The 140,620-nt window shown below is 35.0% G+C and overlaps 2 protein-coding genes across 2 annotated transcripts; one reads left to right on the top strand and one right to left on the bottom strand.

Annotated features, from left to right (window-relative positions):
* Positions 1-7,752: 7,752 nt before the first annotated feature.
* On the bottom strand, positions 7,753-75,542 carry LOC149770817 (A disintegrin and metalloproteinase with thrombospondin motifs 1-like). The gene is made up of 31 exons (XM_089949081.1): positions 75,380-75,542; positions 72,072-72,211; positions 71,668-71,815; positions 70,311-70,459; positions 69,328-69,411; positions 68,612-68,736; positions 67,264-67,407; positions 66,575-66,709; positions 63,893-64,055; positions 61,101-61,211; positions 60,257-60,408; positions 58,566-58,629; positions 57,323-57,431; positions 54,847-54,986; positions 52,498-52,618; positions 51,327-51,404; positions 50,131-50,279; positions 47,589-47,838; positions 43,709-43,835; positions 40,994-41,093; positions 37,686-37,790; positions 36,571-36,727; positions 31,604-31,738; positions 29,237-29,675; positions 26,646-26,900; positions 23,541-23,671; positions 20,715-20,774; positions 17,018-17,203; positions 11,104-11,283; positions 10,594-10,775; positions 7,753-7,911 (listed from the first exon to the last, which is right to left on the bottom strand). The coding sequence occupies exons 1-31, from the start codon at positions 75,540-75,542 to the stop codon at positions 7,753-7,755; spliced, it is 4,641 nt and encodes a 1,546-aa protein (XP_089805207.1).
* A 33,481-nt stretch (positions 75,543-109,023) lies between these two features.
* Positions 109,024-114,805, top strand: LOC149770818 (cerebellin-1-like). Its single transcript, XM_089949077.1, has 2 exons — positions 109,024-109,414; positions 114,390-114,805. Exons 1-2 carry the CDS (start codon positions 109,054-109,056, stop codon positions 114,803-114,805), a joined length of 777 nt encoding a protein of 258 aa, XP_089805203.1. The 5' UTR covers positions 109,024-109,053.
* The last annotated feature ends 25,815 nt before the right edge of the window (positions 114,806-140,620 follow it).

Consider the following 140,620-nt stretch of genomic DNA (forward strand, 5'->3'; position numbering starts at 1 on the left):
CTGAAAATGAAAATCACTGAAATACAAATCAAACAGGCCAGAAATGATCTTGTTATTTGAATTTATTAATGGTGTGTCCTGTATTTGCAAGAGTCAAGGAACTCCCAATTGTTAAAAGGATTTTAACAATATTTTTCACGAACATTATTATAAATGGGTGACATATTTTGCCTAATTCACTTGATTTATATTAATATATCTTATGTTGTACTGAAATATCCTCCTTTTCTTTAAAAATAAAATAAGTTCATGAGTAACGCATGCAGATTAGCTGACCTAGCCAAGATAATATAAAAATAATTCTTTTTACAAAAGTTAATGGGTCCCCGAGTGGCCAAGTGGTCTAAAGTGCTCACCATTATGGATACTTTGCCATATCACCTCTGTCTGCTTGGGTTCATGTCTCAGATTCGGCCAATATGGGTATGTGAGAAAGCTTGCCAGCAGCTTCTCGTGGGTCGGTGGTTCTTTCTGGGATTTTCCTGGGTTCTTCCTCCACCTATTATACAGGCCACATGTATAGCCTATCGCCTGTCTTTTGCTGAAAATTGGCATTCAAAACAACAACAACAAAACTTCTTTCACCCAAAAGAAAATAATATTTCCTGAAATATGTTTTAGATTGAGACACATTTCTTTTTGTACACAGGTGAAAAATTGCTAATCATGCATGTATGATCAACATTTAGAATATATGTAATTACTGAGGCATAAAAGTGCTTATTTAATTATAACAATTAACAAGTATGAAAAAATGATAGTAGTGCAGAAATTTTTGGAAATATTTGTAATGGCAATCTTTGTTATTGTATAACAAAACAAATGAACAAAAATAGTTGAATACCATATGAAGGAGCATACGAGACAAACAATGTAATATATGAACTAAAATTAATTATTTCCTGAAACAGTATAATCTTACCAATGTCATGTTTTAACAGCAAAGTACCCTAAAGTACTGCAATTGTCCTGGCTACATTAGTCTTTTAAAAATAAAGATACCCTAAAGTACTGCAATCATATTGGCTACATTAGTCTTTTTAAAAATCAAAGTACCCTAAAGTATTGCAATAGTACTGGCTATATTAGTCTTTTAGAAATCAAAGTACCCTAAAATACTGCAATATTACAAGCTACAGTAATCTTTTAAAAATCATAGTACCCTGAAGTGCTTTAATCATACTGGCTACATTAGTCATTTAATAACCAAGTACCCTAAAGTATTACAATCATACTGTCTACATTAGTCTTTTAAAAATCAAAGTACCCTAAAGTTCTCCAATTATACTGGCAACATTATTCTTTCCAAAATCAAAGCACCCTAAAGTTCTCCAATCATACTGTCTACATTATTCTTTTAATGATTAAAGCACCCTAAAGTACTGAAATAATACAGGCTATATTAGTATGTTTATAATAAAAAGAAGGTCATGACATGCATATATATGTTGAGAGAGCATGCTGCAGAATGAATTATCTTAGCTCCAGCTTGATTCGTCCAAAATGTAAAGATAACCATCATTGGACCAGCAAAAAGCAAATTATAAATCCTTTCACAAACACCATCACACAAATTTTGTAGGAGTGTGACTTTAACCCCATGGTAAAAGGGATGAGTAAGTATGCCAAAGAATGTTGTTGTTGTTGTTGTAGGGTTTAACGCCATTTTTTCAGCACACGATAAGCTATACATGGCGGCCAGTATTAATGGTGGAGGAAGAACCTGGGAAAACCCAGAAAGAACCACTGGCCCATGAGAAGCTACTGGCAAGCTTTCTCACATACCCACATTAGCTGAATCCGAGACTCGAACCCACGCAGACAGAGGTGAGATGGCAGTGATCCGTAACGGAGAGAGCTTTAGACCACTCGGCCACTCGGGGCCCCACCAAAGAAAGACTTGTCTTAGCTTCATATTGAGCCATTTCAACTGTGAAGAAAATCCATGAAGGGGCTTAGGAAATATTAGGAAATGAAATAGCAAAACTTAAACAGAAAATTTGACCTAAACTTTCACAAATTGTTGATGCTAATGAAGATGCTGCTGCTGGAAATGTGCCTTTTATATCTTGCTTAACACTACCACAGGCTCAAAATATACAATAATTTAGTGTATATAATGTACACTTCTTATCCCTGTTGTTTCTATTTTCAAGAGGAGGTAATTGTTTTATTGATATGGACGAAATAAAGTTTTTTTTTCTAAGGTCGAACTGATGAGATGATCCTGGTATAAAAGCTGTCTTCAGACATCATGCCCTTGGGAAATACTGAATTCATTACATTTTAACTACTTTGTTACTAGCACTGAATGCTTATAATAAACTAATTTCATCTCACTAATTTCACCTCAACTGGAAATACACACAAGAAACTAGCAACTTGTTCAACTACTCTCTCATGAAGACTTTCAAGCATTTTCAAACATCAGGGTGTGCCTCATACACGCCATATACATCATACACACCGTATACATCATACACACCATTATACAGTTTAACGTCAAGGCAAATAGCAGAGTTTCTCTACTGCGTTAATCATTTTGTAAATCATGTTGTAAATTGTTGAGGTTCAGAAAAAATATAATATTTCTAAAATTCAGATGAAGTCTACAGACAATCCAGCAAGTATGGATATTCATAAATTTCTTTGCAATATAGATAAATGAAGTCTGTAAAAAGAGATTTCTACACTACATGATACCCTAGCATTAGTCAAGAAGATGTCTTTATCCTAATGAGATATATGCAGCAACTCTATGTTGTTTAAACAGAGGCCAATGTTCAGTTTTTAACATTTGGTACAGAATAAATCTATGGGTTGTATCCCTTTAATTTTTATGTCAAAGATTATCTCCCTTCAATATTAACTGAACCAATCAAGGAAATAAATGCAGACAGTTAGCCTTTTAATTGTTTTGCAAAAAGAAGTTATTTAGCAAAGATCTCTAAAGACTAAATGTAGATAAAGATTAGTAAAATCTAGAGGAGAAGATTGTAGCACACTCGTTCTTTTTTTAAAATGAAAACAATGAAAGTAGTTGGGCATTAGTCAGCTTTTGTACCGTATTTACCGTATATGTTGGGACATCGTATTTGTTGGGACACAATAAATTAATTTTAAAAGTAATTTTTTGTGCACTGTATGTTCTGGGACACATCGTTTTTATCGAGTCGTAAGTTGTGGGACACCATTTAAATCATTCGAAAATTACATGTCGGAAATTGCACTCCAACTGAAATTTTATTTTAAAAAATATAAAACTGTATACTTGACATAAAACTCTTCAATCCACTGAAGCAGCATCTCATCAACACAACCCTTCTCCTGCACACGTACGATCTATTATTTTGGTACATGAATATATGTTTAGCTTTCTCATACCGTGAAAACATGTTAGAGACAACACATCACCTAAAGCGGAAACTGCAAGGACAAAAGTCAGATGTTTTCAAATCTGCACTAGTCTTGCTAATTCTCACACTTTTGACGCCCATCTTATAGTCAGTCCATCCAGGAATGCGATCAAAGTACACATGAGTTTTATCCATGTTAATGATCATATTGTCGGCGAAATGATCTATTCATCACGTGATTTTATTTTGCTCCAAATCTTCTGGATGATGCTGGGCCGTCGATGTTCGCGCACGAAGCATTATATTGTAAACTTTAAAAACTGTTCCATTGTTTCACTTTATTTTAAAAAATGTCGTGAATACTGGTGAAAAGAAACCAAGTTAGCTTCCATATCTCGGCCGTCTTTGTTTATTTGAAGCTAAAATATAAAAAATCGGCACACGTAAAAGAATCCAAGTCGGCTTTTGAGGTCAGCTTGCTTTGCAATAAAATAATCTTTGTATTGATATCCTTTAAAAAAAAATTCGGTTCTGAGTCCAAAGTCGGCTTCCGACGTCGGCTTGCTTTATGATAAAAATAACCTTTGTCTTTGATGTCCTGTCGGTAAGTTCAAAGAAGAAGTTTACTGTTGGCTGCCAGCTGTGTTTATTTACCATCAGGACTCTATGTGCTTGGCATTTTTTGTAGTAATTATTACAAAGGTGCACTGATGTCTGCGGATAAATAGTAATGATACTTTTGTAACCCGCTTCGGCGAAAAGATTTTCACTTGCACTCAAGTGAATGTGTTTTAAAGTAATTTTTTTTTTTTTTTTTTTTTTTTTGCGAGATACTGTCATACAGCAGACCTGGATAAAAATTATTCTTGGCTATTTTGAACCTAACACCGTACCATGCGTGGATGGCAGTTGTCTTCAATATATCGGTTGATTATTTCCCTCTCGTTTGCGAATTCATCGACATCTGTGCACAAAGCACTATATTGCGTCAAAATTTGTTCCATTGTTTCAATTTATTTTCAAAATTCCCGTGAATATAATTGAAAAGGAACCCAAGTTTGTTTCCATATCTCGGCCGTCTTTGTATATTAAACAAACAAAACAAAAATATTAAAAAATCGGCTCACTTCACAAAATCCAGTCAGCTTCCGATGTCGGCTTGCTTTGCAATAAAATAACCTTTGTACTGATATCCTTTACCACAAAAAAAAGTAATCAAAGTTGGCTTCTGAGATCGGCTTGCTTTGTAATAAAAATCACCTTTTGTCTTTGATATCCTGTCGGTAGGTTCAAAGAAGGAGTTAACTGACTGCTGCCAGTCGTGTTTATTCACCACCAGGGCTTCTGTGTTCTTTGTGTTTGGCATATGTGGTTACAATTAATACAAAGTATCATTGACGTCTGCGGGTAAATAGTAAGGATAATTTTGTAACCCAAGCTGGTGAAAATATTGTCAATTACACTTAAGTGAATGTGTTTTCAAATGATAATTTTTATTTGCAACATACTGTCATACAGTAGACCTGGATATAATTCAATCTTGATCATTTTGTACCCAACACCGTATCATGCGTGAATGGCGTCATCAAGATATAGGTTGACTATTTCCCTCCTGTTTGCGATTTTGTTGGCTCCAGTTTTCAGTCGGATAACATGTTCAAACTTTGGAGCACAACCACACACAATTGCTTCTCAGTGTACATGTGAACAACGTGGTGTGTGGTATCGGACATAATTGATACACGCTACAGTATGGAATCCTACGCTTACGGATTTTGTGGAAATATTTTGTTCTTAAATGCTCATGTTGAAAAAAGGAATAAATGATAACAACACAAGGTTAGTTTCTTTCTTTTTATTATCAATTCAACGTTTTATTTATCTATTTTATTGCAACGTGCAGTGGGGTGGGGGGAAGCACAAATGCAATACAATTTTATTTCGTTTCTTAAGTCTTGGGACATATGACCAATGTGAAAAAATGTTTCACCCTAAGTACTGGGACAGGAAAAAAAATAATTATTTTATTGTGTCCCAACATATGCGGTAAATACGGTAATAGTAAATGTTACCCCTTCTATGTGTATTTGTCTTTTCTTTCTGGTCTGGTATAAAGTTGTAAAAAATATGTTGTTTTATCATTTTTATGTAGTAAACAACTAAAGACTGTTCGGTTTATTAGCCATTAAGTGCAAGTCTTTATATTGCAATATTTACAGTTGAGATTTAAAACCAAATTTGGTCAAGTGAATGAAACAAAAGAAAAGAAGTACTCTTTAGAAATAGATGCTTGAGATACATTGCAATATTAATCATATGAATATCATAAACTGTTGTATGATTTAGTATTAATTCAATAATGATTGCATAATACTAAATGTAATTATAGTTTAAAGAAATTCTAAAGGTAATTTTGATTGGTCAATATTAAACACTAAACTAATTGCAGCATTAATGTCATCTAAGATGTCCAGATTGCCATGAGAATACTGCAGCCAACATGTAGAATGCAAGATGCCATGAGAATACTGCAGCCAACATGTAGAATGCAATATGCATGAGTGTACTGCAGCCAACATGTAGAATGCAAAATGTCTTGAGTGATAAGATAATACAATAATCAACATTAATTTTCTGCTAGATCCCATGAGTTCGAACTGATTACAGTAATGTATGGTAATGATATGCTATATTATATTAGTATGAAGATAATACAGTGATCAACACAATTGTTATGCAAGATGCCAAAGTGCCAAGATAATGCAACAATCAACATAAGTGTGTATTATCTGTAAGGGCAAGAAGTGAATTGCCAAAGTGTTAGGAGTATACAGCAATCAACACAGGTGTGTACTATCTATGTAGTGAGAAGTGAGATGCCAAGAGTATACAGCAATCAACACAAGTGTGTTCCATCTATGCAGTGAGAAGTGAGATGCCAAGAGTATACAGCAATCAACACAAGTGTGTACCATCTATGTAGTGAGAAGTGAGATGCCAAGAGTATACAGAAATCAACACATGTGTGTTCCATCTATGCAGTGAGAAGTGAGATGCCAAGAGTATACAGCAATCAACACAAGTGTTCCATCTATGTAGTGAGAAGTGAGATGCCAAGAGTATACAGCAATCAACACAAGTGTGTTCCATCTATGTAGTGAGACGTGAGATGCCAAGAGTATACAGCAATCAACACAAGTGTGTTCCATCTATGTAGTGAGAAGTGAGATGCCAAGAGTATACAGCAATCAACACAAGTGTGTTCTATCTATGCAGTGAGAAGTGAGATGCCAAGAGTATACAGCAATCAACACAAGTGTGTACCATCTATGCAGTGAGAAGTGAGATGCCAAGAGTATACAGCAATCAACACAAGTGTGTACCATCTATGCAGTGAGAAAAGCAAGATGCCAAGAGTATACAGCAATCAACACAAGTGTGTACCATCTATGCAGTGAGAAGTGAGATGCCAAGAGTATACAGCAATCAACACAAGTGTGTACCATCTATGCAGTGAGAAAAGCAAGATGCCAAGAGTATACAGCAATCAACACAAGTGTGTATCATCTATGCAGTGAGAAAAGCAAGATGCCAGGAGTATACAGAAATACAGCAACCTACATTAGCATCATGCAAAATGCCAAGAGTGCAAGGAGAAAACAGTGTTTGAAAGAGTACAACAACCAACACAAGTGCATACACTCTGGGAAGTGAGGAGGATGTAAAAATATCAGTTGTTGCATTTTCTTCAACCTTTACTTTCAACTGTAATAACACTGGTGCTACACTAATTTTCCTAGCTAATGCTCAGAGATCCACTTTTTCCATATTGCCTCTTGACATGCGTAGTTAGCTTAAGTAGTGTTTTTGACAGGAACCCTCTTGCAGCTGACTTACTGTCAATAGCAACTGCATCAATCACACAATCAAAGGGCTCAATACATAACCTGTTAGGAATTCAGTATGGTAATTTTTATCATGTCTACTTGCTTTAGATTGAAAGAAAAACACCTGTGATCAGTTTAAATTGGATAAATTTGCTTGCCACAAACAATGTTGCCTACTGAGCCATTTGTGATTATTCCCAATTATCTTGTTAGGTAAATATAATTGACAATCTGATTGGACCAGTGTTTTGAAACTGCATCCAATCCAATAGTAGAGCAGTAGACACTGTTCAGCAAGTTAAATGTCTTAAGTGTCAATGTGAATGAAGTAGATAGACAACTTTTGTCTAGTAAAGACAGTGTTGCACAAGTTTTTTTTTATCATACTTGCCATACTGGGTGGCTTTAAAAGCAGGACATTATTCAATAAAAACAGACTCTCAAGTAGGGTTTATTAAATGTACAAGTCATGAAGAATTGACAAAGAAATCATATCATGTTACTTATTTTTAAATGTCCAAAACAGCATATTTTGCTATAAATCCAAAACCAGAGCCTAGCTGTGGTTTCTTAAATGAAACACGCACATGGGCTCCACTTGACTCCCATGAAAAGGATTCTTTCCTACCACAGAAATTCTTATTTTCTCCTCCCTCCAGATCATCCACCTGTAATTTCAGATAAATATGTATCATGCAAGATTTTCATTACATATATCAGCATTATAACATGAAATAACATGCATTAGTAGTCTGCAGTAAAAGACATTCCTATTTGGTTTCATTGGTCCTATTCTATATCAGTAAGTGTAAAATGTGACTGTGTGTATGTATGCATGTTTGTGTATGTGTTTGTATGTATGTGTTTGTGTATGTGCATAGGCAGGCATGCATGTATGTGTACATGTGTGTGTGTGTGTGTGCGCGCATAGGCAGGCATGCATGTATGTGTACAAGTGTGTGTGTGTATACATATACACAGGCATGCACATGAATGTGTGAAAACACACACATTCAAACTACTGAATTTGATATACTAATCAAAGAGTGAGAATTTACCCTCAATATATTTATAGAAATAAAATATGATATTTACATGTAGACACTAATCCCGCATACCAAAAGGAGTGTTTTGGGAGTAGCTGGCAATATAATGTTTGATGTAGAGAGGAAATGGTAGATAAGAGCATTGCAAAGTGATATGCTATTGCAGGCTGGTGTGGAGAAGATTTGAACCCAGTACACACTGGTTGAACCACCATGTGGAGGAAGGATATATTATGGCAACATGTAATGTTATTCATTTGGATTCCTCAACATAAAAAGTTGATATGTGAAGGGTCATATGCAAGACTGATTAGGTCCTATAGAATTAAAGATATTAAATATGTAACAAACAAATGGCTGAAAAATACCAAATCACTTATGAAGAAAATGAGGTCACAGTGACCTACATTTGGTGCAGATGAGTTACTCTCCTCAAGATGAATCTACATTGAGGTAAACATGTTTATCGTAATCTGAGTCTTGGACATTGGATAAACTTGGTCTACTTGCTTCCCATTTTCTTTATTATAATTTTAGTAATAGACGTTATTTTGTTGACAACTTAGAATATTCTAGAAATGAACTTTTGACCCATATGGTGGTTTTAGCTTTTAATATAATCTTGTTTACTTGAGAAATTACTCATTGTTGCATTAACATCTTTAGCAGAATCAGTCTTTTTGTTGTGTTCAGATTTTCATTTGGGTCAAATTATTATTCACTGAAAATACAAGATGATGATCTGTAATATTCTTGGACTAAAACACTAATTTGGAATTATAGTAAATTCAGACATGAACATATTTGGATTATATTCTTGTTATACATCAAAAACTGTTAGCATATTGCCACAATACAGGATACTGGCACATTATCATATATGAGAATGCAGGCATATGATCACATTTTGTGTTGGAATTTAATTTGAATACCACTGGAGTTCAGTTGAAATTTATACATTTGGACTTGTGATAAATCTTTTAGCAGTTTTTGGGATTTAATTCACAATACTGTAAGTTTGTTAAATTTTCACTTTGTATTCTCAGGAAATAAATTATTGGTTAAATTTGAGAAAACTTGTTGGTTTTCACTTTTTTTCTGTTACTCAGTGTATGACCAAGGAGTCACAACAAATTAAGGTAACTTAAGTCAGAAAAGTAGGTTCCAGTGACATCCTTTGGGTATTCTTGTTCATACTACAGTATTTGAAATCATGCATATTCATTAGGTGCAGTAAGTTTAAAGATTACAGTTAATAAATAGTTATCAATACCAAAATTGCTTATACATGAAATTAGGGCATAATGATCTATTTTAGGTATCATTGGTTACTCTGCTTTAGATCTTATTTTCACGTGTAGGAGAAATAGTGTCTAAGGTGTGAGAATGTAATGAACAAAAAGCCAAACATACTAGTGTCATTCAAGCTTGAAAACGAGGTCAAATTGAACTAGTTTTAGAATGTTAAGTCACACTGACATGTATCTACATATCAAGTTTCATTAGTTTAGGTTAAACAGGGTCCAAGATATTGAGAGGTGTGATGAAATGATAGCTTAATATACAAAAGCCTCTCAAACATGAAAATTAAATCAGATATTTTTGCTACGGTTGAGCTGCATTAGTTGAAATGCATTAACAGACACATATTTCAAGTGTTTAGATAAAATTGATTGATTAGCAAATATTGCAAAATTCATCTCAATCATGAAACTTTGGTCTTGGTGACCTAGTTTTTATTATGCCTTAGTTTGTGTACTTTAGATGAATCTACTTGCAATACAAGTGTTGGTGAAATAGAGTCAAAGAAATTTGGGGGGGCTTGGGTTGTGTTGTTCTCGGAATGAACAAAGAAGCACATAAACAAAAGAACATGCAAATGAACACATGAATAAAAAGGACAACTGTTGTATCCCCTATAGACTTTGCTGACAAGTGATTAATAACATATATATATATGAGAGGATTTCAGAGTATAAATCATACAATACTTGGATCTTCCATTGAGCCACAATAAAACACAGAATACCAAAAAATAAAAATAATGGTTAAAATTATAATTTATTATATGTTAAGACCGGTGACCACATTTAATATTTTTATATTGGGGGGGGGATAGTTATCAGATACAGCTCTAATAAAAAGGAAGTTTTACTGAAAAAAACAGAGAGAGAGAGAGGGAGAGAAAGAGAGAAAAGCAAACTTAAAGTAATAGGTAGTACTTTTTTAAACAAGAAAAATGAGTCTTAATAAGATGTCATGTTAATATATTAAATAATCATGAAGACAAACATTTACTAATACCTTAACAATATCAGATCTACATTCACCATCCTCTGGAGGCATAGTGAATTCATTGAACTCAAGCCGGACCTTTCTGCCAGGTGTCCCAGTGATGTAGATCAAACATGTGTCTGACTCATAGCTGTTAATGCTGTTACTGCTGCTAAACATTCCAACTGCATCAGTCAGGTGCTTACTACATCCTATCCAAATAAAAAAATGATAAAAACGAAATAATAATTTTAAATAGGAAGAAAGCAACGTTCATATCAAACTAATTTTCAACAAAAAAATTTCTTTAATAAAGTTGATACAAGAGCAGACAACTCATGGCATATTGTTATCAGCAGACACTGCCATTACATCCCCTTCCTCTTGTCAGAAATCATGTTATATTCCAGGTAAATTAAAATGGGGTTGCATCCATGTTTTACTTGATTCTGGGTACTCAGCAAACTCAAAGGTAACAACTAAGTTACATTAGAGTTATATTCAGCCATTTCTTTAAATATCACAATCAAAATTACCTACCTGAAATACTAGCATTCTTGGGATAAGCTTCATAGGTCAGATTGTATCCATGGCCTTGAACTCTGACCCTGAATTTCAAGGTCACAATACTGCCTGATGATAGCCACTCATTGTCAAGGACAGAGCCACAAATTGGAATCTTCAGGTTATCTTCACCATCCACAAGTTCAAAAGAATCACCTAACAAGAAAATATTTCAAAATGTATGTGTTTTCCTTTCATCGTTTTTTTACTGAATGTTCACCTCTATTTGCATCATAACATCTGCTTTAGTTCATTCAGAAACAAATTTAAACAACCACAAGGTAAAGTGCCTTCTACACGAGTGTATATAATTTCTTTACAAATCAAAAGTGCTGGTGTCTGCATCCATTGTTTGTTTACAATAGAAAGTAGTTCCTTTATGCACATGAATGCAATACACCTGTATGTGTATTTGCATGTGAAATCAGTATCGCGTATTATTGCATGATTCTGACAATGTAAAGTTAATTGAGAAAAAAATGAGCATATAATAAATAGCAATACCACATGCAAATTCATAGTGAGGTAATGTATTCAGTGCTATATAATAAAAAAAATCTCAGATTTGTATTAATTTGACATGAAATTATGAAACTATGCTGCAAGCAGTTTAATGCATGCACAATCATCAAAGTCGATTCATATATTTAAATATAAAATAAACATTCCTATAACATTTACGAGAATCAGAAAAGATATATTTCAGTTCTTTAGGAGAAACATGCATTTAATCATAGAACTTCGGATATGTCCTGGAGTTTGAGTAAATCAAATGATTTTTCAATTGTAACATCACTTTTATTTGATTCAAAGTAAAGACTGCATCTCACTCTCAAGGTTGCAGTCAATCCATGCAAGAGCATTGTATGGATCTTAGTTTCGTCCTGGAGGCATTAGATGTGGTGCACAGAATGCAGATCCTTAACTTTGCTTAACACAGCTTTACATGAGTATGTTAACCTGCAATGGACTGGGGACAAATTCAAAGGGACCTAAGCACTATTTGACCATGATTTACAATGAGCATCAGCCTTAGGGGTTGATAATAGGGGGCCATGATATACAATGAGCATCATAACATCAGCCTTAAGGCTCAATAATAGGGGTCCATAATTTACAATGAGCATCAGCCTTAGGGGTCAATAATAGGCCCAGAAAGCTAGTTTTGTATTTGCACATGACTATAGACTATATAGGCTTGTGAATTCATAATGTTTAATATATATTATGTCACATTGACTTAACATATAGGGTAACTGAACGATATTATTCCATATATGCTGTCATCAGGTGGTATAGTTCTCAATAAAACCATGGTATCAACTCTTTACATATTGTTATGTCACCCATTTTGCCAGACATATTCTTTCACCTTGTGAGTAACATTATGTATAAAGTCTAGTAAAATCTAAGAAAAGCATATTTATTCAAAGACTTGTACTTTTTCCATGTAATGATGTTGAGATATGTGGTAATTGCTGCTAAATATAATTCAAAGTATGTAATAAAAAAAACCTATTGCATGCAAATTGTCTGATATCTCAGGTGGAATTGTTTTGGCAAAGTGAATTAGCAATCTAATTGGTCACTAATGTAAGCATACTGTCTGATATCTTTGGTGGAATTGTTTTGGAAAAGTGAATTCGCAAGCCCATCTGCTAATTGGCCAATTATTTATGCTTACTGTCTGATATATTTGGTGGAATTGCTTTGGCATAGTGAACTAGCAACCTCATTTGCTATTAACAAAACAATTTCTGTACCCAGGATATCATAACAAACTATAACATTCATCATTAAATAACACTCCCATGCTATCACAAATGACATAATGATGCCATATAAGTCAATGACAGATGATAAGAACCAAATGTCCAAGACATCTGCATGCAGCTTAGAGTCTTCATATTTACAAACTTCTGTTATGATTTTATTTAGTAAAATCATTACACATGTATTAAGAAAAGGGGACCTACCTTTGTGCTCATTTCAAATAGAATTTATAAAACTCATGGAGTAATTTCAATCTGCTGCTTACCATGGTTTACAAAATTATTAACCTCATTGCATAAATTTCATAGGAAATAAGCACATAATTACACATTGTAAATTAAGATTCAGAACAAAATTGGAAGATATGTTAATTTTTTTTTGTTTTTGGTGCATCTAGAAATACTTATGTCCAGATACTAGCAATACAGTGAGGACATCTGATATATCATTTAAGATTAAATGGGGACCTCTCTGGTGGACTAATGGTTAGAGTGTCCATCTTGAATGTGGGAGGTCATGGGTTTGAAACCGAGCTGAGTCATACCAAACACTTATAAAAATGGTGCTAACAGCTGCCTTGCTAGGCACACAGCATTAATAGGTTAATGTTAGGACTGGTTGGCCTGGTGTCAGGATAATGTGACTGGGTGGGACATCATGCTACATGTCTGTGGCATGATGCCCCAGTGCTAGACATTACTATAAACTGTCACACTGCAGACAATAGTGATATGACTAGAAGATTGTTACAGGTACATTAAAAATCCAAATCACACGTGCACACACACACACACACACACACATTTTGATTTGGTGCATCTAGCAATACTGATGTGCAGATCACGGATCACAGATCAAGTCTGAGTATTGGTGATCACAGATCAAGTCTGGGTATTAGTGATCACAGATCAAATCTGGGTATATTACAGAGAGAATATCTGCATTGAACATTTGATTATTCATATAAGGTTAAATGGGTAGCTTTTTAACATGCAACCCATCAAAACACATCTGATATACACTTACCTTGAATTGGTGTCCTGTTTGGACAAGTGTTCTTTTTTATGGAGATTTGTCTTAATGAGGTTCTTTCCATTAGTTTATGTCATGTTTTTTTTTTTTATATACAAAACATCATTTCCTTGAAGTACTTTACAGGTCTCTTTATAAATGTTCAATTACTATTGAATGAAAAAAGGGGGCTGCTTCTGAACATCATGTACACACAGGTTTCCTTCATATAGGAGTCCACTATGGTAGATTTAATTGTATTAATTACTAGCATTTGTTTGGGCATCTGTTTATGTTGGAAATTGATTTTATCTTGTGGAACAATTATGAGGTGGTTTACTGTATAATGTGGAACATTTATGAGGTGGTTACTGTGTAATTTGGAACATTTATGAGGTGGTTACTACAATAACATCACACAGGATACTAATATTCTGATTGAAACATGCAAACTACACATACTATAATATCATGAAATTGGATAGAAAATAGGTTTCTTTTAAAGTTGATGACATTTCTTTCAGAGACTGTTGTAGGTAGTGCTATATTCATGATTAATATTGTTTCACTAGATTTCAGTTATAGCACTGATTTACCATGGAATATAATAACTGCTTTATAGCTCAAGGAGAGTAATTCATGATATTGCATGTCCCTATATTTAGCAAGAGTTGTCTCTCTTTTGCCACTAACATACAACCGGCTGTATCTTGTATTATTTAAAAATTGGATAGTACAGTTTGATGGGAGAATAAACATGCTATGAGCAACAAGTCTTGGAGGTTTGTTCTTGAATAGTAACATTATTGGGATGCTGCCTGAAACAAAACATGTATCGAGTACAGCAGTTTTCAGCAATTTAGATTTACTACCCGAGGCAAAAGTTGTCCATATTTTTGTTTAACCCTCCAACAAATGATTACCCCAAAAACTATAATGAATGTGATCATAAAAAGTGAATCCAGTTAGGAAGATTATTGACAGTAAAGCATAATTAAATATGAGCACAGACATGACACATTTACAGTTAGTGGGACGAAAATATGCATACCTCAAATAAAATGTGCCATATACTGTGTATATTCATGTACCAGTCAAGTTCAGCTGCAAACTGCATAGACCAAGAACTGCCATCACACAATACACTGGGAGATGTTGGTATTTGCCATTGCATAATACACTGGGAGATGTTGGTATTTGCCATCATCACATAATACACTGAGATATGTTGATATTTGCCATCACATAATACACTGGGAGATGTTGGTATCTGCCATCACATAATACACTGGGAGATGTTGGTATTTGCAATTTGTTAGGATTAATCAGGAAAACAAACAGCACAATCCCTGATCTGCCAAAACATTATGCAATGGCAGATCGGGTTCTATATTGTTTGAAAATGGACTTATGGGCAAGTGCATACAATTTTCATTATGAGGACATGATGAAACAGAGACAACTTTGTGGCTGTGGTTCTTTATCATCTTGTTCAAATGTGAACTGTGTGAATTTTTGTAGGTACACATTTTTTTCTGGATTTGTTACTGTTACAAACAATGTACTAAAAAACCCATTAACAATTATCCTTCTGCAGAAACTATAGGAATCTTTCCCAGATCCATAAATGTAAGTAGTGACAAAATTTTAATTTTTCTTGAAAGCATGTTATTACTCATTAAAATAAATTAACACAAAAGCCTAACTTTATCACAGTCCATAGTGATATCAAACCTGAGAAAAAGAACTCACAAAGCTTACCTTTATCACAGTCTGTACTAATGTCAACCCTGAGGAGAACTCGCAAAGTCTACCTTTATCACAGACCATACTGATGTAAACCTGAGAAGAACTCACAAAACCTGTCTTTTTTGAAGTCTAACTGATATCAAACCTGAGAACTCACAAAGGTAACCTTTATCACAGTCCATACTTATATAAACCTGAGAAGAACTCACAAAGCCTACCTTTATCACAATCCATACTGATGTAAACCTGAGAACTCACAAAGCCTACCTTTATCACAGTCCATATTGATGTCAAACCTGAGAAGAACTCACAAAGCCTACCTTTATCACAGTTCATACTGATGTCCAACCTGAGAACTCAAAAATCCTACCTTTATCACAATCCATACTGATGTAAACCTGAGAACTCACAAAGCCTGCCTTTATCACAGTCCATACAATATCAAACCAGGGCCGCGAGTGGCCGAGTGGTCTAAAGCGCTCTCCATTATGGATCACTGCCATCTCACCTCTGTCTGCGTAGGTTCGGGTCTCAGATTCGGCCAGTGTGGGTATGTGAGAAAGCTTGCCAGTAGCTTCTCGAGGGTCGGTGGTTCTTTCCAGGGATTTTCCGGGTTCTTCCTCCACCATTAATACTGGCCGCCATGTATAGCCTATTGTGTGCTGAAAAATGGCGTTAAACCCTACAATAACTACAACGACAATGATATCAAACCTGAGAAAAAGAACTCACAAAACCTACCTTTATTGCAGTCTGTACTGATGTGAACTCTGAGAAGAACTCACAAAACTGACCTTTATTGCAGTCTGTACTGAAGTCAAACCTGAGAAGACCTCACAAAACCTACCTTTATCGCAGTCTGTACTGAAGTCAACCCTGAGGAGAACTCATATAGCCTACCTTTATTTCAGTCCATACTGATGTCAACATCAGGAGAAATCAAAGAGCCTACTTTTATCACAGTCCATGCTAATATTGCTGATATTGACAACACAAAATGCTTACCTCTATCAAAGTTTATATAAATATTGTTGAACCTGAGGAGAACTCATAATATATTTCTCACAGTCCATATTGATGTTTCACATTGCCTACCTTTATCACAGTCCATATTGTTACCATGCCTGAGAACTCCCAATATCTACCTTCTGCATTGCCCATAATGATGTTTCTGAACCTGCAGACTAGTACCCACCTTAATCATCGGCTATATGAGTGTTGCTGAACTTCAGAACTCATGATGCCTGCCTTAATCAAATTTCATACTGATATTGAACCCATGGATAACTCACAATGCCTGCCTTAATCACATTTCATCCTTACTGTGTTGAACCAGAGGAGAATTTTAAATTTTTACCTTTATTACAGTCCATATTGATATTGTTGAACCTGAGGAGAACACGTTGGTCAAGTGGGAGGGCAATGGTCTGGACACAAGTGGCACCATCTGGGAGCTTATCAATCAGGTCCAAAACCCCATGGCTGACAGTTCTTACTGTGTCACAAAATGGTAGAGATGGAACACCCGGTAATTCACCAAGCTCTGGAAAAAAATAAATTATAAAAATAAATTATAAAAATAAATAAATCATAAAAATTTCTTATTTTAAAGTACAATATTCTTACTACAAAATGTGCAATATTTGGAGCTCAATTAATTTTGGCGACACAATTTTCACAAAGAGCACATTCTAGGGATTTAACTAAGTCTGCAACATTTTTATTCCTCATAAGTCTCACTCTAATTGCTAAATGTATTGCACATGAAGTGTTTACATTTTTTGTCACCAGATTGCTAAATAAAACTGGTAACTGAATGATGCTTTACTTTGATTGTATGTGACAGTTTCACAACGTTTACTTGATCTCGGACAATGTATTAAAAAAATACGTTTTAGGTTACCAAGTGAACTTGGTTAGACTAAACATTTTACATGCATCTTGTGCCCATCATCTATCTGTCAGCAACTCCTTGTTTCCATTCTGAAGGCCAAATGTCTGATCTGATTTTGATCAAGCTTGGAATGTGGGCTTATATCCTCAAGATCTGTAGAATTCAATCAAAAGCAAGATCCATGCATATTAATGGTGTGAATTTGCCTCTGATTCAGATCACATTTGAAACATATGCTTACATATTCTAGGTCTCAGATGTGTTCAGTAATGGTTGAGATCTACACATACCAATGAGGTGATCATGCGTCTGACTGGCTGAGCTTAATACCACTCTAAAGCCGCACATGGGCCTCATGTTCAAATTAATACCTCAGTATCCAGAAATCCAATCATTTAATTGTTTTGGAAATCCAGCAAAAATATGCACAGGGAAACCCTTCTGTGAAGGATGCTGGAGTGATAATAAATGTTTGCCCTTGCAAGAAAATTTTCTTTATACATTTCTTGTACAACAGGTTTCAATTATGTATAAAGTTTCTCAAATCACATTCATAAATTTTGTGGCACCTTTAACTGCTAAACTTATTTCTATTTAAGAAAATAAGAATTATTTTTTCAATTATATGCTTACAGTGTTTAATTCATAGAAAGTAAATTCAGTTCCCAGTAAATACTGTAATCACATTTTTCTCTAATTTTATAACAAATGAAAACAAGTATAAAAAATTTGTTTTATTCAAGAGTATTTTACAACCAAGAAATCAGACATTGTGGATAATTTGAAAATGTTTGAGATTCATAAGTAATTATTGCAGTAATTAACAAATAACATTTGTTGGCTTTGGGACAATTGGAACAATTTTGTGAGATACAGTTTCACGATGTCTCACTGTTCATGTTTTAAAGTTCAATAATATTTAACAAACATTTTTGTAGTATATAATTTCATGGATATTCTATTATAAACTAAGTAACAGAATGGTGTGTGTGTATGATTTGGATTTTTAACGTAGCTTTATCAATTTTTCAGTCATATTGCTACAATGTGTGCACTGTGGCATTTCTTATTGATGTCTAGCACTGGGGCATCATGTTGCAGACATGTAGCATGATGTCCCACCCAGACACATTATCCTAACACCAGGCCAATCAGTCCTAGCACTAACCTCATAATGATGAGTGCCAAGCGAGGAAGCTGTTAGTAACATTTTTGTAAGTCTTTGGTATGACTCAGCTGAGGATTGAACCCATGACCTCCCGCATCCGAGGCAGATGCTCTAATGACTAGGCCACCGGAGCAGTAAGTAACAGAATGGAACAAAACCAACAAGTTTTCTAAAATTTAAATAATTTATTATCATAGTTATAAATGAAAATGTAAGAGGAACTTTCAGTATTATAAATTAAATCCAAAATAATCCTAAAGATTTCTATTCGGGTCCAAATGAATGTTCTAAATGAATTTCAGATCCTCAAATATCACAATGGCATTGTCCAGAACTTCTTTGTATAATTCACAATTTTAAGTCCCCAGAATAATGCTCTAGTCAAATAAGAACCTTGCAGTTCCAATGAATAATCCTAAAATATGTTTCCTCTCAAATTACCTAAGCACAACATTGAAAACATTTGCATACTGACATTAACATATAAAATAAGGACCCATAATAGGAATGAATTCAAAACAGGAATAAATTTCATTGCTCAGTTCTCTCCTTATGTATAATATATTCAAGAGTCTATTACAACTATATGTTGTACTATAACCCCACATGATAGATGATAACTTAACTCGTCTAAGGACCCACCTGACACTACCAGCCAATGAGAAATTACCCTAAACATGTCAACAAGTTTTATTATTAGAAACTTGACATCTATTTATAGATCCCTCATCTACAGGACCTGTAATATCTTAAAATAAAATCAATACCAATATACAAAATTAGGTATGTGATATCTTTCTAGATAATCACTACAATTTAGAGTCATGAACACAAATTACACATAATAAACTGTCAAGAACCAAGAGTAACAAAAAAATATTGATATATGTATAGATAACACCAAATTGATTCAACATCCCTGATGAAAATGAAAATGAAATCCTCCATACATAAGCAGTGGCTCAGTTGGAAAAGTGTTGGACTCATGATCCATGGATCAAAGGTTTGATACCTACTCAGGGTATCCTAAGTTGGCTGCCCATGTATATCCTTGGGGAAGGCACTTAGCCCCTATTTTCTCAGCATGATATAGCCTTGAATGACTTGGAAGTATTATGTGTAGTTATACTGCATCCTTAAATTTTGTCCATGACTGTAGATTGCATTTAAAAATAATGGTTATTTGTAAATCTCAGTTACTTATTTTACACAGCTTTGAAGCTACTGATGTGATATAAGTTTTGTCCATGAATGTAGATTGCATTTAAAAATAATGGTTATTTGTTAATCTCAGTTACTTATTTTACATAGCTTTGATGCAGCTGATGTGATATAAGTTTTGTCCATGATTGTAGATTGCATTTAAACATAATGGTTATTTGTAAATCTCAGTTACTTATTTTACATAGCTTTGATGCTACTGATGTGATCTAATAAAGTGCCACTTCAGTTCAATAATATATATGATTTTAGCATGCAGCTGTTCTATACAAGTTGGAAACAACATAGACCCTGAATTGCCTTTGCATAATATGCCAGCAGCTCAAAGTCTTTATTATATTGGTGAGTCCAATAAACTACATAGAACCAACTCTGATAGTGCATATGATGGCAGGTATGGGTCTGGCATTAAATTTACATGTGGGTCTTGTATTGAATGATTTAGATGCTTCAGTGAAATAAGTATACTAGCTATTTGCAGCAGAAAAACCACAATGAACATCCTGAAATCGAACAACACAATATTGTTATCTCTATCGTAACACGCTTTGGAAACATGTTGGAAAATAGCAGAAAATGTAATTCTCTGTGGTACAAATTCATAGAAAGATTCACAACATTTCATTATGGAATTAAAGTTTCCAAGATGCTTTGTTCATTTTGCTGCCAATACTTTATAACATTCATCCAATCAGAAAGTACATTACATATGAAGCTCAGTTAGAAAATATATTGAGACTATATCCTGTAGCATTAGGAAAATTAAAATACCTGAAATTTTGACATCTTCATTTGGTGATGTTTCCATCATGTTCTTGTCAATCACATCTCCTATAAAAAATATGAAATTTGAAATTATACATGCATCACTCCCTCACTATAAAGCCCATCATTAAAACACCCTTCCTTTTATAATGTGGGTATGTCCTGGATTGAGTGTTTTTATTGTTACGAGCCTATGCTCTTAAAATAAGTAACAGAAAAGAGTGAAAGACAGCAAGCTTTATAAAGTTAACAAATAGGTTATTGCCATATAATATGAAGTAAAAGTGAGAAAAAAAGAACTTACAGTATAGCAAATTAAATCCCAGTATAATCCAAAAATTAAAGACACAAGTCCAGATAATTGAAAGCCCTGAATTAAATTCAGTAAAAGTCCCAAAGATATCCAGAAACTGAAGGCCATGATGTGTCTGTTATAGCATAAAGAGTGTCGATGTGTCAACAGTCTTTTGATGAATCATAGAAATATGATTCCAGGTTTGAATTTCAAGGATAGATTCTCGACTTGGCCTTTCTTCAGTAATTTCTATTACTTTTCAAGGATAAATTATTTTGGCCTTTCTTCAACGATTTCTTTTCATTTTCTAGGATATATTCTCTTGGCCTTTTCTCAGAGATTTATATCCCTTCTCAAGGTAGATTTTCTTGACCTGTTTTCAATGTTTTTTTTATTCCTTTTCATGGATTGATTCTGATGGCCTTTCTTCAGTTTTTCTATTCCTTATTTCTATTCCTTATCAAGAATTCTCTTGGCTTGTATTCTCTGCTTTCTATTCCTTTTCAATGATAGATTCTCTTGGCTTGTATTCAATGTTTCCTATTCCTTTTCTATGATAGATTATCTTGGCTTGTATTTAATGTTTCCTGTTCCTTTTCCATGATAGATTATCTTGGCTTGTATTTAGTGTTTCCTATTCCTTTTCTATGATAGATTATCTTGGCTTGTATTCAATGTTTCCTATTCCTTTTCTATAATAGATTATCTTGGCTTGTATTCAGTGTTTCCTATTCCTTTTCAATAATAGATCCTCTTGGCCTTTCTTCAATCCATTTTCAACATTAATATATATTTTCATTCACATCCTATCCTTGTTCTTCTTATCTTTTAAAAATTGAATGTACAAAATAAAATCGAATCATTGTTTTTCTTTTTCTTAGTCCCTTCAGCTGATTGTTTTTACTATCCTTTTTATTATGTGGTGAAATAAGTTAATGAGGAAAAATGGAAAGGAAAATCTATTTATATAGATTCATATTTAGTCATTTGATTTTTCATAGGTGTGCCAAAAAATGTCAATTTAAACATTTCTTGCCTCAGGTTTAATGTCTGAGAATTCTCCATTTCTTATGCTAATATTTTTTCTTTTGATGTTTTTATATAATTGTGTTCCTTTCTTGTTTTTACATAATTGTTCTCGTTTCATGTCATTATATAATTGTGTTCATTTGATAAATTTGTGAAGCCACCCATATGCACTATAATCAAAAGACTGTACTTTGCGTAATAATTTCATGTTTGAGTAAATCTGATCAGGGAATATAATAATAATCATGTCAGACATTGTGTGTTTCATAAACATTTTCTGCAAGTTTTAAACATGAAGTAAAACTAAACCAGCAAGATATTTTACATTCTCCTTGTACTTAAAAAGTCTTTATAAGTGCAAATTTGGAATAGCATCAGTTGTTATACAATAATAGCACATTCATAAGAAATTAGCATCAGTTAGTCATTAGGTGCCAGTACTTGTCATGAGATTCATATTACATGACTCCTGTGACCACTCCAGTGCCCAATGTGGTTAGAATGTCCACTTTGGATGTGGGAGGTCAAGGGTTTGAAACTCAGCAGAGTCCTACCAAAGAGTTATAAAAATGGTACTTAGCAGCTGCCTCACTTGGCGCTAAGCATTTGGAGGTGGCCTGGTGTCAGGATAATGTGACTGGGTGGGGCATGACGCTACATCTTGATGCCATGATGCCCAAGTGCTAGACATCACTGCAGACATCATAGTGATATGACTAAAATTATTCAAGCTACATTAAAAATCCAACACACATGTACAAACACACACACACACGAGCACACACAGATCCCTGAAATCAGTACCAGTTAATCAGATGTAGCTGTACTTACATTCGGATTTCACTGCATAATAGTCATCAATTTATTATAACTAATAACCACATTTTGCTTATAAATTGCACATTTTACTGCATTACTTGTAAATGTTACAGTCCCTTGATATAAGACACATCAGTATAACATGGTACCTTATTTAGCACAGGTATTTGTACATCCTTTTTTATGAATGTTACTAAGGTATTTTATCAATGTACCTCAATGTAGGGCAACTTTGATTATAATTTGGTACATGTTATGGGTAAATTTAGGTTTGATATCAAATGTACTCAATGTAAGGAAACCTAATTTATAAGGTAGTACACTTTTAAGGATAAATTTGCATTTGATATCAAACCTACCTTAGTGTAAGACAACCTCATTCATAAGGTGGTGTACTTTATGGATAATTTTAGTTCTGATATCAAGTGTACCTCACTGTAAGGCAACCTCATTTATCAGGTGGTGAACTTTTATGGATAAATGTTGGTTTGATATCAGATTTACCTCACTGTAAAGGAACTGCATTTATAAGGTGTTGCACTTTTATGGATAAATGTAGGTTTGATGTCAAACATATGTTACTGTAAGGCAACCTCATTTATCATATTATGCATGTAATTATGGCGTAGTTTCTTCAGTGGCATTATTTTGAAAGATCAGTTTAAAAAAAAGAAAAAAAATGTTCTCACTTTTTTTCCTGCTTCCACAGAAACCACAGAATTTGGCACACTTGTCACCAGCCCAGGCTTTGTACGATTCACAGACTCCACTTCCATATGATGCACAGTTATCTAGCTTATCAATACAGTCTGTATTAATAATAATAATAATAATAATAATTGTCATTAATTAAGTAATTCACTAATAATAACAATAATAATAATAAGTAATACATGCATGACAAAGGGTCACACATGATACAGTCTACTTATCTGATGGAATGCTCCTTATTACAAAAATGACAGCATGAATATAAGAATCAGAGTTCCTTTTACACATAAATGTTCATTGAATCCAAAGTAGGTAATTGAATCCCAATGGATGAAGGTTTCAACAAACTCAAGGGACATTACAAATATTGATACCAGTAAATAACAATGTATGTTCACTATTCTTACATAAATATTAATTTAAAATGTCTTTAGCAAAGGTGCCAATTAGGCACTTTGCCTCTATTAATGTTCCTTTCCTGGAACAGCACATGTTTAAGATCAGCTGATATAAATGGTCAAAAAGCATCTTACACAAGGGCAAACATCAATATTTATTGAGAAATAATCACTTTAGTAAATTGTTCAGCATAAATTCTCACCCTTTTGAGCAAAAAGCATCCACCAAATGCTTGACAGGTAAATTCAAGAAGTTACTAATATTCTGCATTGTAATTTTATTAATGTGTTTATGTACAATAAAATTAATTGTTTGTTTGTTAGTTTGAAAATATTTTGTATTCCATGACATGCTATTGTAATGTAACATTGTTAATTGGATTTGATATTGTCCAGAATTGAAACATCATATCTTGTTGCTGACCTTGTTCCAAAATCAGTGACAGTTTTTTATCTGTCTTAGAGTAAGAATCATTGAGTTGTGTCAAGGTCATACCTGGACTATGTGACATGAGACATGTGTAAACTCAGAAACAAACTTCTATTTTTTCTAGAATGATGAACTCTTGACCCCCATCTGGGAATCTGTTTTGCATTTTAGTTAGTCTTATAACTGATGTTATGAAAAGAATTCTGCCAGTCATGCCTTAACACTTGAGAAGTCAATTTGTTTTATATTTTGTCCAGTTTGGGGTAGAATTTTCTTTTCTTCTTCAAATTATTGAATTTCAAGTGATTATTTTCTCTGGAATGACTATAGTGCTCTGAAAATTCTTGGACAAATATATTTACCAGAATTTATATGGAATTAAAAAAACTGGAATAATATTTTCTGTGACTCAACAAGAGAATGTTGACACATCAGTACAATGCTGACTATTGCATATGTCATTGTCTTCGATCTTGGATTTTCATCAGGATTTGAACTGTTATTTACTTAGAACTTTTCAATGATAGGACTTGTTCTTTTTAATTCTTGGATTACAATTTGGATTTAATTTGCGATACTGTAAGTTCTTTTTCCTTATTTTTTTTACTTTCTACTCTAGGGAAATAAATTATTTGTTAAATTTTACAAAGCTTGTTATCTTCACTCTTTTCCGCTACTTATTTTAAGAGCATAGACTCTAACATATGTCACTGAAATCTCTATATGTCTCCTGCATGTAGCAAATTGCAAGTAATTGAGGCAGAAGCCCTAGTGGCTCCTGTTAGTCCTTAGCATTTTTAAATACAGTTTAATTTGTTACCTTAATGTGTATTTTATTCTTTAGATTAACTGTTACTGGAATTTGACATTTACATTCCTGGACTTTCATAGTGAATGTTACAGTGCATTATTTGATTTCAGAAGAAATCCTATTATATCTTGTACATACATTTATAATGGCCAATTAATCATTGCCCATTTTATGTACAAGTTTCAATGCATTCTTATTTCTATCACTTTGAGTAAATAAAATACATAGGGGCAAAAAATAAATTTTCTTCTTTACAACTGGACAATATAACATGATTGCACACTTTCAACCAATTAACAGGTGTTGCAAGATGAAGTATCATTTGTGTTGGTTGCAGCCAAGAAAATTGGTAAGTATAGCAAGACCTGCAATATAAAATCTGATACATAGATATGACTACATTCAGCCACCACATCTGCATGCATATTCAAGTAATAATTTTTAAAACAGTTGTGTTGTTGAAATCTGAATTAGAAAACAGGAAATCAGGGGCCATAACTCATGCAATGATATAAGGAATGCAGAAAATCAAACTCATTCAAGATTTTAACATTTCAAGGTTCTAGGTCAAATTTGGTTGAAATCCAAGATTTCAGGATAATACATAATGGCCAAGCTTGAAAGACAAGGGTTTCAAAAACCATATTTATTATAAGAATTTCATACAGAAAAAAGAAGAAAAAAACTTGTACATTTTAGATACCAGTTAAAGTTTTTATCCTAAGTAAAGATTTCAGTGTGGCATGTTGACTTAACTCGTTCTTGTTCCAAGGTGGCATGCACTCCAAATCACCTGAGGTAAAACGGTCATTGTACATGAGACAACTACCAAGATCTACTGTGAAATTACCACTTTGGACAATATTAAACATAAGATCAAACAGACAGCACTTTTGATTTAATGAATGGCTGTCTTTTTATGTCATAGTGTATAAAACAGTTTTTAGTTGGAACTGTATGTTAGATTTGTCACTGTCTACCACCCTACCATTATCATTTTTGTGTAGAATCTTATAATAAATTCAAGTCTTAATTTGATCCAACTTTATGCTAGAAAATTTCAAAACTGCAATCTGTCATTTTAAATATAATGAAAACGTTTTGGATATGCCATTTCAATGAGAAGTACACAGAGAAGAAGAAAAATTTTCTTAACGTTTTTATATTTCTCAACAAACCATTTCCATGGCAACCAGCAAATGAGGCCAAAACTTGCAATATAATGAAATTAAGCCACCTAATATCTGAAAGTCACAGAAAAGGTAGAAAACAGCCCTTATTTGATAGAGTCCTTCCTAAGCAGAGATAGGTATTATTATTTTTTAAATGAAGATTGGTCATATCTTTTCAAAAGTGATTGATGGGCTTATTCACATGCAAAGGCTTAGAGAATGATGCGAGCAAATAAGTAAAAGATTTACTTGGATCCACCACTGGTGATTGCTTGACTCCACACAATCCACAAAATCTTTTGCAGTTATCTTCAGCCCATTGTTTATACTCTGTACATGCCGATGACCCATATGCAGCACAATCTGTCTTGTCAACACAGGTGGTATCTGTACTGCCAGCATCACCTTGATAATAAATTGCAGCCCAATGATAAGGGCAAAAGATATCAATTTTATGGAGGACCCTCCAATGTTCTGTAAACCGCCATCCACAGAAATCTTGACTATTTAAACAACTACAGAGAATCCTGACATTTTCTTATCAGATTGTAATTTTTAACTCTGGCAATTCTAAAATAAGAAAAATGAGTTGTGCTAGAATGAAAAAATTATGGAAAATGCTGAATGAAAGAATAATGTAAAATGCTAAATGAAAAGTAAATGGAATGTGCTGAATTAAAAATAATGGAAAATGATGAATGGAAATTAGGGAAAATGCAGAATGAACAAATAAGGAACATGCTGAATGAAAAATTAATGGATAATGCTGAATGAAAAAAAATAATGGAACATGCTGCATAAAAATAATGGAAAATGCTGAATGGAAAATAAGAAAAATGCTAAATAAAATGATAAGGATAATAAAGAACATGCTGAATGAAACAATAATGGAAAATGCTGAATAAAAAAATATAAAATGCTGAATGAAAAATAAGGGAAAATGCTAAATGAAAAGATAATGGAAAGTGCTAAATTAAAAGTATTGGAAAATGCTGAATGGAAATTAGGGAAAATGCTGAATGAACAAATAAGGAACATGCTGAATGAAAAATTAATGGATAATGCTGAATGAAAAAATTAATGGAACATACTGCATAAAAATAATAGAAAATGCTGAATGGAAAATAAGAAAAATGCTAAATAAAAAGATAACGATAATAAAGAACATGCTGAATGAAACAATAATGGAAAATGCTGAACGAAAAATATAAAATGCTGAATGAAAAATAAGGGAAATGCTGATTGGAAAAAAAAAGGAAAATGCTGAATGAAAAAATAAGGAAAATGCTGGGATAAAGGAAAATGCTAAATGAAATAAATGTATTAATTCATACAATTTAAACTTTTCTTTACATGGAAGAAGATATTAAGATATTTGTAAAATAAAGGCTAGACAAAACATTAACTAAAATAAAAAGAACATTTAATTTTGTTGCCAAAAAGTGTTTTAATATTTTAATTTATTAATACACTTTAAGCATTATTTATAGATGATCATTGAGATGAGATAAATGAAATGTGGAATAAATAGCCTGAGTGAATGATGGATGTGTCAGAAACACTCAAAACCAAAAAATAATTGGTTTTAAGAGAATGATTTATTCGCAGTATTAAGTATACATTCAGACTTTTAAATAGTTTCATGTTTCAGGTTTTTAAAACCAAAAGTTATAAACACAATGGCTAGAGATTTTGAATGCAGCTAAAAGAAGAGAGTTATATATGTTTGTAGATAATCAGTGATCTATAGCCAAGCCTGTTTACAGCAGTCACCCATGGGAAATGGCAAAATTGGCCTTGGTAGACAGGTGGCCTCGAAAGGCAGTTTCAGCTCTTAAGCTCATGACAAATTTATGTACTATGAACTGAAAAGCATTAACATTATTATTGGTAGTATTAGCTTTATTATTATTTCACATGTATTACTATGATTATTATTATTATTATTATTATTATTAGCAACAGTAGTGGGCTACCATGATACATGTACATGCATTTAGTTTAACTATTTAGCATAAATCAAGAAAACTACAACTGTGTATGTGCACTCATTTTTATACATCTCTCTCTCTGTCTCTCTCTCTCTCTCTCATACACTTTTATTTCACTGTCAGTAGAAATGACTACTAAGTAGAATTACTAACTGACAGCTTAGCCATAAATGTTAAACAAATAACTGACTTATGTGTTAGGGCCATTACTATAATTAGGGATGAAAACAGGTCTACACACGAGTCTCTGATTTGGCTAATGTGGATATGTGAGAAAGCTTGCCAGTTGCTTCTTGTGGGTCGGTGGTTCTTTCCTGGGTTTTCCTGGGTTCTTCCTCCACCATTAATACTGGCTGCCATGTATAGCCTATCGTGTGCTGAAAAATGGTGCTAAACCCTACAACAACAACAACAAAGGTCTACACACTTTAAAACAATTGATGGATAAGCTGTTGTTTAAACTAACAGAGATCAAAAGCTAGCTTTTGTTAGCAACCTTTGATGATCAGAGAAGGAAAAGAAGCTTCTTGGGGCTGTTGTTAGTAGTACTTTCAATATTAATCAGAGTTTCCTCTAACCCTAGACTGAACCCAATTTTGATATTTCAACATTTATATAGAGGTGTTGTTGTTGTTGTTGTTGTAGGGTTTAATGCCATTTTTCAGTACAAGATAGGCTATACATGGCAGCCAGTATTAATGTTGGGGGGAAGAACTCGGGGATAATCCCGGAAAGAACCACCAACCCACGAGAAGCTATTGGCAATCTTTCTCACATACCCACACTGGCCAAATCTGAGATTCAAACCCATGCCAATAGAGGTGAAGATGGCAGTGATCCACAATGGTGAGTGCTTTAGACCACTCGGCCACTCGGGGCCCCTATATAAAGATGTAGGATCAGAGTCAGTCAGAAGGTTGGACTTCACTGCCACAAAGCCAGATTCATCAGAGTCAATCAGAAGGTTGGACTTCACTGCCACAAAGCCAGATTCATCAGAGTCAATCAGAAGGTTGGACTTCACTGCCACAAAGCCAGATTCATCAGAGTCAGTCAGAAGGTTGGACTTCACTGCCACAAAGCCAGATTCATCAGAGTCAATCAGAAGGTTGGACTTCACTGCCTCAAAGCCAGATTCATCAGAGTCAATCAGAAGGTTGGACTTCACTGCCACAAAGCCAGATTCATCAGAGTCAGTCAGAAGGTTGGACTTCACTGCCACAAAGCCAGATTCATCAGAGTCAATCAGAAGGTTGGACTTCACTGCCACAAAGCCAGATTCATCAGAGTCAATCAGAAGGTTGGACTTCACTGCCACAAAGCAGAGTAGACATGGAATACAACAAAAAAAACCGCTGACATTTGCTTTATTTTTCAAGAATCTGACTTTCTCTAAGCTGCTGCAACAGCATCGGTTTTCTGGTCATTGTTCAAAGAATAAATATCTTGAGAAACATGTGTTCTTTCATTTTTTTACAAACATACACATAAAGTCGCTTTCGTTTAACTTCGAGGTTTCAAATCTTTTTACAACAACATTGGAAAGGGTGTTTGTTGTTGATACCACATGAATACTGGACTTCTGGTGTCATGGAGATGTTGGTCACAAGAGTTGTGTAGTCACGTGATTAGCAATGTATATGGCAAGTACCAAATCTCATCATTTCTGTAGTTTCATATCATCTGTCATCAGATTAAAGAAGTATGGTTATAATACTCACAATTCATAACAGAATAAATCATTTTCCTAATATGGTTTCATGCAGGTATGTCTTGATAAAACATCGGTTAAGTTTGCAAGGCCTGTTGGTAAGTTGCTTTTCTATAGTGCTGCTGCATGGTGATGGCAAATTCCAGATTTTCAATATGCAGTTATCCCATACAGACTCTTAGTGACCCAACATAAATGTCCAAATATACAAGATGGGGTGCGAAGGGTCAGAGGGAACTCAGATTACAAAACTGTAAGGGATATCATTAGTGCCATGTACCAGTGTAAGAATAAAAGGTGCCTTGCTTTGGAAGCTGACACATTGATACATTTCAGTTTCAGTTGATTATGGTTGCAAACTTTATAATTGAAATATTAAATGTTTAAACATTGAATCAATTAATATACCTTTATATACATCATGCCTTGCTCATCAAACAAAAAGAACTTTAATCACTGCTGATACATTCCAGTGCTCGCAGAAGGCAGGGTGAAACCATTGCTTGGTTAAGAAACACATAGCCACAGACTGCAGAAGGCAGGGTGAAACCATTGCTTGGTTAAGAAACACATGGCCACAGACTGCAGAAGGCAGGGTGAAACCATTGCTTGGTTAAGAAACACACAGCCACAGACTGCAGAAGGCAGGGTGTAACCACTACTCATTTGAGAGACACATGGACACGGAAGACATGTAACCACTGAATACATTGCATTTATATAGGAAATTTTCCAGGGGAAAATTAGAATGGCCACTGTGACATTGTGCCTGCTAACTCAGGTGACCATTAGGACAGGTTGGACTGTATTAGAAATTAAATAAAGAATCCAACATCTCACCATTATAGTAAATTTATTACAACAGAAACTAATAAAGTACTTTGATGGACTATGGCACTAGTAGGTACATAACTACACTGATTAAATCTGTACTTGTAAAATATTACTGCAGCCTGCAAAAAATATAGAAAAAAGGTCCACAATACAGCAATAAATGATACACAAATTGTACAAAAAAAGCCTGCAACACTAAACAGATATTCAACATTATGCAGGAGCCCTGAGTGTCTGATTGGTCTAAAGTGCTCTCGTTATTGATCACTGCCATCTCACCTCAGTCTGCATGGGTTCAAGTCTTGGACTAGGCCAATGTGGGTATGTGATAAAGCTTGACTGAACCTTCCCATAGGTCAGTGGTTTTTCTTGGAGTATTCCCAGGTTCTTCATCCACAAGTTATACTGGCCACCATGTATAGCCTATCTTGCATTGATAAATCACATTAAACCCCATAGCAACAACGCTATGCATACAATTAAATGCACAGGAAATTTCAGTGTTTGATCTCAAGCAGTTTTGGTGTGCCTGTCCTTAAACTACTTCAGAATGTTTGCAGCAAAACAATATCCCCTGCAGCTGTTGTAGTGAGGTAGGGGTGAGGTGGGTGGAAGTGAATATGGGGAAACATTAAACCTAATTTTTAAAGCCAGGATTAATCCTGAGGAGGCTAATGATTATGTATATAAATACCTCCACCTCCCTCAATAAGACAAATTCCACAGCTCTTCATACAGTGTTCTGTGGACCAGCTGGCATATTCCTCACACACATTCTGACCAAAACTTCCAAAACAGTCAGCCTCCTTATCTTGGCAGGCACTTCCAGCTGAAAATAATTACAGTAGTTCTCACAATATAAGCCAATTAGCATACCTTGTAAATTAATAATTATTGCAGACCTATTGATTATTGTAATTCAGTGATTTGTTTAAGTATGTCAGGTTTGACAATAGATACTTATGACGTGGACTTTGGTAATCAATCGTCACACCTGTATTGTGATGCTTCAGTATTCCATCATCACACCTGTGTAGTAATACCCCAGTATCCCATGATCACACCTATGTAGTAACACCCATGTATCCAATCATCACGCTTGTATAGTGTGATATCTCAGTATCCAATCATCACACATGCATAGTGATACCTCAGTATTGAATCATCAAACCTTTACTATGTCACCTCAGTATCCAATGATCACAAATGCATTATGATACATCAGTGTCCCATCATCGCACCTGTATTGTGATATCTCAGTATCCCATCATCACACCTGTGTAGTGACACCCCCGTATCCAATTATCACACCTGTATAGTGATACCTCAGTATCCAATCATCACATCTTTAATATGATGCCTCAGTATCCAATGATCATACTTGCATTGTGACACCTCAGTATCCCATCACACCTGTATCATGACATCAAAGTTTCCAATTATCACACCTACATAGTGATACATGTACTTCAGTATCCCATCATCAGTTACATGGCAGAATTTAATTCAATGTTGTCAAAACATATTTAGGTGCCATCATCAATAATGAAATCATTAACAAGGATCATATCTTTTTCAAACGATTTTATAAAAACACTCTGACCTTCTATTTTTATGCTAGGGTTAACCCATACAGATGTGAGCATTAAATACTCAGGTCAACTAACTTGATACTGATTTAAATAATTCTGAGAGCAACAAATAAATCTATCCAAAATGAATTAGGTTATTTTTTGGAAACTGAACAAAACCCACTTTAAGAAAGAAATGATCAATTTTGGAACTTTGTAATAGATTTTTCCATTATGAGTTCCCTGAGAATAGTCTCTGAAGTTAAGCAAGTTTTAAAGCATGTGTAAATTTAAAAATAATATCATCTTTACAACTCCCTTATAGAACCCTTTTATTAAAACTGTTTGTTTTTAAGTTATCTTTTCTTCTTTCCATAGAAACTTGTAATACAATTTATTAAGTTCATTAAGTACCTGTTTGGCTGGATTGTTAAACTTAATAAAGGGTGAGAAAATTTAAGATTGTATGACTTTTATTACTGCTAACATTCCAAGTGATGAAATAATATGCTTATATAAAAGCAAATTCTTAATTTGTATAATTTGGATGAGACAGTTAAGAATTGGTATATTCTCTAAAATAATTTTAAAAAGCCAAGGAAAGCAAAATCACTATAATCCCAATTAAATTTATATTTGGAACAGAAGTAAAATTTTCTACTTGTTTTGCTTTCAAGCCATATTACTTTGTGTTTTTTTCTATAGTAATACTGTTACTTAAGATCTAAGGCCAATTTCAATGATTTGTCTTAACCATCAAGAATCATTGATGTATTGACTGAGTATTGAAAATAATTAAAAGTTGAACCACCAACATCAATTCCTTTAATATTCTTTTGCTTACCTTATCATCTGAACAAATATCTCTGAACAAAAATAAAGATATATGGGGAGGGAGGATCACCTTGTCTACATCCTATATCAGTAGGCAACAATTTAGATACTTGTCCAATAAAGGTTATACACCTCTCCCTCGATAACTTACACACAACGGGGTCCACAAACATAGACCACACTATAAGCGAGGCATGAGTTACTGAGGGACATCCAAAAATAAAATAAAAAATCGCTTTGACATTGAGAAAACCGTGGGGGGGAGGGGCAGCGTTAGGGAACTGGGCTGTTTAATGACTGAATCCTCATTTTATCGATAATAATTTTTAATAATGCATTTTTTCTAATGAAGTTGTTCGCTATTCTGTTTAAATAACATTTTTTTCCCTCAAAATATCCAACATATGAAAGATCGTTCCAACTGGTTTGAACAACCATCACACGTATGCAAAAAATCTATAATAATAATAATAATGACCTTATTTAAAGAGGGTAACACAATTAGCTAAAAACTAATCTACCTTGAGGCCCTCATACAAAGGAATTCATTTATTTAAGCTGCATCTCTGAAGCCACTGGATATATTGGGTTTGGAAGAAGGAAATAGAGTGGGCATTTCTAATCTCAACTGGAATACTATTCCAGAGCAGAGTTCCAGAGTATTGGAAACTTTTTTAAATAACTCCTTATTTGGTTTGGGAATTTTATACTGTTTGGTAGACATGGATCGCAGGTGGGGAGTATTACCAGGTAGCCTATACTGGAATAGTGATTGTAAATATTCAGGAGCACTATTATGAGATATCCTGTACATTAATTTGGCTTTTCTCAAACAGATTCGGTCTTTAATAGGTAATATTTTTAACCACCAGCTAAACTTTCCTTGCTTTCTTTCTGGATTACTATTAGCCCAAATGCTCTTTTTTGAAGATGTGCCAGCTTTGCTATGTTTTTATCATTTGAATTACCCCATACTGTACTACAGTAGTCCAAATAGGGTTGTATGTAACTGTTATAAATAGTTTTCTGTGCCTTTCAGGGAGAAAATGTCTTATCCTACTGAGAAGCCATAAACTTGAATTGACTTTTTTACTGGTATATTTGATATGTTCAGTCCATGATAGGTTATTATCTACCAGAATACCAAGTAGTCTATCATGACAGACCATTTGCAGATTTGTAAGATTTGTATCCTTCCATGTCAGACATAGTTCATCACTATCAAGATGTGTCCTTTTTTGCCATGTTGAGATAAGTAATATTTTAGTTTTACCAGTATTTACCACCATGCCATTACATGTGCACCAATTTTCCAGTTTGTTTAGTGCATTCTGTAAAGAAATTTCGAGCTCATGCTTTGTGTTTTGGATGTCTGACAATGTTGTGTCATCTGCATAGAGATCTGTACATGATATTGAGTCTCTTAGTAAAAGTGGTAGGTCATTAATAAATAAAATGAATAGTAATGGACCTAGAATTGAGCCTTGTGGTACTCAATATCTAATTGTTTCAGGTTCAGACAGAACATTATATATGTAAACATGTTGTGTTCTCTCATTTAAGTACGAAGTAAACCATCTAATTGTTCTTTCATCACACTGGTAGATTTTCAGTTACTTCAAAAGGATTTCATGATCCACCATGTCGAAAGCATTCCTGAAATCTATGTATTATGTCACTGATTGTTGTTTTCTTGATGAGTCTGGTTCCCTTAGTGGTATTTAATAGTATCTTGCCAAATCAGTAGTCCACAATTTAGGAACTAGACTAACTGTTGATACACCACCAAACAAAATTCTTTTTTTCTTCAAAAACATGCGACATTTATTTCATGACAATTAGTACAATGTTAATGTTGTGATTTCATTGGAAGTAATAATGAAAGTTCTTATCATCCCTGAGGATATCTCTAAATGCCAGTTCAAGAATTCTCTGAAACACATTTGCCCACAATGGTCCATATCTGTGAAATCAAGCTCTTTATTTTATGATGTATTCTTTTTGCTTTGCTGACTTGTTATCTTTGATCACAGTTATGAAAGAGTTGGTTAATTTAAGCTTTTTGTTACATACACAATAATGTTTATTAGGGTGTTTGATTGATCAAATAAAGTTAGTTCACCTAACATACGATCGAGGCCGCTTGATTTAAAGTTAGTCCGATTTTATGCCTTTTAACTTTTCTTTTATTCCACCTCCTTTTCTTTTTATTCAAAAGACATAATTAGCATGATAATATAAAGGAGGCCAGCTTTTAATTCAGTGCAACAATTCAACAAATACTTCTGTAAGTCAGTTATCAAAACACGGTCGGCACTTAATTAGGTTCTCAGATTAATGCTTGTGGACATAGCTGTTACGGTTGATTGACGCATTTTACGTTTAATTACTAGAGGACCCATTGCACTTGTGATGATTACACTTAAAAGGAACTAAAAGATGGAACTAGAACACAAATTTCAATTGATAAAAAATTGTATTTAATTTGTATTTTGATTAAAGTAATGTACTGATCAGTGTAAGTGACATTTTCATTTATCGAAATTTCCTTACATATCGTTAATTGTGGTGTACTAGGAATGTCGTTTGGAAAGAAAATGTAAAAAACTGTATGAGTTATTTTTAAATTTGATATTTCATAGTGTTGATTACAATTTCCAGGTCCTATCTACCGTTTTCAACGATAAAACAAGTGATACATCAAAGCTTCCGTTACCAATTTTAATTGCGATTTTCTTCAAGGTTAACAAATAGGGTTTATTTTCAGGGGTATTTTGGGGTTTAAAAAATGGGATCCATGCCTGCTTATAACAGAATAAGCAGCTGAGAAATTAATTCCAGAAAGTTTATGCATGGCATTAGATTTAATACAGGATTGAATATTACTTGCAACATCAACATAAAGCCAAGACAATTTAATAACTATTTTGAACTTGGCCACATAACAGTTAGCATTTTTTAATATATCATATATTTTTTAGTTGGTACATATATTTATCATCATAAACATTTCCTACTTCACCATCATCTTTACCATCACCTCAGACATTTATAATCATCCTAATTGTGATATCCTTAAAGCCTTACTTTAAGGAATGTATTATCACTGTTTCTAATATTACAATGCTTAATCAAAATTGTTATTGCTGTCAACATCAAATTTTTTATGTCATCACGCTTGTATCAAGAATATCTTCATCATCTTCATCATCATTGCCCACCACCATCATCATCACCATCATCATCTTATACTCACTGATGTCAGTCCTGCAGGCCCTCTCAACACAGACTTCTCTGTCACTGGGCTTATTTGAGGTCAGACACTGACTGTCTGGTATGGGTGTATTTGAAGATGAACTTTGGTAACATTTAACATTTCGAGTCTTTACACCTCTGCCACAAGTTTTTGAACACTGAAAAAGGGTAAAATGAAAGTATTCTTCCTATGAAATGCTTAGCATAGCAAAAATATAACTGCATACATGTGAAGTTCACCAGCCACAACATTTAAAATTATGATCAGTCATGCAATCATTTGTGGGATTGGATTTTATTCTTATTTATTTCACATGTTAATGATGGGTCTTATGCTTATAACTCCATGAAACTACTGATAATTGAAATTGCTCTTGGCAATATAACTATTTATCATTTAGAACTTCTTTTCTGCGTGCATGCCATTATTAAAAATTAGTCAAGCCTTAAAATGTTCTATTCATTCTTATGTTTGCATGACTGAACTTGGATGCACTAATTAGTGAGTCATCAATGAACTTGGATAACTTTGTGGCAGATGTGCTAATTAGTGAGTCATCAGTGAACTTGGATGCACTAATTAGTGAGTCATCAATGAACTTGGATAACTTTGTGAGACATCAATAAAAATGTTTCAAGTTTCTATAAACTGGACTTACTGCCTAGAAGATTTTTTTGGTCAAGTTTGTACAATGCTAAGCCAACTCATTTTGACCTCTCCCTCCATGTAGCATTCCAATTGTTCAAAAGAGAAGTATTCTGCATTTGAATGTGTATGTGTGTTGAAATTTTATCATAGCTTTAAATAAACTTTCAGTCATATCGTTACGATGTCTGCAGTTTGACAGTTGATATTGATGACTAACACATCATCTTTCTTATATATGGCAGAGATCAATTCCATGACAAATTTTTTAATGTCAAGAAGATAATGTGTCTTGAAAAATAATTTGTTAATTGACATGATTAACATATGAAAAATTAAGCAAGAAATGTAATTATATTTCTGAAAATGAAAATGCTACAGAATACTGATGGAAAAATGCACTTTACAGTGAAGAATAAAAATGATGGAACTAAAAATTATAGTCGTAAATGATAACTTCATTGTCTTACTGAGCCCCATGGACCATTCTTCCACACACCAGGGCACTGATGTGTGTTACACTGTGATATTTCTGATGGCTTGGGTGTACCACTACACTTGAAGGCTGACAAAACCTGCAGATATAAATGATTAGATGGATGAATGCATGAAAAAATATAGAATTACTGTCAGACATTCCAGCTTTTATGGTACAGTGAAACCTGTCTTGAATGACCACCCCTTTTGCCAAACTATGATGGTCTCTCATGACATGTGGTCTCTCATAACAGGTCATAACACTATATAATCAATCAGTCTGTACATGTTCTGGCACTGACCTGGCCATTTTATCATTAGTTATATGAGTGGAATTCTTGCTATGCTTTTCAACATCATTTTTCCCTCCATGAAATATTTCATTGTTGGAATTGCAAACTTTACCAAATGCATATTGGTCACCTTTTGATTTTTGTTATATGCCTACCAAGAGTCTCACAGGGATTCAAAAGCCAAACAGGTGTCCAGGACTCCTATATTGGTAAACACAGGACTACCACCAGCAAAAGTTGCATTCCCCTCTCAGAAAATGTGAAAATTTACAAATTTGAAGAACCAGATGTTGCGATTGAGTTTAATTTTCCACACTGTTTACACCACTGACACATAGCTCTTGTTTGTCCATCAGAGTGAGACTGAATTTTGTCAATCCGAAGAAAGGTCTTGTTTCTAGAACACTAAACTAGGCATCACACACTTTTTTTACACTTGGATTCTGTCCCATCTGAACTATCAGTTTTAGCAACTTTTTCTTTCTTACAACCTTTATGAATATAATGCTTAACCCTAAACCACTTATCTAAATTTGCAAACGGCATTTTGTCTAAGTCTCAACTTGTCTTGATATCGAGGTCAAAGGTACCGCTTATTCAGCTACACTCGGAAACGAACACAATAATGAAAGCTAAAGCTATTCATCTGATTTGAGCTTATAACGACCATGGGCTGTCTGCCACTGAATTCATTTTCTTTGTAAATATCAGCACATTTTCTTTGTAAATATCAGCACATTTTCTTTGTAAATATCTGCACATTTTCTTTGTAAATATCTGCACATTTTCTTTGTAAATATCAGCACATTTTCTTTGTAAATATCTGCACATTTTCTTTGTAAATATCTGCACATTTTCTTTGTAAATATCTGCATTTGTAAATATCTGCACATTTTCTTTGTAAATATCAGCACATTTTCTTTGTAAATATCAGCACATTTTCTTTGTAAATATCTGCACATTTTCTTTGTAAATATCTGCACATTTTCTTTGTAAATATCTGCACATTTTCTTTGTAAATATCAGCACATTTTCTTTGTAAATATCTGCACATTTTCTTTGTAAATATCAGCACATTTTCTTTGTAAATATCTGCACATTTTCTTTGTAAATATCTGCACATTTTCTTTGTAAATATCAGCACATTTTCTTTGTAAATATCTGCACATTTTCTTTGTAAATATCAGCACATTTTCTTTGTAAATAACAGCACATTTTCTTTGTAAATATCAGCACATTTTCTTTGTAAATATCAGCACATTTTCTTTGTAAATATCTGCACATTTTCTTTGTAAATATCTGCGCATTTTCTTTGTAAATATCAGCACATTTTCTTTGTAAATATCAGCACATTTTCCCACTCAACAGCTAGATGAAATATTTGAACTTGCCACTTGGCTATTGCATCATGTTCTTTTCATGGACACTTGTAATGACAAAATGCACATCTGAGGGTCTTTCAGCCAATGATTTTTGTCATTATAAATACCAGCACATATAAAATGATAAATTGATCAACATATTTTCCCACTCAGCAGGTGGCTAACTTAGGACTGGCAAGTCTTTGAATTTGCCATCCAGATATTTTGCACATAAGGAGGACCCTACCATCTTTACAACAATTGCAATGATTACTTCTTGTGGACTTGGAATGACTAAAAAACATTTATCTTGTTTTTTTAATTGGGAGACTTTGGCTCCCGCTAAGGACTGTTGGGTTTTCTACACATAATTGGGAGACTCCCAATTAAATCAAAAGAGTTGGCGTATATGTACTGTACAGTCTTAAATTTATTTACAATCTTATTTTACACCATCTATCCATACAAATATTTCTATTTTCTCTCTTTCAAGTGAGCCTCAACTAGTCCAAAATACACTAAACTTAGCAGTCACTAAAATAGGTAAAATTAATTTTGCTATTGCAGACAATACCAGCTTCTGAATGTACAATAAATGAATTATAAAACACATGAAATTGAAAACAAGATATCTGCTTGTATCATTTCCAATTTACCTTTGAAGTCCAGGAAGTGAAAATGACCAAAGGGAGCAAGAATTTTTGTCTGAAATACGCATCTGAAGTTAAAGACGAAGCTGTATACACCAAAATCCAAATTACACCTATCAATTATACACCAATACAAAGAGAACTAAAAGTTATTTTAATGGTACCTGAGATAAACAGGTCTTAGGGCTCAGGAAAAGCACTAATCTACTCATCCTGGGCCAAGTAAAACGTTACTATCGGTATTTACTTATCACTGGGCAATGTAGATGCAGAATCCAACCATGAGGATAACTCTGAGTGCATTTTCTACCTGTAGCAACCTCTGAAGCTTAGCATCACTTAACATTTGGTGTGTGTAAGTTATAAATAACCTACGCACAATCCACATACATACTTGACAGTCTAGAACATTTTGCAAAGTAAATGATTTCATTCTTTTACACTGGAACCTGATACATAAGACTGATACTAAAATAGGCAAATGTTACTAAGATATTATTTTGCAACATGTCACCCAGCCCTAAATTGCATCTTAATGGCATTTGCATTCACAGTGACACATTTCAGTAATGTAGGCATCCTATTTTGATGTTGAGAGAGACTCTTTTTCAATTAGTTATTACACATCTTTATAAGTCAGACATTTTAGACATTAAGAGACAAGCAATGTACAAATTTCTGTCATTTTGCCCTTTTTGTATCTTTTATTCAAGGTATTTGCAATGGTTAATGCACAAAATAAAATACCTACAAATGAGTACATTTTGATTGAAGCAAATCCATGAATTAAGGTACCCAAGAAAATTAATCTGTTTTACAAAAGCACAAAAACTGACACCCAGGAAAAAATTTAATTGACAGCATTCTTTGTCAGTCAACACACCTTCAAATTACAAATGCAAAAATGTTAAATAGCAAATCAGCTGAATTTATAGGAAGTTAGCTAACACTTACATAATACAATTTTACCCAAATTTGTTGGATTTATCAATCATACCTTTTCAATGTTATTATCTTCCTGAACACACTCAACAGAGCGGTGATGCTGTCCTCCACCACAGGATTTGGAGCATGCACCCCAATCTCCTGTCCTCCACCTGACCAATACACAGAATGGATCATTAACAACACACATTTATACCTATGCTGTATTGCAGTTTAGTCCTATTTTCTAGCACTATCAGAAAACAGCAGTCCCTCACTATTAAGGCCCTCCATATAGCACTACTCTCTTATAAGACAGATATGTTCTTAGATGACCTCCAGTTTTTGCTTTCTACTGTTACCCATGTTATTTGATTTGTATTCCTGGTAATGGAAAACAGTTATAATATGTTTTCACATCATTAAATGCCCTATTTGTTTTTTTATTAAACACTATTATAACACATCATTAAATGCCGTATCTGTTGTGTTTTTAATATCACACATCATTAAATACCCTATTTGTTTAGTTATTAAACACTATTATAACACATCATTAAATACCCTATTTATTATGTTATTAGGCACTATTACATCAGATCATTAAATACCTTATGTGTTATGTAATTAAACACTTTTATAACATGTTCATGTTGGAAATAACTTTCCCTAAACTTTAACCACTAGATTATAAAGTGAGTTGAGTACTAAACACCCAACTGATTATTCAGAGTTACCGAACCACACAAAATCTTGATTCAAGGATGCCTCATTTGTGAGGGATATCTGTTTATAAGGATAATGACAGGAATACTAATAAAAATCAATTTTTTTAAAGAACATGTGTCTAATCTGAACACAGGACAGATCTTTTGTTTCAAATATCCATCTTACTACTTGCCATGTAACAAAAGTATCACTGCCATTTGTTTCAAAGAAGCATGTTTTCAAAGATCTGTTAATTTTGGGTCCAAGCAAATTTTGTGCCTGCAGTCCAAGAGCTACAGAACACTGGGCACAGGCTACTATATGTTGAAATCAGGTAGCCCTTGTGGACCACTTAATGATATTATGACTTGTCTCTTTTTCTTATGGGAAAATATGGCAATAAAAATAGTTCGAAAAGAAGAATCATTATTAATGACAAATGACAATGAAAACAGAAGTCTCAAAGCTATATAGTGTATGTTGTTTCAAATTAAATTGTCCTCTTGGGGCTTCTGATATAGTGTTTGTTGTTTCAAAGTATACTCATTATTCCCACTATGAAAACAAAGTCATATTGACAGCGTTCTTTTGCATATCAGGGCCCAGCAATGTGGAATGAATTGCTCACTGAACTTAGACATAAAGACACAGTAATCACATTCAAGAGTGCTCTCAAAACTCACTTATTTCGACTGCAAGAACAAACTTAAAGACCTAATAATGTTTCCTACCTTAAATATTCTCAGCATGTTTTTTCTATGTTTTCTAATTTCTCGGTGTTTGTGTTTGTAATCATATCATTATATATGTTTTTTATCTTATAGGTGTGTTGTCTAATGTAAAGTGCTTAGAGCTTCTAAAGATTAGGCGCTATACAAAGTTCTCATTATTATTAAATTGCCCTCTTGGGGCTACCAATATAGGGTATGTAGATTCAGATTAAATTGCCCTCTTGGGGCTACTGATATAGTGTATTTAGTCTCAAATTAAACTACCCTCTTGGGAGTACTGATTTGAAGATAGGCACATTTACTCATTTTAAATTAAATATCAATTGTTCTTTTAAAATTTAACACTAATTTTCTTTAACCAAAGTTTATTCAGTTCTGATTGTTGAATGTTCTGCACCTTAACTGTCACCAGGAAACTTCCCCCAAAAAATGATCTATCACTATGGCCTTGTACTAAACTTGGGTTAAAATAAGAACATATCATGTGGAGCTTTCATTGTGACATCACACTGCATGACATGAAATTCGGGGCCCCGAGTGGCCGAGTGGTCTAAAGCGCTCTTCGTTACGGATCACTGCCATCTCACCTCTGTCTGCGGCGGTTCGAGTCTAAGATTCAGCCAATGTGGGCATGTGAGAAAGCCTGCCAGTAGCTTCTCGTGGGTCGGTGGTTCTTTCCGGGGTTTTCCGGGTTCTTCCTCCACCATTAATACTGGCCGCCATGTATAGCCTATCGTGCTGAAAAATGGCGTTAAAACCCCACAACAACAACGACATGAAATTCAGTTGTACTGCATTACACCTTTAGGTTCATCTCATCCAAAAATGTCTATGTACCTTAACATTGATTTTGACAAATGCACCTATTGAGGCATCCAAATAATGACCTTCCAAATGAATATGGATGTATATGTATCCAGATGAAGTGAATACTTGCCACTTCAAGGTGCTGAATCAAATTCTAAAAAAGGACACCTATTACTAAAATAGTCGGTGGTGAATGCCTACATGACCTGCTTGACTTATACTATATAAGATGGTCTCATTGTATGGGTGTATAATCCATGCATCCTATGGACATCATTTCAAGTGCTGTATTTCACTCTGTAAACACTTCAATCTTTCACTTTTCTATCTTATCCTAATATAAAAAGTAATTCTTGTTCAATGTTTTTCTTACTTTATTTATATCTACTTTCTTTTTTATCTTCCTTTAGCTTTTTTGTCATGATATTAATTTCACTAATTAATCAATCATACAAAAGCTTAGTCATGCTAAGACAAGCTAAACTGATTCTTATTTGCCTCTGTGTCAGCCCAAAAAACACAAAAATATGATTGATATATACCGGGGAGGACAGGCTAATGTGTTACATGGCTGAGGAACTTCTGATGGTTTATCACTTATGCTACATCTGAAGTCTTCTGCTGGGTTGTTGTTCTTGTCAATACAGGAGATTTCTGGAACTTGTTGCCCTATGATAGAAAATACTGGTAATCATCAATGATTTTCTTTAATTTCATTTAGTTTTGAAGAATATAATATCTTATTCTGAAATTTAAAAAAATAATTTCCAAACTTTTACAGTGACATAGCTGAGGTTATTTATCATTATAAATAATAAAATAAACAACACCAACATGTAGAATGTGTGATAGGGTTCACTTTATTGCTTCATTTGACTGAATTCAAACTGAATTCAATATCATTGCTTATTTCATTAAGTATGTTGTTGTTGTTGTTGTTGTGTGGTTTAACACCATTTCTCTGCACATGATAGGCTATACATGGCGGCCAGTATTAATGGTTGTGGAAGAACCTGGGAAAACCCCAGAAAGAACCACCGACCCACAAGAAGCTACTGGCAAGCTTTCTCACATACCCACATTGGCCAAATCCGAGTCTCGAACCCACGCAGACAGCGGTGAGATGGCAATGATCTGTAACGGAGAGTGCTTTAGACCACTCGGCCACTCTGGGCCCCATTTAATTGAGTATAATTCTGTTTCTAAGTGATCGGTGATACAAACATCATGACATAAACAAGATGACATCATAGATTACATTTTTACCATAGATAACTGTTTAATTCTTTAACAAATAATTGACATTGAAAAATGCATATATATTATAGATAAATTATGTTTTAAGACATAAAAATACATAAAACTGGATCTTAAAGATACATATATCTCTATTGATAACTATATAAAAATTTATGAATAGAGATACAGTTTTGTTAATATTTTTTTCAAGTATAATACACATTTTTAAAACAATTTATAATACCTTGATATATTATTGACGAACATTCATCCATAATATATCAAGGTGTAATGTATTTTAAAAATGTGCATTATACATAATAAAAATATTAATAAAACTGTTTATCTCTGTTTATTCATAAAGTTATTTATCATTCACACACATGACATATTATATTGATGCGTACTGCTCCAGGGTCCTAAGTGATTAGAGTGTCTGCCTTGGATGCTGGAGGTTGTGGGTTCAAACCCTAGCCAAGTCATACCAAAGACTTATAAAAATGGTAGTGGATGCTCAGCATTAAGAGGTTAGTGTTAGGACTGGTTGGCCTGGTGTCAGGATAATGTGACTGGGTTGGAGACATCATGCTACATGTCTGTGGTATCATGTTCCAGTGCTAGACAGCACTATAAACTGCCACACTGCAGACATTAAAGCTATGTTAAAAATCCAAATCACACACACACTTAATGATGTGATGATTTTGAAACTATTTTGCATTTAATTGATGGAAAATTATAATGGCATTCAGAAGCCATGGGAAAACATTCCCATACCATCCATTTCAGTTTATGTCACTCCAAAAATCCAAACCAATGAACACATTCAGCATTTCCTAAAACATTATCTTTTCAAATTGTACTAATAACCAAATTAAGGTAGACTTGCTTTTCCAACAAAGACAAACAAGTTGTCCGCTATTTTTTATAACTTTTGTTCTTCAAACATAATGGTAACTTTGTAGCTTTGGACACTGAGATAACTGACTGAATGTTTATTTTTGGTGAATCAGATTGCTTTCATTGGCAGTTTTATTTAGCTACATCATGCCAATGAAATTGGAGCCAAGTGCATTTCCAAAGAACACACGTAAGCAGTCTTCCCAGGATGACCTGTTTCAGTATCAAACCTGAGACCCTTAGATTACCAGTGCATTGCTTGATCCAATAAGCTACATAGTTTCTCTATAGTTAGTGAAACACAGTTTAGAAAAATGACCCTTGTATGAGTAAGGAAAAATAGTCAGATTGCAACATGTATAAGCTAGACCCTGAGGCTAATTATTCGCTTCATAAATGTTGCAAGTGTAAGCTGACATCAAAAAGACAGAGGGGAAGCAGTTGTATATAACATGCCATAGGAACTTGTTACTGGCCCCTTATTCTGCTGTATGTGATTCACAGGTAAGTGGCAGGAATTGCCTGCGTTGGCTCAAAGGAATATCAAGTGGGGGTTGTAAATCCACCCTTGACAGACTGCCGGAGAAGGGGCAATGTCTGCTAATTATGTAGACCATGGGTGAATTTACATCCACTCAGAATTGAGCAAGGCATAGCCACCAATGGAATCACAAGTTTAAATCTAGTGTCTTGAAACTAAATGTCAGTAGTCGCTAAACCATCTTGCGGGAATTACATAAGGATGTTAAAAGCTACTCCGACATCATTTGAAATTGGCAGGAAACATTGTTATTCTGGGAATTACAAAAGGGCTTCAGATTGTCATAATCTATTACAGCAAGATAATTGTACTTTAATTATGTGCAGTATGTATACTTCATTACTAGAATCATTAGTACGTAGAATTGCCATTTGTAGAGTTTGATTCATTTGTAGTGTTTGATCTACATGCATATTTTGAGATATGAGCGATATTTATGTAAAGAATTAATATTGTAATTCGCTATTTGGTTAATTCGTAGTAACCTCGTGTGAAATGCATCTGATTATGTGATATTGTTCTGTATAATAAGATTGAGAATCTATATATACCGATGTGATGAAATCTATTGATATATGCATGATAAGCAGTTGATACCATGTATACCATACCAGAAAGTATGGGTATTTCGATGTGCACAAATGCGTGACCAAAGAAGGTAATGGCTTATCTGATGATAGATTGTTGTTTAGTGTGAGGCTAGATAACTAAAGGAATATACTAATGTCCTTGTGTGTTCGGACAGGAAGCTTTTAGGGACCGGAGGAGCTGTAGGAGACAGAGAAGGGAAATACCCTGGTACAGTTGGTCCCAAGTCTCTGGGAGACAAGAAAAGGAGAGAACAAAAGTGGAGGAAGTTGTAGTGTGAAGGACGTGGTTGTTGGACTGAAGGGGTACTGGATACCTGTCAAGAAATACTACAGATGAGAAGAAACACAGGAGGGAGATCTATCACACTAAGTCAGATGATGAAATAGGCCATCACTTGGTCGAGTGAAAGACGAGTGATAGGGTTTTGAATATTGAATTTCATTTGAGGAAGGATTATCTGTAATTGAATGGCATTAAATTAGTTGTTTAATTGAATTTCACCTTTTGTGTATTCAGTAATTTAACTGTCGGCATCACTGACTGGGGGCTCGGAAATTTGCATCTCTATCACTACTTCATTTTCTAACAAAAATGAGCCAGGGTGGGTCTTCTGTAATAATTAAAGATAATACTGGGAGCACCCCACCCCAACCTAAGGTAGTCTACGAGACCCCTTTACAACCCTGAAAAAATGGATAATGAAATAAAATCCAGAAATAATATTCATGCCAAATTTGGGTCTTTCTTGTTCAAAAAGTAATAAAATAAAACAATATAGATATGGCAATGAAAATGAAAGAATAGAAAGGCAAAGGTTTATTAAAAGAATTAAAACCATAAAATTGTAAACATTCTAAAATATAGCATGTCCACATGTTTGCATAGACATTTCTTGTAACTAAGTTCACAAAGTGTTTGTTCTTTCAATTACTTCATAAATTATTAATATCTACATACATATTCATGAAAAGTCTCTGCATAAAACAGGCTTTTTTGGAAAAAAGAACATGGGAAATGTTAATTCATCTTGAAAAATGTACTATTTGCATAAAGAAAACAACTCCCCATGGGACCACAAAACTCCCTACTCTAGTCTGAACACCCCCAACTATCTAGAAATATAGGAGGTATACAGTCTATTTTTAGTTTTCACACTAATGCTATATACACATGAAAAGTTGTTTTGAACCTTGGAACCATATAAATGTGGATACCCCAATTTCTTGGAATCCTTGATTTTATATAAAACGTACCTCCCCCACATGGCTTGCTACATGTCCCTGGAGTTGTCTGCCAACTGTACTGAACACTAGCGGAGTTACCAACTGGAACATAATACTCATAATTTATGTCTGGGTCCACACCTACATAGCCAGCATTTGCAGGATACTGTCGGTACACCTGGAGAAAAAAGCGAAATGCTTATAGACATCCTCTGTTGATCCATCTCCTTTTATACTATAATTGTTAATCATGGCTGTAATGTGCACAAAATATCTTTAGTTAAGTTTGGTCTACATGACTTAAATCTGCTAAGAGTACAATATTGCATAGGATCTATAAATAGGTGATTATGTATGTGTTAATGTGTTAACAATTATTAATAATAATCTTAATAATAAAACTTAAATGGCACCTGTAGTATAGTTTCTCAGTGACTGATGGGATATCAGTGTTTTGAGAATATTTATGTGGCTTCCCACTGGTTGCATGAAGTCATGAAAATATGCTTAATTTGATGTAAAATCAATAGTGTATGCTGTCATGTGGGGTCTATAGTGAAGTACAGTTGCAATATACAGTGTATATAAGCAGAAAATTAAGGAGTCAGATTCTTTCCGATTTTTGGAGTCATTCACACTTATTGTGTTACTGTTGTAAGTTTGCAGATGTGTTTTAATTTGTACTTAGATATTATTCAAGAGGAAAAACATTTGTTTGAATGGTTTAGTAGATATAGAAAGTGCTCATTATTTGGAACTGTTATAGATTATTCAGGGGAGGTCTAGACAATGCTATCTTGACAATAACAATGGAGGACCTGAGAACTTTTCTGGTATTGAAATTTAGATTACTTTTCATTCATTTAGGACTTTCATAGACCTTTATAAGGATTTAGTTGGATTCACTTTATAATACTGTACATTCCCATCAAGTTTTCATTTATAAATTGATAATTAAATTGTTTATTAAGTTTTACAAAACTTGTTGGTTTATTTCTTTCCTGTTACTTAAGTTTGTGACCATATAGTTATAACATCCCAGTTACAACATTGCGAAGCAATCCCAGAACATTTGCTACTATTCCCAATGTTATACTTTTACAAATTTACCCCATATATAGAAACAAAAGTTTGCAAAAAGAAAAAAATCTAATGACAGTCACACTCATAATACCTTGTAGACAATTATCAATAATCTCTTGCAAAAATGACCAATATGTGCAGTAATGACTATTTCATCTTGTATAAATTATAATCCAACTGAAACTGACATTCATTTACAAAACCCATGTTAACTGTGCTCTCATGTTGTCAAGGTTTGTAGTTATCATTTTTAATCCTGTGAAGTATTTTCTTAGAAAACTAGAAGAGTATACCTTTAACACCATGCTGAAATGGACTATTGAAATAATTCACATGGTGTCATACTTTCTAACGAAATGATAACCTATATTTAGCACATCCAAGTACATGCATAATGTGTACCTAAAATTAATACACTCTTATTATATCCAAAACTTAGTTTATCTTTTATTTTAACTGCAGGTTTGATAATACATTTTCAAACATTCAGATATCCATTGATTCCTCTCTGTCTTCCTCCTGGAGTGTCAAGTTTGTTTATTAAAGTTAATTAGTGATTAACTAAACCAAATATTTTTCTGCTTATACAGAAAAGAGTGAAATTGACAATTAAATAAATTAACTACCAATGATTTTAGCATACTCAAATAATCATTTATAAACATTTAGTCATCATGTAAAACATAAGCTTATACAAAAGCTACACTGACAATGAAATACAGTCCACTTGACTAAGTTTTATTCATGATTTTTGTCTCTTTACATCTCACCATTTCATGTTAAAATTTAAAATATTAGCCTTTAATTTGCAGTTCTTGGAGGTGAGCTAAAAAAAAACTACAGATGTATAGAATGGGATTCATTGCAATGTACCTTAAAGAAATGGCCTGCACCAGGAATTTACATCCCCCATTGTCCAGAAAGCTTTATATATTGCCCTTACCATCTTATCGTTTTACTTTCAACTATTTGATATCGCTGGTGCATCATTAAGCCAATTTTAATGTTGTCAATAAAGTTAGAATGATCTACGTCAGCCACTGGATTGAGCACTTCAAGAATGCAAAAGGAAAGGTCAATGAGATTCCGATTGGAAACAAATATGAAAAATGTTTTTAAAAATGCAGTTGTGCAGCATCTGTGGTCACATCAACCATACATACCTTCACCTTGTGAATGCCAAAAGCCAAGTGGGATAAAGTTTTGATTCAAAAGTCAAACCTCTGAAAATGGTCATTATGATTACATGCCTACAAGGTGGTAATGTCTAACCCCATCACTTTATCAAAAACTGAGCTTTGACATCTAGCTTAACAACACTACAAAACAGAATAAACCTAGGTTATCAAAGACAAGAATAGGTTGCAGGTAAACACACGATTTATACCTCAGCCTGTATGGAGACAGGCAAGGGTCCCACTATTTCAACTTTCTCAGGGTTAGAGCTGTATTTGACCATTACACCATTCCTTGAGAATTCACCCGACTTGTGAGACCCATCATCATTGAAGAGTCGTTGACCGCCAACAGCAATGCCTGGTAAAAATTTAGAAGAAGAAAAGTCATTACCTTTTAAAACAATTGTAGATTCAGAATAATTCTGAATAAACATGAAATGTGTCCATATGTCATGGATGACTCCCACCTGTATGATGCAATTAAAATTGAAGGTCAAATTTTTTAATGAAACAGGGGCCATTACTTGCTAAAATTATTCTGGAAAATAGTAAAATATAAACCTGACCTGCTCTACAATGCTGACAGTGATATATAAATCTTCATTGAATTGTATGTCAGTCGAGCTCTTATTTGTTACCTCCCTTTAGTCAATCTGTTTGACATCATAATTCATAAAAATATGCTGGTCAGCCCATGATGTAGCATTCAGAATTATGATTTACAAAGGTGTCTTAGTACATGCATACAATTACAAAGATCTATTAGTTAGAGTAAAAAATACACAAAAATGAATGGATAACAAAGAAGAAACATAACTGTGGTCTGCGGCCAGATCAGATTTATTTTTAGACTGATTTAACCCAAGACATTACATGGTAAATTGACTACAAGCATGCATGATGGTAGGTTGTGAAAATAAGATGGATTTTAGCGGTCACTTCCCTCCAGTACGCCAAGATGGTATTGAGGCACATTCACTGACAAGCGGCTATTATCAAGAAGTTTGGACCAAAATAAAAGAAGATTGTACACTATGTTTTGGCATGTGCAAATGTTACATCAAATAAGGAAAATATTTTTGATAAATTTGTCATCATATTGTATCTCTTTATAAAATGATTACCATTTTCTTATAATTTTAATTCCAAATAAGTATTTCTTTGTTTATCTATTCTGCAGATAAATGTTTTTTACAGTATACCATCATACAGTATCAAATTATGCAAAACACAAGTTACATGGGTTCCAAATTGTTGACAACATTTCCTTGACAATAAGATCAAATATCTACAGGGAATGGGATCAAATATTTTTGAAACACTGCTAAAAAAACATAGATACACACACATTTACACACGTACAGACAAATGAACATGCAGTTTGAAACATGCTTCTATAACTTACTCAGGTAGCAGAACATATTCTTCTGTGTAATTGTTATTCCTGTACTTCCCTTTGGAATTGTTAGAAAACTTACAAACCCTGAGGAAAGCAAAACAAAACAAAAAAAAACATTAGATTACTTAATATAGAGTAATTGCTAATAAAAAGTCTCCAAACAATATATGGTCATTAGATTAAAATTATAATGAAAATGTATATTTCATAAATATTATAACTTAACTGAGAATAGAAATATTGGGCTAAATAATTTATGGATGTTGTAACATGAAAAGTTGAGAAGTAGTTTGATCTAAGTATATATATATATATATATATATATATATATATATATATATATATATATATATATATATATACCACATACATTAACAATAACATGGCCTTTGAAGTATTGATTTAAAGCAACTTGATATACCAATAGTATTGGTATGTCAAATTGTGATTTGCCCATGGCGTATGAATACGCATAATGAACATGTTTTTATAGCTATTATAATCTCTAAACATGGATATGAATTTCTTGTAATATTACATTTAAAAATAACAAGAAAACAATTTTCTTGTAAAGTATTTTTTTGATAGAAACTAACATTTTTATACAGTCTGATCTATGTGTGTGATATTTGCTTGGATTGAATAATGAGTGAGTGAAAATACTTTAGTTTTTCCTCCATGAGATGGAATATATTCATTATTCACTCAGAACATGAATTTATTTTGTTGTTTTGTGCACAGTCATATTAGCTGAAAGAGGGTGAACATATTTCTTACAATATTCTGGGAGATAATATTACAATATATTGTTTATGTTTTACTGTGTCTTGTATATTTAAGGTCGAAAATACAAAAACTAAAACAATTTTGGAAAAAACGAATGTTACAGCATTTGAACAGGTTACTCTTGTGGGACAAGTGGCCATACTTTCCAGTAGACAAATCTAATGAATAAAGATCAGATTTCTTTACCATTTTTACTAAAGATGTTCATTAAGTGCAATGTTTGTTTCTTTGCTTTTGTAATTCAAGTGAAATATCAAAACTATTTATACTGGAAAATCCATTTATTATCAGGGTACTATGAAAAAAACATTAATAAAACATTCTCTCACAAATGAAGGTTCAACAACTTGATTTTGTACCCTAATACAAGATTGTAATTGTCCTGACTTACTGGTGCCCTGCCCGCCATGATAGGTTCCAGACTCTTTCCTGCATGTGTTTCCAGCACCATTACACACCCCACACTTGTCAAACACTTGTCCTGAGTCAATCAAGCCATCACAACCAAAGTCCTGAATTGCAAGAACAACATTTGTAGAATTAAAGAATAATATAACAATATTTCAATGTTTTGAAAATGATAAACACATATGCCCTTCTTCACCAAATCTACTTAATTACCAATTTTTACACTAAAGATCTGTCAATCATCCTGCAATGATAAGGCCAATACAACCAAGGGATATCCAAAGGTACTCCATGAATGGTTTTTTTTTTATTACTACAAGTCAAAATCATAAACATAACTTGTCCAACAATTCCTGAGATTATCACACTGTGACAACTTAAGTTACGCAGTGGAGTTTACAACCCTGTTTGTAAAATTTTAGAATTTTATAGGAATATTTTATTCTGAAAAGGAAAATTGAAATTTGCTTCTATGCTAAATGTACTTAATCAGTGTTATATTCTTTGTTGTCCTCAAATACTCACCTTGAGTCAAATATTCACTCTGAGTCAAATCCTTTCCCCAAGTCAAACACTCATCCTGAGTCAATCATATCAGTTTAATCTACCATAATTATTCCTGCTAAGTTGACACACTGCTTTTTGAACTTGTAATATTTTTTTTAATATAGGCATTCCCAATTTAAAATATTGCTAGCTAAATCAAACTGCTTTTTAGACCTGATTTGTACTTTATCCTGATATTCCATTTCTTCAAATATGGTAATGTTACTTATCAAAATGTATCATCAATAGGAAAAGATGAAGTTGATACAAACTGAGTGTACCACACATTACAAGATACACTAGGTTCATTTATCAGTAATGCCAACAACAAAAACTTCTTTGAACTATTATACTTTACACCTCAGAAACAGTATGTTAGGGCTGTTCCATTTAAACATACATGGTACCCAGGGAAAGCAGTTTAAAAAAAATATATGCCAGGGTTCTTTGATTTCACAGAGTTCATATTAAAATGATAAGAAAATTCTAAATTTCATCTATGAGTCAGTACCCCACTTTAAATGTGCCTTCTTTGAGTCCCATGTATGTTATAATGGAACAGCCCTTAGCAAAAGAACATTCAGTGGGTAAACATTATATTTCAAACAAATTGAAATTCATTGTTTGACATTTTATTTGATACAACATAAGTTTAAATATGAAATTGATTGTTTGACATTTTATATGTTACAACTTAAGTTTAAATATGAAACTGATTGTTTGTTATTTTATATGATACAAGATAAGTTTAAATATGAAATGATTGTTTGATATTTAAAATATGAAATCAGCTCTTGTGACCTAATCATGCTTTAGACTGAGGGTTTCAAAGATAAGGTGCTTTGTACTCTAGAGCTTGTAGCACCTAATGGTCAACACCTATAACTCTTCAATGAAGAACAAATTGACCTTAATTTTTCTTGTGATAGAGCTGCAATAATCCTTTGCCTGAGTTATCCAACAAGTAGCAGTATTATGTGTGTGTGTGTGTGTGTGATTTAGATTTTTAATGTAGCTTTAACATTTTTTTTAGTCATATTGCTACAATGTCTGCGGCATGGCAGTTTACAGTGATGTCTAGCACTGGGGCATCATGCCTCAGACATGTAGCATGATGTCCAACCCAGTCACATTATCTTTACACCAGGCTGTCCAGTCTTAACACTAACTTCTTAATGCTGAGCACCTAGTAAGGCAGCTGTTAATACCATTTTTATAGGACTTTGGTATGATTTGGCCAGGGTTTGAACCTGTTAACTTCTGCATCTGAGGTGGATGCTCTAACCACTAGGCCACAGGAGCAGTTTAGCAGCATTATAAGTATAAGGTATTCTCATGGGAGGGGCTGGGAACTTGGTTGGCATTATTTTAATTATGAAGAATAAATTTAATGAAAACTAGAAAGAATTACTGCCAGTAACTTTTCTTCATGCAATTACGAAAGAATATGTACATGAAAGCAAGACATACTTACCATCATTTTCAGTTGCACAAAAATAGCACTCAACCTCTAAAAACTGAAACCTCTAAAGTTGGTGCCTCTAAGCTTGATATATGTTTGTAAACTGCTAAAGAAGGGGTGCCTAAATTGGAATAAATATGATAGCTTGTATATAAGAAGAACACCTGACTTGTATACATGTAATGTGGAAATACCATAGGGAACATCCAATACTCTGAACATGTTTGTGCTTCTTTGCTTATAAGGCAATTTAAGAAATATAATTTTTGAAACTTTGTTAACTACAAATTACCTCAAAGAATAAATCATATTTGTTTTACATACTCTACATTGTCCTGAAACACATCTACTAAATGGGGTGGAACTGTCAGAGATACATGTTGTACCATCAGCATAAACTGGTCTTCGTAGATAGAACACATTGGTTCCTTCCTGGAAGCAGTTCATTTTACATGCATCATGTCCTGAAAAATATATAGGTGTTTGTATAAAAAATGCCATTTGTAAAAAGTCAAGAACAAAGGAGTTGCTGTTGGTTGTTAACAGCATTGTCCATGTCATGTCAATGAAATGGGAGATAAGTAATTGTCCCAAGGACACATTAAGGCAGCCAATCCAATCTGACCCAAGAAGGGCATTGAACCCTTGACCCTTGGATTGCAAGTCTGATGTTTTCTACGGATTTAAGACTTCCAGGGTCTGCATGTAAAATCCTTAATAAAATCACTGCAAAAATACTTTGCTGTCTTACTTAGCAAACAGTTGACAGTGATGTTGCTACCACTATTGGCACTACAAACATGACTGCTACATCCTGCTTCCAGCTAACATGGTCTCTATAAAAAATAAATGAAAGACATCAGATATATATGGTAAAAATTAGTGATCTGTATCACTTAGTATATCATTCAGTACATATTAACATATCATTCAAATGTGAATGGCTTTGTATCACTTAGTGTATCATTTGTAATACTACATTACATTATAGAGCATTATTTGTATCACATATCGCTTGTATCGCTTGGTGTATCACTTGTATAATTTAGTGTATCACTTGTATCATGTAGTGTATTAATTGTATTGTGTAGTGTATCACTTGTATCAATTAGTGTATCATTTGTATCTCTTGTGTATCGCTTGTATTGTGTAGTTATCACTTGTATCACTTACTGTATCACTTTTATCATGTAGTGCATCACTTGTATCAACTAGTGTAATACCTGAATCTCTTGTGTATCAGTTATATCACTTAATGTATCACTTAGTGTATCACATGTATCATATGCTCTATCACTTGTATCACATAATGCATATGAACATATCATTCACATTTGAAAGAACTTTGTTCATCTCTATGACTTTGACAGAAATATCGCATGGCAATTGATAGTAACTGCATGTGTGAGATATGGAATTAACACACATTTAGCTCTATTATAGTTTGTGACATGTCTACATATTTATGTTTAAACAATACTTAATTATATTAATAGTTATATTAGTCAATCCATAGCATCTCTTTCAAAACTGAATAAACTTAATGCACTAATTGAATCATATAACTAACTAACTAGCACTGAGTCATATATATATATATATATATATATATATATATATATATATATATATATATATATATATATATATATATATATATATCACTGACTAACACTAATTGAGCCATATAACTGTCTAACACTATCAGAGCCATATAACTGGCTAGCACTAATTGAGCAGAGGCCCTGAGTGGCCGAGTGGTCTAAAGCGCTCTCCATTACGGATCACTGCCATCTCACCTCTGTCTGCATGGGTTTGAGTCTCAGATTCAGCCAATGTAGCTGTGTGAGAAAGCTTGCCAGTAACTTCTCATGGGTCGGTGATTCTTTCCAGGGTTTTCCCAGGTTCTTCCTCCACCATTAACACTGGCTGCCATGTATAGCCTATCGTGAGCTGAAAAATGGCATTAAACCCTACAACAACAACAACTAATTGATCCATATAATTATCTAAGACTTATTGAGCCATATAAATAATTAACACAAATTGAGACACACACACACACACACACACACACATATATATATATATATATATATATATATATATATATATATATATATATATATATATATATATATATATATATATATAATATAACTGCCTAACACTAACTGAGCCATATGACCATATGGCTAACTTTTATAACAAAGTCATATAAATAAATGCTTAAGTAACACTAAATGAGCCATATAACTAACTAACAGATCCCGTATGACTTTGATATAGCTAGGTTTCATAGCTGACTGACTGAATATGACTTCTGGCCAGAATGAACATTTCCTATTGGTCTACATGATATGTAAAATTAGGGAATTCCATTGCTCTGTAACTAAAAGTTCCATATTTACCCCCTGCCATCTGTACACACTACAGGTGGCCTGACCCTACAAGCAGCGTGATCAAATTGGACCTGAATTCCCAGTCTGTAACAGGAGTTATGTATTACATGTATTACATATATAATGAAATATTAACCCAAGAAAAATATTAAGGGTATAAGGTCGAAATAAAAGTAATTTATTTTTTTCTCTTTCCAATTGTACATTTTCAGCCATTAATTTCCTTTATGCTTCCTAAGAAACCTTTACACAAGATACAATGATGGTGATTTTCTTGTGGTTGAATTTAGTTTTGAAATTTACATCACATCAAGTTTATGTTTATGTTTACATGCTGACTATGGAATAATGACAAATAATCAATCATTTAACTAAGGGAGATAACTCTGTATTTGAACCTGTGGTGCTATGTAGAGGAACCCAGTGGTAGGTCTTCCCATTAAGTGGCTCCAAATCAGTAGCTGCACATTGCTCTGCCATGTAATCCAGCTGTGATGTGGGACAGTCCTGGTTTTAAAAGAGATGAAATGTCACCAAAAAAAACAGAACAACACTTGATGTATTTATTCAATGATTAACCCATGTGTCAATGTAAGCCCATGTGTGTGAATGTAACCCCATGTGTGTGAATGTAACCCCATGTGTGTGCAAGTAAGCCCAAGTATGCATATACATCTGCATGCCAATGCAAGCCAGTGTATGTGAATGATAGCTCATGTATGTGTGAGAACATTATAGCCCATGTACCAATGTAAACCCATGTGTTGGTAGGTTATCTTATGTGTGTGCATGTATGTCCATATGTCTATGTAAGCTCATGTATGTGAATTTTATTTAAGTCCATGTGTGCATTTAAGCCCATGTGTGTGAATGTAAGCCCATGTGTGTGAATGTAAGCCCATGTGTCAGTTTAAGTCATAATATATGATGTGTGTGCATGTAATCCCATGTGTGCATTTAAGCCCATGTGTGTGAATGTAAGCCCATGTCTGTGAATATAAGCCCATGCGTCAATTTAAGTCATAATATATGATGTGTGTGCATGTAAGCCCATGTGTGTGAATAAGTCTTAGATAATTATATGGATCAATTAGTTGATCAGTCACTGTAAGCACATTTATGTGAATTTTATCTAAGCCCATATATCTATGTGTAAGCTCCTGTATGTGAATTTTATCTAAGCCCATATGTCTATCTAGCCCATGTTACGGATTTTATCTAAGCACATGTTTGCATGTAACCTCATGTGCGTGAATGTAAGCCCATATGTTAGTGTAAGCCCATGTGTCAATGTAAGTCATAATATGTCATGTGTGTGCATGTAACCCCATGTGACAATGTAAGCCCATTATCTCAATTTAAGCTCATGTGTGTGTATGTATTCAGGACAACAATCACATTATAAGAGGAACTGGGTTATAATGAAGGTCCTTATAGTGAGAATATGAAATATAAATTATCAGGGGGAAATAACTCTCTAGGAGCTATTTAAGATATGAATGTGGCAGTTATCTTGCAAAATATATTTATTAAATCTTAATGTAAGTAGTATCAGTTTTCTGAAATATTGAAAATAGCAACATGAAAGTTAAAAAGTTATGCTTTGAAAAATATTAAATAATTTTAATGAGCAGGCCATACCTGAATATTGCATATTTCTGCCATTACATCTGACCCTTCACACAGTCTTCCACCATAACGTGGCCTGGAAATACAACATAAGTAGTTCTCAGAGCTTTTGTATCATGACTACAAGGTGACAATTGTTCTGACCTTATGGTTTAAAAAGCTAGACTGGGGTCTCCAAACATGACAATTTTAAATAAGAGATATAACAGTGCAGTGCTTTTTAAAAAATAATCACTTGCTTCATCCTGGTATGGTGAGATTTGGTAAAGACTGTGTTAAGATTTAATAAGCAATGATCAGAACCAATCACCCATTGATCTGACTCGGCTGAAGATAATTTCTATATTCTACATGGCATATATCATTTTTGCATACTTGAAAATATTTCTCTGCATCAAAGAATTCATGGAATTACTTCTTGGGTATTTGAGCACATGTCTGAAATGGTTTAAGATTGATCCAGTAAACATGTGCAAAAGGTGTAAAAACCAAAATATTCTGAAACAAAAAATTTCCTTCAATTATGATTAAATACTGATTAATGGTTATTTTTTTATGTCTAATCTTTCATTATTTTAGTTACCACATATACTCTCTTGTAATTTGAGTTCAACTGCAAACTGTAATGCACTGGCAGGCCTGGGTGTCTGCAGTTTGTTAAGAGTACAACATGGAACTTGATTTCCTGATGCATTTTATGATTGGAAAATCATGATCCATGCTTTTTTAAGCTAGATTCAACATATAAGCATATATATATATGGTAATGATCACACGACTGTAAAAACAAGCACCTTTCTTCCCAATTCATTTCTGGTTGACATTGTATGAGTTGGTTGCCATGGCATGACCTTTTGGTCTCATTTATTGGATTTTCTCAGAACTAGATCAGTCCTCTTTTAACTACTATAATTCTTTAGCAACAAAGCACACATGCCAAAACATATCCATTTTAAATGATTCTGTTTAGCAAATATAAAAAATTACATGAGCTAGATAGGGCACTGGAATACATCAGGGCCATGAAGCCAAGGTATATTCATATGACCTGTCAGTGAGTTAGGTAGGGCACTGGAATACATCAGAACCATCAAGCCAAGATACATTCATATGCCCTATCAATAAGTTAGGTAGGGCACTGGAATACACCAGGGCCATGAAGCCAAGATATATTCATATGACCTATCAATGAGTTAGGTAGGGCACTGGAATACACCAGGGCCATGAAGCCAAGATACATTCATATGACCTATCAATGAGTTAGGTAGGGCACTGGAATACATCAGGGCCATGAAGCCAAGATATATTCATATGACCTATCAATGAGTTAGGTAGGGCACTGGACTACATCAGGATCATCAAGCCATTCATATGGCCTATCAATGAGTTATATGTAGGGCACTGGAATACATCAAGGCCATCAAACCAAGGTATATTCATATGCCCTATCAGCTGAGTTCTTTCTTTTGATTTAAAATAAAATGCAACTCTTGTTTATATTTATCATCCACATGGTCATTAATACTTTTGCAATGATTTTTGTTTCATTAAAATTCAAAACAATTTAGGATTTATAAAAGTTTGATTTGATGCATCTAATGTATCAACATGTATATGTCAACCAGAACAACTAAAGATGGAGGAAAATTTTCATTCCAAAATTAAAAGCTATATTTCTTTTTTGCTTTGTCCTCTTAACTTACTCTGGATTATCACATCTCCGTTTCCGTGTTCTGACACCACCACCACATGTTCGTGTACATGCAGATGTTGTATGATCCCATTCTGACCATCCGCCATTCACAGGAGCTGGGTCACTGCCTCCCATTGGTACACAGTGACCCTCAATACACCACTGAAATGTCAATTAGATGACTTGGTCTGAGGGTTGTTAATAAGTATTTGTCCCCAGCTCCAGAAAAATATACACCTCTCACTTGATAGTTAGGAGTCAGTTAATAACTACTACACAAAGAAGTGGTATAATTACTTCTGTTATTTTCTGTAAATTTATTTTACATTTTTTTCCAATGATTGTTGGCTGTAAGTAAAGTTACACATACAAATATATACAAATAAACATCAGCACATTCTTAAACCAAGAAATTTAGAAATTTGTAAAGAAAAAAGAATTATTTATTAAAAAATAAAAATACCCAATATAATTATGATCTGTATATACCAGGCATACTTGTTTATACTGTATGTACTCAATATACAGGGCACCTGTTCATATCATATACATATTTCCAGATAAGTCAGAGCCAACTATAAACTGTACAAATCCAGATCTGTCCTTACATCATATGCTGGCAAATTTGAGTCTCTGCAGTTTGTTAGGCCTAATCAGTAAAAAAATAACATAGACACTGATCAGTCAGCCCATTATGGGAATGCTGATCAGGGTCTTTATTGCTAGCAATTGGACATGTCCAGTAAAGTGATAGACTATCGCATTGTGTTCCTGGATTGCATTTCATGAACAGGTTTCAGAGAAGTGAGTTTACATGGTTTGAATTCTTCTTCTGATGGATATTTTGCAGTTACCTTTCTGTGCCCACATTCAGTACCATCCAATGCAGGAAAAGAAAAGGACAAGCATTTGGGGTTGTTTGGATCTGTTCTTCTGTCATTACAGTCAATAGTCCTACATACAACCTGGTGAATAAAAAAGGCTTTACAAATTATGTCATACTGGGTATATTTTATGTGGTGATATAATTCTTCCATGATAAGCCCATGCTCTATGATTGATATCACACTGGGTATATTTAATGTAGGATATAATTCTTCCATGATATATCCATGATCTATGATTGATATCACACTGGGTATATTTAATGTAGGATATAATTTTTTCATGATAAGTCCCTGCTCTATGATTGATATCACACTGGGTATATTTAATGTGCCACATAATTATCCTATAATAGAACCATGCTCCTTAATAAGACCACATTTCATGCCATATTATTTGTAATGTAGATAATAAAATTCATCGCATGTGTTTGTTTGGTATAGAGAAATTCCACTACAGGATAAGAATTTATGGGCAAGACTGAGGCATTCCTTCACACAAGTTCTGTTCCTGAGGATAGGGTTTTCCCATCCTGTACCACCATAAATGATAGATTGCTTTTTCATAATTCTCACAAGCAAAAAGTGCTGAAGAAAGAAAAAGGATAGCATATCATTGTTATGGATATAGTGTTAAAATAGAAAGTATATTCTAAAATAGAAATGTACAGCATAAGAAAAAGAATAAAAGGTTTAACTTACAACCTTACAAATTTCTTGTAAATAAGGATTATTGTTTTCAGTCTGCCAACATACATCCTTCAGTCCTAAACATGCAAGAATAATTTGCAGACATTCATGACATCATAAGTATAATGTCATCATGCAGTTTCAATGGGTGCAAACATTTTCCTACTGAATTATAATAAAGGCCTTATAGAGTGGGAGTGATGTACTACTGTGTTAAAATAAAGGGCCTTATAGTGTGGGAATGATGTACTATTGTGTTAAAGGGCTGAATAATGTGTGAATGGTGTACTACTGTGTTAACATAATGGGCCTTACAGCACGAGAGTGATGTACTTTGTAACTGTTATAATAAGGGGCAGTATAGTGTGGTAGAGATGTGCTACTGTGTTATAATAAAGGGACTTACAGCATGGGAGTGATGTATAATAAGGGGTCTTACAGCATGGAGTGATGTATAATAAGGGGTCTTACAGCATGGGAGTGATGTACTTGCAGCATGGGAGTGATGTATAATAATGGGTCTTACAGCATGGAGTGATGTACTATTGTGTTATAATAAGGGACATTATAGTGTGGTAGAGATGAACTACTGTGTTATAATAAAGGGACTTACAGCATGGGAGTGATGTACTATTGTTATAATAAAGGGCCTTAAGCACGGGAGTGATGTACTTCTGTGTTATAATAAGGGGTTTTATAGTGTGGGAGTGATGCATTACTGTGTTATGATAAAGGGTCTTACAGCATGGGAGTGATGCACTACTGTGTATTAATTATGGGCCCTACAGCATGGGAATGATTTACTAGTGTGTTATGATAAAGGGCCTTATAGTGTGGGAGTGATGTACTACTGTGTATTAATTATGGGCCCTCCAGCATGGGAATGATTTACTAGTGTGTTATGATAAAGGGCCTTATAGTGTGGGAGTGATGTACTACTGTGCTATGATAAAGGACCTTATAGTGTGGGAGTGATGTACAACTGTGTATTAATTATGGGCCCTACAGCATGGGAATGATTTACTAGTGTGTTATGATAAAGGGTCTTACAGCATGGGAATGATTTACTAGTGTGTTATGATAAAGGGTCTTACAGCATGGGAATGATTTATTAGTGTGTTATGATAAAGGGTCTTACAGCATGGAAATGATGTACTACTGTGCTATAATAAGGGAATTATGGTGTTGATCTTTATCCTAGAACAATATATTTTGTTTGGCATTTGATAAAAACTGTCATATTGGTGAATTATAACACAGTACTTTAGATATGCAAACTAAATTAGATATAAAAAAAAAATTCCAAGATACCATCTGCACACAAAGTATTGTGAAATTTTTGCTTTATAGTAAGTTCAGTTTAAATAGTTGATATCAGAAATGGACATGGCAATATTCTGGAAATATAGATAACTGATGATCGCACTAAGATTTTTAACCTCTGTTATTTTTGGTACACCATTAATTCTTTAAAATCATAATTATTTTCTGTACTTTACATTTTTCTACAATGAACTGTTTTACTAAATAATTGCACATTTTCATATTTAGGAATAAGTGACAAATTATACAGAATCCCATGCCTCTGTGGACACCTCCTTTTAGCAAACATCAATTGATAATGGACACCATTTGGATTCCCAACCACAGGTGGGATTTCCCTATCACATATCAGTACATGTAACCTCAGGAGGGATTTCCCTATCACACATCAGTACATATAATCTCAGGTGGGATTTCCCTCAGTACATATAACCTCAGGTGGGATTTCCCTATCACACATCAGTGCATATAACCTCATGTGGGATCTCCCTATCACACGTCAGTGCATATAACCTCAGGTGGGATCTCCCTATCCTATATTAATGCATATTGTAGGTTCTACTAACCCTGCCTGTAAACAGTGCAACATCACATGTTTAACTTTAGAATCCTACATAAAAATATGTCACCAGATGAGGTATAGCTATGTCTTACTATCTTCTGACACGTGAAACACAGATGGATATATATATATATATATATATATATATATATATATATATATATATATATATATATATATATCTCACATCTCCCTCCAGATTGGTTCCCTTGCAGGAGTCACTAGTTGGTCCATATATGAGCTTGCACTGCCCATTCATTGAGTATGCAGTCCCTGGCTTAGTGGGGTTGTTGTACAGGTGTTCCAGTGAGGATGATGGCTGGTCATTCAGACATGATGAATCTGATGATCTGAAATAATAATAATAATAATAATAATAATAATAAAATGTATGATGATGATGATGATGATAATGATAATGATACAGTTATCTATATTGCCATTGAAATTATTATAAGGAAGATAACCCCCTCCAAAAACATCATGACACAGACTGGTACATTGATTGTTCTATATTATCAAATTATTTTAATTTTATTTGTTAATGAATATGTACTGCCTCTGACTGTTGTCAGAGTAAAAAATCACGAAATCCAGGTCATATAACTACAACTAAATAATTCATCACATTTCTCTCTCTCTCTTTCTTTCTCTCTCTCTGATCAAACTCTTTACTTGAGAAAATATTTGCATGTTTTAACTTTTTCTTTTATCTCTTTTCCATTATTTTAATGCTGTAGAATGTAAATTGAGCAGCCAGTGTTTTTCAACAAGTCTTTGATTAAACATCTACATTATAATATAATAAATGTAAGGTAAATTAGTATTGAAGTAAATTTTTAAAATGAACTAACACTAATGAGTTACCTTGTCTCAGATTATTTATTACTACAACACAAAATTAAGAATTTTTTCAATTAAAACTATCCAAGGAGAAAAATTTAAATGACCAAGTTCATAACAAATTTCAAGTTTAAAAGTAAAATAATTTTCTTTTTTATTTATAATGAAATTTTCCATTTTCAGTTTAAATTTCATTCTCAGAGACCAAGAGAGAGAGAGAGAGAGAGAGAGAGAGAGAGAGAGAGATTAGAGGAAACTAAAAGTCAGTGGAGTTTAATATATTAGAACTTGATTTTAATTCTTCAATGCTCTTCCATTTTTAAGTTTGAATATTACCACATAACAAGAAATAAGTGAAATGCAAAAGGTTCTCAAGTTTGGAATGTCTGAATAAACGTTGAGATAAGCAGTGCAACAAGAGTTTGGTGTCTTATGTACATGAGAAGTTCCTGAAAGAGTGAACTGACACTGCTGAATTATCATTTTAATAGTTTTTGTCTTAAACTTCCCATTTCTGTCATCACTGTTGTATGATTATTACATAGTTTCTGTCATAATTGTCCCATTCTGTCATCACTGCTGTATGATCATTAAATAGTTTTGTCATAATTGTCCCATTCTGTCATCACTGCTGTATGATCATTAAATAGCTTCTGTCATAATTGTCCCATGCTGTTGTCATTGCTGTATGATCATTAAATTGTTTGTCTTAATTGTCCGATGCTGTAATAACTGCTGTATGATCATTAAATAGATTTTGTCATAATTGTCCCATACTGTTGTCACTGCTGTATGATCATTTAAATAGTTTTTGTCATAATTGTCCCATGTAGTTGTCACTGCTGTATGATCATTTAAATAGTTTTTGTCATAATTGTCCCATGCTGTCATAACTGCTGTAGGATCATTTAAATAGATTTTGTCATAATTGTCTCATGCTGTTGTCATTGCTGTATGATCATTAGTTTGTGTCTTAACTGTCCCATGCCATCATAACTGCTGTATGATCATTAAATAGCTTTTGTCATAATTGTCCCATACTGTTGTCATTGCTGTATGATCATTTAAATAGTTTTTGCCATAACTGTCCCATACTGTTGTCAATCATGTATGATCATTTAAATAGTTTTTGTCTGAATTGCCTCATACTCTTGTCATTGCATGATCATTTAAATAGTTTGTGTCTTAACTGTCCCACACTGTTGGCACTGTATGACCATTTAAATAGCCCCTGTCTTAACTGTGCCACACTGTTGTCACTGTATGACCATTTAAATAGCTCCTGTCTTAACTGTCCAATACTGTTGACAATGCTGAATGAACAGTTAATGTTTTGTGTCGTAAGCTTCCCATAATGAGGATGATGTTTTTTTAAAAACAAGTTTATAGTAGCTTGCAAAAATAAATCAAGTGACAGAAGACCAAAAGAAAGGCACACAAACAACATTCAGGGCCGGTGCCAGACTATCTGGCGCCCTAGGCAAGGTTAGATTCTGGCGCCCCCCCCCCCCCCCCCCCCGTTTATACCATTAAAATAAGGAGTTAGGCCCCCCCCCCCCAATTTGGTTTCCGCGGAAAAATGAAGGTTTCGTATACGCGTGATTCCACGGAAAAACTCGTGGCCTATAAAAACACGCGAACGTAAATACGTCCTGACAGTTTCGTATACGCGCGATTTTCACTCAGTCATTTTGCTTGTTCGGGTCAGCCTGGTGTTTCGGTCAGACTGAATCTACCCGATTATTTGACCCTGTATGAAATAAACCAGGATAAAAAACGACCCTCAATAAAACTGAAATGTATTTATTTATTTTTCAAAACTGTTGTTGATTTGGAGAAATGCGCCCCCCCCACCCCCCCCCCCCCGAAATCAGCGCCCTAGGCGGCTGCCTTGTTTGCCTATATGGTAGCGCCGGCCCTGACAACATTATTTCTAAATCATAGAAAGTGCTGTAAATTGAGTAGTAATACAGGTCAGATTGGTACAGTTGATGGTACAAAACAAATCAAAAGCCTACTGACATACCGTAGAAAGTTTTTCAGAGAGGTGACACTGCAAGATGACCACTTGAATGCCTCATGCCCTGAACTGCCTTTACTGGACATGATGTTTAAGTTGTTAGGACAGCTGTTCCCATCTGCATCATGAGACATTCCAAAGCTGTAATGATAATGATGCCAATAATAATAATAATAATAATAATAATAATAATAAATAATGCTAGCAGCAGCAGTAGTTGTAGTAAGAATAGCGTGATAAGTGCAAAAGTTCTAGAGAAATAAGGTTATGTGTGTCCTCATATTTCAAGAGATAGGAGAAGCCAAAAATATAAAATGTCCGTGGAAGAGAGAAACAATAATAATAATGAACGATCATGATCATGACAATAACAATAACAGTGATGATGAAATATATAAAAAAAACAATGATGAAGTAAGATCATAAAAACAATGATATTCGTCATCATCATCATCATCATCATCATCATCATCATCATCATCATCACAGCAGTGATAATGAAGTTGATGCCTTAATAATTATACTACTACTAATAATAATTAAAACAATAATAATAATAATCATGTAATTTACAGCCATATGTACACTATCACTGCTGGTGATGAACACTTGAAAACGTTACATTTACTTGCTAAAGTTAATGGGATTTTTATTGGAGTGAACTTATTTATTGCCAAGTGCATTGTGGTCCTTACCAGTGTCCTGTCTCATGAGCAATAGTCATCCCAGTTCCTGGTCCACTATCCTCATTCACGGAACATTTTGTTGTCCTTCCGCACATTCCCCCAACATATGCCAGACCCGAGTTGTCATGGTTACCATCATTCACAAGGTCAACCCTGAAATAAGCACGGTCAAACAAGGTTTATGTGAAGATACAAAAGAATTGGGAATTAAAATACTAAAAAATCGTGCTATCAAAATGAACATTTATGCACTTGTCACATTTGAAAAGGTTATTGCAAAGACAAGAAAATTTGAAAGCTCGCATATGTTCAATTAAAACTTGTTTATACTTTATCAGTGGATTTCTGAGGAAACAATTAAGCTGGAAATACTGATCATATCCAAGTTACTTGTCTTAAATATTTATGGCAGCTCTATGTGTGTGTGTGTGTGTGTGTGTGTGTGTGTGTGTGTAACATATTTTGTGCGTCCAAATTATTTCCATGGGCAACACTGTATTGATAAACCTAATCTTTAGATTGCAGTTTATTTTCTTTGGCACACGTAGCTGTTGCTTAAACTGTAAATAATAAAAAACGTCTATTACAGACTAAATACTATGTCTGAATTTCTTTCAACGAAAGAAGGGGCAATTAGAATCACATAAGAGGAAGCGGCACGCATCAAATTAGTGTGAAAATTCCCAGAACTACTTCCGAGGTTATCTCTTGACTTTATGGGAAAGGGCTGAGCGATGTTGCAATCGGCCATACGTGTGTCTGGCATACTGATTTAATGTGTCATATTACCGACATAAGGTGTTTGAACTACAAAAAGGTTTGTACAAGTGAAACTACAAGAACAGCTCTCTGCCAGTTTCAGAATATTTCCAGACATTCTATGAAGTCATTCATGAATAAATAAGTAACAGACGATATAATTTAACACCCATACACAATCTATGCGTGAAATGTGTCTCATTAAGTCCATGAAATGTAAGTAAAGCATATCATTTTATCACCACAATGACGGAATACATAACCACATCTCATCAGCAAATAAAATCCCATTTTCAAAGTTTAGACAAGCCTAGTTCTTGTTTTACGTTCAAACGTCAGGCTTTCATAATTATTTTTAGCAGTCCCTTATTATCAAAGTTCTCAAGGAACCACGCGCGAGTCTGGTTGAAAGTGACTAGGCAAAACGAGGTAATAATAATAATAATAATAATGCAACCTTATTTAACGCGAATTTAACCCTGGTAAAAGTGTGATGCAGTATTCAGTGAAACGTCTCGTTCAGCCAAATGAAGCCACGTGTGTTGAATAGATCGAGACTAATGTTATTATTGGCAAATAAATGACAGCAAAGTATTACTTTGTGATAAGGATGGCGTAATCGGCATGCTGGGAGTTGTGGTCATCGTCCGGATTCTGAGAGGCCTGCCAGTGACAGAAGTTATCTAGTGTAATGGAAGAGTCCTCCACTATTTCAAGGTCAGCCTGAGTAAAATAATAAAAACAAAAGGGACGGAAAAGTAAGGTTGTGTATATTCTGCATATGTGAACCACCTTTATGTATATATTATTGTACAAAACAAGGCAGAAATAAAATATATGAAACATACGAATAACCAAATACGCAATGAACAGGCAAACTGACAAGTTACGACAGAGCAAACAAACGAAGTGAAACTAAATAAATTAAATAATTAATGTCATACATGTACTCAGTGGAGATAACAGTCAACTGAAGTTGAATAGCCTATTTGTTAACCAAGTATTAAAGATACATTTTCAGTCGATAGTAATAATTTCACTTAAATTGGATGAAAAGTAATGAATTTATTGCAAGTGAATTAATACAAATTATAAAGCGCATGCTGTCCAGGTTTCTAACCATTAGAGCAGACCGTATCCTCAACCATAATATTTGTACAGTGGGTGTCATTGCGTAAGTGTCTATACGGGGAGAAATTTGCTAGAGGTCCGATTAAATTTTAAAACAAATAAAACTAACTGAATGACAGCTGGGAGTACGCTCTTGGAATTTGGGTTTAGAGAAAAGGGTACAATCATATGTTCTTTGTTTACCTGATCATCTTCCAATATTACAAGTTTGGTAAGGGTCATATAGAGTTTCTCTGGCAGAGCAGAATCCAGGAACCGCTGTGCTGCCTAAATAAAAAAGTCAAAGAATCATATTTCTTTAAGCTCACTTGTGATGAACACGGATAATGGTGTGCACATCAAAAGGTTTCTTTTTCTCATTATTGCAACACATTAATAGTTTCTATCATCATGACGCCATTTCATACATAGCGTATGCCACATTGTGGGATAACTGATATAACATATAAATGACACCCAAAAATATATCTGGGTAATGTAATGGCTTAATGTTATTTGTTCAAAAGAATCATCTACTCAAGCCCAGTGGACATAAAGTTAACGAAAATCGCTGAATAAAACTGTATGATAGTTTTGCAATTTTGTGTCTTTAAACTCGTTTCGTAAAATTCATATCAACTCGACATTTATTTCCAATTGATGACACAACATAGTGTCATGATGTTTTTGAAAACAACATATACCTCGAAGAAAACGTAAGCATATTTTGTGTTATTTAAAGTGGAAATGTACTGATATATCAACGTTTGACAACATTGTTAATGCTGGGAGTTGTGGTCGTCGTCGGGATTCTGAGAGGTCTGCCAGTGGCACATAAACCTCAGAAGCAAGTACAATATGCAATGCACATTAATTTTCTCTCGTTCCGCAAAAATGGGAGCTACTTTAGTTCTTTCAAATGTAAGGCATTTGATATATATATATATATATATATATATATATATATATATATATATATATATATATATATACAACATGTCGCGCTTACGTATCCTTTGCAAGTTATCAATTTCTTATCATTATTTCGTATTCAGTGCATTCCAGTTTCGTACATCAGAAAGTTTTATTAATATCTACATGCATGGTTTTCCCAAAACGTATTATTCGGAAGTAAAAGGAAAGGTTATATACATATTACTTCACATGCAGCTAATTAATTTACGTACCACGTTGAGCGCAGTCTTGACGAATTTGCTAGTATCTGGACCATGGAAACGGTATGCAGAGGAGTCAACTACTACCAAGGTTTCGATGTATCTGCTTCCAGCATTCCTTTTCTGCCTCGAAGCGCCTCTTGTGAAAGGCTTGAAATTCCCTTTGTTAGATAAATGAAAGAAATGAAGTCCACAGTCTATATATGTGTGTGTTTATTTATGTCTGTATGCGTCGTTTGTCTATCTCTATGTGCGAATCATCTAAACAACCGTGAATAAATCTCGTATCAAGTCGTGCAATATCAACACCTAATACGAACAACAGAAGAATGTATGAGGTATATTCAAGTATCAAATTTATATCTTTCTACCATGTCCACTTTGTATGAGACACGTAACGTTTTCTTTGCAAGGAAAGCATGAATGTAATGTATAGGCAGAATGATGTTCTAATGAAATCAAAGATAAATATAGAGGGATTAATTGTTATATACATGTACTAAGTGTGTAATTTAACGCCACACTTCGCGGTTATGATAGTAACGAGTCATCGGAAAATGTAAACGACTGTCAGAGAGGTAATGCATTCTTTTTATGAGTACATTTCTTTTCTGCCGTAAGAAACATGATCTTTTCTTGTACGTGTCACTTTTTGCAGTAAGACAGGCAGACTTATGATTTACTTTTCTCTTCTGCTTTAAGACAGAAAATATTTTCAAATAAGTTTCTATTCTGGGGCAAGACAGAATGTCTTTGCAATATGTTTCTTTTCTACTGTTAGAAATCCAATATTTACACATACGTTTCACATGTTTCTTTTCTACTGTAGAAATCCAATATTAACACATACGTTTCAGTTCTACTTTAAGAGTGCAGGACAGCCAGCCTTTTCAATATGCTTCTCTCCTATTCTAAAATAACCAGGTTTTTTTCACACATATTTCCCAATACTAAAAGAAAGACAATCGTTTCACGTACAGCTCTCTTCTACATATACACATAAGCTTCTCGTCTGTTTTAAAATAGCCATTATACGGAATGGCAGCCAATCTTTTGACATGCTTTTCTCTTCTATTTTAAGACATCAAATATTTTCGCATACGTTTCTCTTTTATTCTACATAACCAATCCTTTCACATACATATCCCTTCTACTATAAGACAGACAATCTTTTCACATACCATTCTCTTCTGTATCGAAATAATGAATTTTTCCTATCGGTTATATATATATATATATATATATATATATATATATATATATATATATCGTAGAAAATATCTTTTAATCTTGGTGTCAAATATATAATGTAACTAATTTTAGATGAACATTGTCTCTGAAAATATTAAAATTACCAAATATCACTCACTTAAGGCGTCAAAAGTATGACCTTTGTTTGAGGTTTCGTAAACCAGATGCGGATCCAATAGTTCCGTGTCCTTTTGTGCGTGTATTAGGTGCATAGGATTAATTGATTTTACCACTAAATTCTTGTGAGGGAGACTGATCACTCCATTCTGAAATAAACAAATAATGTAAGTTATTAACTGATTTATTGAAACTTTAATTGTTTGTTGTTGTGAGGTATAGAACGTACTAAACAGACCTATTTGAAATTATCTCTCTGAAAAGGCTCCTTTAATGTACAAGTTACTTGAACACATACATTTATTTATCTAGCTTATGTTTCAAATTTTCGATTTCATTCACTAGTTATTTATTTGTTTTAGATGTAAAAAAAGGATGTATGCTATCATATTTTTAGCGACTTACCATGCCCTCACAGATGCTCAGAGCTACCCAGGAATCATTGTGATTTTCCACATGGCCGAAGAAATAACAATTCTCATCGGGGCCTGAGCAGGGGTACAATGATCCCGTGCCATTTCTGGTTATGTGATGTACAACACATCCTGAACAAAATAAAAATCAAGACAGTATCCGACACAAAACTAAAATCACAAGTATAGATTCTAACTATAGATTCTTTAAACTTCTATCCGCATTTGACTGTCTTAATATGAGCTATATTCATTCATTCAACCATTCATCTAAATATTTATCTTCCTGTATGTTTTTGATCCATCCATTCAACCAATCATTGGTCTTTCCATTTTCGATCTATGAACGTACATATTCACCTACATATATACATATTTCTCTGCATGCATTCTTTAGACAAAGGTTTATCTGTTTTTAATGTTCACGTTATAGCATTTATCAACATTTGTCAAAAAACTGCATATTTGTAATGGCAATATGGTATTAGGTCAATGTTTAGGAAAACTGTATATTCTACTTGTGTGCTAGTGCTTACCCGTGTGCCAGCATGTTATCATTTTGTTTAGTCATTCACCTTAAAAGTATGAAATTCAGTACATCAAATATATTTATTTCTGTTCACAATCCTGTCATGGTATTTCCCTATTTAATGTATCCTATTTTGTTTCTGGGACTAGTTTTCTTAATTTCTTAGCCCCCTTTAAGTTATGTACTTTGGAATTGTTTAGTTGATAGAAACGACAGATTTATGATAAACAATGGAACAATGTTAATCAACCAAACTTCAGGTGGTCTTGCTGTATAAGATCTTTACAGTTAGACTTACCGATAGACAGTTAATTGGAACTGCTCATACCATCGTGCTAACGTTAAACTTAGAGATAAGGGATGCGAACATCCGAAAATACTACCTCAGTCAAACGAGTTCGCAGTGAATTTTGTAGGACAGTAAATGTAAACAACTGGAACCCATTGATATGGAATATGGAGACCTATGTTGAGTACCACATTTTGTACATACAAGTATGAAGACTGTACTGTAATAAACTTTGAGTATGCGCATTTGGTTATAGCGCCCCGTTTAAATGAATTCTTAGATTTTTGTGATTACTTGTCTGATTATTGGAATTCGGTGCAATATAAATATTCCTTTGCTCGAAATAATTAGCCAATTACTAGGAACAAACGTCGTGGAGTAAAGTGTTAGTGAGTTTCCATGATGCCATGGTTCACTAGTAGTAAATTCAGGTAACAACCGAATGAATGTCCCTGGAATACCATAGTCCAAATTAAAACCTAATTGTGAACATTGGTGGTGTGACTGCAGTTGCATTATGTGCGGTAGGAAACCGGTAAATTACACAACTGAATTAACAAGAAGGGACTCGGAAGATGCCGTTTGTGTCGCCATGGTGTACTGGCGAAATCTGGCTGAAAGCCATAGTTTTACTGGTCTAAGGTGGCGTAGTGAAAATAGTTCCATGTGTTAAGGGACAGTCGTATAGCTTCTAAGGCGTGAACTGCTGGCAGTACGGAAACCTAACGAAGAGAAACCATGCAGATTTGCGGTTGATATATATTTGGCAGTTTGTGTGGTCTTGCATTGATTAAAGTAAAATTTATGAATATAACGGACACGTCGGGCTTTCTAATTTACAACTGAAGTTGTATGGAAGTCTTTGGAAATTTGGGATAATCTTATGACTTCTAGCGGGAATCGCTCCAGGGTTTGACACCACTCGGTCAAGTAAAGACCCCTGACTTGTAAGAATACGTTTCGGGAGAATCCCCCACCCCCTGAAAAATTGTGCTTGGCAAAAAACAACAAAAACAAATTATTAGTTTTAATGTCAAATTTGAATCGTTTACATTAATAGCGGTATATTGAGAAGGAGGTGGATAAAATGTATTAATAAAACTTTTAATGACTCTTGCATACGCTACACATGGAATAATCAAAAGGTTATATACCAAAGCAAATATAAAGACAATGTATGTAAAATCGTGTCCGATATAACTTTCTTAATGGAAAGTACCTGCATATTGAAACAGATAAGCAAAAAAAACTTATTATTAACTTTGGAACATCCGGCGATGGACTAGCAGAATAACCAGGAAGTCCGTGTAATGGAGATATTGAAGACCGTATGCGTATTCCGTATTAATCGAACGATGCATGCGACGAGATTCATTATTTGTTCTGAAACTTTACATTTCGATACATGTAGAAAACAATGCATACAGCATTTTGCTTATGAAAAACATTTTGTTATTAAAGATGCGTAGAAACAGCAGAAGGAAATTATGAATCATCATTTGCAGATTCATCCAAATTATCCCCAAAAAATTCGATTAAATTCTTATTCATTAATATCTGAATTAATTTATATATACAATTGAATTCCTATTAATCATTATTCCACTCAGAAGTTATTTTCATCGATGTCAAATAACGTTATAGTATTGTGTTATTCGTATATAATAGTAAGAAGAAATGTGTATCATTAGACATGATTTGCAAGTGCGTCTATTGCATTTTCATGTAAGCTTTTTTAATTTAGACTCCTTTAACTGTTATGGATAGTTTTTCCCCTCTCTGCCAAATTAAAGATGTATTGTTTTACGCGGGTGAATCTGTCTGTCTGTGTGTGTCTGTGTGTCGGTGTTTGTTCTTTATTCTCCTTTGAGTAAAACCATGCTTTGCGTCGAAATATCGGTACAATTTGCTCTTTTCAAAGAGCCTTTTAAAACTAGCAACTAATATATATATATATATATATATATATATATATATATATATATATATATATATATATATATATATACACACACACACACACACACACACCGGAAGTGCTAACCCTGGATTCCAGTAGAATCATGTTTGCACACATACTATTTTAATTCAAATTATACTTTCATACAAGTTAGAGAATTATTAATTCGTACTCTACGGAGATTCGAAGCCAGATCCGCTGGTAAACGGCACAAATCGCCTTGCCTGCACATACGAGCCCATATTCCTTCATGACTAAGCACACATCGCCAAGAAAGTGATGTTACTCAATCGGTGTTATATGTACTCGTGTGTAGGAGACACACTCGCATGACGGCCTAGTAATTAATTCTCATGTATCTACACAGTCATTCCGGATTCCTATGAAAGAAATCAAGGTATATAGAATTTCCGTTCTGTCTGGTGTATATTTATAATTCTCTATAATTATTTCTAATTAATACATAGGACAATATATCCGAGACAACAAACAAAAACTGAATTAAATTAAGTATAATCTTACCTGTTGAGAATAAGTCTTTATTCTTTATCAGGTTCATTTTGATCTCTTCCCCTAGAGTCTTGAGATGGTAAATCAAGTCAGCCATGTTCGCACTCCTTCTTTCCCGTACAGCCTGAGCCATGATTTTTTTGGGGGTGGCATACTCGTACCTAGGAACTACCATGGGGATAATATAAAGAACGAGTTTAGCAAATAAAGTTAAGAGAATAAGAAAATGGGTCGATTTGTTTTATTCTTATTCTGTTTTACCCAAGATCGTCCGTTTTTATGATCAAGAAAAGTCGAAGTACCAGCCGGGGCCTATGTAAACATAATTTCTCACATCTCTTAAAACCTATTTCAAAACTGTCCCATTTTGTTGATCTGTGTATTATTTTCTGAAAAGCACGCGTGTTTTTTTACGCGTCTTATTGATACGTGTTATGTCATTTTACATCAATATATTCGGTTATATCCGCAAGGTTTTGTTCCGAAGAGTCCGAACAGATGACACAGTGCTGAAATAATGAATGAGGACAGTGGGACATGACAGTCACGATATTATTCAGCCTTTTAGACATGAAAACATGCATAGTTTATTGCTGGGTTTCGTTCTGACGTGCATCAGCTGAAACCAGGCAACAGTCAGTAGTCTCAGTATAATTTCCGTCTGTCTGTCTGTATGTCGGTCTGTCTGTCGCATTTACCTCTCTCACTCCGTTGTTTAAGATGTGTGTTAAAAGTGCCCTCTGAATCGCTTTATAGGATAATTGTGTACAGAAATTTAACCATTCTGCGCATATGTGGCCCTTTACCTTAAACACTTACCACGAAAGTCAGGTAAAAGTTCAAGCCATACAATTGAATATGATACCTGGAATTTACCTACGTCATCTAAATTCACCAGTCTCACTAAGGGACGTATACTATGAAAATCCTGATATTTTTCATAGCTTTATTTTAATTAAAATTATTTTATGTCAAAATTTTAGGACTTTGAACATGAGTTAGAGTTTTGTAGTCAAAATAATATTACGGGATGGTTCAATACCGTAGAAAGAACATAGTTTATTTTGATATTTTGTCAAATAAAAATGCTTCGTGTAACCAGGGACGTAATTTCAACCGGGGGGGGGGGGGGCGAAACTTGATTGGGGAGTGGGGGGCAAATCTTGACGAGCTTAGTAATTTTCGTATTTTGGCTACAGCAATTTTACAGCACATGCAAAAAATATCAGGGGGTATGCCTGATTGCCCCCCCCCACCAATGACGTCCCTGCGTATAACCGCAGCAACTTACCTTTCTCCGGGGATCTTGTACCAAAATAATGTAGCAATTCTTCAGTGGAAAGATTGTCATGGAACTGGAATGAAAACTATATGACTTCAAAAGATACATACATACATATATATATATATATATATATATATATATATATATATATATATATATATATATATATACTACAAAATAAGAATATCAGTAAATTTCAAGAATGTTATCAGATTATATAAAAGGTGAAATGATTCTACAAAAACAATCTCATGCCATACTATGTCTGTATTTCTGGAAAGAAAAATATTGAAACTTTTGCAAAGGGTCATTGCTCGAATAGCAATCAAAATCAAATCAATATATTCATCAGAACGGGGATCTGAGAGGCAGGGATACATTGTAATGTTTCGGTGATCTATGAAATTCTGTGTCCATTTATTTGAAGTTGCATATCAAATAAAGTATTGTATGTCGTGTTAGGAAGAGTTATGGTTGGCAATGATATGTTCTGAATAGCGTTTGTCACTTTCAGCAGAATAAATGCTGTGATTGGATACTAATTCATAAGGTTAACATAATATGACATCAAGTCAGTGTCTGTCAGATCTATGTATTAAGACAACAATCACTTTGTACGGCCGTACCGGAGAGACGGGGTTTGGGTGTCGGTATAGTTCCGGTAACAGTTAAAATCTACAAGCACCGCCGATTGCAACTGAGTATTAAACGAAATTTAAGATACTAATTTAATCTTCACGCTTTAATACAATAGGTGCTAAATAATTGCTTGTCCTAGAAGGGCTCACGCTTACCCACAGTGGGAAGAAAGGAGAATAAGCTACAGATAAAAAGTTTACTCACAATGAGAAGGAGATAGAGCAACAGATAAAAATCAAACCAGATACCAAAATCAGTGTATCATATTACACGAGTGAAAGACACGGACCTACAGGTCCCATTTAATTCATAGTTTCTAATCAAATTTAAATTTCGTATCTTAATTTTCATACGTGTCATTTAGGTGTTTCTTATACCTGATGCAGAAACGACTGGGGTGATGAGAAATAACTCTTTTTATTGGGAATTACAAGCCAAGGGATCTGTATTATTATTGAACAGTTTACACTTAGGAACCTGCAATATTAGTGAAAAATTATACACCTTGGGATCTGTATTACTATTGAAAATATAAACCTCTAAATCTGTATTATTAGTGAAGAGTTAACACCTAGAAATCGGTATTATTAATGGAAATTGTACACCAAGGAATCTGTATTATCAATGGAGATTGTACACCAATGAATCTGTATTATTAATGGAAATTGTACACCAAGGAATCTGTATTATTAATGGAAATTGTACACCAAGGAATCTGTATTATTAATGGATATTGTACACCAAGGAATCTGTATTATTAATGGAAATTGTACACCAAGGAATCTGTATTATTAATGGAAATTGTACACAAATGAATCTGTATTATTAATGGAGATTGTACACCAAGGAATCTGTATTACTAATGGAGATTGTACACCAATGAATCTGTATTATTAATGGATATTGTACACCAAGACAATCTGTATTACTGTTGAAAATCGTAAACACGGGAATCTTTATTATTAGTAAAAATTCTACACTAATGAATCTGTATTATTACTGACAATTGTACACATATGAATTACTATTATTATTGACAAATTGTAATACTCGGAATCTGTAGCATTATTGACAAAGTGTACATCAAAGAGTCTGTCCTATTGTTGAAAATTGTACACAGTGAAAACTGTATTATCAGTGAAACTTGTATACCTCGGAAGAGTTTGTTTTTTTACTTATAGAATTTAGAAAAAGTTATAATATTCTAAGACTACATTGAAAAAATCGCATGTCAAAATTTTTATTTGATGCTCCTGAAAAATTCAGTTTGAGGAAAACACTGAATTATTTTAAAATGTGACAAAATATCTACAGTTCTAGGTTAGATTCAGGGAGTAACTCATACAACAGCCCACCCAAAGTATTTTCTTTATAGACGTTTCTTTTTCTAAACTGCTGTGCGACAATGTTTTCTGCGATTTTCTCCACCTTAAAGGCACATTTGATATCTATTCATTTACCTTCATGTCACATGACAACTGGTATGAGACACATATATAATTTGAAATATTAGTTAATTTTACAAATAAAATCAAGTAAATGTGTTGTATTGAAGATAGTATATAAAATGTCAAACGATGTAAGGCAATTAAACTAAAGAACGATCATGTTCAGTTTACGTTGATATCTTACCTACAACGTCCATGCATATCCGAGAGTGTTTTTACATGCTCGATCTCGTATAATCTGCTAATATGATATCACATGTAAACATAACGTCCTTATGAATAGTAGTATTTGAACCAAAGTTTCCGCTTTGAAATGGGGTTATAAATTATTGAGCTCGAGTTTGCAACTTGAATGAATATTGTCATTAAATAGCCATTTCTTTAGCAAGGGCTGCAGAAACATGATTTTGAGAGGGAGTGAGGGAGGGAAAGAGTTTGTTTCTTCTTTACAGTATCCCCCTCCTTGGGAAGCCCAGAGGCTAGCGTGTAAAATATTTTGGAACATCTTAATGTGTTCTTATCATCATTATATCTTACTTTCATAACATGAGACTAAATTACAACAAACATGTATACAGGATCAAACATAATTTGGAGACATGAACTGAGGGGAGGGAATGTAATCCTGATTGAGTGAGACGTTTTCAAAGTAATTCGCGACATTAAGAATTACACTCTTGGTAGATATTGATAAATATCTTACAGAAATAAATTGTTCACTTGATGGAGCATTTCTGTTTCTGTTGCAATGTGGAGATAACAGTTAATTTTAGAGTAAATACACATATAAATTTGAAAAAGCACATGTTTATTCTCATGATTTTTTAAAATAGAAATGTGATGAAAGCTTTTTATACGCATTTTTGTTTTAAGTTTAAGGGCAGCCAAGAAGTGTGGATAACTGAATCGTCTTTTCCGACCTTTACGCTTGCCCGAATGACACACTCTAAAACTCTGGAGTTTTGATACAAAATATTTGTACTTTAATTTTTTTGTTGTCGCAAGCACTAAAAGCAAATACCGTGTGCCAGTCAACATACAACTGTTTATATAGCGGAATTCTTTAGGCTCAAGAAACCGAGCAACCCAGTGGAATAAAAATGAACCCATAATTGCAATAGTGTTATTCGAAGGTTAAGTCGTGAATATATTTGCTAAAGAACCACAAAGTAAAGGCAAATCCATCGCGAAAACACTCTTGATTATAATACTTGTCGACAACTTGAAATTTCATTTCGGAAAATTTCACATCGGTGTAAAGGGTGAGGATTTTGTAGTGATTCAATATTTTCTCTTTTGAATCTATGGCAAAGACGTTCACCCTCCCATATCATGGATTAGATTCTTTGTGTTATCACATACAGTTTTGCATAGGCGATGATCTAGGGCCATTGATGTTAACAGAATAAATAATCCAGTTCATTTATACCAGCCGATTAAATAATAAATAGCGATTTCCTATTTAACTATAATACAATCAAAAGTGTATGATTTTATTGTGTTTTTCCATGAATGAAATACATTCCAAAGACTGAAATTTGCATTTGCTAATGGGTTCGTTTACTCAACACTGTGGCAATTTTGTTTTGCCTTGTTGGCTTTCTATTTTGTATTCTCCCCGACATTTGTTGACATCGTTTGATTCATACGCACTGCATGAATTATAACATAAATTTTAGGCTGACAAACAAAGGAAATTCGATCAAATGTATGCCGATATCTCACATTTAACACAGTACATTAACAATTTGAAAGCGATCGAAAAAGCTGAACAACGTGTAACCTAGCGATTTTGTATCGTGTTAAAACATAACTTTCTTTTTTCTTAGGTAATAATCTCTGTGAATCGGTCAGTGGAGTTAAAGGCAAGAAATTAGTTGGTCAGGAAATGTATCTTTAGAGGACAGACATCAATCGACCAAGGATTATACAATTAAGGACAGAAATTACTCGACTAGAAATTATACTTTTAAGAACAGAAATTCACCGACCTTTAAAAGACAGGTATTATTATACGAGGACATGTAACTTTAAAGTATAGAAATTAACTAACCAGGAATTATACCTTTAAGGAGAGAAATTGGTCAACCAGGAATGAGAATATTTTCTTTAAAACTTATGTATTGAACTTTGTTTTACAAGAGGCCGCTATTTCTTGTTGTTCAAAGTTATGTTTAAACTGAAAGGTCGATTAATTGATTGATTTATGTGTAATTTGTACATTAACACATACACGACATAATTGGAGCAAAATGTCTTTCCCAATGACATAATATTATTGCGACCCAAACCCCGTATGGGCAGGATTAGAACTCGCACACTGTTATGTTGAGTCTGGATTAGAAATCACAATCATCTTGACGCGGGTCAGGCATGTTGACCACTTAGTCAACGTGGCTCGCAGAGTTGGGGTTCGAATCTAGGTAAAATTGTGGCACGAAAAACGGACTTGTAGACTTAGTAGTATACATGTTGCACCTTGACACCTTTACAAAAACGCCTGTAGTTTTCATATTTGTTTTCTGTTTTGTTTTTTTATCTCGTTTCTTTTCGGGTTGGGGTAACCAAATGTACGGTATGATCTTGTGCCGCTTTCTATTTTAAATATTCGAATAACACTTGCTAATTGATACAGAGTTTCCATTTTATAAACGACGCGTTTTGTAGGTTTATTGTCGATACTATATTCAATTCGTGATTGATCTATACATAATCATTTGATCTATTGATAACTGTCAATCAGATATTATTTGTACGTGATTCCCCTGCACCTCTAACTGCGAGTCAACTGACAGTTGTTATACAGTTACCCTTACATAGCTTGCGTGTCTGTGTCCTCTCTGACCGAACTCCTACAAGTAGACATTTAACCCAAAATAACATACTCAAATTCATTTTTGATACCGTTTACCCGATTTTAAACAAACATTGTAGTAGTGACTCACAAGGCATGTTTATCTATCTATACAAATTTTCATAACAAAATCTTTCAACAAGTTGATATTCCAAGGAGAAGAGGAGTTAGTCACTATTTTAATTAGCTTACATGATTTGTTAAGTTGAAACATTAACCGGTTCACTTTGATAATTTAGATCAAAAAGTGTGGCTTTGCTTTCATATATGAGATCTACTTTTTATTCCACGGAAGATATTTACATAAGCAAAAGTGCTCGTTAATATATTGCAGACTTCTTGATGCAAAATTCGCAAGGTGTTCTAACGATTTCACGTATAACACGTACAATATCAGATTTAATTGTTTATTTTGAGCATCTGGCTGCTTTTAATTTAGATAATAAATTCCATTATAATAAATAAGCTGCATGTAATTCGCAATTACAATGCAAGAGTGTTTGCAAAGTTACTTCGGTGTATATTTTCCCCGTTTTGGGAGGGTTTTGTTACTTTTTTATTTAATTTTCTTTCAAGATTAAGCTTTGCTTTATACAATAACATATTACTTTTTTGTTGTCCGTTCTGGGTTTCATAGGTATTTGTTGGAATAATTTGAGCTAAATGTTTCATATCCTTTAGAAAGCTTTGCAAAGTACAATACTTGTGTAACTCTGCCTTTTGAACCTTTATGCGAAATATTGTTTACGGGGAGACGCTGGTTGCATGGGCAAAGGTAATGTTCGTGCTGTACATAAATTTGCACACAATAGGTCAGCGCGGAAAGGAAATAAATATTACAGCAAAAGTAAGCGTACTTGCAGTATACCACCATCATTAATCAGACAGATACGATGACATTCAAAAGACAAAAATCCACTTATGAACAAATGCATTCCAAAAACATTAACGATCTCACTTACCTTTGGTTCTGATTTTGCCAAAGTCAATACAGCAAAATAAACTAAGAATAATCTCATGGTTCTGGTTTACTTCAATCAAAAATATAGAGAAAATGTAAATCCCACGTGTCGAAATGTGATCTCTATAAATTTTCTTATTCCGTTTAGGAAGATTCTTGCCCAAAGTAATCAAATCCTTTCCTGTGATTGTTGTTTCCTCCCAATTTCAACCCTTTGAGGTGGTTTTATACCTTTGACCAACGAAGCAATTTGATGAGACCTTTATATACTGGACAATCTTATCAAGGCGTGTGAAATTAAAAGACATAAATTGCATGGCCATATCAAAGAGATATCGAAGAGCAAATAATGCGGCCTGAAAACCATCCTACAATCACTGGTAAATGGATGATGACGTCTGTTACTGTCATTGGGAATAGAAATATCTGATCCATGTCTTTTAATTCATATTACCGCCCCCAATGTAAACATAGGGCTGCAAAAGCACTTTTAAATAAATAAAACCAAACTTATAACATTAATAAGACAAAAACTGTCCATTACAAAATAAATGTAATATTGACTTTGATTTTGCCAATTTCGTCTTTTATATTAGCTGAACTTAAATTGTTAGACGTGTTTTAGACAAGAAACAAGAGTCCCACCCATGAACATAACGTACGCAATAACCATTTCAATGTAGACAAGAAACAAGAGTCCCACCCATGAACATTACGTACGTCATAACCATTTCAATGTAACAAGAAACAAGAGTCCCACCCATGAACATTACGTACGCCATAACCATTTCAATGTAGACAAGAAACAAGAGTCTCACCCATGAACATTACGTACGTCATAACCATTTCAATGTAGACAAGAAACAAGAGTCCCACCCATGAACATAACGTACGCAATAACCATTTCAATGTAGACAAGAAACAAGAGTCCCACCCATGAACATTACGTACGTCATAACCATTTCAATGTAGACAAGAAACAAGAGTCCCACCCATGAACATAACGTACGCAATAACCATTTCAATGTAGACAAGAAACAAGAGTCCCACCCGTGACTATTACGTACGCCATAACCATTTCAATGTAGACAAGAAACAAGAGTCCCACCCATGAACATTACGTACGCCATAACCATTTCAACGTACACAAGCATTTTCAACTATTTTAAAGCTATATGTTCAGAATGTCACCTCGTTTATTTTCGAATGCTGATTACCAAGGTTACATCTAATATCATTTTCACAAACAGTGTCTTAGTTTCAACACATTTAATTTGCATTCAAAAGCAAATGAGGTCGTGTTGTAGGGCCCCTTTGCAGCCATCTCCATACACACCGATGCAAACGCACGTATGTTTTGAATCGCTTATTCTCCCCAGATCTTCACTATAAAAGAATAAGCATGATCATATGGCTATGCGCCTGTTATAGGTTGTGCCTGTCTTTCGAAACGTCCGAATAAAGGGGAACATTTTCCAAGCAAAGAAGCTAATGGTATCACACCTGTACATGACGGAACGCTTGACTGGTACTATAAACCTATATTGGACGCCACATTTATTTAATGCTATAAACCTATATTGGACGGCACATTTAATAAGTGCTATAAACCTATATTGGACGCCACATTTAATTAATGCTGTAAACCTATATTAGACGGCACATTTAATTAACGCTATAAACCTAAATTGGACGGCATATTTAAATAATGCTATAAACCTATATTTGACGCCACATTTAATTAATGTTATAAATCTATATTAGACGGCACATTTAATTAATGCTATAAACCTATATTAGACGGCACATTTAACTGGTACTATTAAGCCTGTTTATGACGAAATACTTGACTGATGGTATAATGTCTATACAGGACGATACACTTGACTGTTATTATAAAACCGGTACGGTATTTTATAGCGTGGGGACATCGTTCGTTCTACTGGTGTCTCCGATTGTCCATACACTGTTCCTGGTAAGGTGTTTTATAGCGTGGCGATGTCCCTCGTCATACTGGTCTCTCATCCTGTCCATGTACTGTTACAGAGCAAACTAATATCCACTAACATGGCACTCTTACTAAATATGCATGTGATATAAATGACAAAAAATACCTGGAATTGACATTTCTGAAAATCTGTGATAGGAGTTAATTATAAGTAGCCACCGTTTCATAGGTTTCATATTATATAGAAGACAACTTTATACCGACAAAACGACATGAGGCTATTTGTGTACGGAACGATTCGAGTTGTCCCGCATGAGTAAATTACACTCAAGGCTGTGACGGACCCATGAATGCATTCAAGAATCGTTTGGAATGGATGGGTGGACGGGCATACGTTTAAACATGCGGCATTGAAGAAACCTAAATCTAGGAAACGTTCCAGTTGTTTCGAGATCATTCCACCTAACCCTAAAACGGTCCTCAGATCCGCCTAAAGGAATCAATGCGCCCCTATGTCTCACATGGCTTGAGATGATAAACCTTTTCAATCAACCTGCTGAACCAATAAAGTGTTTATAATTTCATGCATCTTCTCAAAGAGAATTCACAATTCGACCACGATTTGATATCGAGGCGAAATGTCATGTGGAATATCATATTTTCTAGACTTATGTATATGTATATTGAAAAAAACTTGTATACTCAGAGCCTTAGTTCGTTTGCCCATTTTCCAAACTTGGTGGAATTTGGAAAGATTGGTTGATAGACTGATGATCGATAGCACATGCCGATGCAAATGAAGAAACGTGTCTTGCTCCGAGACGAACTACGACGGTTTTGTCAAAGCAGACTTTGAACCTGCATCCTTTTGGTGGCGAGTCCTGTACGCTAACCACTGAACCAACGTGGCTTACTTGAGGTGAAATTTAATAACGACCTGACGTGGTGTTCAAAGGCTTTGATAAAGAGGCAACATATCCTTCGACAATAAAACCCTTCTTTCACCAATGTTTGAATGTTTTGCCAATACCCGTTATAATTAAACATCTAGATTTACCAAAGAAATGATGTTTTTAATGACCTAAGTAAAGTAAAAAATAAAAATGAAATACAAATAAATGCGTGTTAGTATTATTATCTACTAGGTGGATAAACTACATCATATATTTGGTGCTGCAGTCTTTTCGTGAAACAAAATCCTTTTAAAGTAGTGACAGTAAATAAAACAAAGTGCCATTAGCCCATGTCAGACACAGAACAATTATTGTAAACTTTTTCATTGAAGATTCCTGAACACGTTTTTTATGGACAGGTGTCACCTTCATTTCAGTTTCGGTTCACAACATAACAATTTTCTACCCCCCCCATATATATATATATATATATATATATATATATATATATATATATATATATATATATATATATATATATATATGGTACGGACACGCCTGTTTCTTTTTCAGCGCTCTCATTTTTAGGAACCAGATCTTTTTATAAATGATTTTCAGAAGCGATATCCATTTGTCTGTCTGTCTCTCTGTATCTTCATATATGCTCAGCATGGTTCAAAGGTAAAACATCTTCACGGTATAGGTGCAGATGTAAAACAATATACATACACAAACGCACGCGAACAGCGATAGGTAATATGGCATTTTCGATGTCATTCTCGCGGAGAAATTCACTGCATAAACTATAAGAATTAACATCTAAAAGAAAGTTCGATAAGAAGGCATGGCATCGTCTTTTAAATAAGTAAGTCGCCCATTTAGTAATTAAATGTTATGTTACGGTGAATATAATTTAGTACCAAAAAGAATATTCTAAACTTGTCTTGTCATTTTCAGTTTAAATCCAAAAGTCTAGAAATTGCTCTCTTTCCCTCTCTCCCTCTCCCTCTCTCTCTCTCTCTCTCTCTCTGATACGCTTTACTTCTATATTACCAGTTTGCCACTCTTTGAAGCTTGCGAATCATGTTTATAATCCTTTCACCCAAACCAGCGACAAAGAAAATCGAAAAGATGAGGCATCACTCTATTTTTCCTCTCGTTAAAAGTTAACACGTTTTACAAAGTTGATTGATTCTACTTTAAGCTTTTTGATGGAAATCTAAATGTAGCACACGGAAGGAAACATTCGATGGGATAATATGAAATATACATATTCCGTAGTTCATACACATCTAAATATAGTTCATACACATCTAAATATAGTTCATACACATCTAATTATACAGTTTCTCCATATCTTATACTTGGATTAATCCTTTAAATTCAGTTAAAGTAAATTATGGCACAAATAATATACTTTAAAAATAACTTACAAGGATACCTACACTTGTATCACATTACGCTATATGATGATAGTACCGAACTTTCTTCTGGTACTTGTATTCACATACATACGATAAATATTAAACGGTAATTTCAGGTCAAAATTCTGATCACTGGGACGAATGCCTTCGATATTAGACACATATCTGAAGTGTTTCTTGAGGATTATCTAAATTGTCCAGCTAAGTAACCACATAAATTGTTCCATCCGCCCCTGTACGTTGAGCTAACTACGTCACCGCTTTTAGGGGTAACCGGGCAAGAGAAGGTAAAGCCGTAACGCAGTTGTACCTGCGTAATATTGGACAAAGCCCTGTTTATATCACCAGCTTAGAAGTGCGTGATGTGGTCAACTAATTTAAACACTTCGCGACGTTTAGTCTGGTAAACAATTACAAAAGGCGACCACATATTTGGCAAATAGTATGCACTTTTGTTCGCCGTTATGGAATTCATTTCGAATGTAAAAGTAATATTGGTAGAAATATATATATATATATATATATATATATATATATATATATATATATATATATATATATATATATATAGAGAGAGAGAGAGAGAGAGAGAGAGAGAGAGAGAGAGAGAGATAATTGCCCCCTTTTGTTTCTTTGATTATTCATCTTTGCATTTTAAAACTTGCAATGATTAATTAAAATTAATATTTTATGAAATGTATTAACTAGTAGATACAAGATTTCTAAAGAAATGGCAAGCTGAACAATGACATTTCAACCGTTGAAAAAAAATATGATAAGACATAGAAGTTAGGAGGTACGATCAGCTACCAAGTATCAGCAAGACATTCACCATGTACTACCGGAAAGTCGGGTCGGGGACTCGGTACCAAAGCGGTAAGATTTAAACTCTACTTGCACCATTAAAATGATGTAGATGATGTCAGTAGTGATTACACCTTGAATGTATGACGACAGCTGCCACACCAAAGCATTCCGACTAACCGTCGAACTATAATTTTATTCGCCACTTCTTGGTCAATCCAATAGCAGAAATAGTTGAGTTGGTCCGAATTAAATGCTAGTTACTTTTCTTGCGAAGAAAGTTCAGGGGAGCAATTTACAAATTTTCTACAAATTACTAAGCCGACAGACAGCTTGTTTTGTTTCGCAGAATAGCTGAGGTGGTCGGAATTCACTCGGTTCAGCAATATAGATGATTGTTAGTAAAGATATACAGTGAAAAGATACGTTTAGTTAGATAATGAATATAAGAATAATAATAACACCTGAAAACAAAAATTATATCCTCACGATACTCGTCAGTCAGGGGTTCAAGCAGTAGCAGGAACACAAGACAAAACTGTCGATTGCACACTATTTACTGCTGTTTATAAAATAACAAATAAATGTGGTACAACTGTTTCATTTTAAAAACGTACGTATAATTGTATAATTTCTTAACATGTATTGTCCATTTGTTTTAAATTCTTTATGTTAGCACTATGTTCTTGTTTCCCTTTTATATATGTTTGGTGAATGCTACAAGAAGCTTTTAGTTTTATCTATGGTTGGTTTTTAAAACGTTATTTTAACTGTCTCAATTGACTCAATGCTAAAAACTTGTTTTAGGATAATTTTGTAATATTATTTGTATGACTTCATGCTATGTAACCTTGCTATTTTATCAGTATGTCTCAGATGTTCAAGGTATCCATTATTAATGTGTTGGAAAGGCATGCATGTCGCTGAACTCCTCCTATACTAATAAAACCTGTAACATGTACTATGGATGTAGACACTGTCAACAGTTTCTTAAGTTTTTTCATGCCTCTGGGTGTATGTGTGTGTGTGTGTGTGTGAGTTGGGTTTTTTAGGTAGCTTTAACGATTTTTCAGTCATATTGCTACGATGTCTGCAGTGTGGCAGTTTATAGTGATGTCTAGCACTGGGGCATCATGCTGCAGACATGTAGACATGTAGCATGATGTCCCACCCAGTCACATTATCCTGACACAAGGCCGATCAGTCCTAACAATAACCTCTTAATGCTGAGCGCCAAGCGAGGCAGCTTTTAGTTTCATTTTTATAAGTCTTTGGTATGACTCGGCCGGGGATCGAACCGACGACCTCCCGCATCCGAGGCGGACGCTCTAACCACTAGACCACCGGAGCGGTGCCTCTGAATATTAGGGGTTAAGTTAATAGAACCTCATAAGGGTTAGTTAATCGAACCTCATACGGACAATAGCTTTGAAATCCTGCTTGAGATCCTACTCTCATAATACTAGTTAAACAAAACAACAACAACAACAACAACAACAGGGAATGAGAAGAATTCGTCTTTGTGAGGAACATATTTCATAGGGAAACACACGCAATTTCTGGTCAATTTCTTGAAACTGTTTATATCCACCACCACCACCATCCAGGCAACTCCCCCCCCCCCCAAAAAAAGACAAAAAAAAAAAGACAAGAAGAGTTAGAGACATTTGCAGGTAATGCCAAGGAAGTATTGAATTTCCATACATCCATCCAACCATCCATCCATCCATAACTAAATAAATGAAAACATTAATGAACAAGCTAGTCACTCAGTCATTTAGTAAAGTAATTAAGCAAGTAAATAAATAAATGAGACATTTAGTTAAAAAATGATAAAATACACCATACCAGGGCCTTTGGTTACTAAATACTTTATGTCATTTTTGGGGGTTTACTTTGTTTCTGTAGCGGTCGATGTCAAAGTTCTTGGTGAGCAGCCTTTAAGGCTAAGGGAAGGGAAGTGACTGAGCTTTCAGGGTGGATGACTTACAAGGGTTGACACTGTGTTATAACCCTACGGGAATTCTTCTGGTAACACCCGTATAAGTCACTCCTTAGGGATATATCGTTCATTCTTTCAACACTAGTGAATGTCTAAATATCGACGTGCCATTTCCTCGACGAACAAGGGAGGGAACTTTGAACATCACAACAGTCTAGCCTTACAGGAGTCCTATGGGTACCAGCTTGTATAAGTCAATTCCTTCAGAATGCTCTTGTCTTGACGACAGTCGCTGTTATAGGATTGACGGGACATTTCCCTTGACAAAACCAGAATAATAATCAAGCACATCCCGCCAACGTGACTGGGCGAATTTATCAGTATACACCATACCCGGTGTATAATGCTAACTGGTATAAGTCACTAACAGGCGAAACCTATTGTTTCCGCTGCAGTCAATGTCACACACTGTGGTAATCATTGTTTCCGCTGCAGTCGATGTCACACATTGTGGTAATCATCTTCTAAGGCAAGACGGTAAAAATGCAATATCGTGATGTGTAACATCTTGTCTGATAACTTCTGATATACACTTGTAAATTCTACGAGTCTTTGTATCTTCCGACCTTCATACAGAAAAATCCATCATGATGCGCCACTGTGATGAACAACAAATACGTTTTGGGTCGAAAGTTCAAAGCTATTTTTTCAAGACAAGTGTGAAATACATCTTAGAGTATAGAGCAAAGTGTTCTCCTCACAGACCAATACTAATACTTATTTATGTACTAATTTTCTTTATGAAGTTATTGTAAGAGGATAAATATACACAGATACATTTCTTTACACTGCAAATAGATAATTAATTTTCTTAAATTATAGGTCCAACAATGTTCTTAGGGAAACAGAAATCACCGATTTGACATTGTCAATCCAGTGTAGTCATTACTTAATCTATCACTTGATTGATACGATTTTCATAAGAAGCTCACATGTCCAAGTCATTGCGAGTTTTATCCTTACTGTTTTGATAATCTAAATGCAATTAAAAATACCTGATTAATCTAGCCATATATACAGACATAATTTATTTATGTTTCTTTTTTATCATTTACTAGTTGTCTAAGTCATTGTGTGTGTTGTCCTCACCGACGTGGCAGCCAATTTTATTCCATTTATATCAATCCAATTTAAATAGGTATAATGCTATAGTTGAAGTGTAAAGTGAAGCAAGTGTATTCCTCGCAGAGTTTACATTTCACATATTACAATCGTGTGTGTGTGTGTGTATGTGTGTGTGTGTTTGTGTGTCTATCGTTAGGATTTTTAACGTAGCTTTTAACAATTTTTCAGTCATATCGCTACGATGTCTGCAGTGTGACAGTTTATGGTGATGTCTAGCACTGGGGCATCGTGCCGCAGACACGTAGCATGATGTCCCACCCAGTCACATTATCCTGACACCAGGCAGACCAGTCCTAACACTAACCTCTTAATGCTGAACGCCAAACGAGGCAGCTGTTAGTACCATTTTTGTAAATCTTTGATATGACTCGGCCGGGGTTCAAACCCACGACATCCCGCTTCCGAGGCGGACGCTCTAACCACTAGGCCATCGGAGCAGTCTCGTCTGTAGTAAACTTGACTGCAAGTGAATCCAAATATAGTACATTTTGTATAATTTTCATTCATCAAAGAGGTATCAGTATAATGAAGATTTAATGGAATAGTGCTAATACATACCCTGACCTTGTGCGAGATTGTCATATACCAAACTGTACTTCAAGTCAGAGATACTATTTTTTCCTTGTCTACAAAACAACAAGACTGTCATGGTTATGAATTGCAACTATATTCAATATTTCTTAATAAATGAATCAGCTTGAGTTATGGTTGAAAAGAAATCAAGAATTCGAGTTTACTCCATTCTCCCCTCCTTAGTCAGCTGGTAAGAAGCATACTCATGCCATTTATCAATCTCCAATGTAGTTTTATCAAAATCTAGCCCGGCCGTTCCAGTACTAATTTAAAGGGAGCCAACTCGTTTAAGTTTTAATGACTGCTTTGAACGTTAAGTTCACAATACACAGGGATTTATAGCTCTTGATTACGTCATGAGGCCGTACGTATCGACCTTCGATTTTATTTTGTCTGTTTCTATTTCAGTCTCAGACGCTTAAACATAGATAGGCCATGTACACTTTTGTTCAATCATCATACTTTTCCTTAAAATTATATCCATTTGCTTCAGAACCAGGAATGTTCATGCATTCAAAGTTTGTATTGGGATAATTTATTTGTAAAACAGACCATCACTACTACTACTAATACTACTACTACTACTAAACATAATCCTCGTCGTTGTCATCGTTATCATGAATATATACTAGGGTCTTGAACAACATTACATGGAGCCTGATAGGAGTTCCAGAGCTAATGAGTATTACCACTTGGTGCCATGTTGCACACGTGACTGCATATCGGCGGTTGACGAATACAGGCAGACGTAGAGTCACGTGCGGTTTCGGTGATTACCTGCAGAAAACCTTCATGCACCTCTCGCTGGAAGTTGTGCTTTCCTACCTCGTGCTGTTATCGATCCCTGTTCTGCTATGAACTAATGTTCTGCTTGTTTTGCTCATAAGTTTAGTCCTGTTGTTCGAAACTGCTGAATCAGAAACTATTTCAGTTATGTGTGCTTGTAATTCTCAAGGAGCATTGAAAAGTTCTCTGATCAGGTTCCTAAGTGTCACACTTATCCATGTTCGAAGTACAAATGACTAAATTTATTGTTGGTGAACGTGCCAATTTAATAATTTCGAGATAAAGCAATTTTATAGTTTCCGTAACAAGAAGTCTACGTGCGTGGTCACGTATACGGCCTCCATAATTATGTTGGACAGTCATTGTATCATAAAGAACAATTGCCCTATGAACAATTATTGCATTCGAAAATAAACTGCTATGGAAGGTAATTCTAAAATGGTTTCGTTTTTGTATCGGAAAAACAGGGAAAAAATGCAGTTAAGTTTGCATATGAGATCTGCGGTTGAATCGATCCACAATGGCCTGGACTGCATGCCTAGTTCGACACGGTGTTTCGCCAACAACGCAGCAATGGCTCTGAGAAATTCTTTACCTGGACCCACCTGCCGAAGCATCATCCATGCTAGCGATCTACGATCATCGATCCGTTTAAACTCCTTGAAATTTTGGACATCAAGCTCGGTCTCTTTATATGTGCTGGCAACATCCACAATGCTTAGCGCATATTTGTATTTGTGTTCACGACCACGTCCTTGGCCACGTATCTCATGGTGTGGGGGATACACAATATCCAGCTGGTGAATCTCGCCGTGTTTCCTCGAATTAAACCATCAACTGGAAATATCCCATGGCTCGGGTAGGTAAGTCAGCCATGCTCTGGCGATTCCGTCGGTAACGGCTGCTTCACTCTTGTAGTAAGTGCCTGGAATGTAGTATATCGTAAATATAGTCAGCACTGAAGCTACACTTTTCAAACACGAATATCAAACTCGAATTAGCGCAGCATCGAGCTCAGATTAATGAGCGCGGATAGCTAACTTGATCGATTACATTCAAGCACACTATCCTTGTTTGTAGAGACATTTTGTAATGTTATTTTCGGGGCCAAACACGCAGTCTTGTTAACTCGCATGACTATCTACAACGATGCAATTAGGTGTGACGATGCCTTCACCGACGGTATAGTTGTTTTATCAAACTTACATTTAGATGCCCTCAGTAAGTCCATATGTGGCAACAGATACAAGTTTAATGTCGTTTACAGAGTTCGGTGCAACATCTACGTGTTCTTTCCTCGCAATATGTACTTACTCGTTGCCAAGCCATGTCCTAGGAGAATTCAAGTTAGGAGAGCATATTTTCAATCTGAAAAATCAACTTATAAGTCCGATGATATTTTCAAAAGAGATTGTGGTTGATGTTAAAAGTCAAGCAAGAACCCACCTAAGACAATTTGTTTTTGATTTCGAACACAATAATGTCGCGCATGTCTATCACCGGCTGTTGGCACATGGTCGGAAAACAAAGTGTTAACTAGGGCTTGCTACATTGTACCTATTTTATTACTTTTCTCTCAAGCGTCTAGAACTAGTCCGAGGGGAACATGTATTTCAAACCACGTGTAGGTCATGATGCAGAATATGCCGTGATCCTCTCCAACACGAATATGTTGTTGCATAGCTCTAGTGGCCGAACGAGGGTCACTGATGCGCCTGGAGAAAACACGAGATTTAACAACAACATTGAAAATTATGTCTTATTTATACCAATTATGTACATGTTATACACATGTAACCCTAAGTGCATACGACATTCTTTCTATGTGAAAGCATCAACTAGCTTATGTACATGAAGGACGTGTTCATTTTTTTATCTGACCTTAAACCAAATAATGAATAATACCTACGCCATATCATGCAAATGCAAATATTTCAGTGGGGAAAAGAAAACGACTGAAGAGGAGAAATATAAAAGCGCAATAATATTGAAAAACACTCTCGCTTAATAAATCGTCAGAAACGGATAATGCAGACATGTTTTTGGCTAAGAATGGAATAAGAAGGTACCCATCTAATTTGACATTTACAATGCTTAATGGAAGACGACTCAAAGGACGATTACTGGGTATGAAATTGTCTTGGATCATGATTTGAATAACTGTAACTCCTTAACAATAGGAAGCAATTAATTGATGTAAAATGTATTGCGTTGTTTTACAGTGGCGACTGAGTAGTTCTTGTCGTTATTGTCAAATTACAAATCACACAAATAAATAGCAAATAATAGTGTTTTTAGTTCTTGGATGTTTTTTGCATGGTAAAAGATGCATTCGTTGTAATGCCTTAGTGATATGACATTTCTAACCTGCAAAACACTCACTGATGATGAAATAACACTTTTATTCTTTTTTAACTTCCTCTCTGGAAATTTTGTATCTGTAAAAAATAACCTCTCGAGAAAAATAGACTACTCAACGTTTGCCAAAATCAAATTAAACTCAAATCCCTTTTCTTCCAATGTTGTACGTATGTGAGTGCGTGAGTGTATGTCCTTATTACTAAAAAAATCAAAACCAAAAGACACTTACGTTTTTCTTTCTGTTCTATTTTCTGGTACAAATTACAATCAAATTTTACAACACATCACTTTAAAAAGTTCAATAGCTTCTTCTTCTCTTTTCACTCTCTTCGTTTTTGAATTTTTTTTACTGTCACATGTTTTTCATTTTCCTCCCCTTCTTCCTCATTTTCTTCTTGCCTTATTTTTTCTCTTTTTGTACGTGTATAGGTTCTTCTTCTGTTTCGGAGGGTACCCCTTCTTCCTGTTTGGAACCCCTCTCTTTCAGAATTATTCAAAGCTCTAGACCTGGGATACGAACTCTAAGCTCTGGACCTGGGACCTGGGATACCAATTCAAAGACAGAACATTACCACAAGAGTGACGAGACTCAAAAAGGCATTTGCGCTTACAATGTGGATGCCTTTTTGAAAATGAAACAAGGGGCCAGCGGCTATCCTTCATTTTGTCACTCTCCCGAGGACCAAAGATAAATACTTTGAGCAGGAAGGCATCACTTTAGATCACGTGGAGAAAAACGAAGGAAGGCGATCGTTTGCCAAAGAAATATTAAGTTGTTTGTGGGGATAATGGCACAACGACCGTGTTTACCCAAGACGAAGCATTTGTCCGAACCTTCCCGCTATTTCCAGATGATTCACGACAAAACGAAATACATGAAACACGTGAACGTTATTCATGAAGACTTGAATTTAGTCAATTATGAAGAACTGGAAATGTCACATTTGCGGCCTACATGATAGACCATGATCGTTTAATATTATATGAAGCCCCACACCTGTTAGGAGATCATGTGCTGTATTTTGATACAGACAGTTGCATCTACATCGATCGCCTCGGTCACTGTCACCCTGAAATCGAAGGAGACCGTTCAGGAGCCTGGACCGGCGAGCACACCGACGACACGATTTTAAGTTTTGCAAGTGGCGGTTCCAAACATTACGGATATAAATACTGGTATCAACAAGGAGAAGTGCACATCAAGTGTAAAGTGAAAGGATTCACTCTAAATCATCGCACCAGTCAAGTGGTGAACTTTGTCATGTTGAAGTAAGCTTTGCAATATAGGGAGGATCAAGACCTTAAAGTGATCACCTACGAACCTCACAAGATAACACGTTTAGCCACACATCAAATCGTTAGTCGACCCTTAGAAAAGTGTATCATATCGTGTACCAGAAGCGAATGCGGTTTTCCAACCACTTCACCTTACATTACTACACACCGATAATGGTCAGCATATAAAAGGGGAAAACGTCCTAGATCGATAGGTCATTGTGACTACCAACGCTAAACAAGAAAGATGAACCCTTTCAGACAGACACAATTTAAGTTCAGTAACTCTCAAGTCTAGTGCGATGCTGTGCCTTGCCATTGCAGGGATGCCGAACGCTGCGACCTAAGCGATTCAGCACAACATCAAGGGAACTTCGCTAAGACTACAAGTACCACACCTACCATGGAAAGTGATGCTATGCGTTAAACCTGACGGATGGATAAGCGATGCCTCTCGTTATCGTGGACTCTATACTGGCTTTTATCATCAACATTAAACCATGCGGCTACTTCCCTACGGATGTCATCGATTTCTAAGCAAACTACTTTGGGTCTTACCGTTCCCTCAAAGAAATGAAACTGTGAAAGAACAATATTCGTTGCCTGTCCACTTGTCTGAATATTGTGACTTTGAAAGTTGTTTCCAAACCTATCAAGGAAAGTGGTCTGAATATCTGGGAGGACCTTCACCCGAAGAATTAACAAGAGTCGGATTTGTCAGTTGCGGTGTGTCACATCACGAGTGTGAGCAAAAGGACTCCGCTTACCAGGAATATGCTCGATGGTCTCCACACTGTCACTACCTACCTTTAGTATGACCGAAGTAATCTCTTCATGGATACTTTAGACGAAAACATTCTCGGTTTGCCAGTGGAGTTGTGATAACGCATTTACTAAGAGTTTGTTAAAATACAAGTGAAACTCACAAAACAATTGCATTCTTTACGTCACCAATGTTTGAACCATTGATATCTGAATGCTGTAAAAGGACTGATTCTGATGAATGCGTTCCAGTGGTCAGACATTGATAAACAACCCAAGTACAAGAAGGATTGGTTTGTTGCTGATTATATTTTCTGCAAGGTAACCTTGCTGCAACAAATTCCAGAGGGAAACTTAGATGGTTACACAATCCTTTTACACAATCTAATTTTGTTTGAAGAGGAAACTACTATACGGTGTGTGGTGTGCACGTTAGTAACTAGACAATTTAGATTCGCCACTGGAGTATGATCAGCTCTGTGCAGAAAGTACATATATTACCTACGACAAAAATAGGTAGACCAACTTGCTGTCATGCTACCTTTATCATTCGTGATACAACAAATTCCGTGGAAGGCAGTCATTGACACTATTCAGTCTGTGGAGGATTACCAACACTTTGTACATGAACTGTATCCATTGAATTGTGGTGTGTGTCTTAGTGACTTCCTTTCTGGTATTTCGTTTACCAGCCTATTCCTTGTGGACCATTTACGAACAGTACCTACCACATAAACATGAGTGTTGTTCCTTCAAATAATACTTCTCTACCTCTAAGGGAAAAAAAGATTCGTTAACGTTTAGCCACTGACAATGTTTATGAAGATGTGTGTATAGCTTGCGACTTACATCGTCACTGGCTTGGTGTACGTGACTGGAAAAGACTTGGTTTTGAGACTAGGACGAAAAAGTGTCTGAATATGCCAAAGATTTGTGGTAATGAAACCAAACCTCCAAGGAAAAAGGTAACCTTTAAACCTTTGTTAGCAACAGTGTCAGCAGAAGAAGCCGACACAGAGGGAAACCATTCCATATAGGACAGCATCATCATCAACATCGACACCGCAGAAGGTCACTCCGGGAGGACAGCTGTGTGACTTTGCCGAGTGTAGAGACTCTAAGAACATTACCCAGCGTCCTTACGACACCACAGCTTCGTCAAAAGATAATGCTGTACATTAACTTTTTTATATTCCACTTTGGTCGTTTTTATGTGTATTTTATTGATTTACTTAACCATTTGGGTTTCATGCCTTTTGTCTTTCGTGTTAAATTTTAAAACGTTTGGAATAAATGTGTTCTGAAAAGGTATACAATCTCTTGTCTTGTCTGTGTTCGTTTCATAAGTGACATCACCTTCACTAAGGCTACCTCTACTGTATATTCTACCTCTTCCTTGACTTCAAAATCATCAAGGAAAAATTAGATCGCTCAAGTTTAGAGGCCTTGTATCCTCGTCATCCCTTTAACATGTTAATTGCCGGATGCAGTGGTTCAGGGAAAACCGAATTTGTCAAAGGTTTGATCGAATATAAAAGTCATTTTATCGATTGTCCACCTCAAGGTATCGTGTTGAGTTAAAACGAGTGGCAGTCGGCGTACAGCCTCCTGCGAGAAAGTCAAGGAGGTTCCACCGTGTTAGTGGAAGGCATTCCTCGTGAAGACGACGGGATCGTGTATGACCCCAGTCATGTAAACCACAGTTTAGTTTCTTCTTCGTCTTCTCTTGACATGTCGTCGAAGACGACCATACGTGTTTGACTGGGGTCATACACGTATGGTCGTCTTCGACGACATGTCAAGAGAAGACGAAGAAGAAACTAAACTGTGGTTTACATGCATCGGGCATCATCGTTATGCCAGTGTCATATACATTACCCGAAGTTTGTTTCAGCAAAGTATAAAGCCCATGGTCATTATGTGGTCTTGTTTAAAAGCCCTAGAGATAAATCGCGAGTGCAAGTGTTAGTCAAACACTTAGGAACTCTTTGGCTGACTCATACAACGATGCCACTCAAACCCCTCACGCCTATTTACTCGTGGATTTAAAACGTACTACCCCCAATGTTTTGCGATTTCGTACTCATTTGTTTCATATCTGGTGCCAAGACAGAGGGCCTGTCGTGTACACGTCCCCGTCTATTTAACAAAATTCTATAAATTCCTGAGACACTTCTGGTCTGTCTCACATATCGTATACATGACGTACCTTCAGTCTCATCTTCCCGTCAAAATGATTCGTGCCTTGTACGGCATCAGTCACAAACAAAATCCCAAAATACGTGATCGTGTTTAGAAGCCAGTCTTAGATACGTCTTACGATTGCTTACAGTGTCAGAAAGTCAATTTCGTCAAGGCATCATTAACATCCATCATCAAAACTGACAGAAATAAAGTAGCATTAACCCAACTGGCATTCCCACATCGACACTCAAACCAAAACGCAAATCATTTTAAAACCTGGAGGTACCGGTACTCTACGGGTGTCATCATTCATTCCCTCTTACAATGGGATCCCAATGCCCCAGCAGTGGTCCCCAAGAAAAAAGAGCCACTCCCTGACCCACACGTATCCAGAAGAAAAAGAGCAATAGTGTCAAGAACAGGTCACAGCCCCAGAAATGAATGTGCCAAAAAAGGTCCCAAGAAAAACAAAATATGAACTTGTGTCTCCAGGAACTTTTTCTCCAGCGGTGACACCCTCTGCCTCCTTTATAGTTGCAGCGGTAGCTGATAATAAAGTACCTGCCCCTGAAATCAAAGACCAACAGAGATCGGACATGCTACAGAGTTTCCTAGACTTATCCATGCAAGAACTGTCCGTTGCGAACCCCTCAACGACGAGTGTTGTCTGCCATAAAGTTGATATGATGGACCGACAATTAGTGGCAACGCATTCCACTACGGAAGAAAAGACACGTGCCAGACGGTGCGTCTCAGTGTTTGTTGTGCTCCTGAACGCAAAAAGATGTCAGGACTCACTGGAACTCATGATTCACAAAGTGGTCCAGATGGAAAAAAGACAAAGAAGATGAAAGGGACCTCTTGGTTGAAAAGATCTTATACTAGTAATTTGGAATCTGAAGGAAAGACCAAAGCTCACTTTAGTGCCTTACAAACGATGAATGGACTTCCATCGTTGGCAAGAACAACGTACCCCACATTTACCTCCCAATCCTCATTTGACCGAGATGTCCCAGTTACAACACGATTTGCATTTGTTGATGGATCTCAGCGATTTGTCAGAAATGGTAAAATTGCAACGATACGGCCAAGTGGTTTTGCAATGTTTTCAACTCTTTCACCAAAAAGCTTTAAACGAAATAGCTCCACCGACTTAGAAAGAGTTTAAGACCCCCAGTGACCAAGGCAGACGCAGCCCTATGAATGACACACGATACGTCTTTTAAACACCTTCAGTGCCACCCATCCATAGAAGGATTGCAGCATCCTTGTTGACCCAATCCCCCACTCCCCAACGAGAACAACTCAAAGCTTGAGTTAACAAGATGATGTCCACTCCTCCTTTGACAGAAGGGAAAAAGAAAGAAGGGAAAGCAGAGGTGAAATAAAACAACAAGACCAAAGCCATCCCATTACCACCCCCACCACAGCCACTACCCTCGACTTCTACTCCCGTGGCACATCGGACATTTAAAGCCGTTTCCGAACCACCACCTCATCCAAGCCAGAGTAGCATCCGTGAAGAGTGTATGACTTATTAAAGAGAGAGTCCTAATGAAGAATTTGTTAGCCAGCATTTACTATGATCAGACCCATTCTGTGGGTTATGGAGGAGTTCCAAAATTGAATCGTGCTACCAAAATCGACTGAAAAGTGTCCGTTTACCTCAAGTGCAACGATGGTTACGAGAACAAGCCACGTGCACATTACTCAAAGTCATTCGACGAATATTTTCCAGAAGTCACACCAGAGTGAAGGGCATCGTTCATCAATGGCAAGCCGGTTTAGCCGATGTCTATCATTTGGCCACCTACAATCATGGTTAGATATATTTGTTTTGTGTCATAGACGTCTTTCCCAAAATTTGTGTATGTTGTGCCATTGACTTCGAAATCAAGCATCAACGCGAGTGTTAAAGCTCTTATAGAAACAAAATGGCAAACCGACAAAGGCACAGAATTTCCGAACTAAACTTTCCATAAAGAATCGAAGATACGAGACATTCGTTTTTTCATCACCGAGAATCTAAAAACCAAAGAAATCATCGTGGAACGTTTTCAACGTACCTCGAAAGACCTTATGTGGAAATATTTACGCATCAACACGCTTTCAAGTACATCGGCGTATTACCACTCATGGTCAAAGCGTACAACCAATATTACCATCGGAGCATCAGATGTACCCGAGAAGAAGTGACTCCCCGACTGCGGCTGTCCCCAACTTAGGTGGAGTGTTGACGACGGGAGATTGGGTGAGCATTGGCAAAATCAAACGCACTTTGGACAAAGATTACTTACCCAGCTGGACCACCGAATTGTTTAGTGTCACTGTACGTGTGCGTGGCCCTTTTCCTGCTGTCTGTAAATGGGAAGAAATAAACGGGGAAGTGTTGAAAGGAACTTTTTACTTGCCTGAGTTACAACGAGTGAGCAAAAAAGAAGACGAAGTTTACTACATCGAATGCATTCTCGATCAAAGAACCTTAAAAGTTGGAAAACATCGTGTCGAAGAAGTCAAAGTACATTGAAAAGGATAATTCGAGGATCGACGCTTCGCAAGTCATTGACTGTAAAAGGAAGTGACCATCATGCCATTCAGAAACAACCTCAACAACAACAATGACCACTGTTTCTCCGAGTTATGTGCAAGATATACAATAGCAACACACGTTGGCGTGGTGTGGAGAACGTGTCCCTAAAACGCAAATTGTATTTGTCTGCAAAAATCTTTTTTGTATATTGTATCATCGGTACTGCCATTGCCAATTTGAGTTTGCAACAAAGAGACAAACAATTGTGGACCATTTTACTGAGCAGTTGCATCGGTTACCATCTACCCAATCCGTCCCTACAATACTCTAACGGCAATAATGAGAGTCTTGCGACCAACGCCAATCACCCTCCCAACAGCCATCACCACCACCACAACGACAACCCTCTTTAAGACACTCCTCTGACTTCGAGTTTCCCCTCGATCAGCAGAACTCTGGAATTATGAATAACGAAGTTTACTTAACGTTACCCAGTGATAGTTCCAAGGATGTGTTTCCCCACAATACCTTGTGCTGTTTCACTGCTAAATTTCCTGAACCATTCCATTTGGATCACGTTGGTAAGTGGCTTTGGTCGAAATTATTCATCCCACACAAATCCTACACCTCACCGAAAATCAAACGAAGTTTTGGGTTGAGATCCGGAATAGACAAGTACAAGAAAACGTTGATACCAACGATCCTGGTTTTTACCAGTCCAACAAACCATCACAAATTAATTCTCCCCTGAGCATCTATGAGATGAAAATTCATGCAGGCTATAATTTGTCTGTGAACATTTGGTGTATTTTCGACACTCAGTTTTGCATAGCCCTGACTAAACAGAATATAACTGTCACGATCGAGGAAGATAAAGTGGCTCGTCGATTACTGATAAAATTTAGGGATGTCCTGACGTTGTTCATCACTTTCAGTCACAGTTAATTGGACATGTTAGGTGGAGAGAAGATCTTATTATCATATAATCAGGTTTCCCCTTCCATTAGCATCATCATCAACTGTCGATTTTTAAAGTTATTTCGTCACCCGGTAGAATTGAACTAAGGATTGGATTTAATCTTTTTATACTCCCGGGAACTGGTCAGATGGTCAGCAGCACAGTGCCTGAACGACCACACTAGGTCATGAGACTGATGATGATGATCATGATACTCCCGTGTGGTGGAGTACAACGTGGTGGAACATACGGCAGCGTCGTCACTGCGAGTCATTCTTTTCAAGGTGGATTCTGCCTTGACTGCTGACGAGGAAAGCGGAAACACCTATCCGTTCATCGCGAATTGTTACATCCTCATGAATTACCCGTCATTAAGTCGTATTTCGACGGTGTCAACATTGGTATAAAATGACATCTGGGACAAGATATTCCATTCTCGAAAGGGACTGTCACGGTGAAACTCTATTTTCGAAAAAGATTTTCTAACGACTCGTATGTCATGTATCCAGTGTACCCAGGAGTCGCTCTACAGCGAGGACACCGTTTAAAAGATATGTTAAAATCTGCGTTTCGTTCGGTGGTCCCCGTTTTGAAATCGATGGTGACGCGAGAATCGCATGCCTTTAGAGATGCTATTTGGACGCAAGGAAAATATTTTTTCCAAAATGTCATCATCGACAAACAAAATCCCCAAAAAGCTTTCTTTAGAGGAAGCAAAAATGTCTTGCTTCAAACTGGAAAAAATATTTTGGGCCGACGAGAAACTCTTATAAATGCACTGGACGCTGCCCAGTCTAACATTCATGCTTCCCTGACGTAACAGCAAGGAAAAGGTAGAAAAAGGCGACGAAGACACCCGTGAAGTGGACCTCACAAACACAGAGCCGGAAAGGCAAAGAAAGTAAGAACCGTCAGATAATTAGACATCTTTGATTATTAGAATGCAGAGAGAAAAAAAATGATGCACCGAGAGGTTTGCGAATATTCCATGCCGGAACCGGATCTGTTTGCCGTGCCACCTACTATGAAGATGATGCATAAATCCCAATGGGTAGAATTTTATCCCATCTCCTCTTTAACGACCTCAGATCCCATCGAATTTGAAATAAACCTACAGCCCGAAGATTACTTCGATCTAAATAGCAGTTACGTATACCTGAAGTCAAAGTGATGAAGACTTTCATGCATTCGTTGTTCAACGAAGTGGATTTGTACTTGAATAACAAAATAGTAAGCAGCAGCATGGATACTTACCCTTACCGAGGGTTGACGTACGTAAACGATACCAAGAAAACGCATATGTATGCATGCGTAGTATGGAAACATGATACAGCAGGTGAGGATACGTTTAACGATAAATTCGTGACAATATCTGACAATCCTCATAATGTGGTCTTTAACGATCTTCGAAAGAGAGATTAGATTAGAACTGATGGATTGTTTGCATTTGGACGTGTGGTTGCTAGAGGAGTATTTGCTGAACAGTGTGGATGTCCGCCTGAGATTGAATCTAAGCAGTACCATTTTTCATTTAATGGCCAGTGCCAATAAGTTCAAAACTATTATCCAATACGCGTGGAAGTGTTACGTAAGGTGGAAGCTATATCAGTCACACTTTGAGCAGAACGACCATCAAGTATCCGATACGGCGCGTGGAAGTGAAAACCTTCACCGCTGCCGCTGAACTCCATCAAACACTGAAGATCATCTGTTCCAAGGACAGATACCAAAACATTTAATCGTTGGTATCGTCAGCAAAGGAGCCCTCACCATTGCCAAACCTTTCCAGCTTAAGCTCTACAGGGTGTTTAAGATTGAGGTCAGTCGCAATAGCAAGACCTTGTGTACCAGACCCTTTAAACCTAAGTTTGCCGAGAAGAATTACTTGAGATCGTACTTGTCCCTATCTGAAGCCACGGGACAGTTATGGACCAACACTAGTCACGGCATTTCGTACCGCGATTATGCAGGAGGCTACGCTTTGTGGGTCTTTGATTTCACTCTAAGCCAAGGCAGCTATCATGGACATTTCCACCCTAAAAAATCCGGCCAGATTCGAGTGTAACTTCAGTTGCTACACCTCTAACCGAATCGGTGAACGTCATCTTGTATACCGAATTTGACAATACTATAGAAATCAAACTTTTGAGAAATGTCATTCTAGACTATTGAAAAAACTACGAAAGCCTGTAGTCTCTCTTTGAATAGCGGAGAACCTATGGAAAAGGAATGGGAGGATACCTTGGAAGTAGATTTCCAAGACAAAGACGAAGAGGATATAGTGATGAAGACCAGATGGCCAAAACAAGAATAACATTTAGTTTCCTGTTTTGCCAAACACCTGGCAGGAAAAGTACGAAATTGATCAAGAAAGATTGCTATGGATGTCAAAAAGATTATACTAGTCAAATGCAACACGATATATGTCTGATGATGAGTCAAGAAGAAAAATTGGACGAGTATCTAGATGAAGCTTGGAGTCTCATCTCGGATGAAACAGTTCTGCGTAAGTGGTATAAGGACTTGCGTGATCATTCCTCTCTTCCATTGATGGCTCTAGAGATGCATCACATCAAAGCTCTCTTGGTCCAGAGTGCGGAGACGAAGGGAGCAAACGGTTACTTGTCAGACATTTGCATTTGAATTGATGACTTATCATTATCAGTAAAGACAAAGAAATCAAGAAGAAAAAAAACCCACAAAAAATGGATACCTGGGAATTTTATTACCTTTTGAATAACAGTTCGTACACTGCTTCTTGGAATCCAGTGGTGTGTGCTAAAGATAAACTGCAAGCATGAAGACTATCAAGCTTATGTCATCAACACGGACGACAGTCTTCTCCCAGGAACCCACTGGGTAGCCGTCTACTTTCCCCGTGATGTTTGTGTGGAGTATTTTGATTCGTATGGATTGCCACCTTTGGAAGACGATATCATCGTCTTTATGAGAAGAAATGACCAGACGACACGATTCAATAATGTGAAATTAAAAGGCACAGATTCCATGGTGTGTGGACAATATTGTGTATTTGCTTCATCACCGCAGTCTTGGATATTCTTTAGAACATTTATGACTTATTTTGATCGCCACTCTTCTAGAAACGATGACAAAGTAGATCGTTGATTTTGTACCATTATGGTTATATTTTGTCTTTAGCTAGGAAACCTAGTGTACATCAATGGCCCAATGACTTCCATCAGAGGAAGTCGAGCTTAACTATACAACGTTGTCAACCTTGTCAAGAATAGTTTGTTATTTGTTTGTTTGTTTGAATAATTGTTAATTTTTTGTTGTTAGTTATTTGAATAAAACTGTTGTGTTTTGAAAAAACTGTGTCTGTCGTTTGTTTTCAATTTTTATCATTATACATGCTCTTTGACTTCTCTCTATCAACTGCGTGTGGAACTTCAGTTTGCTACAGCTCTATCCGAGACGGTGAACGTCATCTTGCATGCCAAATTCTACAATACTCTAGAAGTCAACAGTTTAAAAGAAGTAATTCTAGACTATTAGTAGCTATGAAATACACATTTTTCTTTAAATGGTGGTGTCTCTTTTGGAAATTGAATCCAAGGATATCTTGGAAGAAGGACCACCTGACAACAAAGACAAAGTCGAATAGGACATGTCCAGATGGATAGGAACAATAACAACATTTAGTCTCCTGCTTTGCTCTGAAACAGTAGGGTGAGCAGCAGCAGCAGCAACAACAACAACAGCAACATGAGCCAGAAAGAGATTGTTTTGTAGACTGCGCTGTGGATACCAAGCAGTTCCCCTTCTGAAAAATTTAAGAAAGCTAAAGACATGTTAACATATATGATTAAATAGGTACAAGAGGAAAAGGAAGACAAGGGCGAAACGTAAAGGGTACAAGATTGGATGGTTAAGGAGAGAAAGGAGGACGAAAATGAAAAGAAGAAACGCGATGATGATGTGGTGGAGAAGAAGAAAAGAGAAGAAGAAGAAGAAGAAGAAGAAGAAGAAGAAGAAAGCCAAAGGTCCTGTTCAGAACCACTCATATGTCTCGACAAGATATCTATTATCTCGTCCCTAAAATATTTTAGTCGATTGTATAGTTGTTTGTTTGATAGATGTATGTCTCATAATTAAATCTATGTTTGTGTGATAGATCTATGTCTCTACATATGTCTCTATGTCTATGTATATATTGTGTTTGTCCCTACCTAGAGTAGCGCGTATTCAGGTCAGCCACCTGCAACACTGTTCCTAACTACTCCGCTCGATTACGGTCAGCCACTTGCAACATTGTTGCCATTGTTTATCCATTGTCCAGTACCGTGACGTCACCCCAATCCAATTCCCTTTGTTCTTATACATTAATATCCACGTTCAGTTCCTATCTAGTGTCTCAGATAGTCCCACCATGTTAAATTCCCATAATGTGGCATATAGTAGAACCCCCTGTTTTCCTTTGCATGCCCTCATTTGCCCTAAGGTATCACCATTAATTACTGCTGCGACTGACAGCGATGGCATAATAAATATAGTACATGCTTAAAGAACTATGTATATACTATGTATATACTAACAATCAGTCTATATGTAGTTGAGAAAGTTCATAGTGTATTACTACAACGCGTTTAGTTACAGTTCTTTGCTAATTCCAGTGTTTTGCCTATTTCTGAAACAACATCGTGTTAAGCCTCGTTTTCAGAGAGTGAGTACCATTAGTACAAAACGAAAACTTAAGGGACATTCAATCAGGTCTCTTAACTATTTTAAATGATGACACCAGTCCGGTAACCAGACCGTGTGAGGCCTAATCAGTATAACGTTGTACACCAAATGTTGCTAAAATACAACTCCCAGAAAAGGCTTCATGTGGAAAGCAAAACGTGTGTAGATGGAATGGATACCAAAACTGACATCATAACTATAGGGCTTCGACGACATATTTGAGTGGAAAGTGTAATCAAATGGTCACAGTAATAATTAAGTTGTATCAATATTAATTGAGAACATTATAGTGGAGTATAAATTAGTCATCGCCCTGTAAGAGAAGTTTCCGAGGGCAGACCTGATGCTCTTTACAGATGAGAAAATCATAGTATAGACCGAGGTGATAGATAGTTTTCCCTCCGTTAAATACAGTACATCTTTCAATATCAATCTAGGTTCCATTAATACTGAATGAACTCAGTTTGGCATATCAGTATTATATTATGTTATTGGCAATATGCCATTTGTAAACAACTAAAGAAAGTCTAATTTTCTTCTTATGATACCAGTGCCTTTGCAGATAAATTAGTGACGCTCCTGTAGCAATATCACAAAGGATCCAATAACTAGTATACTATAAAAGGAATATAAAAAAGTAAGTAAACAAGGTATATTTGTCGACCCTTATGTATTTTTTATGATACATATTTCTTTTTATCTTCCTTTTAGAGAAAAAGTGGGTACACATGTTGATTTCAAGAACCTACAGAATCGGATAGAATAATGCTAGACCAATGAAAGTTGCAAAATAGTTCTTTTTCTACACTCTGTTGGTAAACAATGCATGTACCCGCTTAAACTGTTTGACCACAAAGTTCTTGATTTGTATTGAAATTAATTTGAATTATCTGTAGGCGACATTGGTTAGTAAGTAAAGAATTACAGTGCTAGATTTTTTATTTCATGGCTTGAACATTTCTCTGATTTGAGTTACCTTTGACGATTTCTTAGGAAAACGAAGTAAAAGCCTTCCTGCAAGAGTCTTACAGATAATATAGGCTGGTAGCAGTAGATATTGTAAAGAATGGACAGCGGTATCTGAGGTTTGATTTGGATTACTGACCGAATATAGGATTTTATAATTCTATTTGGTCATCACTACACATTCACTGTTACTATCAGTGAATTTTACGTTCATGCTGCTAACCTCGTAAAACGCTTGTAGTATGTATCTAGTGTAATCGTTTACATTCAAACTGAATGCTTTATTTTATAACGTTGTGACCTTGTTTCACAAATTGTGAACAGATTAAAGCAGCTTCTCGGCCGCGAATGATATCTTGATTTCTCTCAACACACACACATGTATATATATATATATATATATATATATATATATATATATATATATATATATATATATCGAAGTTATAAACAAAATGAATGATCTTCACAATTTAAATTAATGCTTCTATCAGCTCTTTAGTACTGTGAAGTGCTGGAACTGCGATGTTTTCTTCAGGTTTATATTGCTTGCCTTGTTTGTCTCTGTGTTTTATTTAAGCCTTTGTCAAGGACAAGGAGTCAGTGAAAGTCGAAATATATATATATATATATATATATATATATATATATATATATATATATATATATATATATATATATACATATGATACTATTGAGGACTTTGTATAGCGCCTAACCTTTAGAAGCTCTAAGCGCTTTACAACATTAGACAATATCTGTAACATAAAAAACAGATATAATGACATGATTACTAAAAATAAACACCATGAAATTAGAAAACATAAACAACATGCTGAAAAGATAAGTGTGTGTGTGTGTGTGTATGTGTGTGTGTGTGTTGTTGTCGATTACCTCTACATTATTTATTTAGGGAAGATATGTACAATATTAACTTTTAATCAAATTCACTTTTCCATGTTGTGCTAAAATACATATATGATGTTAAGAATTCCAGTCTCCAAAATTCAAAACTTGTATTGCCATTATGCTATCTTATTAACTTGTACTGGGGTGACATAATTTCACACTGCGAAAACCCTATCTTGACTCCGTGACTGGCGTGAGATCAGCGAAGGCGGAGATAAGGGTCACGTATAATCTGCTGTGATAATTGGTAGTTCACTAAGTCGCGAGCTGCACAGTAACAGTTTTTGACAGAGAGATGTATTACCGACTGGCGATTATTGTACTTATTGTTACAGTGGTACAACAGTACCAGCAAGGATCCGTAGCCGGAGAAATGGTTTTGCAAGAAGAAGAAGAAGACCATCGAGATCTCTACCAAATGGTTAAAGAGCTCCAGCGAAAAGTCAGTCGAATGGAGGAATTAGAGAGCAAAGTTGCTGAACAGGGCAGAATAATTGAACAGTTGGTAGATCAGGTCAAAAGACCTGTAACACGTGCTTGGAGAGAAACGGAGTCAAATGCTGATTTTATTTACGAGAACATCACAGGCAAAACGATTAGCGAGAACAAAAACAAACTTAAAAGCGTGAATAATTCAGGCCGTGGCATTCGCAGGGGTAATTTGCTTTCTATATCTAGTTATATTTGACCAGCAAAATATAAGCATTGTGAAATAAATATGAGAGAACAAACGAAAACACGTGCAATTCTCAACAAAAAACTGGATGTGCCCCATAAGATACACTAAAATGTATATTCCTGGTTTTCTGTACCCATTTATTTCCTGTTTCCCATTGTTTTACTCTTTTTTTAATTTTTTCTTATATCTTTTGTTCTTTTCTCAAGGATAAAGCTCATTGAATAGAGGATTTAATTCATATAGTCTGAGCATAATTTCCGATTTCAAACTTCACTAGTACTTTTATATTGGAAAACCTGGTAAATGGCGCGGAATATGATAACATTTTCTTACCTTATTATCATAAGTAAAGTATATTTTCCCAGGGGACTAAATAGAGATAAAGTTTTATCAATATTTTTATTATGCATAATGCATACGTATTAAAGATTAAAGTATTATATCTTGACATATTCTTGACAAATGTTAAATATTTGATCAGAACTCAGTTTATATAATAAAAGATTATGGCGTGCATAGTACTTGCTATCAAGTCTTTTATAAATAATTAATCATATTATATTGAGAATTAATTTAAAAATGCACTTTCGTTTTTAAAGAATTAGTAAACTTATTTTTATGGTATTAGTTTATACTTTTACCAATAAAGTTATTCTGCAAAGTAGAATAATATAAAAATATTCTTAACTAATTGTAAACATGGGACATAATAAAAAAAACAACAACAAAAAAAAATAATAAAAAAATAAATAAAAAAATAAAATAAACAGGATTAATAAATGTCATTATAGTGTTATAGTGTTTTTGAATTTAGACCTTTTGGGTATACCGTATTATGACGGTGAATCCAAAATGTTTCCTTTAGCAAAAGTTCCATCTCAGAATCAGCTTTAACAATAGGTTGGAGGGAGAAATCTTGCAAGGTATGGGAAATTGTGTTAAAATGTGCGGCAACATGAGATGAAAATGATTGATCGATATAATTTTTATATCTGATCTATATTGGTTCATACACTTAGATATTTGTTGACTGGTTTGTCCAATATATTGCACAAAACATTTTTTTGCATGTTATCAAATAAATAACATTTGATCTTGCACAATTAGTATCACAACGCCTATTAAAAGTTTTTTCGTATTATTACTATTGAAAGAAGCATTTTCATTAGTAAATGAACAGAGCCACCATGTAGGTCTATTACATTTAGTTGATGATCCTATTTTATACGATTTCTTTTTCTAATTTAGAATTAGAAAATCTTTAAGCTATTCAGTCTTTTTGTAAGCAAGCGTGGGCTTGCTTTCTTGTAGCGATTTAACACTTGCTTTACATGATAAGTTTAATACATCCCAATATTTGTTGATAATCCTACCTATATTAGGCAAACTTGGATTACATTCAATAACAAAAGGAATGATATCTTCATTTGTTCATTTGATTTTACATTGTAAAGATTCAAGCTGTGTAAGAGAAGATACTTTTTGGAAAGCAGTATTAATGATGTCAGTGGGGTAATTTCTATTTAAAAAATGCTGACCAAACTCTGTCATAGATGATTTAAAAACAGCATCATCCGAAATAACTCTTCTATATCTTTCTGCTTGACCATATGGTATCCCGTGTTTACATGATGTAGGATGGCATAAATGCTATTAAACATATTGATAAATATTCTTGTTTTTAACATGAACCATAGTCGTAATTTCATTATTTTTATTTTTCATGACATATACGTCCAAAAATGATACTTTAGCTTTAGACATATTGAAGGTAAATTCTATTGTTGGATGTAATTTGTTTAAACTGTCTGTAAAATAATAAAGGTCTTCTAATGAATAACTCCAGATCATAAAGATATCGTCTAAAAATCTTAATCATACATCTGGTTTTAAGAGGCATTTATTTAGAAAATCATTTTCTAATTTTCCCATAAATAAAGATGCATAAGCAGGTGCCATAGGACTAACCATTGCCGTTTCCATTTTTTGGAGATAGTTTGTATTACCAAGTTATTTTCGAGCACAAGTTGTATCAAAGCACAAACATGTTATTTTGATAGTTTATATGTATATTCGTTTTCGTCAAGATAATATTTATACGCTTCGATACCATCATTGTGTGGTATATTCGTGTAGAGTGAAACCACATCAAGTGTAACAAGGATTGAATTTTCAGTTAGTTTCGGTAAATATTTCAATTTGGTAATGACATCAAAAGTATCTTTGACATATGAAGGTACTGATTTCATCAGTGGTTGTAAAATGTGATCAATATATTGCGATATGTTATTTGTAATTGAGTTATATGCATAAATAATGGGTCTACCTGGATATGCTAATGGTAGTGACTTATCAACCGTTTTATGTATTTTTGATAAAATATAAGACTGAGGTGTGCGTATTTTATTTGAGAAGATATCTAGTTCATCATATATGGAAAAATTGTGTACAGAGATTTGATTAATACATTTACTTATTTTTTCTTTAATTTATTCAGAAGGATTATAGGAAAGTTTTGTGTAATATTCGTCATCATTGAATTGTCTTTCTACTGCTTTAATATAATCCCCCTTATTCATTATTAATATGGTACTAGACTTATCAGCTTTTTTAATAATAATACTTTCGTCTTGTGATAAGGTACGTAAAGAATTTAGTTCTTCTTTAGATATGTTTGTAAAATGTTTTCTTTTAGGACTGCTATTTAAAATTTCTTGTTTAGATGCTTCAATCTAAAAATCGAGAAAAAATATCTCGTCAACTAGAAGGTGTAAATGTTGATTCTTTTTTTATTGAAAAAGGGCTTATTTTGTAGATGAAAACTATTTTCATATTGTGAAGATGTACATGATTATGAGAAAAATGCTTCTGCTAAATTAATATTATCATGCGCTTTGGTTATTGTAGGAGAAAGCCCCTTCAGTATCTAATTATATATAACGGTTATAGCAACAATACAAAGACTAATGGAAAACCTCAAGGATCTGTCAAAAACAACACAAACATCAGAAAGAATAGGAGATTTATTATAATACAAAAAAATTTAGTAATTTTCAATGTTGATGTTTCTTTGTCCAGGAAAATTGTTTTTCTCTCTGTAAATTCTGTAACTTTTTATGTTGACTTCATAATAGTTCGTCTTTTTTAGGTTCATTTTTTTTTAAAGTTCTTCATGACAAATGTCAGCATTTCGTTTTAGCAAAGCTTTTAGTTCATCTCTATGCTTTTCTAGTTTTTTGCCCGTTTTAATCATTCTCCTCTGATGTTCTTCGTTTAGTCTATCACATATTTCCAACAATACTTTTTCCAATAGGAAGTCAATATATTCTTGAAACTTCTTTGATGGTGTATCATTGCCAACATGAAATTTTAGTTTTAAACGCAATCTCTTTGGCACAAGATTGTCTTCCAGACAATTTTCAAGAAAGAGTGCGTGTAATCCATTTTTCATCTGTTTCTCCGCTAATTTTTCCATTGTCCATTTTAAATAAGTCGTTATATTGCTAATTCGTGGATCATATGTTGATGCCATGGTGTTGTCAAGGTTTTCTTGATAAATTATAAAATAAGAAACACTTGGAAATTGGGAACTGAGGTATTGGGTTCAATAAAATAGAATGGGAACAAATAAGGCGATGTTCGGCTATTACTGATTTGGTTGATGTTTCTGTTGCTTTAGCAGTTCTGCCAAAGTGTACTTGTAAGTGATAATCATATAATGTTGGGGTTTGCTGTAAATATATAATATGAAAATACAAACACGAATGTCAACGGCCGACATGGGTTAACTAGATATTGAAGGGGCTTTATCCTACGACGAATTCAAAACATATTACCCATTTATTAATTCAGAACCTGCTTTCTTACAAACAGATGTGACAAACAGACAACTGAAATTAGATAGATGATTTTCGAATGCACATAATAAAAAGTGACACAGCTGGATTTAAACACCTTTGACAGATTAAAATGTTACATAAGAGGACATAAGTAATTAAAATACGCAGTAGCAAAAGAAACCAGTGTTTTCAGCGCTTGCATCCTCCTCGATCGAGGCTCTTGGGAACTGAGGTATTGAGTCCAATATAACAGAATGCCCACAAATAAGGCGATGGTAGGCTATTACTGATTTGGTTGATGTTTCTGTCGCTTTAGCAGTTCGAAAGTTTCAGCAAGAAAGGTTCAATAATAATTCTCTATAAAGCATGAAAGTCAGCGCACTTCATTTGTGTGTGTGTGTGTGTGTGATTTGGATTTTTAACGTAGCTTTAACAATTTTTCAGTCATATCGCTACGATGTCTGCAGTGTGACAGTTTGTAGTGATATCTAGCACTGTGGCATCATGCCGCAGACATGTAGCATGATGTCCCACCCAGTCACATTATCCTGACACAAGGCCGACCAGTCCTAACACTAACCTCTTAATGCTGAGGCCAAGCGAGGCAGCTGTTAGTACCATTTTTGTAAGTCTTTGGTATGACTCGGTCGGGGATCGAACCCACAACGTTCCGCATCCGAGGCGGACGCTATAACCACTAGGCCATCGGAGCAGTCTTCATTTGTCTGTTTTCCTTTTCTAATCAAGTGATCAACAAAGGTGTTGAAAGTGACTTTGAAATGTCACTGAACTGCAAATACCAATATGTTTACAGTATCGATGGCCATGTGCATGATTTTGCTCTTTTTTGACCTATTAATTATGCAAACAACAGAGGAGGTAGTAGTTTAATTATTTTATCTATGATAAGAGATTTTTATGTTATTGCAAAATTTTCAGTAAAATTGCCATCAACTCAAGTAAGTAACCTGTCACTATTCCTAGTTCTTTCTTCAAATCGATATTATTTGCAGCTTTCAGTTTCAATTTGAATACTATAACGTAAACGGTTGCGTGGATCTAGTATAAAATAACGATATTGACCATTTCATAATATACGTGCTATCTTTGCAGGAATAGTGGCAGATCATGTTGCGTTTACGGCTTATCTGGACCATCCTCTCACCGACCTCGCCACTGGAATGGTTATCAGGTTTTCTGGAACATTACTAAATGATGGAAATGCGTATAATATTTATACCGGTATCTTTACCGTCCCCGTTGAAGGCACCTACCTGTTTACCTTCAGTATTGTGCGTATTAACCAGAACCAACTCGTGGCAAAGTTAGTAGTCGATGGTGTAGGCCTGGTTGACGCTATTGCAGACCCTGCGGTTGGGCTGCACGAGCATCAGGGCACGAACGCGGCCATTATTCGTCTAAAGAAGGGTCAGTCTGTTTGGATAGAGGCGTTCCATTTGGAATCGGGTACTTTATTTTCTTTGGCAAATGATCGATATTGTACCTTCGCTGGAGTGCTGCTTTACTAGCTAAATGATGAAGACAACCTGAATAAATTCGTTTAGCATACCATGAAACCGTCTCGAGTGTTTTTATGGAGACTTATCTTAAAAGAATAAAAACACACAATTCCGAATGAATTGAAAATAATCAAATTCATGTGAGGCAGTAAGTAAATTCCATGAAGACGAGTTTTTAGTTTAAGTCTCTAATTATGATTGTGATGGTTCAATGGAAAATAATAACAAAATAATGAGTCTTATTAGGGTGGATTCAGACCAAACATCACTGATCAAAACGTACCATGTTGCTCTGTAGAAACATGAAACATGATAATACTAACAAATACAAATTACTTGCACATTGCTTCCTAAATATTCCAAAATGTCATGGTATAAGAACATGAACATGAAGCGCGAAAGACAAAATTAACGAACAATGTTTATTGTTTACAATCGACGATACCAGTAAAGAACACATTGGGTAATAGTGATCTTTATTCGGGTACTTGTGCCTCTCTCAATCATTAATAAACAAACACATCATGGAACTTTTTGTAATTATGTTATTTTTACAGGTTTTGTTACCTAGACCACCTTTCAAGCCCGCATAATCGAATTCCAAGGTTATACCTGGACATTTACCACGGCACTATCTATTTATCTACTTTATTCCATTCCACCTGCATATATACCTCATTAATTGTAATATATCAATACGCAGGTATGACCATTTCTTTCAAAGATGCTTTACAAACAAAGCAAGAGGATGAAGCTGGGTAGAATTGGATCTAGTGAAGATGCATATGAACAGCACTGAATGAAATATATATTTACCATTTATCGCACACTAAACTGAAACAACTGAACACACAACACTACACCTGCATATAATGTTCATCAACGGATATATGATATATGTCCTCAGCCTATATGATCAAAGCATGGTTCATGAACAAATAGTCACATTTTGTACCTTTTGTCAACGGATGTGATCAATGGATGGATTGTGTCGTCGTATATTACTGCTATGTAGATTTATCATGATATATGACCAGAGTCACACATATAACATTGAATTTCACGTGTAACACCTAATACATACATATATACATACATACACATACATACATACATACATACATACATACATACATACATATCCATCCATCCATCCACCCATTCATTCATCCTTCCATCCATACACACATACACACGTACATACGAAGAGTTTAGGGTATAGTGGTTTGTATGTGCAGGTAAGGGGGTCGATTACATAAGTCTCGGACTCGGTTTGAAATCTCCGTAGAGTACGATTTAAAAATTATTCATCCCTGTTTGATAATATGATTTAATTGGAATCATATATCGTAATCAGTCCTCCGTAACTGCTGAAAGATCCATGGAGAACATTTCTGTTCTGAAGAACCTTTTTTCAAACACTTTTTTTCCCTCATACTGAAGCAATTAGTATAGTCGATTAAACCAACGTCTTCATTGATCCCAGTCTCCAAACTAAACAAATAGCTACGTTACCCATTAAATTCCTCTTTTCATAGAGTAGTATACAATATCATTGTAATAAAAAAGACTTTCGTACTTGAATCTGTTGATGACAAGTATAATCGCTCGTTACTGTTAAAAAACTTTTATTCTGTTTTCAACGTAAATGCGGTCAACATATACATGAAAACACTTGCATTTTGAGCTGTAAAATGCGTAAACCAAGATATACTATATTGTACCCGATAGCATGGCGGTATGTAACATAGATCTGACTCAATAAATTTAGAATAAGTTGGAACATTAAATATATTGAACAGGTTCATGTTATAGAACGGATTGAAGCAAGAGGTTTCATATCTTTCCATACCTCTACAGCTGAAGACTGCTTACGTGAGACATTCAATTTCCTAATAAGGATTACATGTATTATGGTGATATAAAGAAAAATCTCACTATAAATATTATGTATGTGATAAACTCTACGGCCAGAGAATTCGGTATAAACGGCCACCACTGGTGGTTCTCTGTACGTTGATGAGTGACAAGAAGCCACTGTTTCAAAATCATTTTGGCTGGATAGCGGGACCTGGAAACCCATTTTATTATGTTGAAGTATAACAAAAAAAATGTATCTTGTGCACATCGTAACATTCCCCCCCCCCCATCCAACAGATACTACAATACAAATAGAAGTCAATCACGGGATGTGACTTGCATGCAAACTAAAGTTACACTTTATATTTACGGTACACGATGGTAAAATCAAAATCAGTTTCATTCTTTGCAAATCATACTCTGCTAATATGATGTGTCATTATGGCTCAGACATATTGCATTATGTCCCACACAGTCACTATGCTGACACTAGGCCGACCAGAACTAATTTTAACCTCCTAATGCTGACCACCAAGCTAAGCAACTGTATGTACCATTTTATATCTTTGGTATGACTCGGCCGGGCTTCGAACCCTATTCATCCGTGCCATTACATATATTGAACAAGCCGTTACAAAAAAGGTAATATGGTGTTGTGCTTATCAGTTTGATTGATAGGAACATGCTAATTGATGGTAAGTGCTCAGAAGAAAAAACGAGCCCAACTATCCGTGAAGACTTCCTCGTGTACCTGTATCTTTCTAAACATGTCAGCAAGAGTCTCGCCCACGCGATCCCTTCCAATTGCTGTAATGCTATGGCTTCTGAGTATCGGACATGAATTTCTGGATGAAAACCAGTTGGAAAATGATTTTACCATCCAACATGGCAAATTACCGATACATTAAATTTTTCTTGAAGAACAAACAAATCGAAGGTTCCTTGCCTTGGCACTGTTTCACGCTACCAATTGTTCCATTAATTATCGAGCTGAGAGACGCGAAGTAAACCCTGCTTCCGCATAAGCTCAGCGCACAATACATTGTCCACGGCTCAGAGATTTTAAAGTGGGGAGTGGCTGAGTCATCGCTTGTGCCTGCCACCTAGTTTCGACCATATGTACAATAAGAAAACAAAACACAGAGTAGAGTCTGGAGCCATCAACATTTCCAGTTGTTAAGACGAATATTGAATTACTCACACATAGCACTTAGGCGATTATGGCCGAATACCCTTTAGGAACAAACTGACATCTAGTGAAAAAACATCCTTTCGCACTCTTGGAAAGAGACATATTTTGTTAGTTTATACCAGTAGCTGTCTGTATTCTCTTTGTTCTCCTACAATCGGGTAATCTTTCTTGAATTATTGTCTTGTATCCGGTCTTTCGTAGCTACTAATAATTAATTTTTATCGTCTGCACTGTCTCCGTTTTTCTGTCTTCAGATTCTAGGACTTCCAACTTTGTTTCTCCAACTTTATCGCTCAATTTCATTCCTCTAATTCTTTAGTTTTCTATATTCTTTCATTTTAGGCTTACTTTTTCCCCAAACTATTATATCGTTTTTACTTGATTTCCTAATTATATCTTCTTCCTCTCAAATGCTTTCTTTCTTCAAATTCTCTGTTGTCTCATTCCGGCTGCCTTCCTATATCTAAGCTTCTCTTTATATATACGTCCCTTTTAATACCATTTGAAGCTTTAAAGAGGTCAAAGAAACATTAAAATGCCCAAAAATACATAAATGAGGATTTTCCCCACTCCTCAAAAGAGAAACCTTGAAATAAATCTTTAGACAAAAAGGGACCACATCGCCAGCGAAAGAACAATAGGAAACCAAAAACGAAGGCTCTGCTGGCTCCTCAAGATATCATATGGGAACCGGTGGTTCCTGCTTTCGAATTATAAAGGGACGGAAATCAGTATAAAGCACCGATGCCCTCCGAAAACGAGGACATTGAATGTACTTGAAACGCATTAGGTAATTAAACATGGAGATAAAATGCCTAAGGCGCAAGAGGTCTTTCGAAGGAAACAGAGGCAGCAAAAAACACAGCTAGAAATAAATCTAGACACAAAATTGGAAAAAGAGAATACATTTACAAAGTTTTAAACATCGCACAAAAGTACATGGTGATCTCTGGTTATGTTTAAATTATATAAAATCATTCTTCAGAAAATATTGAGTTTAACCAAAAGGCGATTTGAGGTGAGTGGAAGATAGCCAGAACTTCATCACCAGGTTGAAAACTCCTTTCCTGTAAATCTGTCATAGATTAATTTCCTTTCTTTGGCAACTTGTATTTGAAGAGAGTCATATTTATGAGGATTAATCTGGAAGCTTCCTTTAAAGGAAATTTTCCTTTTAATGACGTAAATAGTCTACAGACAGTATTTCCAAAGAGCAGTTAGAAAGGATTAAAACCCAATGATTCCTGAACTGATTTCACTGGACAACAAATTTTTACAAAAGTCATGTTACTGAAATAAAATTAGTCAATTCTTATCAATTTTTATGTGCTGAACATGAATATGACAGTCAAATTGCAAAATTGGCTCTAGTTTTTTTTGTAATCTGCAAGAAATTAATGTTTACATAACGAAATGCATTCCAATAGTAAAAGGTCAACTGTAATAGCCTACCTATAAAAAATCAAGTCATTGACTACATCTTAGATTTCTTCGCCTGTCTCTTGTTCGGGAGCATCTCTGAGGAGTGTCCAGCAGTAGTCAGCCAGGATTGTAGTGGACCATTTTCCCTGGTATCTTTGTTCCATTGTTGCGATATCTTGATGAAAACGTTCGCCGTGTTCATCACTAACAATACCACAATTGCTAGGAAAGAAATCCAAATGGGAATGAAGGAAGTGAATCTTTAGAGACATATTGCAGCCGAGCTTCTTATACTTCATCAACATGTCTTCTACTAGTTCCTTATAGTTTTCTGCCCTAACATTTCCGAGGAAGTTTGTAGAAACTAGGCGAAAAGCATTCCATGCTTGTTTCGCGTCACCTTCCAGCAAGTTGTTGAACCGGTCATCTTTGAAAAGCTCTCGAATCTGAGGACCCACAAAAACTCCCTCTTTAATCTTTGCTTCGCTGAGTCGAGGGAATTTTTCATGCAGGTATCGGAATGCTGGCAAAGTCCGGTCAATGGCTTTCACGAAGTTCTTCATCAAACCTAGTTTGATGTGAAGGGGTGGTAGCAAGATTTTCTGAGCCTCAACCAGAGCTGGGTGTTGGATATTCTTCTCTCCAATGGCTACATTCTGCCTGTGAGTCCATTCCTTCCTCATGTAGTGCATTTCCCTTGCTCGGCTATCCCACTCGCATAAGAAACACATGTATTTTGTATATCCTTGCTGCAGTCCCATTAAAAGGGCAACTACCTTCAAATCACCACAGAGGTGCCAGCTGTACTTGTTATACTCAATGGAATTCAGTAGCTGCCTTAAGTTATCGTATGTCTCTTTCATGTGGACAGCATACGCTACCGGAATAGATGGAAGAATGTTTCCATTGTGCAAAAGCACAGCCTTGAGACTCAGTTTCGAAGAGTCCACAAATAGTCTCCATTCTTGTGGGTCATGAGTGATTTTTAAAGCATTCATGAGGCCCTCAATATCGGAACAGAATATCAGATTACTTTCCTTTCTGAAGAAAGGCTCCAATTGCTGGTGGCGCTTTCGATATGCAGTAATTGTGACATCTTCTTCTAGAAGATTCCATTGTTGGAGTCTTGATCCTAGCAATTCTGCCTTGTTCTTTGATAAGTCCAAATCACGAATCAGGTCATTTAGTTCTTCCTGTGTTATTCTGTGTGGGGTTGATGATGCACCACAGTGAAAATCTGGATCACTGCATGCTGATGGACCAGGAGAAGAACAGGTCGACTCACCTTTGTCTTCGTCAGATGAATCAAGAGAATATTCTGCTGGAGGTTCTGGAATAGGAAGTCCCTCACCATGTGGAACTGGTCTCAATGCAGACGGAATGTTTGGGTAGACTATTCTCGACTTCTTTCGCTTCGTTATTCCGCCGGAAAGAGGAGGAACCAAGCAGAAGTAACAGTCATTTAGGTGGTTGCTTGGCTCTCTCCACACCATTGGGACTGCAAACGGCATTGATGACCTTTTGCAATTCAACCACTGTGAAAGCTGTGTTGTACATGTAGCACAGCATATATGCGGAGCCCAAGGCTTGTCTTGGTCACCAACCTTGCATCCGAAGTAAAGATGATATGCCTTCTTCACTTGAGAATTGATACTTTTCTTCTGGTTGGCAAATGTCACTTCCCCACAAATATAGCAAAAATTGTCCGCGGTATTAACACACTTTCGAGGCATTACTGTTCTTTATTGTACGTAAATGGATAAAATAATAAGTTTTATGTAACAGTAGCTTGAACTGTCTCACACAACGTCTAAAATATTTTAAATGCTGAACCTATCTGATTGGGCTTTATATAGTACACTGCTTACGTCAGCTTCAGCAGCCGCCTGGCATTAGTATAATAGGCCTACACATGTATAGTACACTGCTGACGTCAACTTACTTCAGCAGCCGCATGGCATTAGTATTGCATTGCATCAGAAAATGATGCAATCAACTGTGGATGATGTGAGCATGATGGTATTATGCAATGTTACATCATTATTCCGGATGTTGCTGCAGTCCTACTGGAGAAATTTACACAGTGAGACATAGAAAATGAGGTATATGAATATCTTCAAAACGAGAGCCAATACAAATTTTTCACGGTTATATTCGTGTTCGGCACACCAAAATACTACAGATTAGGGCCTTTTCAAGTCAGTAATGATTTCACTGTTGACCAGTGTTTCCTAACATCAAACGAACGTCCTCATCCAAATCCTTTCCTGAGTCGTAGCAATATTCTTCAAAGTTTGATGAAATCTTTCCAAAGTTTCGGGGCTATAGACAAATGATCTAAACTGTTGGATGCCTACTTCATGCAAACCATATTGAAGAAATCAGAAAAAAGTTGACCCTTGATCATGTTGAACCTATCTGGGAAGTCCAACAGTGTAAAACTCTTTGTCAAAGCTTTTATTGTGGTTTGCTTTTAACATTTCTCAAATAAATTGCTTCTACAAAACTTGTGGACGCATACAATGTTGTCAGCAAGCATCATTTTCCTGACGTAGTTTACCATTAGTGTTTTAATTGTTTCGTCAAGTGCATTAAATGGTCGTTCTGTTGAGCTTCTGATTGGGTCGTCCTACTATTTGACAAGTATTACAAAATCTACAGTATTTAAAAACATCTCTTTTAATTATTTGCCAATACAAATGCTTTATAATCGTGTGGTAAGACTTACTGACTCATAAAAGACACACAAAGGGAGTTTGATGGGCTAGAAAAAGAGTGTCCAGTCGCTACGACATTGGATTTACAATACCATAGCTCAGTGACCATTCGTCCAGTGGATTCGTTTTATTTATTAGGACACCTGTTTCGGAACGTAATAAAATGGAAATTTGTGTGTATTCAGTTGTATTAATACACCTCTGAAAAAAAAAAATCTCATGTTCTTGTTCCTGTTCGACACGGAGTAATTCTCGGTTAGAATAGAGAGAATGGGAATAAAGCTTTATTGCATTTCCCTCCCTCCCTCTTTCTCTGTTTATCTTCTTCTCTTCTCTTTCTCTATGCTCTTGTTTTTCCTCTTTCTATCACACTCCATTTACCATGAAGCATTATAGATTCCGTGTTCTTAAATTGTAATCCCTTTTTGGTATGATCTGAAAGAAAGTTCACTACATTAGGTTAAACTGTGAATAAATGTTGCTTTGGTAAAACTGTTCTTATTTATGTGAAACTAAAACTACCGAAACAAAATCTATTCAAATTTCAAAAGTAATTTTAATTTTAGAAAACAAATATCTTTTAAAGAAATTCAGATCTCGGTCTGCAACCCTATTTATCGTTATGATAATTCATATTAACACGCCATATATATATATATATATATATATATATATATATATATATATATATATATATATATATATATATATATATATATATATATATATATATACTATTATTTAAGGTGGGTCGTGGGCAGTTTTGTCGTCCTCAGACGGTTTCGTGGGCAGATAAAAGTTCGTGGGCAGATTTCCATCTGCCCACGAAGCACGTCGTCCTTTTCTGCACTCTTGCCACAAATATCAATAAAATAAATGCATATTTACGCTGCTGAATGTTAAATATTCGATAAATATTCATCTGCAAAATAAATAATTGCCTTTTTACCTATTTATTTCCATTTTTTCATTAATGAATTGAATTGAATAGCAAAACTTGAGTTACCTCCCATTATGTACTAGTATATATTGCACCTTAAAAATAGATTGACCCGGAAGTAGTATGTTTCAAATTTACTGCCCATGATGACAGGGGGTCGTTACAAAGAAAATCAAGGGATGGGGTTCTAACCTGTAACAATATAATATGTTAATAGTGTTACAGGTTAGAACCCAAATCTGTTGATTTTCTTTGTAACGAGCCACTGTGCCCGTGATTATTATTGTGAGAGATCAAAACTGCCCGGGAACCAGGATGTGGAGTGAATAATCTGCCAATGTCGCCAACAAGCACCATACATATATACTATTTATTTTGATATCTAAGAAGTTTTCAATAATGCTAATTAGTAGCATTATAATGAGTGAGCTGTTATATGTCTTTCGAAATACCTCTATTCACTATTGCTGGTCTTGAGCCCAAACTAAGAGGATTGTGGCTGTCATTAGAAATACAAGTGATACCATTTATTTAAATCCAGGCTTAGTAAGTTCATAACTTCACTTAAGTTCATATTATATGCTGCTGCATTTTCTTCTCTCAGTCTACTATTAACAACGACAACAAAAGAAAAATGGTGTTTACTCAGAATTTGTTCCTATATTTATCAAAAAATTTGTTTTGGAACAGATATTTTGTTGGAAAAGCTGAAAGAATAAAATTGGGGGAAAATCATGATGGTATAATAATACAATTGTTTACTTATAATAAAAGAATACTGGATTTAGTGTACAACATCCTTGCAATAATTAAATGGCATTGTGAATATGCAGAACCCCAATTCTTTAATGTACATGTACTGTTTAAGGTACAAAACTGTTTTGCATACTTCATAACTTATTTCTCTAATAGTGCAAATAATAGGAGACAGAAGACATTTAGAAAGAATTAATTTGTCAAAATAAGTTAAATATCAAGATTAGTTTAATGGACGTTTGAAAATTTACTATTAAAGTAAAATTGCCTATTTTTGAGAGAAAAATCCTAATAGTAATACACGTAATTTTATTTAAATTAGCAGTAATGTAGAGGATTCTGATTTATTTATGAAATATACCATAAACGTGTGTTTCATGTTCATTACTCCAAAGTAAAATACCCAAGAACCACCTCAGAAAATCAGTAATGACATATTCACGTAAAACACAAAACACAATTCTAACAAAGTGATGGAGATGCAGTTATCAGCTGTGAGTCACATAGCTAACACATGTTGAGTAGCAGACTGGATGATTGGTATGGAACGAATTGTATTTGCCTTGTCAGAATAGCTGGTAAAGATTTTAAGAGGACTTCCTGGTTGGAAAAAAGTGAATTGGAGAAATGTATTATTTTTTTCATCGTATGTGTCCTTGTTTCACTTCATTAATAATAATGATATGACTTTTGACAAATCTTTTTGTCCGAGTGACTCAGTGCTGATAAGTGTAAAAAAATGTCGAGGCTGCGACAGATGTGTCCTCTGTAGAAATGGGTGTTTATTAAACTAGGTCAAAATTAGGTAGTGTAAAAATAGGAAGTGGAACAATACACAATATGGAAAACGCTCGCTGTGGAAGACATTGGGCGGACATACAGACACATCAAGATGTATTTAATAAGATTCATACACATATTATATACTGTTGTATAGCTCTCCTTGTATGCTTCAGATTTATACTATAAACATTGAAGTTTGTGATACCGAGACAAACGGCAATGGAAGATGCACGTATCAAGGTTATGAAGATTGTTAAATTCACAAGCGATACAGAGTCAAATATACCAAAACTTTCATATTGCATTTTCTTACATTTCTACTATCACAGATCGATTTAGACTGATGCGAAACCTATCAATTTATATCAAATTTGTCAAAATCGGGGTTTATTTACTATTGTTATGAGTTATTCACCTGTATGGAAAACGATCGTATAGGAAGACATTAGGCGAAATGACAGACAAAGGAAGATATACTTAATAAGATACATACACATACTATTTACAGTTGTACGGCTTTAATTATATGCTTTAGATATATAGCAATAGCATCGAAATATGTAGTACGATCGCAAAACGGCAATGGTAGATTCACGTAGCAAGGATATGCAGATCGGTAAAGTCGCACCCGATATTCAGTAAAAAGAACAAAACCTTCTATTTTGCATTTTCACACATGTCTATTGGCACAGATCGATTTAGTATGATTAGAAACATATCAATTAAAATCAAATTTGTCATCTGATATCAAATGTGTCAAAACCGTTGTTTTTGCGATTGTTATGACTTATTCGCCCATATGAAAAACTTTCGTATAGGTCGGATCTAGGCGCACGGACAGACAAATAAAGACGTGCTTATTAAGATATATACACACATTTTATAATATTGTATAGTTTTAATTCTATACTTCAGATCTCTAATATTAGCATCGAAGTATGTGCTACAATCACAAAACGGGAAGAGTGTATTAAAGTAGCAAGCATATGAAGATCGGTAAAGTCGCACCCGATATTCCGTAAAAAGTGGAACTTTTTTATTTTGTATTTTCTCACACGTCTATTGGCACAAATCGATTTAGGCAGATGAGAACCTATATATTAATATGAAATTTGTCAAAAGTTGTGTTTGTTTACTATTGGTATAAATTATTCACCTATATGGAAACCGTTCGGATAGGAAGGCATCGGGTGCACAAACAGACATATGAAACCGTACTTAATAAGATACATACACATATTATTTAATGTTGTACATCTTAAATTATATGCTTCAAACCTATAGTATTAGCATCCAAGTATGTGCTACTATCGCAAAACGGGAAGGGTAGATGCACATATCAAGGATATGAAGATCGGTAAAGTCGCAAGCAATAATGAGTCATAAATACCAACTTTTTTATTATTAATTTTCTCGACTTTTTTTTGGCACAGATCGATTTAAACTGATGAGAAACCTATACATTGATATTATATATGTCGAAATATATGGTTGTTTAAGATTGGTACAACTAATTTACCTATATAGAAAATCTTTGTGTTGGAAGGTATTTGGCGCACGGAAAGACAAATGAAGACGTACTTAATAATATATGTAAACATGTTATATGCTGTTGTTTAGCTTTAATTTTATGCCTGAAATCAGTAGTATTAGCATCGAAGTATGTTGTAACCCCCCTCCCCTTAGTACGCTACTGCAAGCAGACTTTGTCAAATGCTAAGAGACACTAATTGCTCGAAAATTATAATTTAAAAAATATTTATGTATTTATGGACTGGTATATTATAACCTTATAATGCGCCTTCATTTTCCATCAGGTAGGTCTCCAGGTCGAGTTGTCATGAAAAACAGGAACCAGTATCGTACATTCTTTACTAAGCGACTTCTCCGATGGTGCAATGTGTCTATAGAGCGTCCGCCTCGGATGAGAGGGGTCGCGTATTCAAACCCCGGCCGAATCATACTAAAGACATAACAATGGTACTAGCAGCTGCCTCTTTTGGTGCCGATCATTAAGAGGTTAGTGTTCGGATTAGTCGGCCTGGTGTCAGGATAGTGTGACTGGGTGGGACAAGTTTTTCTTATGTCCGCTAAAATGCAAAAGCCTACTGAACCAAGTCGAACAGGTTACGTATTATACAACTTATTTTCGAGGTTTCAGCGCCCCCCCCCCTTAAATGCGTACATATATTATCAGTATACCTCCATGCTCAAGCCTATGCACTTGGGTTACCCCCACCCCCCCACCCCTCTATGCGTACATACTAAATGGACGGCCCCTAACCATTCATGAGATGGTATTGATTCAAATTTACGAGTGCGATTGTGATGTACGCATTTCCCTACACAAACACGGGATGGTATTATTCAACCGTACATGTCCACAAAACTATATATATTTATAGATATATGTATACAACCATGGTACATCAATTAGGTATCTAATTACATAATGACAGTGTAGTGGTTAGCAAATTTGAGAAATATACTTTTTTATTCAGACACCATGCCAAAAGGAAAGAACTAACTTACAGTTTACGCTGAACTAAATTAAATTTACTATTTTTGTTTCCAGCATGGTCGGAATATGTTTACATGTTTCATATTAGGAAACAATTTGCATTATGGCTAAGTATATCTAAGAAGGAAATAAGATGTTCTTACAAACTCTTATTTTGTTGGTGTATTGGTTACCTCTCAACATATGAACCATTCTTTGCCATCTCACGATTATAATCCGTATGTACTTAAGCGTTGTCTCATTTGTAGTGTTAATTTTTAAATGTATACTTTGCTTGTAAAATGATCCCACTTTATATAAATGTACAAACACCGCAATCGTGATGTGCTTACAGGAATACATTCTTCTGAGTTCTACTGAAGTCAGTTATTCAGTATAATTTGTAAAACGATATGGACTGATTGATAAAAGTGACTGTTTTCTTTACTTTGGTTTGTCGCAATATTTTTCTAACACATTACTAATATACACTGGTCACACATGACGCCCCAAAGAAGCAGTTGTAGTTAATTCTTTTTTACCTGTAGTAATGGGAGTTTTACAATATATGGCTGTGGCAGATGTACGTCGATTATCAGACAATGGTCGGCTTTTGCACTATTCGCTTATTTCCCTACTTCGAGTGCGGACTGATTGACCGTTAAGCAAAATCTCAATTAATCTCTGCGATTTATGTGCAACGTACGATATTGTCCCCAGTGTTTATTTAATTCCATCATCGTTTAACAAAACTTCTTTTCTTATCCTCTCTAAATCAACTTTTGTTGACCAAAGACAATACATTTTATAGGCAAGGCAGAACGCAAAATCACATTACCCATCCACGAGTACAATGAAAATATGTAAACAAAAATAGTTAATAAAATTCCAAGGTATGTATAATATTGTAATATATTTTGGAGTATGCGCATTTGTTTACCGCTCTCCATTTTAAGGATTCCTTATATACTTGCTTGAATATGGGAAGTCGGTGCTGGGATTATAGTCTTTAGACCAAAATAATTAGCCAATTACTAGGGGCAAACGTTACGGAGTGAAGTGTAAGTGAGTTTCAAGATGACATGGTTTACTTTTGGTGAATTCAGGTAAGAGCCGCATGAGTATCCCTGTCACTCAGTGTCCCTATTCAAATCTAATTGCGTGAATTGATCGTGTGACTCCAGGTGCAGTATTTATGACTGGAGATTGGTAAATTATACAATGGAATCAACAGAAAAAGACTGTTCCGCCGTCGGCGGGCGCCATTTATTGTTGCTGTGGTGGTAAATATGTTACAAAGTTACAGGCGAAATGAAGCTAAACATCATGATTTAAAAGGCCTAAGGTGGCGTAGTAAAAACGGTTCCCTGTATTAGGTTGTTGAGTTGTATAGTTTCACGGCGTGAAATACTGGCGGTAAGTTACGGAAAGTTAACGAAGAGAAGCTTTGCAATTGTGACACTGACATACAATTGGGAAGTTGGGATTTGTGGTCATGTATTAATTAGAGTAACATTACTGATAGACTGGACGCGTTGGACTTTCCAGTTTGCAGAAGTAGTTGTACAGGATTCCTTTGAATCGGGGAAACCTATGACTCGTAGCGGGATTCGCGCAAGGGCTTGACATCGCTCGGTCAAGAAACCCATTTGGTTGATACAATATTTCTTGCGTGAGCATAATGCAAATATGTATACTGGTTTGCACTGATTTCAGCTATGATGTACGATGTTAAGATCTCAGTCGGTCAGGATATTCTTTAACAACGGTATCTTTTATCCTAACACGTCTTTCAATACGGTACCATTTACCCCTTGCAATAAAGTATATCAGTTGGAGGTTGAGGATGAACTAATCGATATTGAATTTTTCTAAGTACTGTTTGGTCAATGTTCGGATCTCATTATCTTGTTATTGCAAAAAATATATATTGGTTATAATCAATTACACCTTTAGTTTTATGATTATTTAGACATTCTATATAAATCCAGCATGGTATCAGTTAATATTTCGACGATATTGTTATATGTGACCAGTACATTTGAACATGTATGATTATAAACAGTAAAATTAGGCATTTAAACTGTAGGGAAAAATATTCTACTGAAAAATGTTTCATCAGCATAAAAAACTAAGGATTGTCAAATCCGAGACTAGCAATATTTTTTAGTACCTATATTTGCTCTTTTCAGGCCAAGTTCTCACGTAATGGCTTGTTTTAGTAGATTGCTTGTTTTTGTGGGGGGGGGGGGGTTGTGCTCCCACACAAAATGCGCATGCGCGGAATTTATTTTCCGTTGCCATGACGTATAAAAGTTACCGGCCATGCACCAACATTTTTCTTTATACATCAGATTTGCATAACATGATTAAAAGTAGTTATACTTGAACAAAAAGAACCAAAAAAACTTATAAAGTGTACAGAAAAAATAATTTAATTTCTCGAAATAAAAGTATACATCACTGTTACTTAGATACGATTTTCCACCTATAGAGGACGCCAGCAAGAAATGACGTACATTTATCCCCACAAGACGAAGTACGGGGGGGGGGGCCGGCACCAGACAGACCCCCCACCCCACTTTTCCAAAAAATTATAGTGTTTTATGTGTATTCCCCCCCCCCCCCAATGTGTTGTATGTTTTATATTATGCAAAAGAATTTAGGTCAAAAAAATGTAATTCTCCTTTTTAACGGGGTATTTCTTTTAAAACCTAGTTTTATCTATAGGGTTGTTTTTCCGAATAGGTTTCCATCTTTCCATCACCTGACTTGAAATCCCTTCCCTATACTCTTGGTTGACCTTGGCTAGAGGTCACCTATATCCCGTGTGTGCTATATATATATATGCTATAGTTTGTGTATGCTATATTTTGCTTCCAGGTTGGGATAGCCTTTATTTTTTCCCAAATCTCCCCAGTAATCTTAGGACCTTATAATCGGATCAAGAAAAGGTTTATTTTTATTTAATATATTTTTGAATTTTGGCTAAGTAACGGTGTATTATAATTTAATTAAGAAAAAAAACTTAATGTGTTCTGTGTGCAAATATATTGTGTCATTATTCACATATTGGATTTGTAAATTGAAATCCGCTGTACTCGAGTTGGAGTCCATACACTTTTTTATTTGCTTGTATTTCTCCCACCTAGAGTTAGGCCGTCTCAAATTATTTATTGGATTTCTGCCAAAATCTCTAAAAATGGTTGTTCTTCCCACACACACACACACACACACACACATACACACACACAGTGGGGATTTACCGTGCAGTGCGAGAGCTGCACATTTTGAGCAAATAGAATTAGAAGAGAGACTTATTAGATCCTTTGTTTTCGTGTATGTATGTAAAGTTTCCTATATGAGGTGTTTTTCCCGACTCTTTCATAGCCCCATGACGTCATTATCTCGTACTTTTCCCATATAGTTTCTCTGTCCCGATAATTAGGATTTGTGATAGTTTACGTAATATAATTAAAGTCTATTTAATTATTTAATTTTAATTGTAATGGATAATAAAAAGAAACTGAAGCTGTTTAGGAAAATTTATAAGAAATTAAAAGGGTGGCGGCTACAGCAGATTCCAATCCGGGGTGGAGGTATGAGGGCAAGGGTTCACTTTGTGATGGTCCCCTTTAATGGGAGATTATCCATTGCCCCATCTCCCTCCCCTTCTTTTCACCCTTTGCAGCCCCGTCCCTCCCATTCACAAATCTTCCTAGAAGTTCTTTTTTCTAATTAATTTGAAAGGATTACAAAAAAATTTGCCTATTCATTTTTTTTATGTTTATGACTTGGTCACACGCCATCATGGTTTTAGTTATGTTATCTGTTATTTTTCCTATTAAAGTTTTGTTAAAGTTGCCGTCTTGATATAAAACTTGGTTTCTTCTGTATTTTTATTTCTTGGATATCTCCATAATTAATTGTATCCTGTCTTGTTTCCTAAACTCGCACTGTGCCATCGCATAATATTTTGTGAAGTTCGCACATTTGCACATGAGATATTTTACATGTATGCATATGTCGTGTAGATATTTGAATATCAAGCTTTGTATTTTTGGAGAGCCGATGTTGGTCCAGTACCTCCAAGGTCTGTCCCAATTAACCGAGATATTTCCTCCTCTACTTTATTTTTAATTTTAGAGGTTAAATTTTCCCTTATCCAATTATATGTTTCCTTAGTTTCAATTCCCCAAAGTTCCTCATTTTCCCTATATTTACATAAAAGTTCCTTTATACTTCTAAAGGTCCTTGTTGTTTCTAGTCTTTTTACCAGTTTATTATTTTTGTAGATGTCACTTATGTTTTTCATGCTAAAACCAAACCAGTAAATGTATAAAGCTTCCTAAGGGGTTTTGGGTTGGATATTTACTTCTTTTACATTATAAATTAAATACTAGAGAGGAGGCCTAACTCGAATCGGGAGAAACACAAATAAATAAAGAAAGAAAGTGCGGACCCTGACTCGAATACAGCCTACCTCATTTTGAAAATAGACTTTAATGTGAGAAACGCCACACCATAGTCAATCACATAAAACAAAAGGTTTTATTTTAATTTCAAATGGTAGTATACCGTTCATCTCGCCGGAATTCTAAATTGCAAATTAATTCAAAAGCAACTAAATTTATACCAGGACAAACAAATAAATTTGAAAAGTCCATAGAAAAATATATATTAAGACAACAGAGACAAATTTGACATAGTATTGCTGTCCCTACACACAGACCATATAGCATACACACACCATAGCATTGATACACATAGCATACACGGAACATAGAAAATTCTTGACAAAGATCACTAAAAATCAAGGATATGAAATCTGAAAATGGGAATAAGACCCATGTTTCAGACTACTACCCTTTAGAAAACACTAGGACTAATTATAAACTAAAAGTTTGATCAAAATTCCTTTTTTAAACTTTAAACAAGCACACACATCTTGGGGTATACAAGAGTACATGAAAACACTTTATTTTTTGTGGGGGGGGGTCATCTGTCTGGTGCCCCCCCCCCCCATGATACTTTCGTAACTCATACTAGCGAAAGATTATCATTTGCACTCACATTGTATGTTCTTTAAAATAATGATTTTTTTTTTATTTGCGAGATATCGTCGTATAGTTAACCTGGATACAATATAATCTTGGTCCGTTTGCACCTTGAAACTTATCATGCGTGAATGGCAGGCGCCTTCAAGCAATCTGGTGATATTTTCGTCTCTTTTGCGATATTTTTTTTATCTGACATTAGCGATACACACACAGTAAGGATGCATACGCATGCCGGCATCCGCTACCTTTTCCTGAGTTCGTTGATATATTTTGTTCTGTAAATTTCGCATGATGAAAAAAGAAGAAATACATTATAACAATGCAAGGTTAGTTTCTTTTATTTTATTTTCAATCAAGTGTTTGTTTATTGTACCGTGCCGGGGCGCGGTGGGATGGGGGGTGGGGGGTGGGGCACAAATTCAACACAAAATTAGTTCCTTTCTTATCTGCATGGAATAATGGAGCAAATATGATTGACGATATTGACTAGTAATAACAAGCTTTCAATTTACGCGCGCACACACGAAGACAACTTGAAAAATAGAAACAAACAATAAAATTAACTGGTAACTTCGCACTTGCTCAAGGCTTTGTAGTTACAATGGGGGGGGGGGTCTGTGCTATTATCTGGTTAGGCATGACTATTTCGCAGAAATACAAACAAATCTTTTGAGATGAGCATAAAATACAATTATTTCTTTTCCTCCATACATTTACGATGCTCTCAAAGGACCCACATATTTAGGTAAAAGTATGACCGTTACCAGGCGTTACCGAGTTGAAAATATGCCGAGTAAACTTACGAATTACGCCACGTACAATGTATAAACAACACTTGGCAACTTTTAATGATAAAAGATGGTGTTTTTATTTATTTACTTATTTATTTAGTTATCAGAACTCTTTCAGAATAACAATGTAACTGCCGATTATACAGCTCGCCTCTAAGAAGATTTTCGTAGTTTCCAACTGCCATGCATAAAATAAGTTTATGCCAAAGTGATCGTGACCTACAAAATGTTGGCCATTGTCACAGGGCATAAAATTCATAAAACAATAAAGAACATTCCTTTTTGTTCTACCAAAGCAGCGGAACCATAATGAGTTGATAAAACACAAGGATATTTGTTGTTATTTTGCAAACCATTGTTAATAAAATCAGCTTCAGAAACTATTATTATTGTCCGCCCTAGAGGAAAGATTTTACAAGGTGGAAATCACTGACTGTCAGTATCCCTGGAATGACAACCAGTATGACAACTATAACTAGTTTGTGCATCAGTAAATAATCTTGAGTAGCCACTGCACCTGAAATGCGTGCAGTCCATTCATCGAATACCTCCTATTCATTCATTGTATAATACACATTTTACTTACTAAGAATACCCTATCACAGTATAAATGTTTAGTCATAAATCGGGAAAGTTTACAACTGTATATGCATATTTATTTCTATTTTAACCGTACTGTCATAAAGGTACTTCTGTGGAGGCTAGTGTGTATATGTCATGATGAAAGCTTATGTCATTAATAGTTTTCTTTCTTTGCTCTTTACAAAAAATCAAAATAATAAGACTTTCGTTCATCTTTTGTTAGATTTCATATTTTCTTGAGAATTTTTTTTAAAAATGTATCTGGAAAGTAAACATAAAAAATACGATAATTTAAAAAATGAAATTTGGGTCTCCATCTAAAGAATTTATATATTCTTAGTTACTACTCAGTAATTTTTAATTATTCATAAATGATTGTAAGATAAATTAGTTTTACAATGTAAAAGTGCGAGTTTGCTCCATTTACAGAAGGGTTTACTTGCTATTCTCTGTGTATAATTCTCCCAGCTTTAAACTACAGATACAGAACATTACATAAGACAGCGAATTTCAGTCTTAACCTAAAGCTCGAGGCTGGAGAAGAGGTCACTAAATTACCGTTTCCATAGTTACACACTGGTCAGATAGAGCAGTCTCCCGCAGGTATCATTCCCTATAGATGAATTAGAGGCCAAGTAAACTGCCTTCATTTCATGAGCTATACTAGTGTAGTATAGATCAAATAAGTTTTAAATTGCAAAAGTTGTCTCTTTTGTAACCAAAGTGCAAATCAATAAAGAAATATAATGACATGTAAAATTACATGAACAGCAATGAAGGATCTTTTCACGAGAGTCGCAAAAGATTGAAACTATTTAACGAATTTCATAAATTTCATTTTAAATAATCTTAAATGTAAGATTATGTTATGTGTATCACATGACAGAAATGATATTCAATAAAAAGCATAAAAATAGGTTACATAATTGACTTTAAATTACATTCGTCATTACACCTTCAATTCATATGTCGTCATGCCGGCATTTGCTGAGTTATTGGGTGTTATTAAACGTATCATATAGTTACGTATGATACTGGAAAATATCATATGGGTATATTAATCTTAAGAGGAGCAACATTGGCTCAGTGGTTAGCGTCTCAGACCTGCGACCGAAAGGATGCAGGTTCAACCCCTCCCATCGGATCAAATCCTCGACCTTATTGGAAAATAATGAGATAACAAGTACATTCTACAAAGACATGGAACCTATTACCTCTACTGAAACGTACGAAATGATCATCTAAATTTGCAACAAGTGATCAGGAGAAGTGCGACCTGTTGAACTCGGAAGTTTGATATGTTACACGTTTAAAAAATTATGATAAACAGTTACCGCATTTTGAAGTTAGAAATGAAACTTTTATTTCTGCCATCATTATATATAAACAATAAATTATAGATGTAGTAACTAGTCTTGACCTAAACAAAACCGCTGGAACCAATCCAATAAGTAATAAACTTGTACAAGTATAGTTGAAGAAATGTATGTTCCATTGCAAATACATTTAAATAAATCACTCCCAGCCAGCGTGTTCCTAACACAGTGCAAGCTAGCGTATGACATACCGATGTATAAGAAAGGAGATAAAATACTACCGTCTAAATGCAGACTAATTGTTGACTTCAGCTAAATTATATACACTATTCATAAGTCCAACCTTAGAATATACTTCTAGAGTCTGGGATAATTGTTCTATTGAAGATTCGGAAAGATCAGAATAAAGGGGGGAAAATCAGATGGAAGATGCACGGATCGTTCCAGATCTATACCCATTAATTCTTCTAGATAGTCTCTTTATGCGGAAACTGCTTGGTTTGCACAACGAAGGAAAAGGAAGAGATTATGCATTATGTATTCGATTATAAATACTCAAGTACCTAACTATTTAAACGAACTTCTTCCACAAAGAAGATATGAGGCATCTAATTATCGTCTACGTTACTCTCAAAGTATCACACCAATCTCAACCAAACTTTATATTTTCACACGACCTTTACCATATACGATTCGTCTTTAGAACTCTCTGCCTGATGATATCCGAAATCCTCCAAATCTTTCTATTTTTAAGAAACGTTTCTCTAATTTAACTAACGTGTCATCACACAAGCAGAAAGACATCTTATTGTAGGTGAGTAATCACGTCACTTTTCAATGATAAATCTAGACTTAACCAAGAAGTGTATTGAAAGGTAGAGCGAAAGAGCTGGGATCTTTGGCATTAGGTAAGGGGCAATAGACAAAGTGTTCAACTTCTTCATTATCATAAGCACATGCACACGTGAAAGAGTTAACTAAATTCACCATGTAAAGGTCGGATTTCAGGAGACTACCTGCTTGTCTAAGTTTAGTATGTAGGATATTAAGGTGACATTTGTCAGTAGCGTAATTTTAGCGTGATGACCCGTTAGTTGAATTAGAAAAACGTTTCTTAAAAACAGAAAGATTTGGAGGATGAGAAACCTATAAACTGATATCAAATGTGTTAACATCGGTGGTTCTTTACAATTGGCATGACTTATTTGGTTATATACAAACCATCAAAAAGCGGCAAGGGTAGAAGCGGGTAGCAAAGATATGAAGATCGGTAAGTCGCAAGCAATGCCGAGACAAAAAAGGCAACTTTCAAGTTAGCATTTTCATACATTTATATTGACACGGGTCGTTTTAGACTAATGAGAAACCAATAACTGGATATCAAATAGGTCCAAATCTTTGTAGCTTTTTTTACGATTAACATGACCTATTTAGCCTTATAGAAAACGATCATGTTGCAAGGATATAGGCGCACGGACAGAGAAATGAAGATGTACTTAATAAGATACATACACATAATTTTTACTGTTTTATTGCTTAAGTATATGCTTCATATCACTAGTATCAGCATCGAGGTATGTGATACCATCGCAAAAAAGCAATACTAAAGGCACGTAACAAGGATATGAAAATTGGTAATGGTAAAGTCGCAAAGGATACTGGGTAAAATATATAAACTTTTCTAGGTTGCATTTTCACACATTTCTGTAGGCATAGATCAATTTAGACTGATGAGAAACCTACCAAATAATACCAGATTTGTCAAAATCTGTGTGTGCTTACGATTGGTATGACTTATTCGACTCCAAGATAAACGTTCGTGTTGTAAAGATCTAGGAGCACAAACATTCAAATGATTATCATCGAATTATATGGTACCATCTCAAAGCGGCAAGGGTAGAGGCACGTAGGTAGAATATAGAATATGATGATCCGTTGATGATCCGTAATATCGCAAGCGACACCAAGTAAAAAATATCAACTTTTTTTCTTGCATTTTCACACATTTATATATTTCACAGATCAATTTAGACTGATAAGAAACCTATCAATTGATATCAAATTCGTCTAAATCGCGTTTTTAAAAAATTACTAATGTTATAACTTATTTGCCTATATGGAAAACGCTCATTGAGGAAGACACTGAACGGACATACAGACACTCAAAGATGTACTTTATAAGATGCATACACATATTACATATTGTTGTATAGCTTTCCTTATATGTTTGAGATCTATAATATTAAAATTGAAATATGTGGTACCGTGGCAAACTGCAATGGTAGAGGCACGTATCAAGGATATGAAGATCGTTAAAGTCGCAACCGATATCGAGTCAAAAATACAAACTATTTTATTTTCATTTTCACACATTTCTGTTGGCACAGATCGATTTAGACTGACGAGAAACCTAACAATTGATATCAAATTTTGCTAAATCGGTGTTTATTACTATTGTAATGACTTATTCACCTGTTTGTTAAACGATCGTACAGAAGACATTAGGAGAAAAGACAGACAAATGAAGACGTACTTAATAAGATACACACACATATTATTTACTGTTGTACAGCTTTAATTATATTCTTCAAATTTATAGTATTAGCATCGAAATATGTGGTACAATCGCAAAACGGCAATGGTAGTTTCACGTACCAAGGATATGAAGATCGGTAATGTCGCACCCGATATTCAGTAAAAAGAACAATCTTTTTTATTTTGCATTTTCACACATGTCTATTGGCAGAGATCGACTTAGAATCATGAGAAACGTATCAATTGATATCAAACTTGTCAACATCGTTGGTTGTTTGCGATTGGTATGACTTATTCGCCTATATGGAAAATATTCGGTTAGGAAGGCACTAAACGCAAGGACGTACAAATGAAGACGTACTTCATAAGACGCATACACATTATTTACCGTTGATCAAAATAAACAATGTAACCCATACTGTAAAAGAAGATATCCTAAATAATATTTCCAAATATTATAAAGAACTATACACCACACACCACACAGAACATATACTTCAGCACAATCGACAGCTACTTAAAAAATGTCGACTGTGAGATGACATCAGCAGTACATAGAGACCAATGTGATGATGTCATCTCAGATGAAGAAATCACAAAAAGTATATCAACACTCACAAAAGTCAACAGGGTAAGATGGACTCATCGTGGAATTCTACCAAAAGTTCCACGGTGAACTGACGCCGATCTTAAACGCTTTGTATAATAATATAGTTTTAAGTAAAAATAAAATGACTAAATCTATGAGGGAGGGAGTTATCACAATTATATACAAAGGGAAAGGGAATAGAGACGAGATTAAAAACTGGAGGCTATATCACTTTTAAACACGGACTATAAGATTTTAAGTAGGATTTTAACAAATACAGTAAAGGGTAGGATAAACAAGATAATTAATGTAAATCAAACTTGTGGGGGAGGGATATACAAAACAATATTTTAAACATTAAAACTATAATTAACTACATAAATGAAACTGGTATGATGAGTGCTATGGTACTCTTCGACCAGGAGAAAGCTTTCGACTGATTTGAACAAAACTGTATAAAGAATGTTTTTAAAAAATTTGGTTTCGGACCCAATTTCCAAAATGCACCAAGATCCTACACACTGGGATAATTAAACGGGAAATGCACGAAAGAATTTGAAATACAACGATCAGTGATACAAGGATGTCCACTATCAATGCTAGAATACGTAATGGCAATATAAATCCTACGTCACACGATAAGAAACAACCCAGATATACAAGCAGGGGCGTATTAACCATTTAGCAGACTAAGCACGTGCATAGGACACCAGGGCCAAAGGGGGCACCACAAAGTTGAGAAAAGGGTGAAAAGAAAGAAAGAAAAAAGAATGAAGATTTGTAAAAAAAAACTGATACAACTAGTGCAAATTGATCATGATGTTCTGTTTCTTGATCATGGTACACACTAGGGTTATCTTCTCAGGAAAAGAGGGGGGCACCAAGATTTGTCAGTGCTTAGGGCACCAGTGAGCCTTAATCCGCCCCTGATTATACAAGGCATACAAATACCAAACCTAAAAAAGAATTAAAAAATGCTCTAACGTGCATATGATTGCAACATCTTTATAAGAGAGGGGAAATGCTATAAGCGTCGGGTTCCAAAATAAACCACAACAAACACGAAATCTTAAAAATAGTTAACTGGAGGGGCAACCACCCTGGATTATCGCCCCCCCCCCCCCCACACACACACTTACTGAGAGACACTGTAAAGGCTCTAGGGGTTTACTTTGGTAATAAAAAAAAGAAGCTGTAGAAAATTATGAACATATTATCAATAAAATAAGAGAAAATGTGAAAATCTGGCCATGGCGCCATTACCTATCATGGAGCGGGCCCAAGTGGCCAAGACTTATTTATACTCAAATATTAACTACATAATTAAATCCATAGATATGGATAATACAATTTTAAACAAAACAGACAACGAAATAATAGATTATATATGGAATCATAAAATGCATCATGTAAAAAAAGAGACATTATATAGGGCCAAAAGTAGAGGGGGCTTGGGGTTGCCGAGCCCTCTACTACTATAATTAACTAACATAATCAATAGATTAAAAAAAAAAATGCACTCAGACCCGGCTACAGCGTGAGAAGCACCGTACATCTACTGGTTCGGCTTCACCTTGAGAAACCGACCAGAGATATACAAAAATAACAAATTAATATAAAAAAATCGAAGTGCCACGCAAACATATGAGAACTAATTTTAAAATATAGAGACAAAACAGATTTATGCAAAATTTAATAAGTAAAAGTCACGCTTGGATTAGGGAGGAGGTAACCAAAAATATAAAATGTAGAGTAGAGCAGGACAACTGAGGGGGTAAATTGGACAAAAAATTGGAAAAATTGGGGAAAATAAGATCTGTCAAAACACAAAGTATAATTTTTAAATACCTGCGCAACACCTGGCTAACAGGCGAAGAAACAATCAAACATCGTATGCTGAGGATAATGCCGAAATGCCCTTTATGTAAAACAGCGAACTTCACCAAACTACATACGATTGTCCAATGTGATAAAACTAAACATAATAGGATAAAGTTAATAATGAAAATTTGCAAAAAATATAAGTATAACAAAAATAACATTTTATTCATAGATTTAGACTACGAAAACAAAATCGTTCTAAAATGTATAGACTATATAGTAACTACGATGATATCCTGTGGACAGGTGATAAAGATTTTTAAATAAGATACGTGGTAAAAATAAGAATATTAACCACAACAAGAACTCAGTACGTCTTACGACGAATAGATACTTACCGTCAGGTTGATATAACGCAATTGATGTTGGAATTGGGGGAGAGAGGGGGAGGGAGGAATAGGTATTACAGACCGAAGGGTCGCGTAGCGCAATTGCGAGCTGATGCCATACCCATACCCCCTCCTCGCACCCCACAACAGCCATATTTCAAAGAAAATTTCAAATTCTATTTCAAATATTTCAAAGAAACCCATATAACTTTATTTTTTTTTTAAAAGAGAAAAGGGAAGAAAGGAAGAAAGAAAAAAATAAAAGAATTTTGTAATTTAGTTTTTTTTCTTCTTTCTCTGAAAGAAAATTCTAAAGACATATATAGGAAGGGATACAGGGAAAATATAAGGGGGAAGTAAATGGCGATGACATCATGGGGCTAAGTCACAGGGCTCAGTGAAGTGCACAGGCCCATCATGAGTCTTTGAAAACACCCAATGTAGAACATAAACAGACAAAATAAAGACACAAATACATACTGTATAACACTTAGTTTAAAACCCTACTAACTTCTCCCGCACTGCATGGTTGACCACTATAGAATAATGTGGTCTCATAAATACGTTTGGA

This window comes from Sinohyriopsis cumingii, unplaced genomic scaffold (genome assembly GCF_028554795.1).
Source record: "Sinohyriopsis cumingii isolate HCF-2022 unplaced genomic scaffold, ASM2855479v2 utg002277l, whole genome shotgun sequence".
Lineage (NCBI taxonomy): Eukaryota > Metazoa > Mollusca > Bivalvia > Unionida > Unionidae > Sinohyriopsis > Sinohyriopsis cumingii.

What these genes read in the sequence shown, in the direction of transcription:
- LOC149770817 (XM_089949081.1), bottom strand. Translation starts at nt 75,542, where the DNA reads ATGGTAGTTCCTAGGTACGAGTATGCCACCCCCAAAAAAATCATGGCT. An exon ending in CAGAAATATGCAATATTCAG is followed by an intron (nt 57,432 to 58,565) that starts GTATGGCCTGCT and finishes TTTTAAAACCAG; the next exon opens with GACTGTCCCACATCACAGCT. An exon ending in CTGTCTCCATACAGGCTGAG is followed by an intron (nt 47,839 to 50,130) that starts GTATAAATCGTG and finishes TTTTTTCTCCAG; the next exon opens with GTGTACCGACAGTATCCTGC.
- LOC149770818 (XM_089949077.1), top strand. Translation starts at nt 109,054, where the DNA reads ATGTATTACCGACTGGCGATTATTGTACTTATTGTTACAGTGGTACAA. An exon ending in AGGCCGTGGCATTCGCAGGG is followed by an intron (nt 109,415 to 114,389) that starts GTAATTTGCTTT and finishes CTATCTTTGCAG; the next exon opens with GAATAGTGGCAGATCATGTT.